The 144179-nt window shown below is 36.5% G+C and overlaps 1 protein-coding gene across 1 annotated transcript; it reads right to left on the reverse strand.

Annotated features, from left to right (window-relative positions):
* Positions 1–9605: 9605 nt before the first annotated feature.
* Positions 9606–77853, reverse strand: VEGFC (vascular endothelial growth factor C). Its single transcript, XM_058804067.1, has 7 exons — positions 77621–77853; positions 27003–27216; positions 24850–25040; positions 17508–17659; positions 14753–14862; positions 14190–14520; positions 9606–10371 (listed from the first exon to the last, which is right to left on the reverse strand). The coding sequence occupies exons 1-7, from the start codon at positions 77762–77764 to the stop codon at positions 10257–10259; spliced, it is 1257 nt and encodes a 418-aa protein (XP_058660050.1). The 5' UTR covers positions 77765–77853; the 3' UTR covers positions 9606–10256.
* Positions 77854–144179: the final 66326 nt, after the last annotated feature.

Raw genomic sequence — 144179 nt, forward strand, 5'->3', positions numbered from 1 at the left:
TAATTTTAATAGGAAGGCATTCAAAACGACAGTTTTACCCCAGACTTCCCTTCAAAATCTCTATTATTTTTTTTTCCTCTAGTTAAATGTATATATACTTAATATTTATTTATATATTTATTTCTCTGTTTATTTCTATGGAGATATATTAAATAAGCTTTATTAGTTATCAAAATGTATCTGTTGGAATTTAGCAACTGTTGTTAATATTTAGAAAACATAGTTACACTTCTATGTTAATATTCCATTTTTTTTTTTAACAAAAAATAAGAACATAGCTACTCTCTTGATCAGTCATTGAAAAAAAGACGTAATTGTGAGAGGTCACTAAGAACTATGCTATAGTCAAGCATCTTTTTGCTTGACTTGGATGTTAGAATTTAAATTCTGCCTGGGAAGCACTTCCCAATTAAAGCATTCAAGACCCATTTCTTCATACAAATTGACTAAAATAATTAATTTCAATAGAAAGCAATGGGAAGAAAAGAAATAGCCTTACAGAGCTACAATTCTGGCACCCTTGGGGGAATGGGAACAGATGGTTTTACTACAGATCCAGAACTGTTCTGCATTATTTTTCCTCACTGTCTCTTGTCCTGTCTTTCAAAGCCAACTCCTTTTCTGGACCAAAATACAGATTTTTGGTTTTTGGATACTTCTTAGCAAGATGTGTACAGATGTGGGGTTATGAGATTCCATACAGAAGGATGCATGAAGCCAACTGAGCCAGAAGTGAGATTGTTGTTCTGCTCTTGTGAAGATACTGGTGCTTCTCTGCTTCTCACAGAAACAGTACCTGCAGGAAAAGGATAGAAATGGATCAGAAAAGTTGGCCAGTGGCTGTATTGAAAATATTATGGGGAATCAGACTGCATACAAACTGCATATATTCTATCTATGAATTAGATATAATATAGTGAGACAGCCTGTCTCACTAGTGCTGGATACCAGTTTTTAGCACCTGGTAGTGCAGAACTTGAAGTATTTTTAATTCTCATCAAAGTTTGTAGTGAAATAGAGGATATGCCTCATTTGCATCTTGTCATGGGAATTAGTCTTTTGTTTATGGACTGTCTAGAAAACAGCCTAATTCTGGTCTGAAAGGGCTTATGCAAGAGAAAGATATTTCTATTGTGTTTATTTTTCAATTAAATACACTTTTTCATCTGTTGAAAATGTACAAAATAGATGAATAGTACTGTAATGATGTTTTTATAGAATTATATGAAAACCTTGCAGTGCTCTCTGTCTTATTTGTAGTTAAGTATCTCTAGAGAGTATGTTTAACATTTTTTTTCTGTATTTTGGCATGAGAGGGAGATTGGATCTGTTAGAAATGCATATTGTTTGGTGCAATCTGGAAGTAAAACAGAATGTATCAGAATTTAAAGAAATAAATTAGCTTTTGTAACATTATTTTTCAGTGCATTAAGGGCATATTTAATGCTTTTCTCATACTCTGTGTGTCTTAGTAGATGGAATGATCCCACTGAGCAACCTTCTCTGCTTATAGTTTTCTACTCAGCAGATGACAGTTTAGGTCAATGATTGTTTCATTTCATGTAAAGACAAAAGAAAATATAGGCAATGTAAATAATAAGGATAAATTAACATTATCAAAGGAAAAAACCCCCAAACTTTAAAGGCTTTAGGGGTAGAAGAGATCACCTCTCATAAATTCCTGTATGTTGTTTTTTTCTTTGAAAGGCAATTACTTTTGTTTTTTCATTTCTGCTAAGATAAATTTGGACATGTGAGTGTTAAGTATTAATTTAGACATTTGGGTCTTGAAGACAGGCAAGCAGAACATTAGCTAATTGCTTCAAAGAATTTTTTTACTGCAAAACATGTCAAATGAAAAGTTTTCTTATTTAACTCTTTAAGAGATTTTAATAGAAGTTTAAGTAAAGAGGCTTTTTTATTCAAAATGTTTTCCTTTTAAAAATTGTTTTAGTAGTTATACCTTACTACGCATGAAGATGACAGCTTAAAAAATGGAAATGAATTGCTTTCATCAAGGTGTATATATAAAGGATTAAATAATCATCAAAATAAATAAAATTAATAAATTTAATTAATTTATTAAATCATTAAATAAGCATTGTAAACCAAGAAATATTCCAAAATAATCAAATGCGCACCTGGCAAGGCAGATGAAAATTTAAGTATAAACCAGTTCTTACTGCGTCAATTTACCCTACAAATTAATGAGATCACAGCAAAAATACAAAAAATATGTGGAGTTTCTTTGCCCATAGAAGAACCATTGCATGTCACTTTCTTGAAGAAAGCAAAGCATGTCATATCCTACAGAAGAAAAACATGACAAAAGCATTTCCCATGAGAAATGAGAAATAGTCACAAGAACTAGATGAAAAGGATTTATTCCCGTATTTGTAACATTTCCAGAACTACTGGCTTACAGCAGGTGGTAACCTCCTGGACAGTTCAGCCCCTTCTCTAACATCTGGTGTTCTCTTACAAAAACATGATGGTCAAATAAATAGCACTGGAATCCTGGTCAAGTCAACCACACTAGTTTAGAGTATTATGTTCTCCATTTCTGACTTGAATCTTCCTTGCTTATATGAAGTATAATAACTTAAACAGAAGTAAGAGAACCTTTCACTTGAGTTTTGGGTGTAAAGCTGTTAGAACTTTGAGTATCTACTGAATTTTACTTCACAGATTAAATAGAGAAGTCATCGGTTTACATGCCTTGATAGAATTTAGGTATATACACTGCATTCTAGGCACTTGCCAAAGTGCATCTTCAGGTTAGGGACAATTACTTCAGAAATTGCCCCATATGAATTGGGAGCAAATTAAAGAGGAATCCTTTTGGTCTAAGTTTAGGATTTAGGTATCACTCACCGTGACTAGAAAGTCATTTGTGAATCTAATTCATTGTGTTTTTTCCTTTATGTATCCTTTCATCTGTCTCTTTACAGATTCTTCAGTGAGAAGGAGATTTTCAGCACTGACTAGTGAGTATGCTTAAGGCTTAGCTATGTTTTGGTGTGGCATTTCACTGTGTTGCAAACTCTCGTGGCAGGGACAAAACAGTGGATGGAGACCACAATTTGGTTTAAGCTGACTGTTTTACAACTTTCCAAACCTCATATGAATGGTTTTGCTGTCAGTAGAAGTTGTTTCAAATGCTCCTAATCTTAATTAACACTTCATAAATTGTGAGAATTTCAGTTTTCTCTGTCTTATTTTTTCAGCCCTTTTTCCATGAGGCATGCTTTGAGGTTCACAGTGTTTCTGGCTCTCTCACGGAGGGCTAAAAAGAAATCCCATGCTGCTTCATTTTGCATGGAAAAGGAACAAAACTTAGGGATGATGTCTTCTCAAGCTAGAGAGTTGTAACAGCTATAGTTACCAATCTGAGAAACCTGGAGTTTTCAGGTAAAATACTCCTGAGTAGCTCTTCCCTTCTTCAGTAGTCAGTGATAGAACAACCTGTAAAGAACACGAGTGCTTGATGATATTTACCAGGCCTTGCTACTCTGAAGACTGATCACAGTCTTACAGTGAAGCCATTGAAATGAGAAATGCCATTCAGATCAGAAGAATTCAGATCAGTGATGTCAGCAACAAGCTCATCCTGCAGATGTATTGACTTGTCTTCAGCTAACCCCTTCTTGGTGTTCTTTTCAATTGCTGAGATTATTATTATTTATTTATTTATTTTTACTTTTTTGAGTATTGATTTTTCTTCCTGGGAGTTTGAAGAAGCCCCTTAAGCACCTGATCTTCATTCCAAGCTGGCCCTAGAAGCTGCCTGATGGGAAAGTCACAGAAGAACCCAGAATCTGTCAGCACTGGTGGCTGCAGCTGCATTCCCAATTCTACACCACTCAGAGAGAAGATGCTGGTTTAGGAATCTGTGTGCACAGTTCTGCAGGACTCTGACTGGAAACAGAGTGAATATCTGAACTGAGCCTGTAGGCTAGGAAAGGTGACGTTTTCTTCAGCCACTGGTTGTTTATCATTGTTAGAGTTACTAAATTGAAAATAGTTATTTTAGAACTGTTTTTCAAATTAAGCTACAGTTTAAGAATATGAGATATACTTTTTACATGTTTCAAAGAACAATGCCATAATAAAAGGAAATGTTAACTTGTAGATCTTTGAAACATAAAGACCTCTGATTATGAATGCTGAATGTTTTTAAACTTATTGCAGTAATGTACTGAATGAACAGATAAAATTCTACCACTTGGATTCTCTAAAGTGTAAGCTACTATTATTAATCTTTCAAAAGAATATTGATCTTTTATACATAATACTTGCAGCAATATCAAGACATCTCATTGCTGCACAGCCTGTTCTTTCAAAAAAATATGCAAGTGTGCTGTCACACAGTTTTCTGACAGTTAACACCAATATGTGTTTGAAAACTCACTCTTATTTTTAGAAATTACATTTGATAAAAGATCATTCTCTACATAAAAAATATCTTTGTATTTTGGTCATAGTTTGGAAGTGAAGTCAGATCTTAGTACTAGTTCAAGTTTATTTCAAACTAAGCCTCCAGGCAGTGTATCTGCTCATATGATTAGGGAGTTTTTTTGTTTGTTTGTGAGTTTTTTTTTTTGTTTGTTTTGGTTTGTTTTTTTTTTTTGTTGTTTTTTTTTTTCTTTCTGAAAGCAATACATGTCCAAGGTATTTTTGTCCTTCAGTTAGAGGTTATTTGCTGCACTTCAAAATAAGTGTCTCTTAAATGGTTTACAAAAACTGATTGGATAAGCTGAAACCAACAGTATCTACTCTGATCGTACCCCATGGACTACACTGACCCAAAAGTGTTCTCCAGCCAAATTACTGGACAGTGTGCAGGTTAGTGAAAAGTGCATCAATAGATATAAGATTTGAGCTTACAAATAGTATCTATCCTTAAAATTAGCATTATCCTTCTGGAAAAGATTCCATAACCCCATTTCATCTGTCTTCACAGTGCTGCAAAGCAAGTGGTGGGTACATCTGTCCTAAGGAAGAGCACAGACCTCGGGGTTTTCGTGGGATAGATGAGAAGTATCCTTACCTGCCCTGGAGCCCAAGATTTTATTCCCCACACAGCATGGGATGTGAACACAAACTCAGTAACAAGGCTGAATTTAGTTCCAAATGCTGTGCTGGACATCGAGGACTGGGTGAGTGCACTGTTAGACTGCAGAATCCAGCAGAATTAAAACTTGAATTTTTTTTACTGGGAGAGTGATATTATAAACTGTTTTTTTGTTTGTAAATTATCCTTTCTGTTTCAAGTGGCATCTGCTAGGGTGATCAATATATGTGTTATCTTTTTTTGCAAGTTTGCTTTGGGGAGCTCTCAACTGTAACTATTATTATTGTTTGCTTGGACAGATTGGATTTGCAAATTTGGAATGTGAAGTTTCAGACTTTATTTTTAACACTTGCTTTCATGTATGTGTAGTGAAGAGTAACACTAGGTGTCTAAAATGAGATTAATCCCAGTGTTGGCATGATTATTTAAGAGAGAGAATAAAGTGGTGTTAATGATAACAGAGAAGAAAGCAATGCTATTTTTAGGGAGAGACTGGATAAAAAAGGGAAATAGAAGGGTTAGAGTTAACAGTGATATGTGGAGAAGGCTGGCAGGGAAATAGACATGCTCTTACAGGGAGACTGAGATATGGGGCAGAAATCCAAGAGAAGTAATTTAAGTTGAGAAAGAGAGCAAAGGGGAAGAGCTCAGTGACCACATACAGCTGATTGTAAATGTAGAGAAGGGATAAAGAGTTTGCTGAAATGCAGTTGAAAGGCAGTGACTGTCATGAATGGATACAATATCTTTACTCAGGATCAGGAAAATTACCTGAATCTGTAAGATGTTATTTTCATGACAGGGTTTTGCTGAGAAGAAAAGGGAATAAATGGTAATAAAAATTTACTAGAGGTTTCTGTCGTTTGCCAGAAGCAGAAATGCTTATATAAAAGAGCAAAGATTTTTATGTTTTTTATGTGTTATATTTTTTTTTATTTTTTTCTGGAATGTGCTACTTGTAATTTAGTACATTCTCAAGCTGAAATAAGGTCCCCTAATTCACAGATCCAGACTACAGACAAATTATAATTTTTTAATGATAAATTACTAAAATTTTTGAACTTTTAATTATAAAATTGCTGACCTCCTAATGTTTTCTACTGTCCACATTCCATTACAACATTTGGACGAGAGAGTAGAGATAAAATGAGTCCAGACACGTGTTCTATAAAAAGGTTGTCATTTCACCAGAGCTTTTGAGACCTCTAGTGTATTGTGGAGTCTTAAACTTGTATTTAACTGGCCTAATTTCATTAGTTACTATTAGCCATTAATATTAATTAAATTTAAAAAAATTTAATACCTCGTTCATTTGATCTTATTATTTCATCACTCAATTAGAAGGTTGTCCTGTGTTCTTTCCCAATAGTTTTATCTGAAATGCAAAAGGAAAAGAGAAAGAGAACAAAAAGAAACTATTAAATAATTTATCAACTATTATTTTTATTTTCTTTGAGGAAGCAAAACCCCTGTAATATTAAGAATTCATCCTATGTCATATTTTCTAAATGAAAAAGTTTTGAAAATTCTGAATTGACCATTTTCAAACTTTTCTACCTGACAGCAACCATTTGTACCTCCAAATGACGCAAAATTAAATATACTTATATCAAAATATTTTAAGAATATATCCTTAAATTAAATATAAAATAAATAATATTTGAAAGAATGCAGTCTGTTCCTCAGGCTAATCTGTTGATGAGATTACTGACTGCATTAATTATTCCATTCCTGTCTTTTGGTATAGATGTGATGGGTGGTTATGCTTGAAAGAAATGGGAGATATGCTAAAATTCAAGGGCAGCTGGAGTTGTAACTGAGATCTTAAGGCTGAAAATGAGAATACTGAAAGCAATCCTCACACTAAGCCTTTCAAGATGATACAGTGCATATGCCAAGATTTCATGCTGGTCTTTCAAATAGAGCTGAGAGACCTGATTTACTATCAACTTGTTCAGCATGAATTAAACAAACATGCCAGCTGCCCAACAGCACTGACACTGTAAATAGCATGTCCCTCTGGTCGGGCAGGTAGAGGGGGCTTACCCTGCAGAATTTACGGTCTCCCTAGAGTACAATATTGAAAGAGTGCAGAAACTGCTGTAAATTCCCGATGAAATGCAAGCATAAGTCTGTTTACTATTAAATGTGATTTACTGCAGTTACATGCGCTCTCCCTCTCCCAACAACCTTGTAATTTTTGTACAAGGTACAGGGATTTTAGACAAATAACAATACAAGCTTTTTATTTGGAGTCAGTGCAGAATAACTTGCATATAGAATTATCATCTATCAAATCTCCTTTTAAGCTGTATAACCTATTTTTATATTTTTTTAAGAATATAAAGGTTTGAAGTGAAGATGATAATTTCAAAGAGATCATAATCAAGTATCACTTCAAAACTGGAAACAGTGTAGACCTATAAGCTACTTTATGTAATAAATGCAAGGAAGACCTACCCTAGAGATTATTTCATGACAGTATGGAGATAAATGGAATCACATTTATCATATAGAATTTGTAGAGTCTCTCCACTAGTAATGATAATAATTCTGATTTTTGTGTTATGTATAATGCATTTTTATAAAATTATGCTTGTGGAAAGTAGAACTGGAGATTTTGATTATCAGAAAATGTTATCAATTGCTTGTATAAATTATTCTATGCATCTACATCATTTTGTGAATGGCTAACCATTCACTTTACTCAGACACAAACCTGACTTTGTGGTAACTTTTACAAGTCAGGAATTTGCTCTCTATAAATCTTATTTTACTTAGATTGGCATAATTTATGCTTAAAAGTCTCAGTACTTGGAAACTTAAGAAAGGAAAAATGCATTCAAGAATGTAATTCTTATTGGATACTAGTGCTTTGTGATAATGTTGAAACTTCTTGTTCACTGGTCTCATTTTTGAACTTCCTGCCTTCCCTTCCCTACTCAGACAGGTTTTACTATTTTTGAGTGTAGTATGCTCACTCAGTAGAAATGTAAGTACTTGCTTAGCCACAATGGGTTTATTAGCTGTTTTCATGAACCCTTTAAAAAAATTTAGACATTTGATCATTGCTCAGTTTTGCAGGGTTTGGTTTTTTTATTTGCATATTGTTTTAACATGCAATTTTTATCATCTCTGTGGAATTACGTGATGGAATGTAGATTTTGTTCTGCCTTCACTTGTGCCCTTCTACTTTATAACCAGAAGTACATTTCTGATCTGTTAGTTAGATACCTGCTTACTTAGGCTCTGTTCCTGGTATCAGATTTGGTTTGTCTTTCTCTTCACTGCCTCTCTTCTGTATTGGTCTGGGACAGAAATTTAAAATCTTCACCTACAGTGGGGTTTTTTTCCCTCACATCTTTTTAAAAGTGTAGTGGTTTTGGTTCATCAATACAAGTCACGGCAGTAATCCAATTTGTTTTTCAATTGTTTCTTAAGGTATTTTAGGCTTCATTCAAGCAGGTAACCTATAGAAGTGGATACTTGAATTTTTTTGAATACTGAATTAAATTTCAACATTAACCTCTAGCTATTATGTCAACATTGCCAATTTAGACACTGATGATTTTCGTGACTACCAATCCTACTGATGGAAGTGTGAGTTGTTATGACAGCTAAAGTTGTACATCAATGGTAAATTGTCATCCACATTTCTACCTGCATTTGATTGCTGAAGCAATATGGTAATAAAGACATTGTTCAGAATTTGCATGCCTGAACTTCATCCTATTATCCTGTTTGGATAATAAACAGCTGGCCTCTTAAGAAGAACACTGAGAGTAGGAGGCAGACAGTGGAAAGTGCTGAAGTCTCAAAGTATCTCTCATCCTGTTACACTGCCTCAACCCACCATGGGGACTGAGTAATCAAAACTTATGAAATACAAAGAATCTAGAAAAGCAAACCCTCCTGGCCAAAGTTCTGGAATAAAATACTATTTCATCAATAACTCTTTTAAGAAAAGCTGTTTAGACCCAGCAGAATTATTTTTAGAGCTCTGACCACTCCCATCACAAAAATTTTGCTTTGCAGCTTTGCTTGCTCCACTCTGCACCCAACAAAGTTTCTGTAAGTAAAAAACTTCCTTCCAACTTCTAAGTTAAAAATCTTACCTTGTTTTAAAATTGTAGATGTTTGATTTCATATTTTCTGAAAGAGATTTTTTCACTGTAGAGACTGTGTCAATCCACAGCAGACTGGTACAAGTCCTTTCATGTCCCCATTGGAATATATTTTTTCCCCTTTAAAATATATTTGCATCTGTATACATTGATCAAGAGATCTGACTACATAATGGTAAACTCATCCAAGCATTTTGAAAGACTTAGCCGTAAAATTTATAACGTAGCCTGTAACACTAAATAAAAAACAATCTTGGTATTTCCACTTACATGCCAATAATCTTGAACAGACTCAGTTTTATACTTTTCCTTGGGAATGACACCAAGAAATAAAATAGGAGATGAATATATTATGATGTGAGTAGTTGCTGCTGTGCTTTAAACATAGTCCTTATACTTGGGCAATGTACAGAATCTCCAATGTTCTCCTTATTATTAATTATGCCTTTTCTACTTTCATTCTAGAGACAGAAGTACCATTGGCTCACAAAACCCTCAATGTAAGTCTGCCACATGGCAAACACAACAGGTACAAGAAAATGTCTGCAGCCTTCTGCTTTCTCCTTACTGCTTCTTTCCCTGTTAGGAATCCAGAAAATAGAGCTGAATCTGAGTTCCTTTTTTAGGCAGATGATTAAACATTCTCACCATTATATAATACGATTTCCATTTTATTTTAAACATACTTTGCATGATATAAAAATATTGATCACAGTGAGCTTTAACAATTGTTACTGCTATAAACAGAAATGCTGCACGATGGTTTTAGTGGAAATAAATTATATAGTCATTATCTCTTAAAAAAAAAAATCACAAGAAGGAGAACCTAGGCATTTGGTCATTGACAGAAAACAAGTCCATATTGAGTTCTTTACAAAACGCGAACCCCAGTTGTTTTCTATATTTGCTTTCCACGTCTTGAGAAAAGCACGAGTCTGTCTCTGAAAGCCCCACAGGGTCTCTGGTGAACATTTAATTCCAAATATTAGCAAAGTTTCTGTTGCTCTTTTGTTCTAATGGAAAAGTGTACACCAGCGTAGCAAGTAGTGCTCTCTTGGCTAATTCATAAGTGGTCTTTTCCAATATGTAGGTACACAGCGGCACACTTCTTCACTGAAGTAAAAGCCAGCGTCGCAGCGTCTCGTCCGCACCGTGCACGGAGGTCTGTAACAACTGAAGAAAGGGGAAAAAAGTGGGCATTAATATAAAACCATTGTTTATAGTTAACTGGAACAGAAAGCTGTGTGCCTTCACACTGCTATTTCTCAACAGAATATTTAATTCCTACAAACACATATATATTTTAAGTTTTTATGTTCTTACAAACAATTTCAGTTGAACTATTCTTTACAAAAGACAGTGAAACAATAACAAATTATACTGAAATTATTCTATTGCAACAGATACATATGGATCTTTTTTTATCACACTGCTGGCTGTAGTTGCATTCTAATCTTGAGTACTATTTTTTAGCTTTAGTTTGAAAATAGGATCTATTTCTGTACTCAGATTCGTTAGTTGTAACCTACTGCATGCTGCAAATTGGAGGTGGTAATCCAGAATCATGTTATAACCAAATCTCTCACTCTCCTACCCAGGACTGTTTCTCATCTTATTGACTACTTCAATAAGCCTGAGAGAGGTTTGCCTACATATGTTGCACTGTGACTCTGATCTTGAAAATGAGAACATACTTCCTTTCAAACTGCAAATTCACACAGGCAGTCTCTGAGCCAGTGGGAATATATCTGCATTCATATTGCATCTGTGTGCATTCGGAAGAAAAATCAGAGCCTATTTATCATGTTTCTGATAAATCTTAATTGAGAAAGAAAAGAATTAGTATCTATCTGATTAAAATAAGTTTAATAAGTAATACAGCATTGAACCACAAAGCACATCTCCGTGTGCAGTGGCAGAAGTTTTCCTCACCAATTCCTTGACTGAAAAATAGAACTTATACAAAGATAATATCTCTGGTTGTCCCTGAACCCTTCCTTTTCCTATTTAATTTTTCTATTAAAACAAGAACTTGACCCAAAATAACCTTACAATAACAATGCTAAATACTTTGTGGTGTATAATAGAGACAAAGTACAAGTCTGTGATTTTTTTCAGACACTGGCAATGAGTCAAAAGACTAAAGTATATGTCTTGAATTTCAGCACAGTTACAGTTAAAACTTGTATTGAAATTATGTGTGCCTGTTTATGAAACACTGATATTATGATCTATTACGATAACTCTTACTTGCATATATACAGCACGCTCAATTGTGCAATGTCACTCTCCTCTTCCCTCGGTAATTCTTGTTTCAGGCTTGCAGCGACTCTTATTGTTGTTGCAAATAAGTTAGTATCTTGTGTGCCTGCTTTGGATATTAAGTTACTACTTTGCAATAATTTGTTTATGATATCAGGTCTGCACTACAGTTACATTAATTCACACCATCCAGTTCAACAAATGAATCTGGCTATGAGGAAAGCGATAAGGAATGAGGAAGACTGCAAATGGGACATTTATTAACTAGTCACATCATGTTCAGTGTTTTCAATGTCATTTATCACAGATTAGTTCACCACTGTGGTCTCTGTAATTCAGGGAGGAACACTGTTGTGTGCCACCTAACAGAAATTTGAAATCAGTGTAGCAGCTCATGGGAATCTCTCAAACCCCTAGCGATCTATTCCCCCGAAAATTTGGAAACAGTGGTAAAAGGCAACTAAAAGGTCTGTGGAAGGACCTAATATTCTAAGTGAACAAGCAACCAGCTAGGGGTCCATTCTGGGAAAAAGGTTCTCCACAGAGATGCAGTGGATGAAACACTGAACTCACCTTCTTGCTGTCTCTGCCATGAAAGTTCAGCCCATTGTACTAAATGACAGCAAAATTAAATAAGAAGAGAAAGTGGCAAAGCCAAACTCTTCCACATGTCTATGACTGTACACAATGAAAAGCGCTCATGAAAACATTAACCATGAGGAGTTCACTTTGCTTAGGATTCATGCGTCCTTGTGAACTTCAACTTGCAGCTGGGAGTGCTATACAGCACCTCTCCCATGTGAGTTTGTGTCTAGTAGCAGTCAAGGTCAGGTTACTTCAGTCTTATCCTTATTTGGGACATTTCAACAGAGCAAGAAAGTCCCTCTCCTCCTCTAAAGTGCTTAACAGATGAAGTTCCCAGTTATCTGGCCCAGCCAAAACTGACCAAAATAAATTTTAGAGGTGGTAGCACAAGGTGAATAGCAGCAGAGTCATTGTAACTACATAAAATGTGGTTTCCTTAGGAAACTGCTGAACAATAGACCAGGTCTTTCAAGAGATTTGGTCTGAATGCTGTTTACAGAGTGGTTTCATGTGACAGAAGTCTGTTTCAATGAGGAAAATCTGAGCACACAGGAGCTAAGATAGATGTTTAGTCACTATTCATAGAGCTGGGCAAAGCAGCAGCAACTTTCTCTTTATGGTCAATAATTGTGAATTTTTGCTGTGCAGAATGCCCAAACTGTTACAGTGGGCACTCTAAGAACTCCAATAGACGAAATGAGGAAATGCTACTTCTTGAGCAGCATAATCACTTTAAAAAGCAGTAGGCTAAAAGCTTTTTTTCCCTTCCCATCCTGTGCTTTGTAGATGATTTTGTATTCCTTTCATCTGAAGCAGGGTGTAACACTAGAGGCAGAGGCATTTAGCTACAGTGCATAAAAATATTACTGCTTCAAAGCCAGAAGCTACAAGCATTACTTGTAGGACCAGGAGCTGACTAGGACTGACTACAGGATTATGCTCATGTCTAGGGCTCACGTCTAGTACAAATCTCAACAGAATGGTACTTCCATTTATTTTTAATAAATTTGTATCATAAAAATATTTTATATTTTTATTATATAAATTAAATTGTATAATTGATGCTGTTCTAAATGAGCAAGGGATCTTTCAGAAATAAAAAGGATGTTGCAGGATTTTTATTCCTTTTAGAAACAGCTTGTGCTGGACAGAACCAAAATGTGAGAAACCTATGCTAAGTCGTTTCTTAAGGAGGAGAGATTGTCCCCTCTAACAGTGCTAACATCTGCAGGACTATTGGTTCTAGAGATATAAAGTAACAACATATATAAACCTTGCTTTCCGCACTCAAAGACAAAAGAAAAAGAGCTTAGAAAAAAGGTAAAAGCATCCTATATCACACTGTCCTGGGAAGTGAGAAAATGATTCTATCGTATTCAACCACAACACAACAGAGAAAGGCTGAACTTAATTTCCTCCCTCAAATACTAAGTCTTTAAATCAACAGAGATATTGAAATCAACATCATATATTTATTATGGCATTTCTTGGCTTAAGTGCCTGACTTCTCTAGTTGTGAATGTTCTTTTAAACTGTTAGTGGGTTATGTTTGTAGCACTGCTGGAAGTGAAACCTACAGTGCAAAGGCTTTGTAATGTGTAAAGCTTATGTAATCAGGCTGGTTTCTTTCTCTATGCAAACATAAAATTGAATTAAAGAGAAGAAATAATTTCTGATGTTTCTAACAACTCTTCTCTGTCACTTAAAAGGCCAAATACTTATAAACAAGTAATGCCAGTTAATAATCTGTTCCCTCACTTTAGAGATTTAAAAACAAGTATTTCTACTTATATTTGACATTTTTCTTTATAAAGATGAACAAATGTATATATGTGTATATATATATATATATTTCTTTTAATTCCAACTAATTAAATTTTTTCATTTTCACCAGGAAAAAAAAAAGGAAAAGGAAGAAAAGTACCAGGAGCAGTCTAAGAGCACCAGAAACTAAATATGCTTTAGGATACTTACTGTGTCTAGTAGCTTCCTCTTAGAGATTATAGAAGTCATAGAAGATAAAAACTGAACTGACAACAGGCTTAGAGTTTAAGACTACAAAGCAATTCAACAAGTCAGACAATGTCACAACCCAAAATTTTAGGCCTTGAACACCATAAAAGAAATAAAAACTGTGGTTCTACCTGCATGTCTGGTGATGGAACCTTTTTCCTTTCAAGAAGCATTTATTGGGAGACTCTATACATTCACAGATGCATTTTGCAGGATTTAGCGGCTGATGTCTAGGACAGGTCTTTTTACATACACACTGGCACCTCTCTTCATCAAATTCCTTGTTGGGCCCGCAGGATGCAGGGATCAGATTGTTTTTGCACGTGCACTGACAGGATGACCTGTCTAACTCTTTGTGAGGTCCACAGCTCGAGGGCCGCACGCCTCCTTTGCAGACACACTGACAGGTTTCTTCATCCAGCTCCTTGTTCGGCCCACAGATATGGAATCCTTCAGATGTGTCTGCAAAAGCAGCAGAGAAGTCCCACTAGTACCAGAATATTGTGTCTACTCTCTCACTCACTTTTATGTGAAGAAATGAGCAAATCCATACCTTTTATGGTGTTTCAAAAACAAGAATTTATCAAAAGACAGCAACAACCAGTAGTAGCAATGATACAGAAAACTATACAAATAATTACTACAACTTCTTGTCTTTAGGAGGACAGTTGATGCTTTAAGGGAAAGTGCTTACCAGATTCTCCAAGGTAAGAAGAGAAACCAAAATCATGCTGTGACAAACATCTGCAAATTTGATTATTCCAAATATGATTTTTCGGACAGGTCTTGTTTGCCACATGACACCTGCGAAATTAAAAATGCTGTTGATTTACTACTATAAGAACTCAAGGGGGAAAAAACCCTATTTCAGTTGTTGATTGCTTTAGTTTCTCACTATTGCAAATATCTTTCTAAGAGTGTCAGCTCATTCATAATTTTTTTTTTTATTCCTGTTAAGTCTGCTACTGAAGGTTCTTCCCACTTCAGAGATTTTCAACCATTTGTTGAAGAAACCTTCTCATACATCAAGTTTTAGCTCCAAATTCCAGAAGATGGCATTTGTAATTTGCTGATGTTGATTTGAAACAGACCTAACCACAGAACATAAGCCTCATATAGACAAGTATAAAAATTCTTTTGTATGCCAAATACTGCATGGTAACAGGCATTTTCCATGTAGTTCTTTGAACTACAAAAATGTTTTCAAATTTAAGATGTCAAAAGACAGCAATAATAGTTTTGTAATTAATTGTGTAGGCAAAACTTTAAAAAAATAAAATCAGTTTATCAGATTCCATTCCATTTTATGTGAAAGTTATGTGCCATTAGCTGACAATTTCTCATCAGTCACTCATTCTGGCCAGCCTTCTCGAATCTAAAGAATTAGACCTTCAGCAGTGATGCCTCTTCACTTTAAAAATAAAGACAATAAGCAACTAAACACTTTAGTCCTATTTTCCTTCTAGAGTTTGCAGCCAAGGTAGTAGTACCAAAGAAAGCAAAAAATCCAAACAGCAGCTGTTGCCTTTTTAAAGAATGAGTGAAGTGAGCTGTCTGGTGAATCACTGATAGAATATTTATGTGTATTATCTCATCTTCCTTGCTTGCAATTTCTTTATCACCACAGCTGACATTACATCTTTGAACAAGTCAAGCCTAACTTCATGTATCCGGGCTATGTAATTTATTCATTGTTTCTGTAGTATTTCTAAAATCCTACTAATGTTTTAAGACAACACCTATATTACACATTTCATGCACTTTTCATTCCCCTGAGCACCATTACTCACACATTCAAAAATGCAGGTGCTGGGATATTCTTCCGTGATCATCATTCAAGTAGACCACTCCTGTTCAACACGCTAAATCACTGCACTTGTAAAGACTGCTGTGGTTTAACATCGCCCTGCTTCACCCCAGTATAGTTATAGTTTTATCAAACTAGTGTTTCCTGATTTCATCCCAGTAATGATCTCACTCTTGCATATGTTTCCTTGGCATATGCTTCCTTTAGCCTACCTTCCAATTCTGCTTGAGAAATTATATGGATAATCTACAGACATCTTATTGTATTCTATTAAAAAAAACCCAAACCAAACCAACCAAATTAAACCAAAAAAACCAAAAATCAAACCCTCCTGCTTTTTTATTGCATGAAGCCACAGATTTTAAACTTAAATACATTAAGTAACAGTAGAGAAGACCTTTATATATTCTCATCTAGTACTATGTTGTCTTACCTCTGTTGAAGTGTGATTTCCTAGTCACAGGACAAACTGCTACCTGTGAGTGCTGGTCCAAGTCTGGTGTCTGTACTCTCACCTCCCTCAACTACACTTAGCTGTTTCCTGGCTAGAATAAACTCTTGCACTGATCACTTCAACTGCTCTTAACTTAGAAACACAGAGAAGCTGGAGAGAGTCAACACAATTTGACTTTCTTACTGACTCTTGGGTTTGTTTTTTAATAATCTGTTAATTATGCAACTAAACTAATTATGAATAGATTTATTTCCAAGCTACTGTTTATGATCCATGTTTTGATGAACAAATTAGATAGATTATATTCTATTTGAGTTTAATTTATGTTTAGGAACATGTCAGAAAACATCCAGACTTAAACAGATTGAAACCACTGAGGAAAATGCTTAACACCTCTGAGAAATTTGTTCTACTCACTCACCTTATTAAAAAATGTCAATTCATTCCAGACTGGCTTCTAGTTATTGACTCTTCTTCAAAGCAACTGCTAGTCTGTTATGTGTTTTTGACCTCCTACATATTTATACATCATAAAATCATCGCTGAAAACTCTAAATTAAGGAAGGAGATCTTCAAGTGTTTTAATAACTTAAAATCAGATTTATGGTGCCAGATTGTTCTGTGAAATTTCTCATTCAAAATTACACACATAAAAAAATCAACATGCTACTTTTATGGAATGTCAATTAACCCTTTATTTCCCCCTTCCATTCTATTTTATATGCACCTCTGGCACGTGAAGATGTGAAGAAAGATTTGCGAGTTAAAGATTCCCTAAAAAACAAGCCTTTAAAAAAAAGCATTCAAAATATGAAAATATAGATTGAGAAATATTGTCTCCTAATTATTTACAGAGATATTTTTTAGCTTTTCTTTTGAAAATAAATTTATTTTGCTGATTTTTTTTTTTTAAGTCTCAATTGGACTGTAGCTCTTTCATCAAGCAAATCCCACATACATTACTCTTCAGTTTTAAATCATGTTGCTCCAGTTAATCTACTGGGTAAAAAAGGTGATGTTAATTTAGTAAAATTGTGTAAAATAATGGCAGCTCCCTTGCAGAACGCATTCTGCTACTGCCATGCATAGCTCGCCTATGTAAGCTGTGAGAACTTCCCAGCAGTATTTTAATTCTGAATTATACAGGTTTGCTCACAAAGTGAAAGGCAAGACAAGGCTGATACTTACTGAGTTTGTGCTGCTGGCAAGGAGCGCCGTATGATGGAGTGGACCTGTCTGTACACGTCCAGCTTGGACATGCAGCGGCAGGACGTGTGGTTGGCGAAGCTAACGGTGACGGGCTTGGGGCCCTGGGACAGCGGCACCGTGATCTCAAACAGCTACAAAAGGCAAAAAGCAAAACACCTCTGTCACAGATCCAGCTAAAACTAACGGAAGGACATACAAAAAACCTATCAAGAATTTAAGCTCAGATTTTTTTTGTTGTCCTCCGGCATTCAATTATATTGCTAAATAATTATTATGTACAGAATGAATATAATAGCTATGATGTGATAACTAACATTTTTAGTGTTAAACCCCATTACATGCCAGTTTGCTTACTACAACATTTAATATATGAGAGGAAAATGTACAAAGAACTCATTTTTCTAGAGGAGATGACTTCAAACTGGCAGTATTTTAAAAAAATCCAAAATGAAACTTTAGGAAGGTGCTTTGAAAAACTGAAGAATAATATAAAGAAGACAGTAAGTTGTCACCTAATATATCAGTTGCACAATTACAAAAGTTTATGTAACACAGCAGTATAGTGGACCTTGATCACACCAGTTCTGGATGAATAACATTTGAACTTCAGCTTACCACATTTTAAAAATTTTTAGTATTTGTTTCTGTGCAAGTTATATGCCTATCCTGATAAAATGTATCTTTAACTATTCTTTTTTTCCCCCCAAAGTATTAAGAAATATCCACTACTGATAAAATAATCTGTAAGTGAATTAACAAGATCTTAATTTTAGCGGAAATTATAGTTCAACTGGTGAAAGAGAACAACTTCAGCGATGTCTTGTAGTAAAACTGAACAAGTGATAACAGAAGAACAGTTCAGTTTTCAGTTCAGGACATCTACTTTATCAAATTAAGTAGGTTTTGCTATAAAATTAAAGTCTCAATAATCTCCTGAAAAGCTAGGCAAAATACACTAGGTCAAAGTCTGAAAAGCTGGTTTTTGATGGTCTTTAAGAAGGGCAACAGTGCACTGCTGCCTTTTAGGTGCTCAGTCATTCTTCCAAATACATTTAAGAACATTTCTTCATCTTCTGGGGACTTTACTACCTTTAAAAATGGTCATTGGTATTTTTATTCCAGTTCCACTTGGTAAGATTGTATAAAAAACTTTATTTTTAGCTGAGATGTATTTGCAATGCTCTTTAAAAATCTGTAACTTTAGAGTATGTCATTTACACAGCGTGCAAATATAATCAGAATACTGGTAATTTTAAATGTTTTAAAATATAGAATACAGCATTATGGGATGTATTCACCTGTTTAGAAAGCTGATTCTTAGAAAATATGCATGAATTGATGGGCAGAACAAAGAGTATGAACTTAATTACAATATTACACATGTAAGGAGAATTTTTTTTTTCTGTTCTCTCATGACAGTATGACCTTGCTTTTCTGAAGCTGAAATAAAAACCTGCTACAGAGAGAACTGATAAATCTTAGAAAGTGAAATAAGCATGAGTCTGTGAATGGACCTAACTGCAGCTGGAAAACAAGTGCATGTTCTTCCCGTATTCTTGCAGTAGATCAATTTGCCATGCTGCAAAGCATAGCAGACTCCAGACCACTGGAGATGGCAGCACAGGACGACTGCTACATTTCCAAACCACCTAAAAGAGGTAGGTCCCTGCCCAACAGTCCAATTCAGCTTCAGGAGATCACCGAGAGAAATTTCACAAAAACAGCTGAGACACATCAATCATGGTAATGGAACTGGAAATGATGGTGAATGTGAATTAATCTTAATTTACATTTATCCTTCCACTGTGAAAGGTATCATTTGGAGATGAATATTGCTAACAACTATTCCTATCACCACTTCAGTGGTGCAGTGACAAAAAAGTCTAGTTAAATAACATAACGGTAGACTAGTTTCCTTGACCTCCTCAAATTACCCTCAGTTTGTTCAAATAAATTCTCTTAATAGTAACATATTTTACCTCACCCAATAGCTACTACTGTTTATTCAGTGAAACTATTTAAGTGAATAAACTCAACAAGCATCAGTTTTGTCTGAACCTTCATCTAAGTAAAACATTACAGATTATGTAAAACCTGGCCATGAACAATGCTTTATGGTTTTGATAACATCTACAATTTATTTTTTGCTCCCCTTCCTCATCCAACAGAACAATAAGCTCAACATCTGCTGTCACTATAGGGCATGTCTGGCAACATTTAACAACCAAATGTCAACACGTAGAAAGGATATTTCTATGAAAAATGCCTCATAACATCTATGTATGAGGCTGGTTCTCAATTCCTTTTCTGGCACCACTGTTGGCTGTGGCTACTATTGCTGCTACCCACACGGCCCAAATGGGCAGTTCTTCTTGGAGACCAAATGGCTTCTAGTTCTGTTTGATCCTCCATTCTCTAAAAGACTGGATTTACTGCATTCTTAGAAGCCCAAATCTTCTCTTCCTTTCCAACTTTAAATTTTGATAAAAAACATACTAATTCACTCTAAAGGGAGAAACCATTTCCTTCAGGTACCAATCCCTAAAGACAGATATTCGGTACCAAAGACTACAATGAATGAGCTTAAGTCCCCAAAAGAACATAAGATCTGATAGCAGTAGGGATTAGAGAAGTATTTGAAAAGTGGAGAGCATTTATTGCTCTGAAAAATGTTAGTAGTTATAATAAATAAAACAGCAATTCATGAGTATTGCTCCAGTCAGAGGCAAATAAAAGACAGAAATAGCCTCAACTGGTCCATGCTGCCCTGTGCCTTTTTGCCACCAACACTGCATTTTCAAGAAACCAGTGGAAAGCATCAACAGAAGCAATAAGCGATTGTATACCTAAAGAATAATATATAAATATATATATATATAACAAAAATAACAAATCAACCAAAATCAAAAAACCAAACAAACACAAAACTCCCCCCCACATAATCACAAAGCCCTGTCCTCCTCCAGAAAAGCTGCTAATTGTAAACATAAATCAGTTACACATTGTTAATCTCAGAGTACAGCACATACTGACAGAAGTTCTGTGTAATTGAGGAACAATTGAAAGCCATTAATAATTAAATACATTTAATAAGAAATTCAACACCTGCCATTCAGCCAGTCTAAGGCTGTTTTATATAAACACAGAAAGCCAGACGGCAGGTCTTCCAGTTTTCACACCATTTCTAGGGTTTCTCTTCCAAGTACTGTCCACAGCCTAGAACATAACATGATTTTAAACTTGAAAGAAAAAAAAAGAATCTAATAGAAGATGGAAATCTCTGAATGTGTTGAGAAAAAGCACTATCAGAACTCCTGAAAAAGCCATTTTCCATATATTCCTTCTCACTGATCCTTAGAAAGATAGAATGGTTTGGTTTGGAAAGGACCTTAGAGATCATCTAATTAGAACCCCTCTGCCATGGGCAGGGACACCTTTCACTAGACCTGGTTACTCAAAGGCCCAAAAGACATAAAATTTTGATCCATGGCCTTGATGGCTTCTTCTTTACACTAGAAGGACTTCATAGTGTACTGACCAGAAAAACTGAGGCTTTTCATACACAGCATTTCTTTGCTTCAGTGGCTAAATTAATTTATTCAGCACTATCATCATATGTGCCAATATCTATTGTGTCAGCACACATAAAATTATTAATATGTTCCCTGACTCCTAAAATATATCAAAACTGTTATTGTGTAGGAAGGCCATCATTCTAGATACTTTTCAAATACAGGATTTATGTATGTTTTTTTCCCAAGATTTACATTAACTACACCATGTTCTTCAGATGGCCTGTGGTTTATTTTGGCAAGTTTCCCTTAAATTGATTAAGTCTAAGTTTCCATCACTTGTGATCTTTGCACTTTCTAAAGTGTCAGTAAAGCCAGCCAAATATAACCAGTGTAACACAGTACAATGTGTCTAGAGAGATTTTTAAACTAAGGACATAAGACTGATTTCAAAACTGAACATGTCTATATTGAAAAGAATGAAAATAAACTATTTGAGAAATGGCACATCATCATAACATTACTGTTGAACTTTCTTGGAAAACTATTTCAAGCCTTATGTGGGATATAACAACAGGTATTTTATATAATAAATTAATATTTGTTTAATATGCTTGGGTTCCTTATTCTATCTTTTTCTATTTTAATTCCTTTCTTTGCCCAGAAATATTAACAAAAAACATTTAGAACTTATATATCTCCCACTATTAAAACTACCTATTATATCACTACAATAATTAATCTAACAGAAAAATGCATGGGAAAAGGTAGAAATTGTAATGTTGAAAACAACTGAATATTCTTGTGGCATATCTGTGAATTGTGAAAAAGAACACCAAATACATCCCAAACTGGGCAAGCAATTTCAAGCTGTTAACTTGTTTCCTGTGAGAAAATCTCCTCTAAATCTAATTTTGATCTGCTTGGATAGATGTTTTCCCTGGAGGGACTATAACTGTAACTGTGAAACAAGATGATTTAGGACCTTTACAACAAGTGTTCTGAAAGAAGCCAAAAAAATGGCCATCCTGACAGCCAAGAGGGAGAATGGGATGAAACAACTCTTTGACATCAGCTCTCTGCTTCCCTTCAACCTACAAGCAAGTGTCTGTAGGTGGGGCATTAAAAAGTGCTGCTGAGGGACAGGCTGTAACTGCCCCAGGTACTTCCACAATCCTTGAAACCACTGTTGAATTATTTGTGCCATGGAAACACAGAACAGCTGTTTGATAACAAATTAGAGAAAAAACCCAAACAACCACACCACAAAATGAAAATCCAACCAGTCACATTTCCCAGAGATCCTTACCAGCCAAGCCACCAGTTAAGTACTGAGCTACTGCAGGCAGGAAAGGACCTACTGCAGTTTGTGAATTAGCCTAGGGAGCCTTCAAATATTGTTGCAGATCTTGTACTGTACTTTAATTAAGAAGTTGTCTCGTATCTCAATCCTGCTTGTACAAATATCCCTTAGCAACTACAAAAACAGGTTTTGGGAAAAAATTGTATTAAAAACATAGCAGAATACATTTCTACTTTTCTCTCAATAAAGTGAAACAGCTAGAAAGGAGTAACACAGCCTGAACTAGAAACTATTGACCTTGCTCTAGACCACTGCCACCAAGGCAATCTGGGAACATCTGATCTGGTCCATTCTGCTGGAAATCAACTATTTGCTCCCTATAAAAGTAATTTCTGTGTTTAGTTCTTTCAATTTTAAATAATTCTGATGAAAGCTGATATAATCTTTCTTTATATTTTAATGTCTGGAACCAATGCTAGAGCTTGCCCTCACAGTAAGAACTCCAGCTAAAAAATTAGTTTCCCATTAAGCACTTTTTCTGCAGGGCGAACAGTATGAAGTTACCTTATGGAGTTTATGCACAAAAAATAAAGCTAAAAATTGGTGAATTATGAGAAAACTATTTGTAGTCATTTCTTTCAGGAAATAAGGGAAACTATGGTGAAAATAGATGTATAGGGTACCTGAATTGCACAGAAGGTCTTGAATCCAATACTGTTTTTCTTTCTAATTCTCATCTGATATGAGTTAAACTGTGGTCACATAATTTTAAAAAATTTGAGATGGTGACAGATGAAGATATATAGCTATAGGTCTGTTCCTTCATTAAGGGTTCTTTTAAAACTGCATTCTGTCAAGGACCAGATAAAACTGGAAATCAGAAGCAAGACAGAAAACTCATAGATACATTTGCTCGCTTTTACAGAATAAGTAAGAAAACAAAACAGTGTTATTGCCTCTTCTTTCTAGTAAGACCTTTAACATTTTCCTTTTCAGAGTCTCTCAAATCTTTAACTACTCTACATCAAATCATCACCAATAACATCAAGAACTTCAAAAAGAAACTCAGTGCTAAACATTTTCTACTGGGTAAAAAATTACTTTGCTCAACAGATATGAACAGTAACATGAAGAGAAAGATTTGATTTGGCCCAAACTGACACAGTGCTCAAAAACCAGGAAATCTGTGTTATGTGGAACAGCTCTCTCTGTGATTAGATAATTCTTTATTTTGGTAAGCTAAATTTTACCAATACATGGAAAGAAAAAAAAAGTCCCACTTCTTGGGTTTTAAAATGAAATTTGTATTTGCATCTTTCAAGCAAGTGGAATTGAGAAAATGGTTTCTCCTAATAATGAGAAAAATGGTAAAGCTTGAACAACGTCAGTGCTGTAGTTGTCCTCATTTAAGCTATCTGAGCTACATTAATCCTGTGCAGTGTGGCTGTCTACCAGTAGCCTAGATTTAGGATTAAAAATTCTTGGAAAGATATACCATTTCGGACAGAGATAGGTGAGAAATGAGGGCAGAAAATGCACTCTACAAAACTGGTGGGTTTTACTGTTTTCTTTACATTCACTTTGTAAGGGGACGTAAAGAAAATTCCCCAATTCCCCCGAGAAAAGGCTTAGAGCACTAAAAAGTTTTTTTTATAAAGGAGTGACATTCCTAAGGGCTTCAATTTTATAACTGGCTATGCAGTTTTTGGTCCTCATTATAAATATGTACTGCATCTTCTGCTAGATGAATCCTCTTGAAAAACGAAGCAAGATTTACACTAAAAAGTGAAAAAGCCCACAACTAATAAAAACCCTACCAAATACTATAGTAACAGGATATTACCCTAGGAAATTATTTTAAGTATGACTATTTTTACATGATTTTTGAGGAAAATGTTGAAAGATAATTGAGATAATTCCTGTATCTACTTAGAATAATGTAGAATATACTGTTTTAAAGGCAGGTCACAGGCTCAGTGCATGAACTCTGCACACTCCTACCTGATCCCTAACCCTGAACTTGAAGAACAAAACCTGCACATACATTGGAATAAGATGCATTACAACAAAATAAATAAATAGGTACATAATGCTAATATGTCTTAATACAGAAAAACACCCTTCCTAAAAAGGCTTCATTTGAAACATGCATCCTGTCTCCACACATCCTGCAGCAGTCTACACTAATAAAATGACAGGCTAGTTTTCCATGGAGTGCTTGGCCCTTAGAGGCATAAGGTAGATGGGAAAAAGAGAGAATTAAGTTTCATGGATAATCTCAAAACTGAGAATGAGACATCATAAATTATTTTTTTCCCTGAAAAATAAAAATATTTTGGTGACAAGAGCGTTAAACACGTTTTTTTCCCAGGTAGTAGTGTCTTCAGCTGTTTTTCCTGTGTATTTTGGAATCAACTATTTCCTTAGCAATAAGAAGGTTTAAATTATGCATGAACATAAATGTATTTGCAAGGAGTATAACAGGTGTAAAAGTGTGAGAACTTACTGTCTTGCTGATGTAATTTGTGCTGATATTCATACACTGAAGTCCTTCACTATTGCAGCAACCTCCACATCTGTAGATGGACACACATGGGGGTTTAAAGAAGGTGTTTGTAGTTGCTCCAAACTCTTTTCCCACATCCACACACACTTCACGTGGCGTGCACTGAGTTTTTCTCCATTCAGTATCAATACCTGCCAAGTTACAGGGAATTTCACATTATAAAGTAACTGTTTAAAACCAAAACTATCTTTCAGTAAATCAGGATTCCTTACTAAACTTCAAAACAAGAATATGAATTTCTAGAGTCACGGCCTTTAGTCAGTGAAACACATATCTCTCTCTGCTACCTTCTAACTGATTTTTCTCCTTCACAGGGACATGACATATCATCATGGAGCAGATGAAAAGTCACAGTGGGACTAAAAGGGAATCCAACACGCAGGGGAGACCTTAAAGCACAGAATCATAGCCTGGCTTGTCCAGGAATGGACCTTTAAATGTCACCTACCACCTAGTTCAATCCTCTTGTAATGAGCAAAGAGATCTTCAAGCAGATCAGGTTGCTCAGAGCCCCACCTAAACTTGAATGATCTTGGATGTTTCCAGGGATGGGGCATCTACCACCCCACTAGCAACCTGTTCCAGTAATTCACCATCCTTACAGTAAAATTTCTCTTCCCTTTATCTAGTATGAATCTATTTTCTTTAGTTTAAAATTATTACCCTTGTCCTGTCACAACAGGATCTGCTAAAACATCTCTCCTCATCTTTCTTACAGACCCCCTTAGGCTCTGGAAGGCTGCTCTAAGAACGCCTGGGAGTTTTCTCTTCTCCAGTCTGAGCAACCCCAGCTCTCTCAGCCCATAGCAGAGGTGCTCCAGCACTCTGAACATCCTCACGGACCTCTTCTGGACCTGCTCCAACAGCTCCACATCCTTCTTGTGTTGTCCCCTGAGCTGGACACTGTGGGCACAGCGCTGCTGATGGCTGCAAAGGGAGGGGCAGAATCACCTCCCTCAAAGGGCTGGCCAGCAGCTGAAGCTGAAGCACGCCTCCTTTCTTCACCTGGGGCAAGTCTCATCTTGAGTAAAGTCTGCACTTTAGCTCTGCACACTTCTGCAAAGTAATTCTAACCAGCCCCACACAGTACTCCACTTGGATATAAAATATTATAATTTTAAAATTTTATAGACATAATGTGAAATTCATTTAAATACGTGTTTAGTTTGTTAACTAGAAGGGTATAATTTAAAGCAAAAGTATTTAGCAATTATGTACAGCATGTGATTTAATCTGATGGATGATTTTTGTGCCCCAGATTATCCACACAAATTTGGGCAAAGACTTTGTATCATGTTATACAGCATTTCACTAAATTTAATCTTACACTACACAGCCCTGAGACTTACAGCTGTAAGTTTATTCCCTTTTGGCACTAGATTTTGGTAAGCTATTCAACAGAAATGGAAATTTTGCCTTATGTGTACTTTAAACTGTCCATTAAGGTACATGATTTCCAATATCATGTCCAAAAATACACCTCCTACCATAAATCCTGCATTCTCTGCCTACAAGCACTGGCTTAAACTGTAAGTTAATACATTTTCATCCAAGCTATCTGAAACACTGAAGGGCATTCAAACACACTGGTTTGAAAACTGTTTTGCTTGTTTTAGCACAACATCATTACAACTATCCTCTTGTAACATGAAAAAGTTACAAGTGGATTATTTGGTGTTCCAAAGTCATAATGCATAAGAGAAGAAAGCACTACCAGCTGTGATGCAATTGCAGAAAATGAGAAGAAATAGTTCAATGAGCCCAACTATTAGCATCCTCTTTGATTTCTGCAAAATTGTTATAGCCTCTATGAAGTAGGATTCCTTATACTTTAAGACAAGCACTTCACTTTCTCTACTGAGCCAAGAAAGCACTTTTATACGATGGACATACCTAAAATATGTCTGCATTGATTTGCTTCATTATGAAAGGCTTACTATCAAAGATTTTCTAGTATAGAACACACATGCTATCAAACTGCTGAGGTTGGCCTACTGACAATTCTTAGCTTTTAAAGCGTTTTTGACACAACTGAAAAGCCTTCAAAATTTCATTTTTTGTGTGTTGGAATGCAGACTGCGTCCTGTACTTACTTTTCAGGATCTCTGCATTATAGTGCGCTGCAGCAAATTTCAGGGAATCATCTGATCTTGTGTCAAAGCTGGCGTGCTCCCTGTTGTGTTGCCAACCTCCTCTCCTCAACTGACATTTGAATATTTTCCAGTATTCTGGGTAAAGCACTGTCATGAGTTCATCCACACTGGACACAGACCGCAATTGCTCTTCCAGGTCTTTGCTTCCATGAGCCTGCCAAAGTAACATGCAGGATTAATTACTTTCTCTGGTACACAAGGTTTGCTGGAAACTAGCCCGAAAAGCAAGTCATGCATTGTAAAATAAAGGGGTCATCATCATAAAAACTGCTTCTGTCATTTAACGCCAACATTACTATATTGACAAACAATGAAATGTTTTGCTTCTTCCACCACTTCTTTATCACTCTTGTAGTTCAAAATATCTGTGTGAGAAAGGAGCCTACACAATTAAGCCTACACAAACGCAGTTTGCAGATGATATATATTTTATTTTAAAAAAGCATTTTTATCCTGGAAAGGTAAGTTTTTGTGATGAAATTTTGAATGCTTGAACCCCCAAATACTTAAATGATGTTCATATTATTTAATATCATATACTCCTGAAGTAACACTAATTATTTACCATTTAATCTCTTAGTCCCAGAAAATAGAAATGCCCACAACTGCAAAACCAGTTAAAACAAACCCAAAAAAAACAAACAAAACACCAAACAAATAAACTAAATAATATTATTTGGTAGCATTCTAGGAAAAATCTTAATAAGCAAATTATATTATAAAGCACGACTTCCTAAATCAGTAGGACATGAGGATTTAGGTACCTTGAAGAGTGTAAACCTCACACTCCCTTTCTGTTTCAGAAGTAGCCTTAAATCCTGTAATCCTGCTTTGTTATTCTCTGGCCTTTACACAAACTCATTGCAACTGTAGTTTTCTGAATGACTGAGGTTTACATTCTATTTTATCGCTTATCGGGAAGATTCCTCTGTTCCTCTTAGATGAAGCACACTGCATCAAAAGACTGGTGTTTTTCCCCTGTTCATTTCTCATCCATGGATTGCTGACTTCTCAAAGGGAAAGGCAGTATGGAGAAAGAGGAGTACTGAAGAACCTATAGCCACCTTCTCAGCCTACATGGCCCTTAGATGGCAGTATGAGACACAAAATACAGAGGTACAAACTAGTACAAAATCCGTCAACTGGCTGGAGACTCTCTACAGTTTACTACAAAATTGTTGCTCTACTCCAAAAACCTTTAAGAGTCTAAAATATCTAAATGCAGAAATGCGAAGCTACATGAACTGAAATTCACAATTTCTTATATGACTCCACCACTAACAAAAAAATAAACTCTTTCAGTTCAATGATTTAGAACATTACATGAGTAAAACAGGTAGTTTAGAACTAGCCCAGCTGAATCAAAACTGCTCCGTGTCTCACGGACAACTGCAAGGGTATAAAATGGCATATGTGATTTCATCTAGCCCCTTATCTGGAGTCAAACACAGCAGAAACACCTCAGGATAAGGCAATTCACAGACCTCATTTCTGTAAACACAGCTATATACAGAGCTGTGAAGAGGATGAAGCACTGAACCAGGTCACTCGGAGAAGCTGTAGATGTCCAATCCTTGGAGCTGTTCAAGGGCAGGCTGGATGTAACTCTGAGCAACCTGGTGTAGTGAAAGATGTACCTGCCCATGGTGGGGGGCCAAAAGTTAGATGATCCTTAAGGCTCTTTCCAACTCAGGCCATTCTGTGATTCTATTATTCCAATACCAATTGTAAATTAGTTTAATTTAACAAAGTGTTATGAAGTTCAAAAAATGTTTTCACTTAAGCCTCACTAACCACAGTGTCCTTGCAGATGACTGTCCTGGGAGGTTTCAACAATCAAGACATTGTCTCAGAAATATGCCCATACAGGCCTTCATCTCTTTCCTTGTCACCATAGGAAGGACCATCCCTGACCCAAGACATGAATCAAGAAGATTCTGAGAGCTTTGACTTCAAATTTAATGGTAACATAGAGAATTTCACTCCCCCTCACCCCTGCTCTCCTTGCAGGATGCCACTCAGGGTCTCAATCAGTGGGTCACAGACAAAAATCCGAGCTTAACAAGCAACTAATTTGGCAACTCACTGCTTGCACCTCCTGAGAGGTGAGGAGTGCAGGGTTTGAGCAGCCTCATTCCCTGCCAAACTGTTTCCTGAGGGTGCTGCAGCACATGGCCCTTGAGTAATGGGAAGCAAGTTGCTGCACCAGCACAATGCCAGCGTTGCAGATGTGCGTCTGCCACGTGATGGGAATAGGCATGGCTAAGCGTGTATATCCTGTCACAAGGCTGGGAGCCAGGCTATTATGTAAAAGGCAGAGGAATAAAACCTGTGGTTAGCCATCCAGCAGCTGATCCTAGGAAGTCCTAGCAGATCATGGGGGTAACATGGAAAAAGAATTCAACCAAAGCTTTGCCACCTTTGATGAATCCTTGAGCCTGCACAGCCCACAGCAGACAAAACATCACAGTGGCTGCTGATGTTGCAGATATTCAGAGTGCAGCCTAGAGCATCAGGAAAATAAGTAATGAAACTCAGTATTACTTTGTTGATAAAAAGTCAAGCATGAAGCAGAAAAGTGAAATTATTAGAAATAATGCATGCTGACTAATTCCTCTTTGGTCAGGCAATCAAGCTGCGTCTTTTCAGCTGGACACAAAATTTTTTGCACATATATTAAATATGTACGAATAAAACTCAAAATGTGAAGAAATTCATGGCTTTAATTAAGCATTGTATCAAATATAATAAAGTTTTATTTTACCCTGGATATTCCACAGGCCATAGTGCCATGTGGAATACAACCTGAGACAAGGCAGTCGTGGTTGTGTGTACAGATTAAGGAAGGAGAGGCTGGAGAGCAGCACTCTGGAAAGGGACCTGGATGTCCTGGTTGATGTCAAGTTGAGTCAGCAGTGCCCTGGCAGGCCAACCCTGTCCTGGGGACATCAGGCAATGCATCACCAGCTGGGCAAGGGAGGGGATTGTCCTGCTCTGCACCAGGGCAGCGTCACCTTGAATACTGTGTGCAGTTTTGGGCGCCTCAATACAAAAAAAAAAAAAAAATTTAAAAAAAAAAATCAAACTATCAGAGAGCATCCAAAGGAGGGTCACAAGTCTGGTGAAGGGTCTGAAGTTATTGAGAACACTTGGTTTGTTCAGTCTAAAGGAGACTGAGGGGAGACATCATTGTGGTCTTCAACATCCTCTCGAGGGGAAGCAGAGGGGCAGACATTGATCTCATCACAAAACCAGCGACAGGATTTGAGGAAATGGCATGAAGCTGAGTTAGGAGAGGTTTAGTTTGGATCTCAGGGAAAGCTTCTTCACCCAGAGAGTACTTGGGCACTGGAACAGGCCGCCCAGGGAAGTGGTCACGGCACTAAGCCTGTCTGAATTCAAGGAGTGTCTGGACAATGCCCTCAGGTACATGGTGTGACTCTTGGGTCTGCTGTGTGCAGAGCCAGGAGCTGTACTTCAATGATCCTGATGGGTCCCTTCCAGCTCAGCTCATTCTATGAGTCTCTGAGTACTCCCTTAATATAAACAAAAACGAAACCAATTTCTGGAGCAGACATATAAAATTACTTTTAAAAAATTATCATTATTGCATCTGAAATATTTTCTGCTTAGCTTAATTTGCTTGTAAAGATGGCTTCAATTCAAATTTATACTATGGAAAAACAATCTGTTCACCAGAAGACTTTTGTTCTCTCCCTTCTTCCAATTTAGAAAGAAAAGGAGAAGGAAATTCATATATATACACTGCATCTATTGCCCAGAATTAGGGAGGGGAAAAAAACAATTAAAAAAACACACAAACACACAAAACCAAAACAACAAAAAAACTCCCTTGAAATGTTGCTTTTTCAATATGCTTACAGTGCTACCTTGAAATACAGATCAACAGTCTCTTCCTATACATCTATGTATTTTTTAGCTGCAGCAAATTACTCTCATATTACTCTCATCTGTGGAAAACTGTTTAGAAGAACATATGTTTAAGGAACTTGTGACTTAATTTTGTAGAACAGCCAAACATCTTGTTGACATGAACATCAAATGAAATGTTGAGTTCTGGATGATTACAAGAGTGTGTCCTGCACACAGGATAAGCATCAGATCATTAAGGATTGTTAGAGTTTCATACTTTTTAAGGGAAGAATGAATCTGCTTCTGTAAATATAATAGTGGTCTGGAAAGATTTTGATTTTGTGCAAATTTTTGTAATTTGACAAAAATATACTGTCTTGGTCCATATCTTTTATTCTTTGCTCTTTTTAAATTGTGCATTGGCTTGTAGTGTGGGACACTGGACTTCCATTGCAAAACAATTTTGAGACTTAAACACATTTAGAATATATGACAACACAAAGAAAGTTCCATCAACAAAAATGTACTAGAGATTAGAGGAGCTCTCATTTTTCATTCTTCTTATGCAAGTGCAGATTAGTGAAGTTCAGAAAGAAATATGGCTTGTAGCTGCACTTACTGCCACCAAGCTAGTTATTCCCAAATGTGAAGTTCAAAGGGAGGAAAAAAAAATAATAGAACATTATCACAGGTTGTAATGAGAGAGATTCTATGACTTTTAGGACTGAAGAATACTTTTTGATAAATTCAAACAGACAGTTGGTTTTCATATAATTACAGAGCGCTCCTGATGAAATTGTGGACCAACTGCTTAATGTTTTACTAGCAGGAAATAGAGCCAAGAGTGACTGCACAGGAAGGAGTTTTCTCTATCCCAGGCTTTTCTATATTCTTGGCATTTTCAAGTCAGTTAAGGAATTGGGGTTTGAACTTTTTTTTTTAACCAGGACCACTCCCTTCATAAGTGTTTATCCACTCTGGTTGACCATTCTACTATTTTTTTGTCAATTTTAGCTATTATCAGTGTTGTCCTGCATGAACATCTGAAAAGGCTAGAAGGTGTATTCTAGAGAAAGACACTGATTAAACCTTTGACTAGCCAAACACTACAAGATGATAGGCGATATTAAGCAAAATAACCTAAAAATACAAATGTGAATGGAGAATACAATAAAGTTACACTTCTCCATTTCAATAATTTCACATTTTTTATGAGGAACGGGGGAAGTGACAAATACATATAAATAAAGGTGCAAAGCTTGATGACAAGTGCTCTCTTGCTATTATTTAACTTCAGAATATTTCATTCTATCAAAGTATGTTTTTCACAACGTGGCTTTCCATTACATGGTATGCCCAGTTTTTCATAAAATTACGGCTTGCAAGGAAAAGGGCAGGACACCAAATAGGCTCTATATCCATTAACAAAGTCAAATGTATAACAGATTTTCCATGCATTACATTACTTATCTTTCATATGTCCCCAGTGCTTGCCTCTATTATTAATAACAAAGGTCAGAACACTTAATATTTGGCAGCATGCTTGACACATAATTGATGGTGCAATATGCTATAATGGTACCTTATGTATCTGTCCTGACTACAGCTGTCAGCTCATTTAATTTTCAAGGATTTTGTGGACAATTCTGAAGAGGAAAATGCTGTCTATAAACCCCTCTGTTTTAAGATGCTTATATTCTGCATTTATTGATTGAGTGAAATGGGTTAAAATCAAGTACTTAAATCTGAATGTTGAAATTACTGGTAAGCAAATGGAAATATTACAGAAGTATTTATAAACACTTCACTTGCATAATAATTTATTGCAATTTTCATGTATTTCAATGCTAGTATTTTTAGAAGTTGATGCCAATAAAAAAATAAAATAAAAATTGTAGCTATAGTTAAGAATTAAATTCAACTTTTATGCCCACTTCTATGGTCTTACTAGAAAAGCCCTGATTTGAATCTCCCATACACTCATTTGTCACCAGCAAACTTGGATGACTGTAGTTGAGAACTTTTAAGTTACCATTCAATACAGTAACAAAACAGACCTTACAGAAGCCAAACAGTAACAGTGAACATAAATTTTATTTCACATCACTTCAAATAGATGTGATGTGATATAAGTAGAAATAAGTAGAAAGACCACTGCAGTTAATATGAACTAAATCAAAACATCATGACAACAGCAGAGAGATTAGAATCAGTCTCTGCTCCAAAGAGCTTACAAAGCACATCAGACAAACATAAAAAGTAAGAATCAAAGAAGAAAATAAATTAATAAATAAATCAGTCTGGACTATATTTTGCTTTAAGTGATTTCTACTCACTATGAAATTTTAAATACTGAGAAAAACATCAGGACAAGAAAACAAATAAATGGGAGGAGTAAGGAATGTACAAACTAGATAGGCAAGGAAAAATAAATTTCTTTTTGGGAAGAAATTCAAAAGAATTTGTAAGAAGGAAGAAAAAGACAAAGGCTATAAGGATAAAGTTAAGACTAGAGAAGTGTCACTTCTATATTATATATAATGTATTTTTTCTCTTGTTTTGACCATTTTTTTGAGAGGAAGATCATAAACTGCTAGAAAATCATCCTAAGTTTATACTACTTAATATTGCTTCTCCAGTTCATAAGTACAAGTATTTAGGCTAAGGTAATGAGTAATGCAAAATTTCCATGTTAAGGGAAATTAAATTTTATGCATGTCAGCATTTTTATGGCAATATTTTATTTAGATATTCTTAGGCAATGCTGGAACAATACCTAAGTTTATAGATTTGCAAAAGGGTACTTACATTAAGTCCTTTAGTCAAACATTTAGCTGTTGCTGAGGTTCTGAAACATGCTTCTTGGCTGGTACTTATTCTTCAAGTACCTGCATTCCTCAGTGGTTCTCAACCTTCACTAAAAAATGCAGGTACTTTTATATTCAATGGGAATTACTTATGACAATACCCTTTTTTTTATCTGAGTTCCCTGGGATGCAGAGAGAAAAGAAAAAAAAAAATCTAGTTGCTTTCTAGAGCAGCACTGTAGGCTGCTGCCTGATTGCTTTAGAAACTCATTTTGGACAGCTTGTTCTCACAGGTTTCTACAAACTTGGGCAATCAATACCATTCCTGACTATAACAGAGAGCAGTTTTCAGAACAAGGATTTGTGGCACCTTAGCTAGACTCCTATTTTGGAAGAAATTTCACAACTAGATTATAGTAACAGGAAAGGTTTTGTTCTCACACACTTCAGCCTGATCTTTCAAAAAAGGTCAAAGGCTGCAAATATGTGGATAACCCTTTGCTGTCTAAGAGCAGCTTCATCTGCATTGTTTAATTGATTCTAAGGCTTGTACTGAAGCTTCCAGCTAGCATTACAGATAGATTTGGAATCAATAAGGATTTGGATTATTGCTGCTGAAAGGCTTACATCTGATTAAACCTTGGCAACATCAGGCAGTGCAATCAGTACCAGATGAGATTTGTGCATTACTCTCTTGGTCACCAGCAGCTCCAGTGACTGAGTGGTGACAAATGTGTGCAGCATCATGCACGTCCAGATGCACGACCAGAAGAAAGGGGAAGCTCTTTGTAAGAAAAAAACATTTGTAAAGGGAAAATAAAGGACAACACTGTGATGACTGCTGGGACATCAAGGTGATGAACAGGCACAGACCCCTGCCAGGAAGGACAGAGCTAACAGAATGAGAATGCCAGCACCCTCCGCAACGCTCTGCAGCCCAGCCAGGTTCTGGTGCTGATTGCGTGCGCTGCCTCTACAAGACTTCTGGGTGGCTGTCACATGGCAGCTCTGCAGAATCTGACACATTATAAAAACAATATGTTCATTTTGAATGCTTTTAAGCAACTTTTAACTAACATTGAGAGAAGCAAAGCACACAATTCTGAAAAGAAAAACTTGCACTCCTGCTAGAAATCTTCGTCATTAAAATACCTTACTCTCTCGGAAAAAGATAAAATGTCAGTTAAGCTTTTTTTTTTTTCTTATATGGGCTGAATATTGCTGTTTTTTTCAAAATACTCTGTAACCTTGTTTTCCTTTCAGCAGTCACATGTATTCCATCAAAATCAGTACAACAGAAAAAACTATCAGGCCATTCAAAGAAGGTTGCTTATTCTCAGTCTTTGCTTAGCTTTCACCGGTATTGCTTTTATTAACAACTATTATTAGCTTTGTCAAAAAAAACCAAATATAGAGTCTTTTTTTGAAGAAAATTATTAACATGCTAGCACTGCAATGAGCTGCAATCCTCAGCAAGTGTAACACTGGCAGTGAGAATTAAAATCTTTCTCAGTATCAAATGAAGGGTTACTAAGTGGGGAGGTAAGGGGTAAATTAATTTTAAATTAATTCTAATTAATTTCAATTTGAATGCCAGCACATTCTGAGACACCGTCTGAGCACAGTACCTGCTCTACATGAACACATCCCAGATCCCAATTAGTCAGTGAGTAGGAGCTCTGGCTGTGTATCAAGGGACTGCCTTCAAGAAGGCAGCGGGTAGTTTTTACATCATGTTTTCTATTCTGCAGGACAATCATTCATAAATGAAGGTTGCACTAAGGGCAGGAATAATAAATTGCACATTTGTAATAACATTTCTGAGTTAAACTGAACACATAGGTTCTCACTGTGATGAGACTATTTAGTTTTATAATTCAACACCTTTGCTTATTCTTGAATTTTTGAAAATGCAGTCATTTATAGGAGGGAAATATTACATGAACACACTGTGTCTTATTGTTGAATAATTTCTCTCACTACTAAGTAACTTGCCTTTTCACCAAGTTTTTAAAATCACTATTTGAAACACTGAGAAAATATAATTAATCCATAGTCTAATTATTTAGCAACAGGTCACAGAAATTTCTTGAATTAGTTATACTTTTAAAATGGTTCATAAAACAAATAATTTCACAGGCCATGAAACTACATCATTGAATTTCAAAGACAAACTTGAACTTTATTCCTAAACAAATGTCTTAATCTAAAAAGACCATGATTTCTGTTTTGTTAAACAAATCTTGCACAGTTTACAGATCTGTACAGAAATATTAATTACAAGACCACCTACTTTGTCACTATTACAAAAAAAATTCCAGCCACAAACACAACACACTAGTTAAAATTCAAAAATAACTAAAGAAAAGTGAGCAAGTAATAACACAACAATTCTATTTAAAAAATCTTAGTTTCTGTATCTATGAAAGAGGAAACAAATAAAGAGGCTCAGAAGCCTGCGCATTTTATTTCATTTTAGGGTTTCGATGTATATGTCATTAAAATTATATTATTATTGGCTTATGCTATTTAGCATCATGTTTTTTCAGTTAATTTGACACAAGCCTATTTAATAAGCCAAAGTAACACACCAGACTAACATATCAGACAGGTTTTGGAAATGAAGCTATTAAATTGTGAGATTTCATTAATAAAAAAAGTACCAGAAGATGCTTTTATTTTTTTATCAAGCTATTACTTAAATACTTTATGTAAAGGATCTCTGCTAATCCAGGCAAAAAGAAACAGATAATCTGAATTTTTTTAGCCTGAGTAGTTACACAATTCAGAGGATGAGCTACCCACAACCTACTTGTGCCTAACCTGATAATTTGTGTTGGAAATTTGTTCTACTCTGAATTCTGTGTGAAACATCCTTTGGACCACAACTTGACATCTGTAACAGATAAGTTATGCAGAGACAAACCCATTTGTTTAGACATTGAGCCTGTAATACTTTTCTTTTCCTTTTTGCTTTCCCTGTTTGCCAAACTTCATTGCAAACTACAGTATAGTAAAAATCAGTAGTTTTGTGGAGCTGTCACACCTGTTCTGAATGATGGGGAAGAAAAAGTAAAAATAAGAAACAACAAGGGTCTTTGATTGCAAGAAGAGAAATCATGCTTTTGTACCACTAAATGAGAAAGCTTACTGTACCATGTAAAACCTGACAGGTATTAAGAGATTTGCCAGCAAGGCATGAGAGATAGGGAAAGGCAAATGAAACCCTGAGAATGGCAAATCCAAGAATTAAATTGAAACTTGGTCACAATTCCCTTTCATGCAACTAAATCAGGAGAAATGTATGTTGCCCATTATTTTTGGCTTAAATTATTCTGAATAGCGTATTGTACAGCAATGTTACTTAAAAAGGATCAGGGAACATCAGCAGTATTAAAACAGATCCTAATTTACACTGACAGGACATAGAGTAATCCAATGCTGAACACAGTATGCTATCAGAAGAGTTTTTGAATGAGGCTTGACTCCAGAATGAAGTTATTGCAAGAAGCATGCCCTGAGGACTCAACTTGCATTGAATGGCAAGACATATAACCCCTGATGGAAGATACAATATTGCATCTTGTAATCCATCATAATTGCCATTAGCTGAAACTTGTCCTATACCACCTTGTTGAGCTGCCTCCATTCTTATCCAGGCCCAGAAACTAATGAAAAATAGATTAATATGGATTATATATATTAAAAGGAAGAATACAGAGAGCAGGAGAAAGAGGCTCTAGTTATTCCAGGTCTCTGGGAAGATGTAAGGAAGATGTTTAAAATTAGGCTAAGCATAGGCATAAGCCCCACTGTTATACTGAAATATTTACCAAGGTTAATCTTTTCATCTGCTCTTAGAAGTAAACAATTTTTTAATTTAAAAGAATGGGTTTGTGTCATTGCATTTTGTAGTTACTTGGTCACAAAGTCTTGAACAGAAGAACTTTAGGTAAAGAAACCCAGTCAGATTTGTGACCTGAAAACAGGAACAGGAGAAGAGGTAAGGGAGTAAAAGTGTGTTGGTACTATGACTGTGTAACACCCATCTCCAGCTTGGAGCACCCTGAGATTTTATTTTTCAGCAGGAAAGGTGCACATCTTGAGTTGACAGATTCTGATACAAAAAGCAGAAAAAAACCCAACAAAAGGCTCTCAACTTTCTGAAAAAAAAAAAAAAATAGATCCTATAATTTTCATTATCTTCAAAATCAAAGGTTCTAGAGGTTTTCTTAGATTTTAGCAGGAGAAAACGTCAAAGCAGGAGAACTTATGCAGAGAGAAATTTCAAATTCTCCAGCACTACTGGCAACCTTTCAGGAATTGCCTCTCAAAGCATATGAAACTACTTCCTAAAGACTAAAGAAACTACTTCCTAAATCTCCTCCTGGAAAGATTACTTATAGTGGTTTTCATATAAAACCATGATGGAATTATGTGCACACAAAAATAATGCAGTAGAAGAATTCCTTTGACTTTTTTCCCCAATAGCTTATGGCACGTACCACAAAGCATACACATGTATTTACAGGATTGCAGTCCTGGACACTGGAATTTTGGACACACACTTAGTAATACCAAGAGCCCATTGTAGTCACTGAGGTCACCATTTACAGGACCAGACCATGAAACAATTTCTGTTTGTTCTTGTATGTTTCTAACATTTCTTTTACTGGGAACTGCAATTTCCTTAATGCTTTAAGAACAGTTCTTTTCAAACAAAGTAGATTCCGACACAAGGAACACATGTCTCATTAGAGTAACTGGCAGTGAGGATGACATTTCTGAATTAAATTTTGCTTCAAAAGAAAGTGTTTTGTTGATTTTCAAATTTATTTGAACTAGGATCACAAAAGCAGGAAAAATGTAAATGGATGAATTTTAAGAACATTTTGTTTCACGCTGAAATAGTTCTAAAATGATTTGGAGAGCAATTATAATTTTAACTTTATAAACATGTAAGGCAAATGTTATTAGATATTTTTATTAATTTAACTGGAGGATATTTCTGATATCTCACACAATAATCTCCCATGTTCTTTTACATTTAAGAGAAGTCAAATAGCTGCCTTTCAATTATAAGTGCCAAAACTTGAACAGTATCTATTAAATTCCTGTTTTTTCCTGAGAAGGAAAGGAACAAAGAACACAGAACTTGCTGTTTCAAAAGACTTAGATTACAGAAGTGTTGCCTTAATATGTCTCTTTGCAATTATTTGCATTCGTCATTTGGATCCATTAGAACTTAAACTATGGCATAATTGTATTTCTTTTTTGAGCTGCCATTAAAATTGACTGTGCCTTTAAACAAATGTGCCCAGATGCTCTGGGTACAGCTAATCACAGGCACAAAGGCCCAGTCAAGGTCAGGCTGCAACTTTGTCTCTAATTGCCTGGTTATACATTCCTTGTTCACGCAAATCTTCTACTGACTTCAATGGGATTTTTGTTTAGTGAGGATTACAGGATTCAGCCTCCTAGCTTAACTACTGCATCCATACATCTCTGTGTGTAATATGCTTCAGTCCCTACAGTTACAGTATCTGTAGTTTTACCAGCCCTAAATATCATGTTGAGCTTTTTAAGACTTTTAACATTCCAAAGCCCTAAAATGCAGCTTCTGTTTTTAATCCTTTTCTTTTTTTGGCTCTTCCACAGTCACCACTATTGGACTTTAAATAATAGTTACCTGGAAGCCCATCTTTGTCTTACTGCTGCTATAATTTTCAATTCAAACATTCTAATTTGCTTTCTAAACCTACTGACATAACTACCGTATCAGCCATTCTGCTAAAACAAAGACAGCATGTTTCCTACTCGGTTACATTTCAGGTCCTTATTAAAGCAATCTGGTGATTTTTTCATGATGTAATAGCTTTTGTTGACTTCTCTAAACATTTTTGCTTGCCACAGCATGTTTGTATTATTAATTCCCAATTCCATTTTTTTACATGTTTACATCAGGTTGCTTTGCAGTCTTCCTAGTTTACTCCACAACATATGTCCATGAAACATTTTTCCATCATTATACAAACACTAAAGTCTAGAAAAAGTGCATGCCCTCATTTTTTATCAGACCAGCTGTACAACTGAAAGACAAGGGTGTTTCTATGTTGTCAGTTCAGGCCTGTTGGTCTCTTCCTCATCCAAACTGAACACATGAGGAAACCCAGACACAGCTGACAAGACAGTTCACTCCAGTGCCTGATTCTAACAGCACAAAACAAAACACCATGAGCTTGTCCCCAGAGCATCCCAGCTGCTCTAGCAAGAAAAAACCCTTTTTGTCACCTCCTGGAGCATGCAACCTGCAGTATCACACTACACAAAGACCTTTCCAAGGGGTTGAAGCACATACTTTGACAATTTAAAATCAAAAATACACTCAAAACCCCAAAAACCCCCAAGTTTCTCTGAACTGATGGACCCTCCAAAGCAACAAAACCAGTAATTATGTCTCAGAGACATTAAAGAGGAGCTGAGGGTACTGACAAAATGCTGTGACAAGTGTGTGTGCTCATCCTGCTCTGGGCACCATTGACATTGGGCGGACCCATAACCAAGGGGCCTGAGGGCTCAAGTTTGCTCTCTACTACAATCCACAAAGCTCACCTAGATGGAGTCTTTCCTTCCTTAAGAAATGCCATGAACATGAGATACATCTGGTGCAACCCTTGCCAAAGCCTTGATTGACTCCTAACACCTCCCAAAGTAAAGCCTATGGCACATGGACTCCCTGGAAAGTGAAAACAGATCAGTGAAACTACAGGACAGCACATATAATTTACAGCTCAGTAACTTCCCCATGCATCTCATATCACAACAAAGCCAAGCAGCTTCATTGGGCTACAGTTTAGTCTAATCAAATTTATTGATACATGTTAAATCCCTGCTGCACTTGTGTATTTACCAAATAAATTTTTATTAGGAAATGGGCTTTTCTCCACACTCCCTCCCCATGCAAGGTCTTTGTGGAAATGTAGCTACCTCAAACTCTCTGACCCCTGGATTCTAAACTATCTGCTGGATTTAAGAAAAAAACATTAATTCTGGAAGACTTTATATGTCACAAACTTAGCCTCTGTCATTGCAAACACTTCAAGCAAAATAACAAAAATAACCCAAGCAAAGCTGTCCAGGTAGAAAGTCAAGTACTCACTGGTCTTACCACAGGGAAACATTACTTGACTGTTTCACACCCTCTGAACTCCCTCACACTTGTAATCCTACCTTGGGTCATGCTATTTATGCTCTTGTTCTCACTGATGTCATCTCCATTTTTGCAGCATGACACTTTTGATAGAGACGTAGCAAATCTTATGTTAGAGGATTCATTGTGAAGAAAAACTTAACTATTTATTTTTCTACTGATTAGAAAGATGTGCTGGTGAGCACTCAATATTTTTATTATGTTAAACATTTATATTTTTAAACCTACAGACTTTGTTTCCACCCAAGCCCGAGCTCATATAGGTCTTTGGGTAACTTCAAATGTTTCTGCTAGCCTCAATTCTAAATATTAATTTCTGACTTCTGAGCAATATGTCAACTGTGAGCCAAAGACCAAGAAACTGAGTTCACTGATTTTTGTCTTATGAGAGGCCAATATTCCAATGTGCTTTCAATAGCATTTTACTGTAATTTATTAACAAAATTTATTGAGCAGCAGAGAAAAGATGAAGAATTGCTTACCTGAGGACCAGAAGCATAAACTAAAGTGACAGTGGGTAAAGCATATTCATTTAGTTAAAAAGTCTCTAGTGAGTTGCAAGCAGCAGCAAATATATAATTGCCGCTCAAGGTTTGCAGTTTCTGTGACATCACTATAGGAGTGATAAGAATACTATTTAATGGCATCCACTTTCAAGGTTACCTTATGTTCCCACAGAGTTGGAAGCAGTCACTGCCAAATGACATACAAGCTGGGATTTGTCATGCTTGAAAGGCACATGCTAGTCAGAAGATTGTATCAGCTATTTACTTTAAATGCAAAAGAGCACTTAACTCCCACTGACAAAAAGGGATGCAGACTCGGTAGGTTTAGGACACTGCTACAGTCACCAGGTGCTAGCCTCATATGCAGAAACAGCAGCTACCTTCTGGGGCTCCAGCACCAGCCATTGTACTCTTTTTGCCCTGGCATATACAGCTACAGTGAAGAGCACTGCTAATTTCCAGATGAGGTACAGATCAGTACAGATCAGCCTGTGGGCTTTGCATAAGGATTTATTACTCTTCTTCAGTATCATAGTGCTCTGTCCCATCATGTAAGGGAGGCTGGATAACCCAGCAGAGAGATGCAGTTTAAAGTCTAGACTGCTGGAATTTACAGAAAAGCCATGTTAACTCACTATCCTCTCTGTAAGCAACATGAAGCACACACATGGAAAGTATGAATTAGAACTGGTCAATCCAAATTTTGGAAGGTAACAAAGTTCATGTTACCCAGCCAATAAGTGCATGTTTTCAAACTGAACTCAAAACCACATCTTTTCTCTGAATTGAAATTCTTGTCTGTCTTATTTTGACCTTCTTTCAGTAAAGCCTGCACTAAGTCATGTTACTTTGCAGCCCGCACACAGAACAGAAAATAATTCTCTGAAGTGTCCAGATACATACTTTCCATTCTTGGCCTTTTTCAGATTTCCAACAAATACTCAACATTTAAGGATGGATCCCTGTTCTCTGCAGCCACATGTGGCTGGCTTCCTGAGCTCAATGCCAACATTTCCTTGAGCATTCCTTACATGAGCTGCCTAAAACTTCTCCCCACCATCTTTAAGACCAAATGACACAGGTACTAAAGTCTCCCAGCTCTGACTGTCAAAGCTATTTGTGCTTACTGATTCTGCCCACAGATAGACTCCAGTGCTGGCAGACTCAGCACCCTTCTTAGGGAAAGGCTAAGTGATCCTTCTCAGGGCTAAACACACCTGAAGGTACTTTTGAAGAGCACACAGACATTCCTTATATGAACAGCAACATTTCATTATACTCTCCCTGTACAAAATTAGTACAAAAAGCACATAGTAATCACTTTAGTACAAAATCCCACAGAAACTGCAGCAAACACATGGAAAAGGAAGCAGTAAGTCTTCAGTTCTTAGAGCTTTCCCAATGCAGGTACACACTGAAGCCCCATGTGAATTCACTGAGATAGCCATGTCAGGCAAACAGTTGGCTAGCATGCAGAATTATACCTGTTAAGCAGTACCTCCAAATTTAAAGCCAAAGAACTTCTGGGAAAAACAAACAGAAAGCAATCTTTAACTGACTATACCAATATTCCTGGCAAAAGGCCTTACATCTGCTAATAAAAGGTAGAAGTTACACTTGGTATCATATCCTGAATCAGAAGGTATAGTATATCAAAAAGATGTCGATTTGCCATTATATTTGAAGTGATTGCCTCAGGATTTATACTTAATCCAATTTTCAGAAAGCATGAGCTATTCTAGATAGAAACAGATGTCAGAAAATGCACTGTCAGACAGAAAATATGGCACATTATTCTAAAAAGAGGCTTATGATTTTTTCAAATAAAAATTAAAAAGACAATTCAATATAGTCAAATCCAGCAAAGGTATAAATGACATATAGTTATATGTGTGTTCTTTCATGACTTCAGATTTATCACTGGTATATTAGTGACTCTGATTTTCATGATTTAGATATATTACTGGGTCACATGGCAGTATTTTTGAAAGTAAGGGAAGACTTAAAAACTTAGAAATATAATTTTAATTTAAAAGTCTTCCAGATTTATGAGTCTTGTCAGGAGGGGGGAATGTGTGTAGGTTTTTTGTTGTTTTGGTGGGGTTTTTTTTTGGGCGGGGGGAATATTCTTTTTTTTTTTTTGTTTTGTTTGCTTTCTTATGGCCAACTAGTACTTTTTACTTTCTAATCCTCCTAGAATAACATATTGGAAAGATCCCCAATAGTCATCTAGTCAACATCCCAATCAAACTTCCAAAGACAAAAAAATTCAGAATGTCTCTAAAAAACTAGTTCTATTGCTTAATCATCCCCATAGAAAATATATTTTCTTATTATATCCTTTGGAAGCCTCTCCTGCTTCAAAATACGATAATTGTCTCTGGTTCTAAGCCTGTGCACCTCAGTGAAAAGCCTAGTTCCATAGCTGAAGTAACCTGTAAGTGGAAGACCACTATTTGGTGCCGTCCTCTCAGACCCTTCTCATAGGGCAGATGTTCCAGCCCATCTTGGTGGCCCACTGCTCGACTCAGTCAAGTTTATTAACATCTTTCTTGTTGTTTTGTTTTCTTTTTGCTGAAAACCAAGTACAATATTCCACATGCGGTTTAACAGTCAAGAAGAGGACAACCACTTGGCTCAATTTAGTGGCCAGACTCCTCTTGAGGGAGCCCAGGACACTATCAGCCTGCATGGCTGGTGTTCAGCTTCCACCAGGAACCCTAAGTCCTTTCCCACAGAGCTGCTTCCCAACCACTGAGCCTCAGTCCCTATCACTGCAAGGAGCACTTCCATCCCAGGTTAAAGACTTGCACTTGTCTTTATTGAATCTCATCAGATTCCAGTCAGTTGATTTTTCCAGTGTACCTGAGTCCATCTGAATGGCAAGCCTGCACGGAAGTCTATCAGCTCCACTGCCTCAACACCTCCAGTTCGTTGCTATACAAAAACCATATGAAGGTGGGCTCTGTCTCACCAGCATGTACCCTCTTCTCCTGTAACTCTCAAAGGTATAAAAACATGGTTAGAGCACAGTAACACCAAGGTTATGGGTTTGATACCTGGGTCATTCATTATTGAGTTCATTAAGAGCTGGACTCAATCCCTGTGGGTCCCTTCCAACTCAGAATAACATGTGAATCTGTGACTGTAGTAAAACAGGACAAATCCCAGGAGAGGGCTCTCATCCACAAACCTAATAATTTCATTAGAAAATTAGATTTGTCAAGCATGATTTACTCTTGGCATGCACAGTCTAACTCCAAAAATATCCATTTACCAGTTCTCTAATTAAACCCAAAGTTGGCTCTTTTTAAGGGCAGGATGATACTCAGCTACTTGAATTCCTCACATGAGCTTCAGTAATTCATAGTTGCTACAAGCCAAGGCTGTCTTTGATTATTGCCTTCTTGGCCAGATCTTAATTTGTGAGGACTCTCACTCAGATACATTGCACCCTCATTAGTGTCCTTTTGACAGTCTCCAGAAACATCCTGGGCTGCTTTAATGTGTGGCCCTTCCAGAAGGCAGGAGGGAGGCTAAAATCTATCCCAAGAACAAGGGTCTCAGAGCTGCCTAAATATGACATTGTCCTATTCCCACACTAAGCAAGTGATCCTTAAAATAGGCTCACCATTATGTCACTCATTCCTGCCCCTCCTCCAATCCTGATCAACAAGAAACCCATCCACTCAAACTGCTTCTACTTGCAAAGGAAAACTCCCATTCCTCTCTTCTCTGCCAGTCTTCCTACATCCATCCATCATAGTTGTTCCAACAATGCCTTATTGATGGGTCTGCATGCAGAGGTCTGTCTCCTCCTGATTGATTCCTATGCTGTGTGCATCTCTCTGCAGGCAATTCTTCTCTGACAGTCTATAAACCAGAAGATTTATGTTTTGTTTTGGAGTTGTTCTTCCTCAGATTTGACCATCTGCTGGTAGTACTTTTCTGTCTGTCATCCAAATTTTGCTTGTTTTCTTCCAACAAATTTTTTCCTTCTCTTTAAAATCTGTGGCAATCCCTCTCAACTCCAGCAACAAAACATTAATTAAAAAGTACCTACACACAATCTCACAGAGTTTGTCTGTCAGCTGTCACACTTTCAAATTAGCACTGCTACTTTGGGAGAAGCTGTACTGCTGCAAATTAAAATTATGAAAAACCCATGGAAGTCTATGCAGTAACATGTTCAATCAGTATCACATATGTAGGCAATGGGAGGAAAGGTTTTATCCTAGCCAAACAAAGATAAAATTTCATCTAACACAGTGAGTTTAAAGACCAGAACAGAATACTGAAAATATTACCTGGAACTGAGCAAACAGCCACATAAGTACAGCTATCCTGCACTGAGACTCCAACCACCTCCTTTAAAAGTTACCCTAGGAATATCTAAAGATTGCAGTCCTGAGACTGCCTAACTCGATTTCATTTGGCACAGGATGCACTCTGGATCAGAACATGGGCACCCTAGCTGGGAGGTGCAGCTGATTCCCTTGATGGACAAGAGGCCTTGACAGAAAACATTTCCTGAGACAAAAAAATCAGCAGGGCCTCAGTTCTGCTGAGGATACTGACCAGCAAGACACTGAAACATTAATCAACAGTGAGGATCAACAGCCTCACATCTTGAACTACACTTCCACTTCCTTGGCTAAGCCTGCAGAAGAGCTTTAGAGAATAATACAGGCTACCATTTATAAGAAGTGTATGCAGTTTCTCTTCCAGCAAGCCAATTGACTGATGGTAACTTAATATTTGTTTAGCAAACGGAGGTCACTTGAAAAAACAAGATGTTATTGACCCCTACAGTTAGTACAAAAAACCTCTGAGAGAAGGAATAGACACACAATTCAATGTGCTGGAAAAAAAGTGTTAATGTTGACTACTGAATGAAAACTCCACCAAACAACTCCCACTGATGGGTTACTGCTATAATATTGTAAAAAAATATAGATGACTTGTGGTTCCTCCTAAACAAAATACTCACAATCCAAATTTCCAGTTGAGAATCTTCTTTCATCCAGACTTAATTCTGAGCACATCTTTTTTAATTAAACCAAGAATATAATCCCCAAGGAGAAAACAAAGTGATATAAACATTTGTAGGGCAGGAGTTCAGACTAGACTTCATTTTAAATTTATTTTTGAAAAAAGCTTTCTATTACTAGGTGACTATTCCTATATTTATACACACTCTTAACACATGTAACTGTTGGGTATAACTTCCTATATATTGCTTGGTTAGACAAACGTTTTTAGAAGCAAGATCATAGCAGAGAAAATGGCATAGAAAAACCAAAAATGCACAACCAAAAGAGGCTGTGTTGCTCACTATTTCATGAAGGCTTTTTCCAAAATGCAGACAAAAAAAGGTTGTGTATATTATAAAATTGCTAGACTAAAATCAAAATTGTTTCTATAGCTAAGTTCTGCTCCTTTTCAAATCTGGAATGAAAAGGCAGCCCAACCCCTTTGCTAGAAGTGCTTACAAATAAAAAAACCCCCATAATTGAAGGAGCCATTTCTGGCTCTTGTGGCCACAGCTACACTGATTTTAGTGGAGTTGAGACTATTAAGAGCAGCTGAAGATCTGGTCTTCCAATTTAAATTCTGTCTTGACTTTGAGTAATTCTGTTGAGGTCACTAGAACAGGGTTACTCAGGACATAAATTTGCCCCAAGGGCTTTTGTTGCCTGAGATATATTTATATTACATTAATGTATAAACAGAAAATGCCTAGCAAGTTCCAGTAAAGCAATTAATGTAATTCGTTTGTAACTTGTGCTCAAGTCTCTCAAGGGTTACTGAGGGTCAAATTAGGGAAACACATTTCTGAAAAGCACAGGTCCTAAAACAACAAAGTTTCATCTGACATCTCTAAGTGGTAGCACCTCTGTATTTTGACATCTAATAATCTTTTTAAAGAGTAAACAGATGCAAATGAAAGAATAAAATACATCTGAAATGCTGGCATGTCAAATTTAAAAGCAAATGATAATTTTGTGTGTTTCCAGAAACAAAAATGCTTTAGTTAATTTCTATTTAAACTTCAGAACATTATAAAGATACAAATAACAACAAAAGCAAGATTTTTTTTTCATATACTCTAAAACAGAAAAATTCAGGTGCAAACAAAAAGTAGCCACTTTTTACCATCTGTAACCTCTCCCCATCTGGAGTTTAGGGTTCAGTAAATCTTTCACCATATGAAGCACATACAAGTTAGCAGGATTGGGCCTAAGCACTGAACATCAGGGGACCACAGCAAGCTGTTTAAGGAAACTGATGCCACTTGTCATACACATGAACCAAGCAGCAGCATGGTTTCATTTAGAAAGGCAAAAGCTGAAGGTTGAGAAACACTCTAAGACACTCATTATCTATAAGAATGTCAGGGAGAATATTTTTTTAATTAACTAAACCTGTCTGAGAACCCTAAACAGCCACTAGAAATATAATTAAAATGAACTATCAAAGGTCACCATGGACCATTTGTTCATTTGGATAACAACAGAGGCAGATACAAGCCGTTGATAACTCCCATTTATTGAATTTATTAACAAGCTGCAGGAATGTGCTTCTTGCATTACATGACTATGCATATTGAGCAATTGTTTTATTTCAACTTAACTTTCTTCCATTTTACATAGTTCACAACCCTTTATGCTACGCAAACACAAGACTTTATTTTTAGATCCTGTTATGTCACACATGACATCTATCAACATGTCAATTAGTTACAGAAAACTGAAGAGTATGGAAATGCAGTCTCCTTAAGGGCTAAAGAGACCAGATAAATCATGACTTTACAACAACTACTTGTAGCATGTAGTTCTGACAGCACATCAAAACTCTGAATTTTTTCACGCCAAATATGTAAATCTGTTATTTAACAGTTCCTAACAAAGCAGGAACTTTCAAAGTTTAAAGGAATTAAAAGGAACAGAATAGTAAAGTCTGTCTCAGTTCCATTAACAAAAACACAACGCTTCCATATACAGCTAGAGTACCAAGGGATGTGAGCAGCCAAATCCACATCAGCTTTAATGGAAAAAGACAGAAATACGTATTTCTGAAGCAGAAATGGAAAAATACTTTTGATCTAGCTCATGAAGGATAATAAACCCTGACAATACACATTTGGGATGCTGCTCTCAGGTTCCATTATAGTATTATAGTGCAATGTTTCTAATTTGTTTGCGTAGATATATTTCTAATTTGTAACTGCAAATACAAAGTCCTTTGAATTAAAAAGGAATTCAAGCAAGCCAGATAGTTCACACTGAAATAAAAGGAAATATTTTTGTTTCTGATTTACAGAGAAGTAACAGCTGGCACTTATTATGTCTATGTACTACATCAATCACCAAAAACACAAAATCCAATAAATCTACCTTATGTCCTTATAAATATAAAGCTGTTTTTCCCTTCCTAGACCAGATTGCTAGCTTATGAAAAGTGGTACAGCTCTAAATCCAGCACTCTATCTTCTAATCAGTTCAAATTATGTACCAGACACAAATTTATCTAGTTTAGCTTTTACAGATGGGGGTGGATTTTGGTCTTGTTGTTGTTGTTTTATGGGGGTTTTGTTTGTTTCTTTCATTTTTTTTTAACAAGTGACTTCCACAGAGAGCATGAGACATGGTACCAGTAAATCAGAGTATCAGCAAGTACTGCTTTTTTTTTCAAAGCTCAATCTGCAATAGATGCCAACTTGTGCATCATTATCTCTACTACAGCACGTGTTGTTTTTAAACAGACAATCCACTGCAACTGGATAGTGACAAGAATAAAAAGAATAAAGGCAGTGGAAAGAACGTTAACCACAGAAAGATGAGTAGGACTTGGCCTCTCACGCTCCGACCACCCAATGAATGGGACATTAGTGCTGAGAAAAAAACGTGCTTTAACTCTCCCATCTGACAAAGAAAGAATGAAGCAGAACAGATTGTCCAGCAAGCTTCTGTTAAGGGCTTATCACAATTTTCAGTACTGGGGCTAGAGCAAACCACTAGAGAGCAAATATTTCTGAAGTCTACTCAAACTACACGGGAGGATTTAATCCAGCCTGTGGAGAAGGAAATAGTTTTCCATTAAATAGAGCATTAACCTTCAAAGGAAAGTTGATCTTCTACCTAATCAGCAGAGGAGCAACTTATGGACAGATGGTGACGAGAAGACATATTTATGTCTTTCAGTCTTTACATTCAGGTTTAAAAAAGGTCAGCGGTAACCAGGCAGCTGACATGGGTAACAAAGTAACAAAGGGCTACAGCTAAAATGGGGAAAGCATTCTCCTATGTGTTAATCTGGATGCTAAAATACTTTCAAATTTGTCAGAAGGCACAACAGAGCTATTACTTGCCATCTTTGAGAACAATCAGTCTGGAGGACTGCTGGTTTCCAAAGACTATGAAAGAAAACCAGAGTTCCTACCCCAGGCTCAAATCCAATTGCACAAACATTAGAGCAAATGATAAACAAACATGTTATTTGCATTTTCTTAGGGAGGAAAATGAAAAATCATCCTTATCCTTTATGCTCCAAAAGATTGTAAACATCTGTTACAACTGTGTGTAATACACTAATCACATCAAATTAATGCCATTATCTTTTCCTGTTACGGCAGGGAAAGGTTTCCTGATAAGGACAGAGCAACATGGATTAGATGAGTTAGGATAAACCTTCTAAGTGGTAATAAGCAGCACTGTTGCATTGTCACAAGGGGAAGAGCCAAACTTTCCTTCCACCTCTTGCCTGCAACCCAGCCTCACTGCTCCCAACACCCTTCTCAGATCCAGATATCCTCTGCTGCAAAAGAGATCACACGTACTTTTAAACTCACTATTTCTGCAGCCTAAATATAGTCAGAAACCAAGCCCTGACAGGGCTGCACATGATATCTGTATAACAGCTTCCCCAGCCCCTGCCCCATGATCCTGCTCCATGATCCACTGATTAGGAAGCCTTGCCCTTTATCCAAGGTGTTGCACTGGCTAAGGACTACAGAAATACAAACAGTTGTCATGGAGCTGCACTTCCTCTTACAATTATTCTTCAGAAAAAAAAATGTGTAATTTTTTCTGCCAGCTCAGTTTTCTTGGAAAGCTTGTGACCTCAGTGTGAATTAAAAGCATCATCTTGTCCACTCTGTAATTTATTTTGACTTTAGTAAGGCTTTTTCCTTGATATTCTAAGACACAGGAAATGTGGTCTAGAGGAAGTTACTACAAAGAGGGAAGCAAAACTGCTGGAAAACTGTACCCTACGTTGTTTGTCAATGTTTCACTGTCAAAGTGAACACAGCTGTGCTCACTGTCAAAGTTAACACACTTGTTGCTGTGCAGTTGAACATACTCATTCTGTATTTGGGTAGCTGAAGAGAGAGATGCTTACCAAAATATGCTTCTGACTGCTTAGTGGTAAGCTGTAAAAAGTTTGGATGACAGGATCAGATTTCAAAAGAAACTCTGTCGATATAAAAAATACAGGGGGAAAAAGGTTATGAGATTTTGTTAGGACACTTTTACCCTTCAGAATCTTCTAAGTTCAGTCCTTCAGGCAGGAATATTCAACTGGACAAATACAACTGAAGAAGTGACCAACTGCTGCTAACTTTGTAGCAGCTCTCCAGCAAAGCCATCTATGAATCACAACCTGAACATGAGTTAAAAACTAAAAAGAGCACACTCAAGAGACCAGTGTTTAGTCTAAAGAAGAGGAGTTTGAGGGAAGTTAAGAGCTAAAGACAAGGAAAGAGGAAATAAGTAATGTTCCATATCCACTTTATCTTGGACAAAGAGTAACAGATTTATACTTGCAGCACACGCTATTTACATTGGATATTAGGAAAAAGAATTCTGGTGAATCAGCTTCTTTCCTAGAGATCTGTATGGGAAGCTATATTAACCAAATTCCCCTTCTGTCTCTTAATAGTCTCCCTTTGCTGTTCCACACAGACTTTTTTTGAGGCTTTTTTGTTTGCTTTGAATCTAGCCAGCATCTTGCTTTCTGTCAGTCTCATTATAAAACAGAACTGCTGCAGCTGAAGTCAGGAAAGCAATCAAGACAAACTTCTCTGATGGAACTACATCAGCATATCTCATGAGCAATTGTTGTAAACAGTCCAAGTATTTGAAACAAAATACGGACATGTTGATTCAAAATTTCTTTTACCGTGAAGCTTCAGCTAGATCCAGTGCACCAAGTAACTCCTTCAATATTCATGTGGACAGCCCTACATGTGAATGTAATTCCAAGAAAAAGTGTCTTTTAGTGTAATTATATATTAGAAGGAAAACACAGTTAGTTAAAAATGCCCAAGAAATAATCCAATAGAGGGATTTTTCCTTGAATGTGTTGGATATAACCAGCCAACAAAATCTCTTTGTGAAAATACAGAAAGTACTTCTAGACTATTACTTTGTGTTGCAGTTACAAAACAGCCTAACAAATGTTGTTTGGACACCTGCTCCAAAATCAGGATTCTACCATATTGCCATCCAGTACTTTAAGAGGATGGGGAAGAGGAAGGGAGTAAAAGGGAAAGAGATCTTTTTCTGACTAATAGATCGATTCCAAAAACTTTGAAATGCAGGAGGCTCTTTCTTTTTTCTTTTGTTTTCTTAGTATTTGTGCAAAATTTGCAATGACTTTCAGAAAAAAATACACTTCAATCTTTTAAGGCCACATATATAAGTGTATATAAAAGCAAACATGAATTAGGCTTTAAAAAAGACAAAACACAAGGGCAGCCACAACAGTGAAATGTAATCTTTCAGTGAGCTGAACACACATTGCTGACTACCTTTCCTATTCATCAATTCTGATGCCTGAATCCATCCCTGCACTGGGGGTACATAACAATGGATCTGTGGCTTAGCTGCAACCTCCTGTGTAGGTTGTTTCATGCAGATGTTCACCAGAAGCCAATTCTTTGTGTAAGAGACACTTGATTTACTTTACAGGGTTGATTTTAAACCATAATTTCTAATTAGACAAACGGTTTTGAAGTTCTAAAAATTAAAAGTATGAATTAATCCCATCAAAACCCACTCAGTACCATATTATGGTTTTAATCTAAAGGAGGGCTATAGAAATCAAATCATTACTTTTTTTGAATTGCATGACAATTTACAGTAAGAATCTTTTATAATCATGAAGTCATAAAAAAACTGTAACATTTGGCTTTTCAGAAAGAACTTCCCCCTATAATAAAGACATTAGCACTGAAGCTTTGATTGAGGTTTAACTGAGCTCAAATATGTTTCTGTTTAAACTACTTAGTTTTAGGGAGAATAAAAAAGAAAATTACTATTGGTTCCACTTTAATACAATTCAATTTTAATTTAAAGCAATTGCTGAGAATTTTTAAGCCCCCCCAAACTCTTAAATTAACACAATTTTAAATTATCTCTGGAACAGCTCCATATTGAATCTTAACTTTAGCTAATTTCTCAATAAATTAAAGTATGAAGTTCCAAAGACTAATCTCATTTTCTGCATGTGAAAAATTTCACTGCAAAAAGTTCCAAACTCATTCTTTCAAGGTGCATACTCCAATAGCTAAGCAACACCTATTTTCCTTTCTATTAATTCTACTCATAAAAACCTACTAGGTTTTAACTAAGCAGAAAAAAAAAGCTTTGTTGGAAAGAAAAGAAAGTCAATTAAAATGTGTGATGTATATCAGTTATTTGTGGACATTTCCTTGGCATACATACTAATTTTAAACTAATTCTTGATATCATTGTTTTGACTTTGGAGAAGCTGGAATTTCTCACATAACCCACAATATGATATGTCTGAGACTGTAGGGGCAATGAGCTCTCAGAAGGTTTAAGCTTATAAAGATTTTTTTTTCCCAAATAAAAGTAGAGATATGAGAATTTTAAAGAGCATAAAATGCAGCTATTATATTTAAAAAAATCAAAAGAATAGCGATTAGAATCTCAGAAACAAGTATCTGGACAAAAATCTGATAAAATGCATTAACTAATGCTGGTTTCATGAAACACTAACGTTAAATGAATGGCTGCATTCGATTAAGCACAATAAGTCCAAACTGCAGCCTGGTTTACCCACTTCTCAGGATGTCATCATGGAACAGAGAAGGAACATAGCTTCACAGCATAATAGTATTTTTAATATTAATATTAATATTTACAGCTCCACTTGAGGAAGAAGGAACTTCCAATTCAGCAACCGCCTGGAAGCACAGAAATCTCGGCTGTCCTCTAAAGCTTACGTAATGGGGAAGAACTGAAGCAGAAAAGAACATGGTGAGGGCTCTCCAGCAGTGCCTTAACTTACCTTTTGGGGGTTTTTGGAACCCAAAGTTCTCAGAAACATCAGTAAAGCCCTAAGCTGTTCGTTGACTCATCTATCTCAGCTGAAGAGAAGAAATGCCTGTGAAAGCAGAAGTTTAAGCTACTGGATGTCCACAGTGTCTGAAAATCCTGTTCTATCTTGCCTTGATATACCTCTTATCTCTTAAAGTGGTTCCTCAACCTACCTTGATAAACAGAAACCTATTCAGACTCATCCTAGTGAGATCCAGGTACAACAAACCCATGAGCAGGGGATTCTTAAACAAAAAAATAATGTTAAAACCTCCAAACATCTGCAAATCCAAACAAATAAAAATTGGATCCCTGAAAGGTCAATATTTTTAAATCTGCCTCAATAGAAGCAATGCAGAAAGTAAACTTGACCTTTATTATCAAAAGAGAGATCATTTTGTAAAAAGTTTAAAAAAAAAAAAAATCCAACATATTAGTTACATTACACTTCAGGCTCTAGATCTCTCAAGTTTTCCAATGCCTTAGTCCATGCAGAGAGAACTTCCAGGGGCTAATTTAGAATTTGCATGGGTTTATCCTTTGAAGCTGTTCCCTCTCCCTGATCTCTCACAACAGCTCTGGGTGACCAAGTTTCTAAGACAGCACATGGCTAAATGCCCACAGACGCTGGACTGTGTTCAAAATGCAATTCAGTTAACAAGCACACTAAAGTCCTCCAGTGGTAATAACTACTCCTTTGCTCACAAACTTGCAAATCCTTTATTTGCCAAAGATTACTGCGGCTTTTTAGACTGTGGAAAAAAGTTGAAACTACTCACTAGAAATTACTCTATACGGCCTTTTAAAGAAAGGACACTAAAAAGAAAACAAGTAGCTTAACATATTTTCAAATATCCCTATGTAGCTGTCTAATAGCATAAATGTACTTCAATCTTTAACTGGGTCTTGTAAGTAATGGCAAAAGAACTTCTTGGCAACTCCTAGCAGAAAAAACCTGACATTGTCAATTTGCAGTTTGCATAGCCAATGCTACATACACAGAGATAAGAAGTACACTTCCACATTTATGCTTTTTTTTTTTTTTGGGAACTAGAATTCCAAGCATATACCACAGCTGTTATTCAACACCTGAATATCCAAAGCAGGTCTTCAAACCAATAGTGACAAAGCTACATAAAGAGCTTGTCACCGTCTTGATTGTACCTACCATACATTCAATCACAGCACTTACGTCAAGTTCAAACAGAAAATGAAGGTAGTTTGTGACAATGTACAAGTTAACAGCAAATTAGTTACCTAGTGAAGGCACTAACAGGTGAAGCACTAACAGTGGAGTGGCTGCTGCAACACAGAACTAAGCATGGACAAAATTCTTCCAAGAAACGCTTTGCAGGGTCTCCCAGAGATGCACCCTGCCCCAGCTATGCCTAGAAATACCCCATTACTATATATATATATTTATATGCATATATATAAAAGACACATAATATATATTTTATAAGATATAATATATATATTATATATATTATAATATATTATATGTTATACTCCAGTTATCTTAAACTATGGTTCAATAACAGCTTTCCTCTCAAATTCAAGATTCTGCTTTCTAAACTTCCCTTTCCACTATAATCCTTAACTAAAAGGTTGTTGGAAATTACAGAAGCAAAACAAAAGGAGTTTCTTTGGGTCTCCACTTTCCGTAGCAATTATTATGGCTTTATATGTACACATTGAGCAATGCAGCAGTTTTGGGGTTTGTGGTTTTTTGTTTGCTTTCCATAAATAAGAAGAGAATTACACCAACTCTCACTACCATGTCCATGACTTCTCCAAAACGAGCTTCTTTCATATTTCAAGTCTCTGGCTGGTGCCCATGCTTCCCAAAGAGGGAATTAGTCTGACCTGGTCTGCCCTCTGTGCATGACACTGCAGCTGCATTTGCAGGCTGGGAAGGGGACTCAATGGCTCTAAGGAGCATTTTCTTGAGCAGAAGTGTTTCATATGAAGTACTGCAGGTTCTTCTAAGGCTCTTAGTGAGGGAATGAAAGAAGGAGGACAAATGCCCACAGAAGAACTTCCACGCCACCGTTACGGTGGCCTGAAATTTCAAAGCAGCTCTAATTCGCTCAGCAAGCTGCTGCACAGCCTGGTAATGTCAATTAGAGGTAGAGGACCTTAAAAGACCTTAGAATTAGAGGTAGAGGACCTGGTCATTACCCTACACCCACCTGTACTACTCAGAAGGTGAAAACTAAAGATCTCTCCTAACAGTTTTCTTCAGGCCTACGACAGAAAAAAACATACACCAAAGATACACCTAACACACTTCTATCACATGCAGACAAAATAGCATTCCATCTGGCTGTATTTGCCGGGACAACAAAATTAACTGAAGCTGTAAGTGCATTCTAACCATGCTCAATACCCAAAGGTGTTTCACCACACTTACCCACGCCTGCTTACTAGTTTGAAAGAACAGCATATCCAAGCACCATTTACATACATGAAGTTATCTGGGATTCACAAAGGAGGGTCACCAAGGAGAATCTCTCCAGGAAGCTGATCACTTTGGCACCCTCTGAAAGCTTGAGTTTTGAGTGCAACAGGTGCTTACATCTAAAAATTGCACTTAGAAGAAGGGGTCAGTGACCACTCTTTATGTATGGTCTGATACTCTGAATGCGTTCCCTGGAAATGGGTATCTGTTATCCCAGTAAAGTTTCTATCAGAAGTTTAAAACCATCCAGCAAGTGTTAGCAGCTGCCCAGCCATCAGAATGTCTTGCTTCACACTGGGCAGCTCCCCAGCATCCCAGTGCCAACAGGCCAGCCATGGACACCCTGAGTCACTCTGGATCACAGAATCTGGCCCTCAGCAGCTGGTTGCCCCTTTTCCCCACTTTGTCGCCACAAAGATCAGACCCTTGATCTTTCACCTAAAAGTATAGCTAAGAGTAAAGACTTGAGATTTCTACTGAGGATGTTGGCTCCATAATTTGTTTCTTTCTACATATGGGTCTGACATAAGTCTGCAGACTGGGACAAAAACATGGGATTGCATTCTGTTTTCACATAAGTGCAAGCCCAGAGTAACTACTGACCTAATACACTTATTTGGGATATAAAACTGAGTAAATAAGAGAACTCAAGCCAAAATAACTCTTAAAGATTTCACTTCTTTAGTTTATGACTTTTATACTCCTTAACAGATCAGAACAGTCCCATATTTTTAATATGCAAAGCGTATTTCAGGTCTAGCATGCTCAGTTGAGGAAAACTGCATTTATATTTAATTATGAAAAAAATTATATTTGTTCTCTAAATACACTGCTTGAAAGCTTTTCTTTTCCTGTTAGCAATATTGCCAAATCTTATTTCCATCTTCAAACAGAATTGTTACTGTTTTATTTAAACTCTTGGAGGCACGATTCAAACTTCCACATATGTTTCCATACAAAGCCCAGTAATGACAAAAAGCTCAAAAAAAATTAAATATTTCTTCCAAAGCCAGAAAGGTCATTTGGACTGAGATGCCCAAGATTATTGACTGGATTTGGCTCACTAGAATAATTCCTTCTGCACGTAGCTACAGCTTCCTCCAGTGCTCTTTTTCAGATATTTCAAGATGTAAATAAGGGCAAGCTGGGGCTGCACGAATTACTCACACAGCTTGCTCCCTGTCATAACATTTATGGAAAGATCACAGCTCTTCTCTCTTCACTTAACTAGAAAGAGACAAGCCATGAAGATACCTACTCTGGTTTACTGATCTATGATGGATGAATATACACTCATATAAAAGCAGCATATGTGCTTGTAAGAGGACAATTAGGGACAAGAAGAACATCACCTCCAATTATGTGATGAGATATATAATCACTATAATGAAGAGAGACACCCATGTCACTCCCTGATCAGCATAATAAGGCTGCAATGATGTTTGAATTCATCACTTGAATCTGTAGACATTGAAACTGCCTTACTAGTGCCACATGCAGAAGAGGGAAGGGGGGTACAATTCACTCTTGTTTCCTTTTATATCTGTGAGATTCTCATAATGCTGTCTCACTGACAACACTGGAATGTAGACATCACTTACTGTGGTTTTAAAATCAATCTTCTAGTACTATTTCACATTTAGTCTTCTATGCAACAAGTATATATAATATTAAATATTAGAAGGTAAATCACAGTTTTATTTTAACTATCATGAGATTATATTTTCATTATTTTGCTTTGCTGGAATCACAATTTTTCATATTTGGGAGTGCTGGCATTTTACTGCAGCAGGTAAAAAAAGGGTTTTCTATGTGACCCAGCAGATAACAATGACATAGGAAGCACTTCTGCAGCAATAATGTAGATTTGTTTATTGCTCCCCCTATCTTTATAGGTTGTTGTTTTACACACCATATAAAACACTTGCAATTTATTAGTAAGGCAATTTAAAGTAGCATGGTAGGACAGCTGAACTGTTCTTCCAATTACAGTTTGCAGGCATTCAAGAATACATTTTCTCCTATGCTTTGTTTCTGTCAATGCACATTAGCAATCATAAATATGAGACTGACAGGGTCAGGATTATCAAGTTTAAAAAAATCAAGGTACTGCACTGGATTTGAGGTAAGAGTTTTAATTCACTTTAATTTCCACTTTCCTTTCAATGAAATTAAGCAGCCTTTTGCCATAAAAACACGAATGGGAAATATAAGAGACTGTATTCAGTGTTCCTCATTTGCCATATTTTCTATGAAACTATCACTTGAAGTACTGAGGCAAGAACTGCACTTCACCTACAAGTCACCTGGGTCTTATTGTAATTGCAATCTACTCAAAACAACTTTTTCTGTTTTAAGCAGAAAGATTAATTTTATTGCACTTCACAGTTGGGGGAAAATATGACAAAAAAATGAGGTAACTATAAAACACTTTTGACTCAGATGAAATGAGTGAGAGAGAGGTGACTTGGGTCTCACTTCTCCACTCAGAATAAAACTATTAAAGGAAGATGAAGCAAGAAGGCAGGAGGAGGAGAGAAAGAGACCCCACATTTGGCATCTGAGAGCACAGGCAACTATTTCATTGGCACTGCCATAGGGGCTTCTGAGCTTATCTAAAGGCACATGCGTGGACAGTCACATTTAGATATGAAACAAGTTATAGTCATGCATGTATTTCATGCAGATTAGGGAATAAAGACCTGTAAAACTCCTTTTATTGAGATACTTTTAAGTAAAGCTACTAACTCAGTGGCTTCTGTCTTGTGCACATTGTGATCACCTTTTATAATATGAAATTATACAGAACACAACAATACAATACCTCAAGTGAAAGCAGTCAGCCTTCTACTCACCCACATCAGAAAGCATGCACACTGTGATTTGACTGTATGATGAGTCAGGCAGCTAACAATTACAAAATCTTTTCTAAATTAAGTCATGATTTTGGCATAAAAATATGTTTCACCCTAAATATGAACAGTTGTCTTGATAACGCAGATTTGCTGCATTCTACTACCCTGAGATTCCAACTGTCAATGAGTATACAGACTTGAAATCTTATGGCAATAAAGTACTAACAAGCATAAGAAGTAAATATCCTGGAGTCTTAACATACACCTAGGTAAGATACACCAAGACTGCAACAAGTATAAGCATGAGGTCCTGAAAAACAGTTTACTAATCTCCAATTTTAGTCTCTCCTCACCATTTAACAGAGTCAGCATCCTACTTTCAGTTGGGAGAGAGCTCATTTCTTCTTAGGAGCTGGTACAGGGTTGTGTTTTGGATTCGGTATGAGATTGACACTGAAAACACAGTGTGTTGCTGGGTAGTGCTTAGCCTAAGCCAAGGACTTTCCAGCTTCCCTTGCTCTGCCAGCAAACAGGTGCCCAAGAGGCTGGGAGGGAGCACAGCCACAACAGCTGCCCTGAAGTGGCCAAAGCGATATTCCATACCAGAAAACATCACAAACAGCATGGAAACTCAGAGGAGCCCATCACTGCTCGAGAATGGGCTGGGCATCAGGTGGGAAGCAACTGTGTTGTGCATCACTTGTCTCTCTTTGGTTTTAGTCCTCTCTTTCTTTGTTCTTTCCATTATTATTATTATTACTATTATTATTATTATTAGTCAACAATTCAATTATTAAACCGTTCTTATCTCAACCCATGAGTTTTACCTTTCTTTTTCCAGATACTCCTCCCCATCCCACTAGGAGTTGGGGGCAGTGGTATTTAGCTGTGTGGCATTTGGCAGCTGGGGTTAAACCATGACAGTCAGTATAAAAGTTTTAGGCATTGTAAAAACAGGCAGTTAAAAAAATTTAAAATTTGGCAGTAAATACCTGCTTTCCAGACTATTTTAACTTTAAATTTGTTTTTGGATTTTGAGTTTTCTAAACTGAAACTGACCTACTGGAAACAAAACCATAGAACTAGCAGAGATTAATTTATGGAAAAAAATTGAGTAATTTTACTTCAGCTATAGCAGAATTGTAATGTGACAGTTTTAGACACACATTTGTATTCTTATTTTCAAGTTATCTAAAGAATCTATGTGTAAATATAGATATAGACACATATTGTGAATGTGCATGTGTGTTTGTGTGTCTATACATAAAAGGGTGGGAACAGCATGATTATATTCTATAGCTAGATCTAAACTAAGCAACAGCATCCGGATACAGAACAATACCTTAAAATAAAACTATATGATCTCAGGAAATTCCATACTAAAATTATCTCTCTTTCAATTCCACTGTATTAGCACTGAATGGGAATCAAGACAACAGCTGGTGCTAGCAGCCAGAAGCATTGATCTATATAGAGTTTTTTTCTTTAAAAAAAATTGTGTATGCTTTAGACTCTCTCAGCATATAGAGTATGCTATATAATGCTCCTACTAACTTTGGTTTCTGCATACATTTTACTAGAGCAGTAGGAATAAACTGGATAGCAGTTCCCATCCCTTCATTGCTGCTTTGCTTTATCTCTTTCACCTTCTCCTTCAGCTACTTGCTATGTGCAACTCGGCACCAACCAACAGGATTTAAACACCAAGCAGATGTTCAATACTGCAGAAACCTGAGCTTGATCTGAGGACAAAAGTTTCATATGCTTCAGAAAAATCCCTCATCAATTTCACCAAAGAGGCTATGGAAAACATGAAATGCAACTGAAAAGTGTTGCTGTTGTTACACAGGATAAATGTGCAAGTGCACACTTATTTAAACCTCCCTCAATCAGCCTGCCCATTTAAATGAGGTAACTTTTGAAAACTGAAATTTGTGACTATACCTTGTAGCTGTGGTTACTGAGGCCATGCAATGTATTCCTCATGGCTGCCAGTCCCTGTCTTGCAGCTACAACACAAGACCAGACAGCGTGACTCAGTTGCTTAAACTTTGAGCAGTTACGGCACAATAATCACAGATGTTTTTCAAAGAACAACTACCTCCTTCAAGGCACTTTCTGCTCTAGGGCTATTTTTTCATAGGACATTGCAAAGTGAAAAGCAAACAGGCCCTCACAGCTGGGTTAACAGTACCACTGTGATCTAAGTTATTGATCAACAAATGTCCTAGACTATCCCAAAAAAAAACCCACACCCACTCTTTCTATTCCCAACTGCTTATTCATGCCCTCCCAAAAATTCTTGTCTCCTGGGTAGACACAGGCACATGTGAAGCCAAGAAGTAAACCAGACTAAAACAAAACCAAAACAGTTCAACCGAGCACTCCTTAACCTCACACCTCTGCCCAGGCAAGCTGCCACTCAGATCATGTTCCCAGTCCAGCTCCCCACATCTCCCACTGGCACTCAGGAAGGGACAGTGCAGGTGACAAACAAGCAAGTGGGCAATGGGAATAAATACCATTTGTGCTGGCAGCACAAACCATGCAGGTTCTGGCAGTTAACTGGAACTTCTCCAGTTTGTCCACTTGTAAGACCTTGTTTCTAGCTGTTTATTCAAAGGTTTTGACAGACTTTAACCTGAAGTTTGATTTTCCACTGAGGAACTGTACTAATGTCTGTTTCTTGTCCACATTAATATAGTGCAGGCTCCTCAGAGAAGATTTGTAGCACCTTAAATTGACGGGGAGGTATGATATGGAGTGATGAGAGGACAAAGAAAAAATGGAGGGTGCCTCAGGGGCATACTTTTAAAATCTCCAGTAAAATTTAGCCAACAAATAAGCCTCACAGCTTATGAATTTCTGGTAGACTTTGGCAGATTGCTCTGCTAAAACACAAAAAGTTTTAAGGAGCAATCAAGGTATATTCCCTGCAGTTGCTAAACAAGACCTGCTGTGCAGGTAAACCTTTGGTCTGCAGTGACTCATGAAGCAACAGCAGTGAGAAGAATTAACTTCAGTGTGAAGAAACACAAAACAGGAAAAGGCTCATTTTGCCCTAAGAATAAAATGAGAAAAAGAAAGGACACAGGGAGGGAAGAGAGTGGAGTCTGCAGCTGAAACCTGGATCTCAGAGCAGAAAGTGAGAGAAAGAGGAAAAGAAAGCTGTGATCTGGAGCTGGTGAGGGACATGGGGAGAGACACACACTCCAATGAGGAATATACATTGGCACTAATTTGCTAAAGAAAAAGTGGAAAAGGAATCAAAGAGCCATGACAGCCTGGTGTAACCTCATTCCCATTTATTTACATGAGAAAGGGCAATTAAAAATTATGATTATAGGTACTAAGATGGGAAGGGAGAGATCAGATTATTTCACAGTTTGATGAAGAAGAGAAGCAAGGTGTAGACAAAACACAGTGAGAAATTAGAGACAGATTTAAAACACAGGAACTGCTCAAGAAGCCTAAAGGACACAAGCCTGCTGCCCCCTCAGCTATTTTACTACTTAAACAAAAGCAGCCCTAAATGAGCAAAAAACACTCAAAGGTGTTAAGACACACAGGCTTCTCTCTCTTCAGCTGTATCAGTTTATGCATCAATTCACAGTCCCCAAATTAGGTTCAGCATGTAATTCACAGGCTGCAGCGACGGAGGCAAGTGGAAGCACTTAGGCTGGTGATGCTCCCCAGTTGCCCATAGCCAGCCCCACTCTGTAGAGGACTGGAGGCTGCCCTCTAGGTTTGGATAATACAGCTGCAGGCATTCTTGTTTATCTTTTCAAAGTCCCTAAACATCAGGTAACTCCAAAGAGTATCAGAAGTACATCAGAAAAAAAGCAAGTTTTTAACACTAGCATTATCCAACTTCTGAACACTATTTTTACTGAAGTAGCAAGCTGTAGTGTATTCATACACTTCATACATTTGTGGTTTCCATGCTTGTCAACACTACCAGATTTATCTTGGCTCCAGTGAAACATATTATTTATGTGGAATGACAGCAAGACATTGATAATAAATCTTCATATCACAGCAAGAGAAAGATTCCCAGACTCCAAACTTGTGTCACTGAAAGTCCAAGTACAAAGCAGAAGACAAATAATATTTATATGTCCTTCTGGTAGTTTAGTTATTTCTACAGAAATAATTTTGGACAACTACCTTCGCTCAACATAAATAACCAATGGACAGTCTTGTAAATTGCCAGTGCAAGTTCAGCTGCTCATGAACTACACAGAATTTGTTGCAAAAATTAACCTGTTTACAATTACATCATTAACCAGATCACTTTATCACTACACTGAACACAACCACAGTACTATATAATCACAGGGAAACTTGAGTTGGAGCTTCATAGCTGTTCCTGAGCCATGCTCTGCAGGAAGTACAGCTGACAAGTTAAATTAGCAATCAGACCAGTATTACCAGCCTTCCACTTCAATATTGCTTATTCTTATCCTATATGTATGTACGGAGAAAAAAAGATCAGCAAAATTAGTTTGGCTAATAAGAACCTTATTACCTACAAAGATTAAATGAGAAAGAATTTTATTAGAATAATCTGTTCCCATTGGTAGCCACGGGTCATGAGGAGGTGGTTGTGAAACACTGCATCCAGGTACACAACTACTCTTAATTTTGCTACACAGTAAAGCAAGATCAGCCACTAGGAGTTATTTGCCTGAAGTACTCATAAGTAAACTGTTGCACAGTTACTGTAAATCCAGCAGAAATCCATGCTGCTACCAAAAGGAGTACTTCCCTTCCCAGCTTCCCAACACGTGTAGAGGAAGGAGAAAGAACCAGGAGAACAGAGACAGGTTTCTGGCTGGAGCTCTCTTCTCTCAAATGAAGTACAGCCTTATTTACCATAACTCGTATGCAACACATTTACTTGTCACTCACAGACACCACCTTCTTCAGCAACCAGGGCTGGACCCAGACAGGCAGGATCAATTACACCTTTCTATCAGTTTTGCTTACAGAGCATAATTGTACTAGAAAATTAGTGTATTTCAGACAACTCTAGTAAAACCACTGCAAACTCAGTAAGGAAAAAATAATCAAATAATACAATTTGTCCTTCCAAGGTACAGCTCTGGCAGAGCTTGGCATTAAATACAGTGACCTTAAAGAGGGTGGTAGAAACTTCTCAAACTGTGGTGATCTTCACTGGCTAGAGTCAGAGAGGTTGTGGGGTTTCCTTCTTGGTTTTATTTCAATCTCCTAGCAGACTTTGAAGCCATTGTTGCAGCCCAGCTAAAGCACGTACATATCAGAGTCTCAAGATGCTGGCTGCAAACTAATTCTGATTTTATGGAAGCAGATGGGAAAATTGGTAAGTAGTGGATTAGAGTAGTTCTGCATGAAATTGTTACTTTAATGATTACCAAAATCATTAATTCCATTTTTCTTTCATTTATTAATTCAATTTTTCTTTTAGAATTGCTACTCAGGTATCAGTGCAAGTTTTGTAAGAAAAGCAATTAATTTCATATCTTACTAAGACTTTGCATTTACTTTAAATTCTTCAGTACTGCACTAACTCAAAGTGAAAAGGAAATTCCAATTCTGATTAAACTAATTAGCTAATGAACACAACCCACTCTGGCTCAGAAAAAGGTTTTTTAATAGCTTCCTTATTAGGCAGTTTGAAGGTAAAAAAAATGTATGTATAGTGATGACAAAAATTTAAGTCTTTAAAGAATACATGTGAAATAGTCTAAGTTGGGGCTTTATGATAATGCACATACCAGGGTTTTTGAGGAAGGAAAGAACAAAATCAAAGCTAAATACAATTGTAATTGTTTTCACAATTGTAATAAATATGTGCAGAACAATGACAGAAATCAATAGGTTGGCACAAATATGAAAAAATATTTATAATTCAAAAATGTTATCATGATCCAGAAGAACTTCAATTTTATTCAATATATGACTTGTTGGAAAATATCTCTATTATAACAAAAATTATTTAAACAAATATGCCTCAATGGGACCTTTGGCAAGATGCATAAATTCCTCAAATGCAGCAGATCATGGTACTTTTCTAGTAAGCAGAAGAAAAAAATGTCACAATGGCACAAAGCAGAAGGAAAAACAATGCAAGGATAAATTTAAAAAAAAATCCTAACCCTAGATGACTTCATCTTCTTCAGAAGACTACAGACATTTCTGAGGGGTAACACTCAATGTCTGCTAAAGATCACATTGTATAATCTTTATCTGAAGGTCTTCTCTTAATTCCCTTATCTTCTCCCTCCTCCTAGAAGATGAGAATAGGGAATTAAGGGAAATTTGTGACTCAACTCCACCTCCTTCTTGTAAATATCCTTGCAACTGTTCCTGTACTTTTCTATGGACTAGGGCATCGAGAGAAGGAAAGGATCTCATGGATTGCCCGTGTACGCAGCACTGCACTACTGTTCATCAAATGCACTTGGAAGATGGAATTTCCTACTAATGAATCCATAATAGGGGTTTTCAGGCACCATAAACACCTCAAAACAGCTACAGATTTTAATTCTGACCTGGAGGGAAAATATTTCCCTCAATGTGGCAAAGCCACAGGCAGACGGCAACTAAAGAGACACTTCAGATATAATAAAGGTCTGAAGATGAAAATAAAATCAGTCTCTTAACCAAGAGGGTGAGAGAAATCTGACAATGCACCCACTGACTCTGACTGGCCAAAATATATGAGCTAATGAAATTTGTATTTGACTGAAATACAGAATAAAATAATTAAATGACACATTTATGTTTCTTCTTTAGTTTGGTCTTCAAAATTTAAGGACATATATCCCAGATCCTCAAATTAAATGCCCTTTCTTCCTCCCAAGTGCTCAAAATAACTTATGTGCCTGTGTGACACAAGGTTCAAATTATAAATCTTAATAATATTATTCAAAATTATCTATAGAACAAGTCTTTACATATACTGCAAGTCTACAAAACCAAAGAAAACTCCACTGCCCCCAAAGCAGCACCATCATGGTATGAAGTAGCTCAGAATCTACCAACTGCTAATAGAATCTTCAGTATGAAAACAGACCAAGCCATGGACAAGACATCCTTAGAGAGATACTGAAGAGGCAGAGGGATGTCTTCTAATATCCTCAATACAACAACTGCGCAAGTTAGGTGAGTAGGAGGGGAGGGCTCTGGAGAAACTGATAATGTCCAAATATTCTCCTTAAACAGAACAGCACACGCCACTGACACAACAAAGGCCACTTGCAAACCATTAACTTGCCCCAGTGGGGTATTTCCTATATTCTTATGCTTTAGGCTAGGCTTGACATGTATCTAAAAATTTGCAAGCATGGGCAGGTTTTAAAATTTGCTTGGTCATATGCACCTAATTAGTGCACATAACCAAGCCCTCACAAATCCTGCCTGACAGTGACATCTTATTGTTAGCAGGCATAAACAGTCTTTGCAAGACTGCTGACATATTTCACAGATCACACTGAGACCATATCTCATTTTTAAAGAAAAATCATTAAGGACATTAAATATACAGCTCATGGTTTATAACTCAAAAGATAGCTAGTTCCATTAAATCTCTTACTGTGCACATGTGGCAGGCAGAAAAACACATTAAAAGCATAATGAACACAAAAGTCTAAATAATCATACATCATCTTGAAACAGGCCCCTAAGAACAATTTTTATGTGAATTTTGAGGAAGTAGTAATAACTATGAAATGCCTTCCCCCATCCTGTCCTTCAATATAAATATGGGTAGCTCTTTAAAGGAGACACTTTAATCATATGTCTGACATGTTACAAAATACTGGTGTATCAAGACACATTTTTAAAACAAATACACAGGTGGAATTATTAGGAAAGAGAACAAAAAAATCATTGTGTCCCTACACACATCTGTTGTGTCCCACATATGGAATCTTGTGTGCCCTCCTGGCTCCCCCCTCTCCTTGTTCTGCGGTCTTAGAGAGAATTAAGAAGGCATGAATTCAGGCGATCAAAGGTAAAGAACAGTTTCATTTCAAAAAGCGGTTACATAAGTGAAAGATCTTTAGCCTGAAAAAGAACAGTGGAGAAAGGAACTCAATAAAACCACAAGTGGCATGAACAGAATTTCCCCCTGCCTTGTCCAGAGGAGGGACTCTGGAAGTTTCATATTTAATCAGCAGGTGTCAGAACCAATCCTTTTGTTTGTCTTGGTCCTTTGTTTGGTTGTGTTTTAATTTACTATTATGTATAGTAAACGGAACATCCACTTAAAGGCATACTTGTTGATACAGAGAAGCATTGATGTGAAAAGCTTCTGTGGGCTCAATGAACACCTGGAGAAAAGTTAACTGAAAGCTATTAAAGAAAACAAAATAACACACACACCCCATCATTTAAGGCAAGGAAGTTCACCAGCTGCAGCCAACAGCCTGTCAGCATGCAGAGACACTTTCCATTTCTTTGCTCAGAGGGAGGTTGTCAAGCAGATCCTCACTATCACTAATTTGGCAGGGCTTTGGATGGTAAGGGCATAAATAAAAAGAAAAGAAGGCCAGCCAAAAGAAACTAAGAGGCACTGAAAGACCAGAAGAGTGCCTGCAGCCAGGTGCATGTTGCCATGGCTGCCCTTGACAAACATGATGAGTCTGGGGATGCTGCAAAAGTCGGCTGCTGAGTTTTCCAACTGAGGTCCCCAGCTGGCCAAGGAGTGAGCAGCAGGTACATGCTGACACACCGGGTATTTCTCCTGAACCTGGTCTGTGGGATGCAAAGGTGGAAGAACAAAGTGCAATAGAAATTTCCCAAGTCATTTCCATGTGGTGGTTTGAGGACAAATCAGCTGGATGTTGTGCATCAAGCTCCCTACAGGTGAATCAATCAGGGCAGCTCACATGCTCAAGGATAAAAAAAGAAACTATTGGGGGCAGGACTCATTGGGTACTGTCTTCTTGCAGGAATAGAGATGGCCATGGCTAAGAGGCAGCTGGAGACAAGGGTGGGCCGGGGGGAAGATGTGACAGATCATTTCTCATCACGCACTGTGTGTGAGGAATCCAACACCACTCTCCAATCATCCCCTGCCGCATCAGTGGGGCACAGGGTGCAAGTTCAGTGGCTATAGAGCATGGGCTCCCCAATCAGATTGCTGAGAATGGCACATAGGGCTAATCAGGCATTTTGTCTGACCAGCTACAGATAGTCTTCTACTCTTATGTGACTTCAATACTCCATATATATAGCACAAGCCAACTAATCATGGAGTAAAGCAGCAACTTACAAGCTCAAAGTAAAAACAGATCATCCATCTGTCACATGAGATGAGGATTTGAAAATTTCATTAATTTTCTGAAACTGCTAGCTAAGATATCCAAAGAGTTTCATTACTACAAAGAGCCTTTTTATGCTGTTAATCCAGATTAGTAGTGACTGCTCAATTTAGAGTTTGCCTAAATCTTTAGTTCTACCTGATGCAAGAGAACAGGCTAATTCTTCCTTCCTTTGAAACATGGCCCTGCCCTCTGAAAATTCTTCTCTGCTCCTTTCCCTACTTCCTGCTCCAAATTCATGGTTCATTGTGCTTTTACTGCTTTACAGCCCATCCACAGATATTTGAAAAAGGAAAGTACTTCAGAGCTCCTCTACAGATTTTTACTTCTTTATTTGTTTTTAGTGATTTGATCACCTGCTGGCCCAGCCACATGGAGAAATAAAAATCATTAATCTTAAAAGTCTTCATCATTTTCATAACTGATACTCAGAGAGAAATCGGCAGCTCTTCTAGGATAAGAAAAATGAAAGTTTTATTACAAAACACTTTACAACTCTTAGTTTACAACTCTTAGCTGTACAGACTGCCTTTCATCAGACTTGAACACCGCAATCTTGGAGAGAACCACAACTGTAGGCAGCCCTTCATCAACCAGTTTGCCACTCTGAGGTGGTCTGATCTCAGTCTGAGTCCAGCTGTCAATTTACACTACCTCCCTCAGCACACAAACACTGAACCCCTCCCAAGAGGGGACATTCTCACGTGTGCAGCGCTATTGACACGGCATTCCTGGCAGCTGGAACCAATTGCACGGAGGTACCAGGAGCTGCCCACCTGCTGGGCTCTGCTCGGCCACAAAGGCAGCCCAGACCACTCCAAACCGTGCGCTCAAAACAGTTCCCACAGCTCAGAGTGTGCCTGGGAACACAGGGCAGAAAGCACAAACTCAGCAGCACTGACACTCCAGCCAGCAGGGAAAGCCTCAGAGAATTTGATTTGGAGCCTCTTGCTTCTGTTGTCTGGCAGTTTAGATGAAATTAAACTTTACAAAGGAGACATGCCAATACCCACCATATTGGGCATCACATCTGTGGGACTTTTGCAGCTATTAATGTTCTCCTGAAAGCTGTGCCCTGTGGGCTGCTCAACAAGATCCTTCGTATTTTTAAATGAACCAACATTTTGCCCTTCTCTAACCAGCCAGAAAAACATTTGACTGGAAAGTCAAAGTAATCGTCCTTCCTGGAAAAACAAATTCTCCATATTTCCTGATTGTACTGTGCAAGCCTGCTTATTAACATGACCATCTCATTTCCTCCAAATCACAGAATATTTCAGTACTAATGAACTAAAGGAAGTAAAATTAGAAAATATCCTTGTGGCAAAGAGATATTGGATGCTTAATATGAAAAACTGACATTTATAAGTCAAATGAAACAAAGTAAATTGTTGTATTTGTACTGCAGCAGTGCCCTGCCCATTATGCAAGATGTGCTGGAGAGTGGGTGGGGTGAAGAGGAAGTCCTAGGCTCTGTTTTAATTTGGAAACATCTGTCCCTAGGGAAGGGACAAACGTCAATAAAGCATCAACTCACAAGTTTATTTTCTATTTTCCTTCCACAGTTAATTCTACTGCTGATCTAACCATAATAGTATAATTTTTATAGAACTGCTACTTACCTCCACCAAGACTCTTGATTATTATTACTTTTACAGGCAAATTACATTTCTGTCAAGTTTATCTGTGGGTAGTTACAAACAGGTAGAACTGGACTGATTGAAGTTCCCTATTTCTAAGATGAAATAGGAGTGGTGTATTCTAAGTAATAGTGAGTGTGCAATTAAGCAGAGATTCTCTCTTCAGCAGCACACCAAATAAAGAATTATCCTATTAGAGGTACAAAATACAAGCACTGTCTGTGACTTTCAGTGAAAGCTTCTATTATGGTATCCTCACAGTCTCCACCTCACAGCAGTCACAAAGCTGTCACACAATGTGCAGCACCTCACAGTTGTTAGTCAAGAAGAATGACAGGTCAGGACTGGTAAATTCACAGGGCTCCAAAGGCAGCACTTAAAACGAAAATAGATTATTTAAAAAACCAACAAAACAAACAAGAACACGAAAAAAAACACCAAAACCCTCTCAGAATTACTTCCAGCACTTGAGGTAAGAAATGCTTTCCCTTCTTTTTTTTTCTTAGGGAACAAAGAAAACCAAAGAGACTTTTCCTTAAGCAGACTGGAGAGTTGACGCACCAGCTGTAACTTTCCCCCTCTCCCTCTGAAACAAATACACCCATTAAACAAACTAACTAGCCCTCCAAACATTTGATTGTCCACACAAACATGAGTAAGTCAAGAGCAGATAAGATGTAAAGCTTCACTTGGCCAGTTTTTCTCTTGGCTCTAAATATCGTAACCAATGCCACAAGTACATTCTGGACAGCTGGAGCAGTTCACCACAAATGCATTTGGCCAGCTGAATTTGGCAGTTGAATTAACTTGAAGGACAACAACAGTAGTTTTGCTTCTTTCAAACAATTTCAAATAGAAAATAATATTTCAGTTGGAAAACACCTACACCAATCACCAAGTCCAGCTGCCTGACCACTTCAGGGCTGACCAAAAGCTAGAGCATGTTGTACAGGAATTGTCCAAATGTCTCCAAAACACTGACAGGCTCAGGGCATCAACCACCTCTCCAAGAATATTATTCCAGTGTTTGATCATCCTCTCAGTAAAGAAATGCTTCCCAAAGTCCAGTCTAAACCTCCACTGGTGCAGTTTAACTACTCGCACACATCTAACCACTGCACCTGAGGGACAAGAGTTCAGCACCCTTCTCTCAACTTCCTCTCCCCAGAAAGCTGAGACAGCAGGGAGGTCACTCCTCAGACTCCTTCTCTCTGAGCTGGATGGACAGAGTCCTCAGCTGCTCCTCACAGGACATTCCTTTCAGCCTTGTCACCAGCTTTGTTGCCCTCCTACAACTACATCAAAGGACCTTCACATCCTTGAATTCTGGGGCTCAGAACTGCACACAGAACTCAGGGTGAGGCCACAACAATGCAGGAGAGCAGGGTATCTGCTGTTTCTAAAAATCTTTAGAAATATTAAAAGTTTCCACACCTGCTTGTGGGGTGTTGGAGGACTTAATATGGGTCATCTTCAGGGAAAAATATTAGGAAATAGCCAATTGTTGCATCTGTTCTCAGAAGCTATCCCGTCTGCTTAATTCCTCTCTCCTCTCTTTCTCAACAGACCATAACTATTGAGCAAGCCAAGTCAAAGAATGAAACCATATAATTGTGTAAAGGATTTTGTTCTTCACAATTCCTGAAATAACTTAGTGCTTTCTCAGTACTGCTGCAAGAAGGTAGGAGAAGTAACACAGGTGATGTCACACTTGACACCAGACAGAAATACATGTCATTTGAAATACGTGTCATTTGCTCCCCAGCAGCCTTCGGGCATCTTCTTCCAAGAACTGCCCAATTATTTGCCAGGATTTTCCCTTGTTCAGTATAAAAAGTCCTGCTCAATTCAGCAAGGAGGAAGATATAAAATGTCTTCAACAGTTTTTAAGCTGCATTCTGAAGGTCAAAGTATCAGAAAACTGTGAGTGAGTGGGTAAAGTCATTATCTGAACACTATGGAGTAATACAGAGTTAGGGTGACAGCAGTGTCAGGTAACTGATGTCATTAACTTCCCCAAGCAATCATTCTTCATTGAAGTTAACCATAAACAAGATCCCAAAAGTTAGCTTCAGATGACATATGGCCTTAGTAACTACATGAAGAATGATTACACACTCATCTACACTCAGTAAAGACTACAATAGTGTCAAAATACAACAACTGCTATGACTTTTTTCCTTTCCTTATCAAAAGTTTCCCCCCATGTTTTCTCCTCCTTCCCCAAAGAACATTTCTCTCGGTTACTTTGTTAAAAAGGAGCTTCTTACTATAATATCAACTCCTTCCACTGACAACTGCAGTCTCTAAATACTTGCAAGGAGTTGTAGCTATCTTAGACAAGCCGGAAAATTTCAAAAGAAAAAACCCATCAAACTACTTCAGAGTTAAAGGGATTGATTCATGAAGATTATGATGGAAGAACAGAAGAATAAATGAATTACAGCATAGCTATTTCCTAACTAAATTCTGAAATGCAACAAAGAGGGAGAACAACACAAAATATTGTCACCAAAAGAACTTCTGAAGCAGATAAACACAAAACAAGACAAACAAGTTGACAAAGTCAACAAACAATCCATGCTCCTGTAAGTTATCAAGGTTTTAAATTAAAACTCTGGTGCAATTTATGCAGCAATTACTTTCTTTGAAGTAGGTAACACACATGGAGGGGAAATTGGTACTACATTATCACTCTGAATAGAACCAAAGTGAAATTTAAAAAGTAATAAACATTTATAATAGATAGGGAAAACAATCATACCTATCCTACTTACTAAGCAAAATTTAGTACTTTACCAAACAAAACTCCTAAGAAGCAACTTAGTCTTTAAAAGAACTTTCAGGGACAATCTTGCTTGGAATTTCTTATAACTCATCCTACAAACAGCTGTAACACATTTTTTTTACATTAAACAGGATATTACATTTGATAGGAAACCAGTGTGACTTTAGTTGGATTCCCTTTTTTTCCAAAGATTTTTTTTTTTCATGAATCACTGACCACATTTAAAAAAGCAGCAGCAGAAGGTTCTCAACAGATTTCTGTCCTGGATGCAGGGTATCAGTGGGAGATAATTTTTACCATCACTCTCAGCTACAACAGTCTGAAGTCTAAGTCCTGGTTTATTTTTACTAAAATAAGTGGATACACACCATTGAAAAACAGGCAAGACTTTGAATACACACAACGTAAGTGAGCATAAAAATAATACTTTTGATGAGATGCTTCTGTAGGCCTCATTTAAACTGCAGTTAAAATTACCTCCACAGCTTTTTTTATAACCTTCATAAATGCATGGGATTGCTGCTGACAAACAGCTGAAGTCCCTCCCAGGCACACTAGCGTTCTTACACCAGACAGGAATGCTCTCCAAGAACCAGAAAGTGCAGTGAGCTCCTTGAACTTAGTACTGTACTTTAGTCACACAAAAGGCCAGACCAAAGTTTAATATCTATGTTTGCAGAAGCATTGCTTACTCTTTAAAACAATTACTGCTACCAATGTTCATCCTGTTGTATCTGCTACAAATAACGGTTCTAAAAAAAACCAGCATCTTTTTGTGTTCACGTGTCTGAAAAGAGAGTGGCTACACGCATACACGCAAGAAAATTTGCAGCAGACTAAACAGCAGCAGCAGGAAAACATCTTCTCCCTACATGCTCTACTTAGCACTGCTTAAGGACAGGGAGTGAGGTGTGTGCTTGTTTTCAGAACAGACCAGCAGCCTCCTCTCTCACCTGTGCACAGAACACTGAGCAAAGCACTTGGTGAACTAACAGGTGACCATGAAACTGATGGATCTGAGATTGTACCATGGAGATACAGTGACAGCAGGAAAGCCAGGAAACTGACACGCTGCTTTCCCTCACACTCCCACTCACTAACAGTACTTAAACTCTGTTAGCTGTCAATGAGCAGCACTGTATGATTAGGTCAGATTTGAAATAATTTTATAATAATCAAATTTAAAAGGTATATTTCAGGTAGAATCCAAGAAAAATGTAGCTCAAGTAAGTGCATGCATTTACATTGCGCTAAACCACAGAATCACAGCACAAACTGCTCTGTACTTTATTGCTGTCTGTGTACAGAGGCCCCAGTGAAATTTTCATGGATGTGCTTTACAACAGGTAAATACATTTTCATTTGCTATTCCCATTCTAATACAAAACTAAAAAAATTCACCTAAATATAGTTTTAAACCTTTTCAAACTACACAGGACAATTGACCAATATTGCATTTGCACAGTCACATAATTCTCAAGGCTATGCAACAAAATGATGGTGCAGCTATGGCAAACCCTGCCAGCTGTGTAGTTTCATTCCAGGTATTGTTACCATAATAACCTATTCCTGCTATTGTTACCTCATTGCCATTAATGAAGTCTAGGTACATGCTACTGCCACACCTTTATTTCAATGACCTAAGAAGTTTAATTCCTGCACAGAATACCCACGTGGTTCCTTCAGTTCACTTTTAAACTTTCAGCAAACGAACACGAGGGCATTATTTATTTCTTTAAAATAATACTCTCCCAGGTAGAGTTTATACTCACCCCACGTTCCTTATGCAAAAGGAACACAAGCAGGGACTAAACACATTATAAAAACGCTCAAAGCCAGTACAAGGAGCTGAAGTTGCAAAGAGCTCACCCTCCCCTTGCTGCAGCTGCTCCGAGCATCCCTGCGGGGCGGCGGGTCCGTGCCAAACCCGTGAAATCCGGGGCAGGAGGGCTGATTCCCCCGGGCACGCCTGGAGCAGAGCGCTGACTGAAGGACCAGGCTGCCCCGCACACCGATCTGCCCCGCACTCCGAGCCCCCCAGGCGGAGAGAGGGGCGGGTGCGGCTGCCAGGGGGTCACAGCTCCTCGGGACAGCCCCCTGCGCTGCAGGAAATCCGCAAGAGGTGATTTACGGGCAGGGCTCATTCCCATCCCACTGAGCTGACAGTTCAGCTGAAGAGTATTAATCTGGGCCCTGAAAGCTTGTTAAATAAGGAATCATACCCTTAGGCAGAAAAAAAAAATTAAATAGTAGGGGTGGGGGTAGAAGGGGAGAGGGATGAGGTAGTGTTGCACAAGCTTATCAGTGCCCACTTGCTGCAGAACATGCCCTTGCAAGAGCTGTGTATGAAGAACTACTACTATTTATATCTGTAACACTTCCAAGTTGCTGCAAATCTCTAGAGAAGTTTAAGACGTGAAAATTACCTGCTTAAAAACACAATACCCCTATTTTCTGGCCAGCTTTTCCTCCTATGTTGGAGGAGCCTCAACTTCATTCACACTTTTTAAAGCGCTTTCTAAATCTAAAGCTCTTAAAATAGGAGTGAAGAGAAATATATTGAATGAAGAGTTGATCCAATGGCCTGTATGACCTGCACTTAGGCATCAGTTTAACATGCAGCAGCATGGCATCTTGATGGGAAGTAAAAACATAGCATCTGTGAACTTCCTTGAAGTTAACAAAGTTCAAGCAGTTGGCTTTATAGTGACAATACAATCATATTTTCCTTGACACAATTATTTGCAGTGTACTTATTTAATCCTTTCATAACTACCTAAGATACTCATCTCAACATTCACAGAAACAAATATGTGCAGTATTCACTCACTCAAACAGTTCCAGCAAAAGCAACAAACTCATAACTAAAGGCTTCCAACATGACTAAGTCTGCTTGGATCCAGAATCATTCTCTACTTACTACTCAGCAGTAGTCGGGCACAAAAACGTTTTCCTATTAACGTAATCGCTTTACACATGCTATCCCACTCTCCTTGGTCTCTTGACCTTTCCTTGCTTTGCTGACAGTTCCTCTATTTCCAGGGAGCACTTGCACTTATACACAACGCACTGCAGTGGCAGCTCCCAAAGACTTCGAGGTTTCTTCAAGAAACAGAGTAACTTTCCACACCATATGCTGGGAGCACAAAAGCATCACTGAGGAGAGTACCCTCACTATCAGCTGTTCTACCTCAGCAGTCTAAGTACACAAAGTATGTGCTATGCTCCAGCTTGGAGTCTCTCTGCCTTTTCAGCATAAGCTATTCCAAGGCTTTACAACTCAAATGCCAGTTTCACCCAGTAAATAACTGACTTACAGGCACGGGTTGGAAGGAGTCGAGGTATTTTTACCCTCCACTAAGTTTTGACATTCTTTTTTTTCTTTTTAATTTTTATAAATAGTCTAAGTGGTAAGAGTGGCAAACTGAATTGATTTTGTGTTCCTACTTTAAAATACTGAAGCGTGAAAAACACTTTATACACTTTTAATCAAAATGACCATTGATAGCGTTATTAGCGCTCAGAATACTGCAACGTAAGCATTCAGCTGTAGTTTAAATATTTTAAGAGAGACTACAGTATAATCAGTAAACTTTTCCATGCAGATTTGAAAAGTATGAAAGTATGACTTCTGTGTACAACATATGGTGTACAACAGTTTGCATACCTGAAGTGCAACTAATGTATACTATCAAAACTTGATTTCCTAGGTAGTTACAGTAAAATTTCCCAAACTTTCTAATCAGTAAAGCAAACAGCATAGAAAGAGAAAAAAACCCAGAATATTAGTTTAAATTTTAATCCACACAACTCCCTTCCTGCCCCATACTGAAATGAATAATGAATGAGCTAGGTCATGATTGCTTTCAATAAGTATGTCAGAAATCTTCAAAACAATGAGATGAGGGTAAGACAGACATCAAAGGTCTCCCTAACAATGCCACATGCTTATACAACCACATACTATGCATCTTTTTCATGCATCAGCATACCAGGAACTGCATAACCACAAGTACCAAAGGTACTTGAGTTTTATGTTACGAAACTTAATATGCAAACAAAAATTAACCGAGAATTTTAAGTATTTGTGTCTGGAATCCGAGAATTTAAGCCCGACCTTCACCATGCGTCTGGGCAGAGCTGAGGTTTTCAGACCGGAGCGTCACCTTGCACCTCCCGTCAACTCCGTCACACAGCAGCAGGAGTTCACCCAAAGCGTCAGTAACTCCAAGAGACCTCTCAACAAATGGAAGGTCTGGGGTTTTGCTGTCATGGTCCTCCCACGCCTCCCGGGCCGCTCCGTTCCGGCGCCCAGCTGCTCCCGGAGCGCTCCTCAGCTCGCCCTCCGTCCCCCCGCACTGCTGCCCAGGGCAGGACCCGCTCGGAGGCGCCTGCGGGGCGCGCCCCAGCTCCAGGGCGGCACCAGCCGCAGCCCAAGGGCCGCTGCCTGGCCGGGATCGGGATCGGGCAGTCCCCGCTGCACGGCAGGGGCGCATCCCGCGGGCTGCCTCCGCTCATCAGGTGTTGCGCGTCCCTCTGTAAACGCAGCTGTTCCCCGCGCAGCCCGCCCTCCAGCATCCCCGAAAACTCAGACACTCCTAAAAAAATGCCTTCCCCCACTTTTAAGGAACCCCCCACACACACTTCAAAAAGCTTCTCCCACATTTTTTCCTTGGTGGAATTCCCAAGCCGTCCGTTCAAAGGGACTCGCAGCCTCATGCCCAGAGGAGCTGGCATCTGCAGCGGGGGCACGGGCTTACCTTTGCCTCCCCCGCGTCGGGCTCCTCCTCGTAGTAGCCCTGGCCGGACTCGTAGGCGGCGGCGGCGGCCGGCTCTCGGGGTCCCAGGAGCACGGCGCCCGCGGCCAGGCAGCAGCTCAGGGACAGCACCTCCAGCAAGTGCATGGCGCAGCGACGGCAGCGCGGCGCGGAGCGGGGCAGTCGCAGGAATGCAGCCGAAATTAGGAGGCTCCTTCTTTTCCTCTCCCCCCCTTCTTTCGCTGTCCTCTCCCCCCTCCCTCCCCTCGCAATATCCAAGGCAGTAAAATCCGTGGGACGGAGAAGATGCCGTAGCAGCAGCTCCTATGCGCCTGCAGGGGTGTTCCTAACTTTCCCAGCCGCTTTGCAAATTCTCACCAAAGTTATCCAGAGTTTGCCAGGTAAAAAACCCACCAGGAAACCGGACATCCGAGGCTGCGCTCACTCAGGAGCAGGGGAGGTGGAAAGCGCAGAGAGGAGGAGGAGGGAAGGGAAGGGAAGGAGGGAGAGAGAGAGAGAGAGCGCGCCAGGGAGCAGCACAGCGGGACCGAGCGGCCGGTCGCAGCCGGGGAGATGCCTTCCTTCGGGCGGGCCGGGCCGGGCCGGGGGCTCGGTGCCGAGGGGCCCCGCCGGGCTGTGCCGTGCGGGCGGCTGTCAGCGCGGCCGGGGCTGCGCGGCGCCCGGGGCTGCGCATGGCGAAAGCGCCCTCTGCCTGCGCCTCTGCGCGCCGAGAGGGGCCGGCGGCCGCCTTCCTCCTCCTCCTCCTCCGCCTCCTCCTCCGCCGCCTCTCGCCGGCCGCCGGCGCCCCCGGGAGCGATGGCCCCCAGCGCGGGCAGGAGGCGCCCGGGGCGGCTCTGCCGGGAAGGGGCGGCCGGTGCGGCCGGTCCCGTCCCGCAGAGCTGGGCTCGTCCAGCCACGGCCCCGGCTCCGCAAGACAAACCCCGCGGCAGGTCGCAGCCCCGAGGAAAAAACGACGTGCCCGGCTCGTTTCATTAGGCTCGGAAGCCAAGGGGTGAAGTTCGGTAAAACTCACACAGAGAAATCATCCAAGAAAATTTTTGTGAATCCTAATCAGTTACTTGTTGAGCAGTGTTGGCAGCTTCACTTAAGACAGCATGCAGCTAGTTTTGGCTGCAGCATAAAGGATTTTGCCGTGTTAGAAACAGTAATCCAAAGAGCACCATAATTATTTGTAGCCTTCCTATCAATGACATTTTGAAGACGTCTTCGAAGAGAAGTAACATCCCATTCAGAGCCCTAAATAAAACTGAGCATAGATCCTGTGTTCTGCTTACACTGTGATTAAAAGTTTTAAAAGAAAGCATATTGCTATCAAAGTAACACTCCACTGCCTGCTCAAATCTCAGCTACGCAAAGGAAAATGTTATATTTCTTATACTCTTATTTTTTGCTTGATTATTGACCCTTGTGTAAATATTTAAAAAGCTTTTAGTTTGTTTTCTGCATTACTTGTGTACATCTTTTGGTAATTAGACTGTATGGGAACCAACTGTGTTGGCAGATCCCTGACTGCCTTGACTAGATGCTGGCAGTCTGCTCATGTTACACTGCTCTTATTCTTTGGGAATCCCATTATGTTATTATTTTGGGAGTTATACATAAAGGTGTCTCTGAGAGGCTCTCAGGTACCTCCTGGGTTTTTTTATTTATTTGTTATCATTTACAAGATGGTATTTCAACATGCTGCTACACAAATATTTTGATGCTAGAAAGTAATCACTTCATTTGCAATCAGAATGAAATCTAAAGTTTAAATTGGGCTATATTTCAAGAGGTTGTACAGTCATTAGAAAATTTTTGAAGCACTAATGTTTTTCTAAATACTTTCAAGATAGAGTAAAACAATGAAATAAATACAGGGGTAGAAGTTAAGCAGAACAGCTATGAAGATACAAAATAGCATACATAAATTAAAAAGACCATTGTTCTTCACTGGACCCTTACAGCGCTTCAGATCAAAGCATAGGATTAAAGCCCAAAGAGAGCATAGTCCTGGATGTAAAATCCATCTAAATAGAAATATGGCATTACTGATTTGAGTGTAAATATATTAAAAATCTCTCAGAATTACCACAGACTGGTTTGGAGAAGTTCATGTGCAGCACTTTAATAAAACCTGCCTGACAAATCAAGCACAGATAATATTATTTCAATAAATGAGTGCTGTGCAAGGAGAAGCCGCGGAACTGAATGACAAAACAGAATGAAACATACCACTCCTGCTGTGCCATCATAATATCAGCTGGCTTCATTATTTATTTCCCCAGTTCTCCAGCACTTTCATTCTTCCCCCCACAATTCATAGAACATCCATCATGGGATCAAAGGCTTTTATGTAATAGAGCATTTCCACCAACTGCCCTGTATAGCAAGTTTCAAGTGTCATAATTGAAAGCTAGTAACCATAGTCATGGGGGCTCAAGTCTCAGTCTAATCAAGGTTTTAACAATAAAGGGGTTGAAATCTATGATAGTTTATATGTTCTGTGCACAAACACATAAATACTCCATTAGTTCTGGGACACTAAGGTTTTCCTTAATCTAGACTGTATTTTTCTCCATCCCATAAGAGATGGCTAATTTGAAAGTTTACAAATTAAAATATATTTCATACTTTCTCCACCACTTAATAGTTAATATTTCTCCTCTTGTTTTCAAATTAAGTAGAAATCAGCCTACAGGACAATCAATTTAAAATTCTAAGTGACACTGTGTACACTAACAGTGAGCTGACCTTATAAACACAGGTGACTAAAGAGATATCCTAAAAATGTAGAGACACAGATCTGGATCTGACTGTCCTTTATGCCTCAATGGCAACAAGAGCTACTGTTGAAAAATAAAACAACAATTTTTATGTCAGAAGTAAGAGTCTTTCAAATGAATTCTTTTAATATTGTTTTAAGAAGGAGTTTTAAAAATCCAGGCCCCAATCCCTTGTTCAAGTTGGTGTAATATATGTCTGCCAAGAACACACCACTCCTGTGTCTAGAAATACCTGATGTGCTCCTTTCAGATACATTGTGCTTCTGAAATGTGGATGCATTTCAATGCCTATTTCCTATCCATTTGTTAGCAGTGTGAAAACTCATTGCAAGAAATGTGAGCAGAAAGTGGGACATACATGAGATTTAAGAGCAAGAAAAAACAGTAGCATGCTTTCATAATGAGGTTTACTTGCTTAATGTAGAAATAAATGCTAACAAATGTTTTTTTACAGAATGTGATTTTCATTATCTTTAAATTATTGTGTTTGGTTTAAAGCAATCTCCTTTTCATTCTCCTATTAAACAGACAGAGGCATACTCAAGAGTTAAAATCAGATACCATGGCTTGTTTTTTTTTTTAATACACATCAGTCTTACTGGTAAGTTTCCATGGCATTTATGTTTAATGCAAATCTCAAAAGTAAAAAACATTGCTCCCTGTGTGCAGCAACTCATAAGACTGTGGAAGTGCCATTCTGGAGTCATCCCAAAAGATGAAGGCATTAAGTAAGCTTCCTTAGTTCCTTTACAGATGGGACTCCACCATGCTTCCTCTCATGATTAAAAAAAAAAAAAAAAATCGGGTATTTATCAGTGTCTAAAATATCAGTGTCTGGTGTAGATACCATAAATTAGGGGAAATGTAAATAACCGTAAATGTTTAGGGAAAAAAAAAAAAAAGGTAATCCTGATTCAGTGCCAAACTGGACAAATGAACTGTTCAGTGATACATTTTCTACCATTGAATCATGCAACCCAAAGTTTATTTACACATTTCTTTTCATATTGCTTATCTTCTCAGACTAACCAGCTTTACAGAAGACTAAGCTACTGAAAAAGGGGGGTACTGTGGATTTGAGGCTGCAATCTGCTACTCTACATTTCTTATTTGCATATAATATAATTTAATGGAAATATTTAGGAGTGCTGCCAGTTTTACTGATTATGAGAGCAATGTCCTTCCTCACTCATCAGATGCACATTTAAAGCCCTATCTTTTTCTTGGTATGGGCCCTCATTCAGTACTTCCTTATATAATCCTAGAAAAGGATCTAAGCATGGTGGCTTGGAGATCATCAGTAGCTACTGAAATATTTTCTTTGGCTTTGATCAGACATCCTCTCTTATAAAACCCCATGGGAAACTGTTCTACACCAAACTTCCAGCTAGGACTCCTGAAATGTCATTTTATCCATTCATTCGCATTATTGCCAGGACAAATAACTTCAGTTCAATGAGAAAGACGTCGTTGCTGCAAGATCATTTTCTGCAATGCTTGACCTAGCAGCCTGCACTTTGTTATCGAGAAATTTGCCTTTTGTTTAGTATAAAAATTGGTCCCTTTTGAAAATTAATTAACAAGACAAGAATCCTTAGAATTCAGCTTTTTGACACCGGTTGATATTCAAGGATTACAGGATTATTGGGATTTCTTTGTTCTCAGGGATTCCCTTTTTAAACTGTTAAAATCAAAACCATTGGCATCTAACATTAGAATTTCTCTGTGTTACAGACTAAATGACTGCAGTAGTGTAAAACCCTTCCAACCCTTGCTATAAAGGGGTAGTATGATGCAAAAATGGACAGCACCAGGCTGCACCTCAAGGAAAGTGTTTGAATGAACCAAAGCAAATTACATTATCTCTAAAGCTTAGAATGGAGAAAGCCCTAGCACACATTTTATTCAGCTGACTTACATTATGATTTCTCTCTTTACCATAGTTTTTCTTCCCTCTTGTGATGTAAGGTCTCACACAACATCAAGTATCCACAGAACATTAATTTAACATCCTGTAGAGTGATGATGTTCATTGTTATAACCTCTGACTATAAACAATAAAATGACTGATTGCAAATTTATGCTTCCTCTTAACTGAAAGCTGTGCACAATCTAAACTGTGTATAGTTGAAGCCATGTCACTAAATAAACAATCTTAGATTCAACAAAAATATTAGGAGCTAACAGCACATGACCACTAAACATACAAACACTTAGCATGATACACACCTTCCTGCAGTAGTCTTCCAAGTGATAAGCTATGAGATAGTGTTTTCAAAATCTTTTTCTTCCCAGTTATGCTTACAAAATTTGGTAGTATAGCAGGGCAAGACGGTACCAAATCAATTCAACAGAAATAATTGTCTCTTTAAAGAGATGCAGTTTCCCCTGATTTTGCTCCTGTATACCTCCTCTTCACTTGGATATCTGCTGCATTCCTGCTCTTTTTCTTCAGTGCTTCTAACATTCTGTTCAATATTTTGCCTGTCCTAGAAATTAGGAATATGCTAAACCCTACAAATGTGAAATGCTGAATTATTAAAACCTTAAAGATATTGTCAAACATTATTGAGACCAGTTCACTTCCAAACCCAGAGTAGTATAAATGCATCATTTTAATGATCCTCATTTCTTCTTAATAGGTTTTATTTATAAAAGTCAATTATTTTCTCCTATTTAAAATAGCCTTTTACAGATTTGAACGCTTAGCCTTCCTTAACTAATCTTCTAGTTTTAAGCTAAATATGATCAGTGTTTTCAAAGTCCTGAAAAATTTTTATTTTCTGAAGTTACACTTATAACTGTTATTTGGATAACATTTATCCAGGGGTTCATTGAAAGCTGATGCTCAGCACTGAAAGAAGGTACTTCAAATCTGACTGTTTAGGGCAGAACAAAACACCCCAACCCATTCTTCTGTATCCATGTACATTCCCATGTGGTATTTGCTTTTTAGGCAGATTCATTTTAAGCTTGCAATAGGATGTAATTCTGGTATGTTTTTTGAGGATTTTCTATCCAGCCAGATGTTCCCTTTCCTGTAGTTGTAGATCTGACTCTTCCCACATTGGAACACTCTCATTTCTCAATAGAAAGGGAACTACCTCCTATTTTTTTCTAATAATTTTTATACTTCATTATAATTACTTCCAATTTTAAGTCTATATGTCTTTGTTGTCCTTGCTCCCTAGGTCCCATCTTTACATATAACCAAGTGGAGATGTATTTCCCCTGTGCTGCCATTGGTTCCTTGTGGTCAGAAAAAGTGTTGTTATTGACCTATTGCAAAGTTTAAAGGTTGAAATTCCCTCCTGACTTCCTGATCCACACTGCAGGGTTTGCTTCAGCCCATCATACTGACTCAGAAACCATAAATGCCAAAATGTGGGGACATTAAAGACCAAGGTTCTTTCTTAGGTCCAACTTCATTTTTCACACAGCTGAAAATAGTTGGAGATAAACTTAAAAATTATGAAAGAGAGATTTGTGGTTTGGGTTGGATAATGGTTTGGGTTTGTTGGGTTTTTCTTTTGTTTTCCTTGATATGCCAGGTAGTGAACCTCTGGAATTTGTTGTTACGAGAGGTTTAAACTGTGAGGGTTACAAATGCATCAGACATAGTTCTGGACATCAGGACCATAAAATGATTTTTAAGTGAAAGGGAGCTGGAGGGATGAAAGGGAGGAGGAGTCCAATATTGGATACTTTATTCAATGTATACAGATGCTGGAAAAGCATGAAGGAAACTGACTGCAGTAGCAGACGCTCACTGTGCTCTTCTTAAGTAGCATATTCAATTGTAACTTTTGGAGACAAAAAAAATTAGATAAACAGTCTAGACAGATGGTTTATCTAAGCCCATGGTACATATCTTATATATGAGGGAAACTCAATCCATTTCTCATTGATGCAGGTCCAAACCCCAGAGTAAATTTGTTCTTGTCTTACAGTCTCATGTTCAGACCACTATACTTAGTCATAACAAAAATATTTATTTTTACACATCATTATTACACCAAAAGTCAGTCCAACAGATAGGGTTGAAAGGAAGTACACAGGAAATCAAATCTGTAAAATAGTCTTTATATGTTTCAGTGAAATTAATAAAGAGCGCTACTGCCATCCTCATTGAAACTAGATTTAATCATTCAGTCAGAGAGAGAAAAAACCTAAACCAAACTCCATGTACCAGCATTTTGGATACATCTCACAGAAAAACAGTAAAGCAGCAGTTTCAGATATTTTTTCCTCTTTTTTTTTTTTTTTTAAATAATAACAAGACAGACAAAGCAAAATGAGAAACCTGCAAACCAACTTTGCAGCAGCAAGTTACCATTACTAAGTTTGAATTTGCAGCATGCTGAACTTGGTTGCTAAGGTTTTGTTCTCTGCTAAACAATTGCTAAAAAAAAAAACCATGACACGTTCCTTTAAAATGCTGTATGTTTTGTGCTGAATCAAGAGCATTATTGTTGTTATTAGACATCAGGATACATCCTGAGCACAGACCTAGAAAGATGAGGAACCAACGTCTCTAAGATTTCAAAATTCAATCCCTAACCTTTTCACTTCTCAAAAACTGCTAAGAAAAAACAAACAAGCAAAAAGCAATGACAACAAATTAAAGAACAAAGGTACACTGATATGGAGATTGCATCACAGGCCCCAGATATTTCCCTCTTTCACTGTCTGGCCAGAAAATTTAATTTCCCTACACACTTAACACTGGGTGGCAGAGGTCCTTGTTCGCTGTGACATAGTGAAAGCCATGCTAGTTTTCCCTATTATCATTAAAGAATTTATGCAATAAGAGACATGCTTAGAGCAGTTATTGACTGCTTCCTACTTTCAGCTCGACCTGTTAATCTGTCTCTGAACAGAGTCTTGATGTTCCACACTTCAGGCTAAACTAGGCAACTGATGCAACTGGTATGAGACCATCACTGGGCAAAGCAGAGCACATCCATAGTCCTTCTGCTGGCTTATCTTTCTAACTTGAATTCAAGCAGCTACTACTGACCTAAAAAGCAGGTAGCATGCTGGGCCTAATCTATTTTTTGAATTCCTATCCCATCACAAATCTACAGCTATACTCCACAGGGACACTTCAACTAATCTGTCCCAGTATAAAATTCTTAAGTGCAAAGGGTAGATCAACAGACCACTTTCAGGAGCAGATTCCAGCTGTGGAACTCAACCTAATCTTCTCTATTGATAATGAACATAAGCCTGAGTGTATTCAGAACTAAAACTAACCTCAGCTTCTTAGTAAGACTCCCTGCAGTGATGGCATCTTCCCATGGTAACCAACTGATCTGGAGAGAGCAGGAGGAGGCAGAGAGACAAGGATGTCTACTTTTAAAAGCTAGAGATTGAAAATATTTTATTACAAAAAAAAAAAAAAATTACAATTATAGGTTCCAAACTGTGGATTATTACATTAAAATAATTTTCAGAGATGCACAGATGTTACCTTTGCTTACACTTTCTGCCTTATAATTCTGAGTGGTCAAAAATTACCTTTTATTTAACTGTATGGCCATTCAAAGATATCTCACTTAAGCAGGATAGAGCAAAGTCTGAGTCATCCTTTCACCATATTTCTCTGCTCCCTTGAGATGTGAACAGTCAGGAGCAGCACCTCTGCCATGGAAGGACTCTGGGATGAGGGAACAGGCCAGTGTGGCGCTGGGTTCTGAGTTGCCCCAGCTGAGGTTGGACTGTCAGACCACCTGATGATAACTTACTTTAATCTGTTTTATGGACTAGCATACAGTCAAGGACAGCCTCTCCAAGCCCATGAGCTCAGCTACATGCAAAGAGAAGAAACAAGACACGATTTTTTTTTCTGTGACCTGGCCATATTAGGAATGTAACCTGAGGAAGCTCAGGGAAGCCTAACTTTGTGGTGCTGCTGCTGAGACTACAAAGACAGCTACAAGAGAGATGAGACGAGCTATGTTATAGTTTAAAACACATTTTTCTGCTTCTAAGGCATTGCAGATAGCTTCACCACACACCTTTTGCTCTTGGGTTACTCCTAGTAAGTTTCTAAGATTTTAGAATGAAAATAGGTGTTTACTAGTGGGTCTATGGTGCTCTAGTATTCTAGTTGATAAACCTACATAAAAATCAAAATAGTCCAAAGAAATATTTGTTTCCACACAATTCTGAAACTATTCATTTGACAGGCTAATAGCCCACAGTTTTGCACTAAAATCTTTAAGGCAACTGGAGGGAATTAGGAGCCATAATTAATTGTAATAATATCCTTTTATATTGTAATAGCCTTCTTTCAAATAACATCTTTTTTTCTAAGTCCCTATTCTTTTTCATGCCCTTTTCCATCTATGTTGATCACCTAAGCCAAAAGGGGTAAGACTGAAATGAGAATGAGATGTGTTCATGGAAAAGTATGCACAGCAAGGCTGTTAATACTCATAGATCTTGAAAATTCATTTGATTTGATTCCCTTTTTTAAAAACAGAACTTCAAAGTCTAGATGTGCAGTAGATTCAAAGGATTTCTTTTGCATATTGTGTGACCTATTGTTTAGTAAAACTGTGTAACAAATCCCTTGTAAAATTATAATGCTTTGTGCCAGTAGGAATAAAACAACTTTTTGAGTTCGATCTACTCTCAGTCAAGGTCAAAAAAAGATGGGATCAAACTCAGTGAGTTTTCAAAAGCTTACCCTAAATATACAATATCAAAGTTCATAATTAAGAAAGCTCATTTCATCAGCCAACTTCATGCTTGCACAGCAGTGGGAGTAATTATAACACAACTCATTTTTTCAGGTTGGCTTGAACACTTGACCTTATAAGCAAACTCCTTTTTTCACCCTTCCTAAGATGCAAAGCCAAACCATTTGCTTTTAACAAAACAGAGCTGTCAGTTTGACATTTCAAAGCATGTTTAAATGCTTTCCTTCATTAAAAAGATAGATTATCTTTAAATAGATATTTACAGGCTATTTCTACTAATTTTTACCATGCAAAGATTAAAAAAAAATGTTTCTGCTTTCTTGTCATTTTCTTAAGGTCATCAGTTGAACTGTATTTGTTCTAGCCTTTAGAATACATAGAAATCCTCAAATCCAAGCAAATGCCAGGATGCCTCAAGGGCATTGTTGCCTTGATATTCCTCTTGCATCATGCCAACATTTTCTGACCAAAGAATGTGAAACCCAAATGGAGAACTACAATTGTTTTCAGCAGTAGTCATGTGTGGGCAGATATTCATCAAAACTAACTGAACAACAGCAAGAGTAAAACAAATAGGAGAGGACCTCATCTCCCTTCTGTCATCCCAGAATTAAGGCTCCAGCCTAAAGCCAAGCGTCTGATGGTTCATTACAGCCAATGAAAAACAAAACAGACTTCTTCTAAAGAGGAAATAGCTTTCCATTTCTTTGGCACTTTAGGACATGTGCTAAAATATTTCTCTCTGTTAGGGACAGAGGGAGACTATATGCTAACTTTGAGATGCCTAAAGTTACAGAAAAGAATCTCATGTTGAGAATAGAAATTAGAATACCTGTTCCTGGGGAGATCCAATGGCATAAGGGGATGCAAAATAATTACAGGCAGAAAGAGGGACAGGACAAGAACTTAGTCTCCAGCATGGCCATTTGGTTGTCAAAATGGAGCAAACATTGTAGTGGCATAATTGATAAAATAAGGGGAGTATTTGATTGTTGACTGATAATGCTTTCATACAAAAATTGCTGTATTGTTCATTTTTTGGCTCTCTATTGAGCAAAAATTGAAAGCTGTGATAAAAGGTGCTTAGACATGTCAATGGGTTTTACTGGAGAATTATCAAATGAGTGAAGGAAAAAAATTCACATTACAATTGACTAAGTCAGACTAAAAATTTGTTAGGTCCTTAATATTGTCATCTTGCCTATGGATTGATTTCTATTAAAGCACTTTGATTTCTATCTGAGATGTTTGGACTGTCAAAATCAAGCCATATAGAAGTAGGATATTGCTAGATGATCTGACATTCTGATTGAGTTTTGGGATGCAGTCATCTGTTGGGAAATACGCCATTAAAAAAGCTGTGTGATCGACAAAGTGTGAAAGTAGACAGATTAAATAAAGGAAATAGCATTTGAGACACAGCCGGTGTGGAAAAAGCTTAAAAAGTAGAGGTGGACCAAAAAACAGATTAAGAAGATTCCAGAAAGCAAAGAAAAAATGTATGTTTTCTTTTCTCAAAGGAAAAAACCTATATTTCATCTGATGATTATAAAGTCTTTTTAAAGTAACCCTAACTAGAGTAATAACTTCATGGAGTCAAAAGCTTCTCATTCAGTACCCCTAGGCCCAGAAAAACCTGACATGTCCCCCCCACCACATTTTTTTCCTGCCAATTTTTTAAACTCTGGAAACTAAAAACCAATTTGTCTCTTTTTAGTTAAAGAACCTCTCTTATGGAAGTCTACATTGTGAGACAAACTTCCTAACAGCTTGGTGATCTGAATAATCTGTTACACATAGGAGGAACTGACTCCTTCATGCCTCCTTTGGTATTTCAGCAGTAATGTATTCAAAGAATTCTGTTTGCCCAAGCAAACAGATGTTGCTCAACAAGTAAAGATTACAATTTTATCAAGTAGAAATAACATTTTGAGGTTCATTGTTTTTTGCCATTAGAGAGAGCATGTCATTTTTCTACCCTTTTTTCTTTGCACTGCAAATACAAGTTTTTACAATGTGTATTTTTGATAATCATAACTTTATGAGGATTTTAATGTAATACAGTGAAGTGCCTTGCTGGATTCTGTATGATTTTGCTTTCACTTTTTTATTTTATTTTTTTTAATCTTTTGGGGTTTTTTTTTTTTTTTGTTTTTTTTTTTTTGTTTTGTTGTTGTTTTTAGTGAACTAGAAGCAATTTCTGTAGAACTGTTATTTTTTATGTTAATTCCTGTAATTGCTATTTGTATCACGTTATATATACAAAACATACTAACTCTACAATGTAAAAATGTGGGCAGGTGGGTATTTTAAAGGTCCAATTTTATTGTAGATTAAAAAAAAGCCATTTAACAAAATCTCACACAGAAAATCTCCGATTTTATCATGGACGACTAACATAGCCAATATTAAGCATTAAAATCCAACATCACTTCCTTTCCTTTCTCCCAGACTAGATTTAGAATTCTGCTCCCAAGAACAACCCCCAAAAAACCCAACCCTGCTCAAGGAGGGGAGAAACATTAAGCATTTTACCTATAATTATGAAATCTTCTGAATTAGAAATATAGATACCTGAGACAAAGTGCACACTTGTGTCTATCTGATTCAAACCATAGTTCTGATCATAAGAGGTCTTCTTCCAGTTATGCAGGACAGATTGTATGTCCAGATCAGGTTTTCAAAGACTGTCATGAAATGGTTTCAATCAGAGTCTCAGATTTTCACAAACTAGTGAAGCCCTCAGAGTTCCCTTACTCACACATCGCTGCACTGTGTGTGCTGCACTGCACTCTAAATGTATTATGAGATGGCTTTTTTAGCAAACCAGATGTGAAAACTACCCACAAGTTGATCCATTCCTTCTGTTGGAACCATGTTTATAGTTTTAATTTAAACAGCTCATTTTCCTTTGCACATGTCGCAAGAATTAAATGGAAATGAGACAACTGTGTTCCAGGTATTCAGGTATTCTTTCTTTTATAGCTAAATATCAATCATTCCATATAAGTGCTCTGATTTTCACAAGTATCGAGTTTTATGGGCTACTAAATTTCGTTTTTCTGAGTGTAACACTTGATTTCTCTAATATTTAAAACTCAAAAAATTGTGTCTAATTTCTCTATAGGCATTCTTATTGCAAATGGTAAATGCCTACCTGGGAATGAAGAAATTCCAGATTTATTCACCATAAGCTTCTTGTGCAGTAAATCCAAACTGCTCAACTGAATCAACAGCAGGCTAGAAAGAGAGCACCAACCAAGGTAGATTTCCACATGAGAGATGTGCAGGAGGCACTGTACTTTTTATCTTGTATATAGGGTGCTGATTGTCTTTTACAAAATTATGAACAGATAATATTTCCACTGATATTTTTTCTCCTGAATCTTGCTGGTCTGCCGCAGGATTTTTTTTTAAATGGTACCATGTATGTAACCTTCAGCATTACATAATTAGGAAAATAAAGTAGCACTTAACTTTCTCTCTTTTATTAACTACAGATGTTTCTGCTTGACTTTTATTAAAACAAGGAAGAGGTAGTTGTCTTTACCTTTTTTGCCACCTCTTTGAGGTAACAATTCAAGGAAGTTGCAAAAATTAGAATTATGTTATGACATTCATTATGTATTCTTACTTCAAAGAAGAAAAAAATGGCATGAAGTAACATATCCTATTAATCACAGAGATTTGAATCCATCTAATCTTTTTCTATAATTTTGGCTAGACATCTATTATAATGTCAAATACTATTAGTGAAGCTTTAGCTACTCAATACGTGCAGCACAAGTTCTGGCATGAGAATTGACACAACAGAGCTATAAGATAATAAAAGGGCAGCAGGGCCTGTGGCCTCTGCTCTCCAATTCTGTAATGTGAAGAAAAAGCGAATTCACTAGGAGCTGTCAACTCTAAAACATCTCAGTTCAACGTGATTTCACCAAAGATCAAATGGAAAAGGCTAATCTTGTTTTCTAGACACTTAAATCCCATTTTCCCAGGCAGATTTACCCCAGGTTCATCCAAATGTGTCTTAAGCAGAATATCTTATTCTGAAGTGTCTTTTTTTTTCCTAATACAACAGGCACAATAGCACTGAATACATCAGTGTCACAGTTATTGTTTCCAAAGATCAGGCAGAAGGCCACAAGACATCTATGGAAAGTAGAAAGCATGTCACTAACATTCTTACAGTACATTAGTATTTTATTAAAATATTTATTTATACTTTCATATCAGAAATTTTCAGCATGATATCTTTCAGCATGATTGTAATCATCCCGTATTGGTAGAAAACAACACAATCCTTTAGTAGTTTTTCCTAGGGCCTTTAAGTTCTTTTTGCTTTTGTTTAAATAATAGATTGAAAGGAATGCAATTTACTAATACTTGGTGTTTTGTACATGAAAGATATCCTGCTGCTCAGTTAAATGCATGCTACCATAATAGTTAAAATGAGATGAATAAACCATGTAGCCAAAATGTTGCTTAAGATTGGTTACCTACAGAAAAACTGTAAGGATCCTGCAAATATGGGATTTTAAAAATATTTTCCCCTTTTGGCATCCTTTTGTCCTACTCTAAAGATTTTCCATCTTCATTTCCATTATTTTTTCCCATTTCTCTTTAGTAGGATTTTATTTTTGATACAAACCCCAAAGTTTTAAAATGAAGTAACACCTATGTTGTATTGAATTAGCAGAAAAATTTATCAAGTATTTACCTGCAAATCTGGTTTATAAGTGTTTATAAGTTACACTTTGGATATAATTTAGAGCCTTGTGCTCACTTTTTGCCTGGGGGATGGGGATGAGGGCGAAGACAATACTCTGATAGTAATTAAATCCAAAATTTACTAAAAATCAATAAAAAAATTTTCACAATCCTCAGTGAGAAAGCTTCATGCCTAGTGTTTTGCTCTTTAGGCAGAACATGATGAAGAAATCTGGAAATATTTTGGGTTTACAAATGCATTGATCTTGGCAAAACTGATGGCAACATAGCACTGGTGTTCTGTGTTGCAAAACCAATCACTAATTCTGCATCATGTTCAGTCCTGTATTGAAAGCAAGGGAAGTGTTCCTTTTCCAGCTTGGCATACTCAGCAACATATCTTTCTATTTCTTCATTCTATAGGAATGAAAATGTATTTTAAGGACAAGATGAGGCTTACACTAAGCTGATTCTGTCATTACAAAAGTGCTTCATTTTCCTTTTAAAAATGAGTGCTTATTTTGAATAAAAGTAAACAAGCCAAGAATCTTGACATTTTGTACTATTTTAACAAACAGCTCCCACAAGAATACTTCTTTTTAAACTGTGGAATCTTACAGGTGTGTATGTTCAGAAGTGGAGGGTGAGGTTTAAGTGTTTCTTTTCCCTTTGTTAAAAAAGGACTTGTTTTCTAATCACAACTGATGGAGCAGGGAAAACCTCCTATACCACTCCACCTCTGGAAATATTTATACATATTCTGAAAGCAAAACAAGAAAACTACCAAAATATTCCTCCTCCCTGAATAAAACATGTAAAATAATGTTTTGCAACTTTGAAGAAGAGGAATAGTAAAAACAAATGCTGTACAATATGGGAAATTTGCTAAAAAAAAAAGGATTTTTCTCTTCAGCTACCAAGCATCAGAATTTTTTTTTGTGGTAAAAGAAATGTAATAATTCTTTCTTGAACTTTGTGTGAATAAAAATTTGTAAAGGTGATTTAGCAGGGTTTGCAAAGCCATAAAAGTCCATCAGAAGCAGGGAGTTCTTGCCAGACTCTGTAAAACTCCAACAATACAGTTAAAGATGACTACTGGGAACACACAGCAAACCACCATGGAGCATGAGCCAGAAACCAAAATCACATATTACCAAGTTTCTTTTCCTTAGTATCACATAAAGTATAATAAGTACAAATTGAGAAAGATGGGAGTCTGTTATTTTCTGGGGTAATGGACAGTGTAATACCTCAGCCCATAAACTGAAGGTACCAGAGGTTATAAGATTGAACATTTAGTTTTAAGGTTGCATATTAAGTAATTTTAATGGTGCTGCTTTGACTGGACAGAGAAAAATTGTGAAATGTATAATTTAGTGTTGCAAAGAAAATGTAATCCTAGCCAAGAACTTTTATGTGTGACTCTCAAATTGAATTCTTTGAAAGGAATTTGCATTTGGGACAAAAATCCCAAACTTTCAGGCTGCAAAAAATAGGGAAAATGCCAAAAATACCAACAAACAAAAGCATTCATCAGAATAAAAAGACCTAATAAACTAGTAAATAAATAAAGAGTGATTTCAGTTAAGACAAAAACAATATATAAAGAAAAGCCCAAGCAGTTAACAGATTAAAATATCTTTACTTTCTTCATTAAAAAAAATATAGCAGCTATTTTACCTCCACAGTAATTTAGCTTTAAAAACTGTAGAATAAATAATCAATAGAAGAAACTAGAATAATAACAGTACTAGATTAGGCAACATGTATCAAACTAGATTAATTATTTTGCTGGTATGCAACAGACAGTACTAGAATTTTGGTTTTTATTTCCTACTTAAAAAAATTGAATATGAATATATTGTTGTACAATCAGAATAACTATGAAAACTATGTAAAAACTCAATAAAGGAAATCACTAAGGACATGAAACAATTTAAACACATATTTTTTAGAAGATGCAAAATTCTCTCTGATGCAATGCATTAGTCATTTTAAAAGTGATCAAATCAACTTATAACTGTCTTTGCAGATGATATTACTATTTAGGTTAAGTGAGAAATAATAACTTCTTTGAACCAAAAGTGACTGAGAAGCAATAAACATGAAAATCATAAGGCCTTTTTCACACAGCTGTATCCTCACAGAAATGGTTCTTTTTCAGGGAAGAAAGACTTTTTTTCTAGAGGTAAACTCTTACAAATAATATACAAAAGGCTTTCCTACATTCTGTTTTCTTCTTAGGTATTAATATTTCTGGAATAGATGCAGCTTGTACGTTGAGTGGAAGTACTGGGGCAAAAGGGTCTCTCTGGCCTATCTTGACCCTTACAGTGACCAACAGCAGGAAGCTGAGGAAAATGAAAGCAAGAACATAGCTATGCTTTCTCAGAATATTATCTAAACCTCAGCAAGATGCAGCTTAAAAACTTCTTAAGGAGAAACATTATCTATTTTTCTATGAAACAGTTCTTATTTTTCTTCCAGGAATCTGAACTGTCATACTTTGAGATCATGTAGATTTTCACTATCCATCACACCATGTGGCAGCTCAATAAGTTGTATGAAGAAACATCTTCCTTGGTTTGCTCTGAATACTACTAGTTTTATTTTATGCCCCTCATTCTTATGACAGAAATAAATCCTATCCACCTTTCCTCTATACTTGATTTTGCAAGCTTCTGTCTCTAAATTCTTTAGTTTTCTTTCTTTGTGAAGGATCCTAGCCAGTATGCTTTTTACTCATGAAGATGATGGTTTTATACATTTTGTCATCCTTCTCTAAACTGAAATGAGTAAAAAACAATTGTATACAGTTCTCATATATTTGTTGCAGATAAAAGTAATCACAGTCGTATTTTCTATTTAATTTCTTTGTTACATTCCTAATAATTTTTTAACATTGGTTTCTTCCTTTATTACTAATCATTAAGTCAAGAAATATTCCCTATATAGTTACAAAAATTTGCTCCTGAAGTGGAATCTAAATAAACGTTTGCTTTCATATTGCAAGTCATACAGCTTTTTGTGCCAAGCCTATGACTCAACTTTAAGGTTACAGATGCTTTACTAAATACCTAAAGTAGAAATCAAGCAATGTTTGAAAAAATAGTGCTCAGTTTGCTAATATCACACAACCTGCCCTTGGTAAGCAGTAGTGTTACTGTTTCCAGGACAGCGTACTGATGCTGCAATCACTTGTTCTTCCTAAACTTTAACCTGACTCATACAGACCATCCAGAATCTTCTTCTGAAATAAAGACACACTAATGCTTTAGGCCTTCATTCTGTGGACAGAAGTGGCTCAGCAACACACTGTAGCGCCTGAAAGGGACTGCCAGTGCTATTGCAGCTAGAGTAAGAGCAGGCACCCTGATACTGTCACTCCACATGCACCCCATGGCATTTTCCTGGGTAATGGAGAGTAATTTATGTTCGTGCCTGGCTGTGTGCGCCAAGGCTTGCAGCAGCGGAGTGGTCTCCTGCAGGAGCTGCTGATGCTGCATCAGTCAGTGTATCAGAGGCCGTTTTGCCCAATGACAACTGACAGTCACATCTGTCACAGTCATTCAACTGATGGTCATTTCTGGAAAATTACATTCATTGGAAAAGATGTGCATACAGGAGATAAAATATTCAGTTGGGTTGTGGTCAAGATGTTTCCTGCTGCCAGCTCTCAAAAGATTTACAGTTTTCAGTTTGAGTTTGCTATTGTACAAACTCATATTTTTAAGTGATCTTCACTTTGAATTTCAGGTTAGTTAAAGACTAGAAAATCTAAACAAACCAGATAAAATGGAGTGTTGTTGCAATCCTTACGTTGCCTTTACTTCAGATATTTGGCTCCAGAAAGCTTAAAACAAATGACAAAGCAATGGTAGAAATTACAGCATTTAATGTAGCAAAGATATAAGACAACTAACAAACTAAAGCAAGTACTAATAAAAAGAAGAAATTGATTTGTAATCAGTGAGAGCAGCACTCATTGAAACAAACCATTACTAAAAGTCCTCCAGTTAGATATAGATATTTTTGAAGACTAGATATTTTGAACGAATGTTCTAGGTTACAAAACTCAAGATAAATTCTTACACATAGTGTTATGCTGGACTGATCAGCTTTAAATCTGGAAAATCAAAATAACTATTTTATTTCTTTCCCTCTTCCAAATCCCTGTAAAGTTTCCAAGTAAAATAGAGTATTTACATATCAGTGCTATGTGCATTTTTAAGGAGATTACCTTGTTCTCCTAGCCCACAAAATACAAAATGTGTGGCAAGGATCTGAAAGGCCTATTAGCCTTTTCTCAGAAGATATAAGTATGAACATGTCGTATTTATTTGTACTTCTTGGCATCAAAAATACTTGGAAAGAGAGGCTATAAACCAGAAAATATGTGTTACTCTTGAAGCTCACAGCACCAGAATTTGTAAGTAATATGGTGTCCGAAATATCAGTACAATTTTAACTGTGTTCATTGTACAAGTCCTGTGCATTTCAAGTAAGAGCTCTTGAAATACAAATTATCAAACTACCACTTGTGGTTTCCTGTACTTCCACTCCCTTGCTTCTCCTTTTCAGTTGCCCAGCATGGAACATCCATAGGAGTGCAGTTCAAGTGACATAAATGGATCCATATGCACTGGTGAACTCACAAGTTAATTTCTCCAAGTGAATAGTAACCAAAAAAGCAGATCATAAGCCTCATTTTTGCATTTTTTTTTTTACTTCTTGGTTTGTATTTGAAGTGCCTCTGAGGTACTACCTAACAAGAAGAGTTCTGAAATGAATACTAAAACTGTGAACTTTATAGAAGTGAAATATAATTAGGAAGAGGAGTCAAGAGGCTCTACTAGCTTTTTGGAATACTCTGACATAAGTTGCCAATACATGTCAACATATGTTGAACCATATATTATGCCACATTGACCACTATGTAAAATGTTTTATGATACAAATTATATCTGTGGACATGGCTGAAATTCATGAAGTTTTTTTCCACTCATTTGTTCTAATATAACCATTTAAGAGTAACTAACAGCTGCTATAGAATGAAAATGCTCAAGCAGTGTGGTCTTCCAAAAATTCATGTCAGAACCAATTCCCATATTACTGTGTATTGCATTCTGCTTGCACATTTTAAGTGTTGTTCCAGAGGAATGCCTGAGTTACAGAGACATAATTGCTGGTGAAACGTGGTGCTCAAGGGGTGAATGGGGTGCAGAGAAACAGGAGGTGTTCACTTCTACTAAAAATAAGGAAACATTACAAAATTATATTCAGTATAACATCTACTTAGAGGTTTATCTGTGCTACAGCAGGGTAGGAAATTATGGTACTCTTTTGTAATGGGTGAAGCACAGCTTTGATATAAAAGAAATGCAGAAATCATAAGAGGAAAGCAACTGTCATGGTTGAGTCTGTGTGAAAAGAATGCTTTTGTTTGATAAACATTACAAGAGCTGGACAGTGCATGGTCTGCAGCCAACAGAGTAGAAGAGAGGACTGACTACAAGAGTGGACAACACTGAGACTCTGAAGTTGCCTGCCACAACTCTGCAGGCAGTAATACATGCTGGAACACATCACACACATCAGCTAGAGGGACTTCACAGACTTCTCAAGACACCTTGAGAACTTAGTGTAAGAGGGAAGTCCTAAAATTCACCTTGAAAGTCTTCTTTCTGCAAGTGCCAAAAAACTCCAAATCAAAAAATCCCAACCAAATAGGAATTAGTTTACACCGAGTGCCTGACCATTTTTTTTTCAAGTTCTAATGGAAAAGAAAATGTAAAATGAAGGCTCCATTATGCTAAGATTGATAATTTGTCATTTGGATACAAAGCAGAACAGCTAGAAACAAATCACAACTTCAGTGCAAGAGGCAGTAAGTGCAATACAAGTAAGCATAATGACAAAACTACAATTGGTGAAGCACAGACTCTCCCACACACCCCTCTCATTTTCTGGTTTCTAATGCTAGGAATCTCAGATAAGAACCGAAAATGGGAAGAAACATTTTTCAAATCATTATAGTGAGTCTATTTACTCTATGTGAATAATCAATGAATATTTTTTAAAGTGATGGTAACAACATTAAGGAGAAAGCATTCAGGGAAAAGCAACAAAGTACCACGCTGTTAGGCCATGAGTTAATGAACTTCATTTTGCTATCTGTAGCCTCCAAAAGACAAAGAAAAGACATTGTAGGGGTCAAACCCAAGGATTTGAATGATTTATTGCCTAAGCATCAATGATATATAGGCTAAAGGAGTTATCAGGGCATTCAAATTAAGTTATATATGCTAGAATCATGTACAGTAAATCATTAGGATTTCTACAAACCTAGATAATTTTCTAATACAAACAGAACCAGGTCCAACACACAATCTTTCCAGGAGACTGCAGCTTAAACACTGAGCCAGAAACTGGTTACCTAGGGACCAGTAAGGATGGCCTGTTTATATTATGGATGAACAGAGGACATTTGCAAGCAACACCCACTCACTCATTCTCATATATCACATACACAGTACATTGAAAGGGCTAAATGTTCAGCAAACTCAGTATAATGAGCCAAAGTTAGTAGTGGAGTGGTAGTACTGCTCCCTAGAGACGTGGAGTGTTTATTTGCTATGTGGGCTTGGGAACTTAGGTCATATTCCTAGTCTTAAAATGACAAATAGCATTACAATTATGAGTATCTTCCAAAGTGAAAGCAGCCCATGTGGTCTGCTGACTACTTGAGTTTCTTTAAAAATAAATGGTAATTTAAAGTCAGCACTGACCTGTAAGTCCCCATCCCTTCAAAGAAAATTAATAGTTGCCTATAATCTATGAGGGACTGAGATCCATGCACAAAAGAGATAAAACATTGTCAGCTATAAAAATTAAAGTTAAGCTGTGACAATCAGTAAAGGCAGAAATGCCATGTCTGTCTCAGAGTTACAATAAACCTGCTTATCCTAAGTAAGTTACGTTTTCCATGTAAGACTACACTAGTATCCACTGCCAAAATGTGGTATGCTATGCAAAAAAGATGGAGTTAGAAAAGCACATTATCTTCCTATTTTCAGCAGTTTTCTTAAAAATAGCATCAAAACAAATGAAATAGCAATGTGAATAATTTATAAACTGCATACAGAACTGTATCTTAATTTGTCTGTCCATCCAGTTTTCTGTTGTCAGCCTACCTTTAACCAGCTCAGACATAAAAAAAGCTTCAAGGGGACAGAGACCTTTTAAAATGCCATGAAAAAATACATTCAACCCCACCATTTGAATTAGTTGTTTAACTTCATAAACATCTGTCCAATCACAGGGCTTTACACAAAAAGATAATTAGAATAATGAAATTAATTGGAATATTTTTTCTAATGTTTGCTTGAGGTAAGCAGAGCAAAAATGAAACGAACCATTAATAACTAATTTATAACAAGATGCAATCAAGAATTCAACATATTTGCTTTACATATTCTACTGTTAATTGTTTACAGTCCCATTTAATAATGATGCTTTTCCTCTCCACTCTTTCCCCAAACATTGAGAAGAAAATTTAAAAGCTTAAATAGTCAAAACATGTTTTTCTCTAGCCACTATTTCCATAAGAAAAAGTTGTGAAAAAAAAAGGGAAGCTTGGGAAAATTTGAGAAGGCAGTAGCTCAGAGATTAAACCTACATAAAAACCTAAGCCAAATTGAGTAATTTAATTGGCTTATACCTTAAATCAGCTGAAATAAGCATGTAACTGGAGCAATACAGACACTTTATCCCAGCAAAATATCCATTTAACACCAAGTCTGGGTGACTTAATCTAGAATTGCTACAAGCTGTCATGTGTAAACACTTATCCTGATTGCACTCCACCATCACCTCCTACTGCACATCCTGATGTTTCACCTGGACACAGCTGGAGAGACCAGCACAGCTGTGTAGGAGCTCTTTGCTGGGGTAATGTCAGGGAAAACTTCTCTGCTCAGCATTGAAAGCAAATGTGTATCCTGAACAATTGTTGAATAAAGAGCCTCACTCTTGCTATTAACCCACAATTTGCCACTCTACAGATTAATCAGATTTTCCTTTTAAAATCCTATTTTGTTACCAGCGTCCACTCATTAGTGAAAAGATCTACAAATTGGAGACCTATGGATATTTGTTTGACCATTTCAGAACTATTTTGCCCCAAAATGTATTTAGGCTATTTCTAATAGGTCTCTTAGTGGCATAACTGTACTCTAGCAAAAAAAGGAATGGTTTGAAAACACTCAGCCCAAGGAAGAGCTTTCATTGTCAAGAACCTTCAGAGATCATCACACCATGGTTAGCTAATTTTAAATAAAAAGAGTTAAAATGTTGCTGAGATCACACTCAAGACTGGGAAGGAGGCTGCACTAAAATCCCTGGTTTTGCCAAATTTTTATCATATTTTTGGATTAACTTCTGTTGCTTGCCTGATCCAGCAGCTGCAGGCATAAATTCCAGACCGTTTGGAAAAATCTTTTCTTCATCTGAGTGATACCTGAAATTGATCAAACTAAGTTATTTTTGTAGGAAACATGTTATTTATGCATAATATATTATTGTTAACTGAGATTTTATGGAAGATGAAAAAACCAACAAGGCTAACTACCATACCAAAGCTGCACAGGTAATTAAAACCATGGAGAAAAATACTGTCTTTGAAATCTCAATTTAAGCTACTGTTTTCACAGTAACGTAAGGCAACAAATATTTAGGGAAGTGTATCATTCACTCCCAAAAGCTCAAACGTGACAGTGAATGCATTTTTTATTCACCCTCTGGGAGGCCAAGCAGATCCTGCAAGGTACTATTTTTAAAGGAATTTTTGAAACAAACACTGTTGAGAGAAAAGTCGCGTAAAGCTGCAGGGGCACGGCACAGCACAGGCACATTCAAAAGGTTTTGAAGTGGCCAAACTTTACGTACACGGAAAGGCTAAACATTTCTTGTTTCTGGGTCACAGGCCATCAGGACCTTTGACCTTCGAGCTATAGATCTCTTACGCAGGCAAATTACTTACACTGCAATACTTCATAAACAACAGGAGCCCTGCGTGTCCCACCAGGCATTACAAATAAGGTGAGGTTACACTTGCTATAGGTTTGATTTGGATGGAAATGAGCCTCCCTGGGAAGTCTGCTTAAGCCTTTTAAATAACGCCTGATCAATGGCATGCCAACTTAGTTTTGGAATTGTAGATAATAATGCTGCTTTGCTATTTCAGGGACTTAGCTGGTATGAGTCGGCATAAATATTACATTCATGTAATACATGTAATGTGTGCATAAATAAATACTTAAAACATGATGTGGAAAGAGGAGAAAAATGTTAATTAGACTGGCAGTTTGTTTAGGTATGCCCAATTCTTTTTGCCACTGAGCCCCATACCTTCTCTTAGTTTATGTATTTAGAGCCTAAAACAACAACAACAAAATGTTTTAAGAGGCAACTAGAAGCCCACACTTCCACCAGAAGGAAGGTACAGAAGCTCTCATTATTTCACTTTTCTCCAACTAATAACATGGATATATATCCCTGTTATGTTTCCATAGATGTTAGAGTGAGAAATGGGATGGTTCCTGTTGGAATGATGACTTTCACCCTTTAAGTTGCATTATCTCTTATTAATTTCTCCTTCAATTCAGTTTCTTTAAGAAACACCTTAAAGGAAAGAGACATTTCAACATCCAGTACTCTGTATTGAGAGGGATACAGAGAACGAAGTCACAGGACCACTGCCCACGATTCAGTGGCGCTTTGCTCAAAATAGAAAGAGTGACCTAGGGTAAAAATTTTCCTTTTCTTTTTTTTTTCCCCCCTGCTGTTTTAATGTTTGGTATGTGATTCAGGCTGTTAGAAGACTGGCAGTAAACAAACATTTAGGTGTGCTCTTGCCATATTAAGCATGTCAATATACATAGAGTTGTGGTCACGTACCTGAGATGCAAAAGTCACAAGATTTGTCTGTTCCCTCAGGAGACTAGTAAATAACCAAATTCAGACTGTATCTTTAACTGTTTTTCTAGAGCTGAAAGAGCTCCTGAAACAGCAGCTAAAGGTTTATTGGATCAAAAACAGGGAACAGAATTTAAAAATATATTTTAAATCTACTGAATGGAAAACTTATTTAGGAGGTGGGAAACACATAATTTCCTTATTCTCAAGGTTTAGGCAACAGAAACCATGTCTTTTCCTTAATACAAAATTAGACACTTTAGAATCACCACTAATTATCAATGCTACAATCTCAAACAAGAAAAACACCTTTCTAATGACCATTTTTCCACTCTGAGAAGAAAAAAAGAACACTTTTCACAGGAAGATCTCATTTCATTTAATTTTTTTCTCTTCACTTACTCCATTTGTTTTCCTTCAGTTACAGATTGTCAGCTGAGGTATTGTTTCTTTCATTTACCCATCCAACTCCTCACTTTAAAAAAAGCAACCCACTACCTACAACTAATTGGGGCACTCAAGTTGCATTAGAAAACATCTGCTATGTCTGTTGAATTTTTTTAAAAGAAAAGTGTATCAAAGTAGTATGATTGCCTGCCTTTTGATTCAGTCACCAAATCCCAAAGGATTATCATAACTTTTCACTGTTCCAGAAATTACCCTGGATCTTATTCTATCTCCCTCCTAATTCCAGAAATATATTCACCAATTAAAATCCATCAAAAGGCAACTAAAAAAAATTCCTTTCACAGTCTCTCTATGGCACCTATTTAAAACTGGGTTCCACTTTTAAAATCCTATTTCTGTAAGAACAACCTCCATCAGTAAATTACGTAGGGTTAGACATAAGAAAACAGGAAGACTCATCCACTGAGGTGAAGCAGTTTCAGTAATGGCTGTCTGGCTAAGAAGCTGGGCAAGGTAATAAGCTTGAGTGATTTTGGTGGTTAGGAAGAGAAAACATAGGGCAGACAGTAAAACAGAGCACTCGTCATAGCAACAACAGAGCTGTACTGATTTTGCTTGCAACTTGTAGTATATAAATAACAACATTTTTACTCCTGTTGATCTATTTAATATCACTGAAACCTTATGTCTTCAGAAATACTGAATTATATTTCTTTTTAAGATAAACATATTTCTTGTTTGTGATCTCAATGCTATTTTTTCCTTGATTTTTCTATTTCATGATGTTCCCTGACTTCCCCACCTAAAGGTTCTATGAAGTCAACAAAGCATGTAAATAAGAAAACAAGTATTCAATAAAGTATTATACATCATAAGATTTACTCCTAGTCAAATAAGAGCTTTAGCAAAGAGGATAATAAAAATCAGGTGCTAAATGCACGGGTTTGTGTGAGGAAGTGGATCATTAACAACCTGTGGATTAATTCCTTGTAAGCTTTTCTAAACTCCTTTCCTACTCATTACAGCAAAAATTTTGGCATAGAAAATATTATCCACATTTGTTTACAACATTAAGTAATATTATTTAATGACTAAGTCATCTGATTTAGAACAGTCTAATATAGATTAAGTACAATTTGATATTCTTCCAGGGACCAAATCATGTTCCTTTTGCAAAAAAGAAAATACTGCCCAAACTGGTTTTTTGTCCCCAGAGTTTAGTCCATGTTTTCTGGCCATATTTTAATTTAAAATTAGCACAAATGTCAGCCATTTCTGGCACCATAATGTCTCTCATGGAGAGTTTTGACTTGTTGCCTTTTAATCTCACTCTTTTGCTAGAGTACTGAAATATTAAACTATTACAATAAAAGAGATTCTTCATTACAATTCCTCTACTTCTATAGAGAAATGAGAATGCCAGTACTGAAACCCATTTAAATGGAAATACCTATTAAAATTCTTTACTTCACTTCTACTTACTTGCTACAGCTTCTATGCTACATAGCACTGTAATATAAAAAGAAGTGAATTTTAGCTAAATACAGGGAGAAAAGGCCCTGCTAAATTAGGCTGGTTTTCAGGAAACATAAATACACCAATGTGACTACCATGCTTGAGCTCAAACAACAACAAGATTTTATACAAAGAAGTAATCATTTAACCTAGCCTTAGGTGGATATTAATCTATCTTTACATGGGTATAGACTACCAGAAACAAACAAAAACATGACAAAATCTTTGTTGAATTATTCAAGAAACTAACCAGTGGAGATGATGCCAAAATGAAAAGCTCAGGCTTGGAGAAGCATGCTACTTTCTCCTCATCTGGGCAGCTGTGCTTCATCAGCACACAGCAATCAGAAGCAAGTGTCAACACCTGAATCCTCCTTTCCCTGCTGCTCAGGAGAGCTGTGATTGACTAGAACAGCAGAGCAGATTAAAGACAGCTGGTTCTTAATTCCTTCCAGGATGGAATGAAAGTAACGACTTTGCATTGAAACAAGTTTGAATAATACAGATCATCAAAGCTGCTATTTTCTTTTTATTAACATGAAGCAACATGAGGACTTCTTGTATAGTTTTATGATGCTGGGGAATTTCCTAACAGAAAAATTTATGCCAAAGTAATGAGGAGAAAGAGGATTAAGATATTGCCCTTTAAAAATGGCTTTGATTGTTTTATGCCTTTTATTAATTTTATTATCATAGTAAAGATGATTAATTTATTTTGTTTATTTTAAGCTTATGATGGAGGTTACAGCTCTAATATAGATCTACTAGACAACAGTGAAAAAAAGTAGAATGTTTACATATGTATGAGGGTAGCCATTTTTACTAGAGTCACCCTCTTACAGACTGGTAAGGTTTTGGGAGAAATGAGGCCTCTTTATTTACTGAGGCCACACAGACTCCACTGGGATTAAATACCTCATATTATTGCTTATGTGATTTCCTTGTGTCCTCCATTTCTCACATTATAGAAATGGCTTTGTGCGGCAGACCCCAAATACTTATGAAGTTCTTCACAAGATCCATCTCCCTCAAAACTGGGCAAAGGACACTCCTCCCCTTGCTGAGGTGAGCTATTTCTTTACTGACAATTTCATTTTCAATAGCAGTTTCAAAGATTTGCACTTAGTTAAAATAAAAGGTCCAATTTCCATTATGGGGTAAGGACTCTTCCCATGCTATATTAGAACTTCTCTATAATGCATTTCTTTTCTTTATGAGAGTAACTGTATCCCCCAGGAAGCCATAAGCATTATTCCACTGAATTTTCCTTCAAGGGACATGTAAGCACATACATAACTTTGTCAGTTATCTAGTATTGTTTGCTTCACTAGATATGTTCTAGTAAATTGCAGTCATACCTAGCAACTAGGCTGGATTGGAGTCTAGCTTGTTGCTGAATATGGTTGTCCAACACTGAAACTTGAATATTTCTAGCAAAAAAACTGCAAGCCTTCAGAAGCTTGATTGCCAGCTTTTCTAGGTTAAATAATGTTCTTTGCAATGCTTCTTTATTAGATCACCCTTCCTGTACCACAGGAAAAAATTTGTAAGTGATTAGTACATATTAAAGATAGAAAAAGCCAACTTGGACTTTTAGTTAGATGACTTACAAGAGGGTGACAGAATTGTGTTTCATCAGTTTTGCAATAAAGCCCAGCAAATCTTACATAAACCTTCAGGCAAAGTCTGTGTGAATCTACATGGTTCAAATTGGAGATGGGACCAAGTCATGAAAGGAGCACTCACTGTCCTTGTCCCAGACATGTTAATTAGCTTCTCAGTTTTGGGTAGCTAAAGAGTTTCTGCACAGCTTTCCCTCTTTCTAAGTTAACATCAGACTTGTGACACAGAAAAATTAATAGCTTGATCAATACCTGTTACCTGAGTGGTCTTCTGCAAATCAGCTTTATATGTTTATGTGATACTTCATCAGGATTATTATGGAACATGTATTTATGGTTTTCTTACTTAGGTTTTTCCAAATGCTTTGCTAAGTTTTTTCCTTGGAACAATTGTCCATAATCTAATGGTGATGTTCTACATTTTATTAACTGGAAAAAAACATATGCAGAGTGCAAAACCTTCATTCTTCCATGGAAACACCTTCAACTTTGGTTTCATGCTCTTGGCATACTTCACATGGACTTAAAATTTAAGTTCCTGAACAACTTGAACACAAGATTTTGTGCAATCAATAAGGAAACTGGGAACTTTTCAAAGAGCTTGGCAAGACAAAAAAAACACCTAAATCCATCAGTAAGATCTAAATATTTTGAAGTAATACTTTCTTAGGGTAGTGACCTTATACTGTTATGTGTCTGTTAGTAATGAATATAACAAGTTGGTCTTTTTCTCTTAAAATCTTTTACATACCCAAGATACAAACATTGATACTTTTCTTTATCTGTTTCCTTATCTGACCAGAGTAATTGCAGATTAGTTTCTAATGAGAAGCATTGGTTTGTCTTTATCTGCTGGAGAGTCAGGAGATGATAAAGACATATGTAATCATATTTTTGTGGAGATAGGTCCAAACTTTATTTAAGTAAAAAACACTCTAAATTGTTCTTGCCACTAAAATCATCCATGACCTTGCTTTTTTAAATTACTTATAATAAATATATACCAAGGAATTAAGAGCAAAAGTCTACAAAAAGGTTAAATTCATATTCATGTAGGCATCAATAAAAAATCCATCATTGCTTTTTAATTAATTGGATTCTTTTGCTTGATTGGACTTCAGCATGGATAGCAAGAAGCAATAGTTTCTTCAGTGTCACTCTTTATTTTCGATCACTAAGTGCATGCTTTTTCACTCCCTAATAATCTTCTTGCATAGGGTTAAACACATATTTCAACATGTTCCTGAGATCTTTTGATAAATCACATAATAAAAATTGTCCCTCCTTCATTTGAGAAAGGACTTTGGTGGGACTTCTATTTCTCAGGTCTTTCTTTCTTGAAGTAGTGACTTTGTATTATTATATATATGTTAGCCCTATAGAAGTAATATTAGATTCCAAAAGGGAGAGTATGCTGACAGTTACTTGTACCAATAGCCTTTCTTAATATCTCTGTGCTTTCAGGTTCTACAATGGAGCTGAATATCACTTCTGGTTTGGAAAAGTTTCTTAGTAAGTAAATTGGTATGTGTCTAGGTTTGGGTATCTCTTTATTTTCCTTAATTTCATGGAGTGAATGTTAAATCACCAGCTACTTCCCTCAGTTTGCAAATGATCCTGCTACAAAATTTAAACAAAATACCAACAGCACCACCACCAAAAAACCACCTAAAACCAAAAAATCAGCTCCCCTCAAAAAACCCCAACTCCCCCCAAAAACTAATCAAACAAACAAGCAAAACCAACCAAGCCCCCTCCCCAAAAAATGAAACAACAACCCAACCCAAACAAAAAACAACGCAAATCCACCCCCAAAACAATAAAACCAAAACCCAACCAAATGTTGTGTTATAAAATAACAAGCAAAATCTCACATAAATATTTGCCTATTACTTTTGGGAAACATGAGTTTTACCTAAATTTCAGTTAGAAAAAAGCAAATCTTCCTTGAGATCTCTAGAAAAACTCTCAAATACTCATTATAAAATCTTAGAACTGCAGCTTCAGCTACTGCTGAGCACCTAAAAAATCAATATCTGTACGTGTATTTTCTGTTTAAGTATTTTTACATCTGTTTCTTGTTTGTTGAAGCAGACCTACTGGCAATAGCATCCACCATACAGTATTTTGCCTGCTGTATTGGCACAAGTAGGAAAAGAGTTGTTGAGGACTGACATTTATCTCCTCCCCTTTTCTGAGCATTAGCCCAGGTATCACAGCTTTTTCCAAAACTATTCAGTTTTCCCATTCAAACACTGCTGTGCTCTGCAAAATCCTATATCTGTGCTATTTTTATCCCCGTGAAGCACATTACGTGCTGAAAGCAGCCCAGGGTGACAGTGTGAGGCAAGAGTGCCTGCAGAAAGGTGTTAAATGTGCATAAACACATACTTTGTTTTTCTCATAGCACCTGCCCAAATCCTCTTGCTGACATGTCAAGTGGTGAAAAACATTTGACAGCATAACTCTCCAGTACATCTCTCTTCTTAATTCTAATCAGTCAAAAAAATTTTCGATTGCTTCATGAATGTTTCTGGGCCCATACAACAGAAATATTTTTCATGTTTCTTTAAAGCAACCAGCAACTGTATCTGCTCTTTATGTTCTTCAAGTCAATCTATAATTCAAAGGGTAATAAAATTGTTCAGCCTCTTTCATAGGTCAAAAGCAGCTTTCCTGGGGACACACAGACTCCTTCAGCTTTCTTTAGAGACCCATGAAAAACGTTTCCTGTCTTCTATCTGAGCAGCACATGCAATTCCTAATGAATTCATGAAATGGACAAGGTTTTAATGTAAAAATGGGTACTTCTCACCACTTTTTCTACCCTCCCATCAAAACAGAACTAGCATTTTATAAGGATAGTGTGTAGTAGCTTCATCTAGAAAAAGCTTAAATTCTTCCTCATTTTCTTCATGTTGTGGTACCTGTTTGAAAATGTGATGGCTTTCCTGCTTTATGGGGAGTAATGCACAGGCCAGACTTCTGTACACAACTCTTGGTGCAGCAGGTTTGGAAATATGACTTCAAAGAAAAAACCTGCAAAAATGTGATTGTTTAGGCTGAGGAGGAAAAGATGGTGGGCATGAAAACAGTTCAGATACATAAAAGAGGAAGGGAGTAATATATTCTCTGTATAGGCAGAGAACAAGGAAGGAACAAGGGATTTTCATTTGTAATTAGAAAAATCCAACAGTAGGTCATAATTAAGGACTGAAACAAGTTGGAATGTGAGGATATATGGTGTTTCTGTGTGGGCATGTTCAGGGCCAGACAAGCACCTTCCAGGAATCACATAGGATTAGCTGACCCTGTTTGTGTAGAGTGGTTGAGCCTGGTGAGCTTCTAAGGTCCATTGATTCCATCCTTGCTGCCTTAATCTAACAGTTTTCAGTAAGTGGATAAACACCTTAAGTAATTCAGCTTAGTCTGATACCGTGAAAAATAATTTTTGAATATTCTCCATATTCCCTAAAAGTTTCAGCTTTTTTTGCTTTTATTTTTGCCTTCGGGGGTTTTATGTTGGATTGGTTTCTTTCTGTACCAAATGTTCACATTCTATGTGATTGTATGAAGTAGCTAATCTTTCAGGGAAGAGGGATGATTAGTAAGATAAGCATGGAAGAGTCAGTGAAAACTTCTGCTTAATAATGCCAGCTATCCAACCAAAACTATTCAACAGAGCATTTTATTACTTTATGTACTTTGAGTAAAATAACTCTAATCTCTGCCAATCCTCCTTGGAGGCGGGCTTTGCCTGCTCTTGGAAAGTCTTATCTTTAGATTGACCTAACCATATGACTGAGGGATGACCTGAAATCATTTCTGAAGAAATACCTACAGTAAGGCTGCTTTTCATTCAGTGGAAGAGATTTGCCAAGGGAAATTACTGTTGTTTCAATATGCCAACCTCAATAAATCATTTTCTTATTAGCAGCACGTTAGAGAATATGTATCAATTTCACTCTACCTGACTGACCTGCTGCTTAGCTACAATAAAGGCTCACTCATTCAAATTAAAAACAATGAAATCACAGCATGCAGTCACAGCCCAGGAGGATAATTAGGAATGTGAAGAAACCTTTGTATGAGAAGTTCTCAACATAGAACATGTCTACTAAAGGGAAGATAGGAGAGGGCATGGTATTTGTATTAAAGGGGTTTTCTTCCCATTCTCCATCTGAAATACAATTTTCTCAGGCTATAAAGCTGTAAAATACATATTCAAGCCAATAGCAAAAGGCTAAATGTTCTTATTTCTCAGTCATGTCTTAGAAAGGGAAATAATAAATGCAAATGTAATGTAGTGCAAGGGATGTGAATTTAATGACACTAAAAGAATTAATGTAACTGTAGCTTTCAATCAATAAAAATTTATTTGATAATGCTGAGAAGAAAGAGCTTTTCATTATGCATTCATTAAGAACACTTCTTGTTTAAAAAGAGTGAAAAATCACCCCCAAATCTCCCTTGTTCTGACTGCCTTGGGCGTTTTTTGAAGTTTCATAATGCTTGCAAAGGTCTTATAATGCTATGTACACCACTAATGAAGCACATTTGTTATAATATTATTTAGAAATGTGAACTCAATGGCTAAATATATATTACAATTCTGTTAAGAATGCTGCCAACATTAATCATAATTCCTTTTACTTTCCCTATGGAAGGAAAAAAAAATATGCTGAGGGCTCACAAGAACCATTCAGGCAAATTCCCATCCTTTTTTTTTCAGGAGAAAATTTATTTTTATTATGAAGATGGATTTTACCTGGAATTTTTGCTTCAAGTATCATAAAACTATTTTCACCCACAAGCTTTACAAAGAATACACATTTTTTTATTTTAATTAGTCAATCTTTGCCTACAAATTTGAATTCAGATGTTTAGGTGGATATTTTTATTTTCTCTGTTGTGAACAATAACTCCATTAATTACAAAGATTTTTTTTAACTTTTTATTGGAATAAGTGAGTACCTTACACCTTAAGTAAACATTTTGGCATGTTGTGACATTACTTAGGGTATCTGAGGGAGAAAGTAATTCATCTGGGACCTAGGACCCTGTAGGAATGCTTGTCTCCTAGACAGTGCTTTGCCTTTCAAAATTAAAAGGCAAAAATCTGCTTTGGGAGTTCTTCTCAATTTCTTCTGCTGACATCCTTCTGATCTGAGAAAATAACTAAGAAAGTTGTGGAACAATAAAATGTCCCACACTAATGTGCTTAGAGTAGATTTTAGAACTGTAAATTACTGATTTAACTTAGGAATTTCCCACATCCATTTTGTCTCCATCAGCTCATTTTCTCCCTTACTCTGTTCACTTCTACCCTCATTAAATGCCTATGCCCCTGCTTGGAGAGTCATGCTGTAAACTAGATCACTGGAAAAGCTCTGATTAGCAACAACAAAGATGAATACTAAAAAGGAGCTTTAATTGAGTACTAAACCCCCCTCCTTTATGTATATTTCTAGTTATTCTTCACTAACTTTGGGAAAAAAAATACCTTACCCAGCCAGGTACATTTTTCTGTAATGAACTGATACTTAAAAAATGGGCAGCCTAGAGAGCTGGAGTGGCAATGGAGCTACTTCTACAAGCCTCTGATCAACCATACAATGAATTCATATAGCATGGAGATTTCTCTGTAAACCGTGGATTATTTTTTAAGGCAGAAACCAGGTAGAAACACGATTCAAAATTTGCTTTTGGATGACTTTTAAAGCTAGAAAAATTGATGTCAGGGAGAACAATAGGAACAAAACATGCTGAGTTACAGTCCTCTTTAGTCTTGTTCTCTGGCTAGTTTTACAGGGATAAAGATCCTGAGAACAGAGTATTGCAATAGACAAGAGAGGACACAGATTTACAACTTTTCTTATTTCAGTGTCCCACAGTTTTCAATACTGTTGCAGATTTATTTTAGGTCTTCTGTGGTACAGTGATGTTTCTTCATGATGGCTTGCCTAACTGCAGAGGTTGACTGCTTTCTGTGGGACTGCATGGCTCAGAAGGTCATGGGTGTTTTGTGCTTGACTAAATCTTAAATTGCTATTGTCAGTGAGGATGAAGGGAATAGCTGCAGCTGGTATGCCTTCCTTGTATGTGTTTTCAGACAGGATCCCTCTATACATTCCATAAATGCTTTCAAAATCGGTTCCCATTAAACAAACCAGCATGTGCTTAGGGATTTCAGTAGCTGGCTAAAAGTAATTTTCTTCCAATCAAGTCAGTTTTTAAGGGTATGTGTTTCCTCTATTATAAACATGCTGTTATGCTTTGAGAGACAAAGCCCCAGTTTCCCTCTCCCTACTGCTCCCCCCTCTTCTTGAGAATACTCCCTTGCTCTGGAATGCAAGACTTTTTATTCATGTCTTCTTTCCTTCCCAAGTTTCCAGAGTTATGCCATATTGGTGGGAACAGTGAAATCAGGCTGGTTATCAGGCTCTTTGAGCTATGGTTAACTTTCACTTAACCATAGCTCAAAGAAGACAAAGATACTGAGTGCAGGATTGTTTCTTGGAACCAGGGAGTGTTCAAAAATAAAGTCTGTCTTTCCTCTTGCTACATTAAGCTCATACTGTAATATTTTTAAAAAGTAATGAGATAATGAGTAGAATGATTAATAAATAATGAAGATAACAAAAGCATTTCTTAATTAATGAATTTATGGTATATAAAAAGTTACATTTTGGTGAATATAAAATTACTGCCATTTTAAAATTAGAAATATTTTTTCCTCAACAAAACAATTTAAATGTTGTAGAATTGCTATTTCTAAAAGCACCCACGTGAAAAAGAAATAAAAAGATAAGAGAATTTAGGAACTGGGATACCTATGAGTTACTGTAGTCATAGTGTTTGAAGAAACACCCAAGAAGATGAATTTTTATTATTTTTTTCCTCATGACCTGGTTTTTATTCTTCACAGACTCCCGATTTGGATGAGAACCATGACACTCCTTGAATACATGTCTAATTTGGACTGTAGTGCATGCCATGATCTGTCCCAGCAGGAAGATGTAAACACAGCCATAGAGAGTAGTTGAAGAGAGGATATGAAGTAACAGTTTATTTATGTTCCAGATCACGGTAACTTAAATACTCCTCTTTTCACATTTAGTAGCTCTAATGATACCTCTTGCTAATATTAGTGTGGTGCACTGCTAACAGCTGGAGGCCAATGCAACACTTGAGAGTTCAAGGACAAACTACACAGTACAGTGCATTTAGGGACCAAGCTTTATTGCCCATTAAATGGCTATTAAGCAGCAACAGAAAAGTGAAGACTTTTCATCTATGTGCATACTGCTTGAGGTTAAATTTCAGTTTTAAAAGGAACTTCTTTTTATTTCAGATAAACTGTACATATAATACTTCTAACTGGAAATCTGGAGCTTGTTCTGTTTGAATATACAGAGTGGGAAAGACGTTCATACCTATTTCAGATTTATCCTCTCAGAATTCAGATATATCAGATCCTCTATTACATTTTTTAAAAGACGAAATTTTAAATTTTTATGTAAATCTTTGAGGTTGATGATTTTAAATTTAGCAGATCAGTTTTATTTTGTTTACAATAAAAGGTCATCTAAGCAAGGATTAGTGACAAAACCTCAGTTACAAAACTTATATTGACAACTACAACTAAAATTCATGCTTCCTCAGGCAGATTTTAGGAAAAAAAAAAAAACATCTTTTCTGTTCCATATTCTCTACAGAATGCCTTCCTGAACTGTTGAAATTGGTCTAGTTATGAAATAATAGTACTTAACTTATTTTTCTACCATTCATTTTCAACTGCTGAAGGATTCTTTTCATCCTGTTCTAAAGCACTTTGCTGCTATTAAGTTTAAGAGCCACTAAATCCTCTGGGGATAAAAGTGGCTATTCAAGTGCAAGGTCATTAGGAAGACCTGAAATTTCCCAGTTAGATGTTATGCCTTCTGTTAGGAAAAAATATCTTTAAAAATGTCTTTTAAGAGACATGAAATCTTAGAGGCAGCAGCCAAAACCCAAAATTGAATGCGTTAATACTGATTTAATGGCACAATGGAATCTCAATTCCAGACAGAAAAGCAACACTGTAAGAGTACAAAAAACATTATTTTTTTTTAATTAAGAATTGATGATTCAATTACTCAAATTCATTAATTCCTCTGAGAACTCTGTAACATTCCCTTCTTACCATATTTGGTTTGATACATTAGTGGCAATTACCTCTATTCTTAATCCCAGTTGCAGAAAATATCTGATTTCATTGGGCAGTTCCCAGCAGATGGTAACACCTCATTTAGCTCTCAAGAGGCATTGAGGCTAGAAGAAATATTCCTGAACAGTCCTTGGTAAGAAGGCTGTCCTAATTCTCACCCTGCCTGTTTCTAGTTTTAAGGGTTACCTTCAACTTCCTCTTAGTAACCAGCTTCCTCTTCCCAAAACCTTCTAGTGAACACTTAGGAAGGTCTTGTATTTTCTCCTTTCTGCAAACTAAAAGTTTTACCTCGCTCTACTCTAATGAACTCATCAGTGCAAATGGCTCACATAAATATTCTCCTTGCTGATAGATACAAAATGGTGAGAGAAAAAAAGTACTACAAAAAGTTTATTCCAAAGTACAAGTAGATTTTTTTTGTTGTATCTTATGAATTGCTATAGCAGCACCCTGAATAAACTGAATATTACTATCAGAACTTATTTTTATAAATTCTTGATTGGTTTCTGAATCAGTGAGCTCCTTGTCAGAATACATGCTGCTCATACAAACAGGTTTATACAAAAAAGTTTTAAAAAAGGTTTATGAAACTAATTAATTTAGCAGTTGAGTGAAAATACAGAATTAAAACCTTTACTTATTGTAGATAAAGATCCAAATTGCACACAAAGTGCCAGATTTTACTATTAGCCTTTGCCTGTAAATAGCACATTATTAGAAGTTATACAATCCTTTCACAACTGGTCAGCTGAAAGCTGTGTTATACTGTTAATATAAGAAGCTTAGAAAAGCAAAAACTAGTTTATGTTTATAAGATAGTATTATATGAGTGTATTATTTGGAATAAATAGCCATGAAAGGACCTGTTGCTCAAGCTTAGTGATTCTCTTTGTGTAACATGTACCCTAGATCTTCAGTATTGACTTAAACTGAACTGACTCCTGTGGGTTGTATCAATCAGATGTGTTTGATCTAAGCATCCTTCACTTGCAGGGAGTGAGAAAAATCATGATGGACAAGGACCATTTGGTTTGGTTTTAGTCCTGATAACCAAAATTAGATCCAACTAACAAAATGTTCCTTCTGATATGTTCTATGAAATCTGGGCTGCCCTTTGCATGGCTGTAAGATGGAGGTTATTGTGATTTGTTTGACCACACAGAAAGCAGACATAGTGTCTGTCCTGAAGACCTTATAGATATCTCCAAGATACTGAAAAACAAAGCAGTTCTCCTCCAAAGAAACTTTTTATTGAAAGTGACCACCTAGAGAACCCCCAGGAGAAAGCAATGAAATAATAATAAGCCTATATGAATGACAATTCCATTAATATTCAGTGTTAAACCTATATGGAGGATAACCCTATTACTGCTATTTGTTTGTATTTATAGGACTCAGACAAAAAGCAAAATGTGAGAATCCATATGAAACAGTAAGGTTGAAGAAATTATTCCAATTCTACGAATTGGAATGTAGCCTTCAGTAAGGCCCTAGATGAAAAGTGAAGTGTGGGAGATAGGGATGGAAAAAGGAAAACAGGTTGATGGAATGAGGGTAACAAGCACACTCGTCAACAAGAACACAATTACATATGGCTAAAACTTGAACAGAGTCTTAGCAATAAAGAATAAATTATCAAAGAAAACAAGACCATGCTGCAAGTTAATCAAGAAGTGAATGTCAAATGTAAATATAACTCAAGCTGTAGGTGCCCCAGTGAGTGCAAATGAAGAATGTAGCAGTGGGACAGGTTAGGTGACTGGTGACCAACAGTCACAGTCAATGTAAGAGACACCATGGTTTTAGCACCTATTCTGACTTTGTCATCAGGGTGCTCCTGAATAGTTGTGCCCATTAAAGGATCTACAGCCAGCTTGTTCTTTCAAAGTCCACGCTGTGTCCCTGCTTGTACCAGCTCACCTGTGGTGTGTCCATGTGAAACTGGCTGAGCTGGCCTCCAGGGTGCTGGGTGTCCCCTGCTGCCAGCAGCCACGCTATCAGCTGCTGTCCACCATATCAGCATTGACTCCAGCGCTGTCCTGTGTTGGGGGACTTGTCTGCCTTGACCTGTCAGTATTTGCACTGACATTCTGCCTGCAGATGTACTAATGAGCTATTACAGACACCCTAAATTACACACTGATAAAGAACACATGCTGAGTTTGTCAGAAAATGTATCTTTTTGGATAATCTTGAAAATCAGTTTTTCTGCTGTGAAACTACCAGTATTGTGGATTGTACAAAGATACTCTAGCTTCTTTCTTCATTAAGATGTTTTTATATCATTGCATGATGTGCAGTACATGTTTGGAATTGAAATATTCCACAAATCAAGTAGAAGAAAACTGAACAAAAGCAATTATGATAAAGTTAACTTTCCTCTGACTTCCTCTTAGTTATCATGAATAAAGTTGTATCATCAAGGGTCCAGTCAGCTGTGTCCAGCTGTTTTTTCAGGCTACATCATTAGCAAATTCACTACATCAATGAAAAATAGATTTGTTTTCTTCCATGTTTTAATGAGTTTTGTACATGAAAATAGGTCAAAAATATGAATAAATGTTAAAGAACTTTCTTTTCATGTGCTGCAAAATACAAACATTAGATTGCTATGCTACTTAAATAAATGCACTTAATATATTTAGTCAAAGTAAACACAAAATTAGTTTTTTAAAAAATTGCTGTGTTCCTAGACTCCTGCAAAAACCAGTTTCCTTGTTCTGATTTCTCTTCTGCATTCACACAGACCTAACAGGCATCTCCCTGAAAGTATTTTTGGCTAGATAAAAGAGTTTTACAGCTCTGGGTAAAATAACCTCACTATTGCTCTTAACTATCCCCTTGATACTTTCATAAAAATGTTAGACCAAACAGAATCTCTCCAGGAAATTCCTAAACTCTAACCTTTTGGGGTCAGAGAATGCAGCAGACAGTTTGTTGTCTTGAACAGTGACCTCAGTGCAATTCTACTCCAAACAAACTTTTAGATGCTATCTATGTATTATCTCAGGGGAATTCAGTGCTAGCCCTTAGAGATCAACAGTAGCACTTTTTGTACCACTTTCTTCACTTTCTACAGAGAATGAGGAAATGACTCGCAAATCCATTAAGTTCCAAGTATGTTGTAATTATTGCTTCTCTCAGAAAAGTCCTAGTTAGGCAAAAATTCTATACTGAAAATTATTTCTGAGAAGACAAAATGTACAATATTTCAGTCATTATGACCTGAATAATTCTTAAGCCAGAGCCAGTTTTATGCATATTTAGGATATGATAGGACTGAATTAGATTTTCTGGGTCACCAAGACCATTTCTGCTGCAATACAATACATATTGTATAACTTCTTTCACAAATGTAGGAAGTTGCATCTTAAAAGTGGTATTTAAAGAGTCAATTCATACAAGCCATTATCAGATAGAGCTTATCTCAGGATTCTTAGATGAAATTAGAAAGCCTTGCAGAAGTAATTTATCTCTTTTGTGGAAATAAACTTGGACAGAAAAATGCATGCTTTGACATCAAAACTTACATATTACTTTTCTATTAACAGAAGAAATTAATATAAAAGTTTTGCCCATATATTTAATAATTCTAAATTAAGAAAAAATATTGAAAAATATTATATTGTGAAGAAATTATTCCGTGAGTTTTTCAAATACATTAAAACCATCAAACTAATATATTTTGTTTGGAATAAATTCATATAATATAATAATAATACAATTCCATTAGTCTTTTTGGTATAACTGAGTTTTCAGTCAACAAAAAAGGTTGTTTTAGAGAGACTCCTGTGAATTCTTCGGTCTTCTCAGGTCAAGATACACTCCAAACTTTGATCAATCTTTTCTGGAAAAATTGCTCAGTGGCATTTCTTGCTATTTTACCCACTACTTTCTCCCAGAAGGCCAAAACTCAAATATCTGTGTGTTGCTCCAGCTGTAAAAGCACATCTGTCAGTTTAAACTAGATAGACAGCTTCCTATAGTCAAGGGGCAGACTAATGCCATTAACCTTCAAGCTTTACAAGAACTTTTGGTGTTCAGTTTTCAAATGCAATGCAAAGCAAATGCATGTGAAAATGATAAATGCTATGAAGAGTCAACAAACTGCATGGTATTATTTTGTTTCATATTATTTGGGTTTTAGGTTTCTGTAGTACTTCAAGTGCTGGTACAAAATTATAAAAGTATTAATTTACCAAGTAGTAGATTTTTAAGAAAAAATATGTTCTTTGTGGTTTCCTGTGATCTTATAAACTGCAGATTAGAAGGGAATAGCATTCAGTTGGACAAAAGAGAGATCTCTTGAATCTTTAAACCCTGCAGTGTTTGTTTGCAACAGCAGAAAACATATCTATGTTTTTGTGGCATTCTTACTTTGACAGACATATAAAAAGAAGTGGGAATAAAAACACCCTTTTCTCCTCTCCAAATTGTAAATTGTGTGCCTGAAACATCCCAAACAAGGTAAGAACAGATTAAATGATCTGGCTAGCAAAGAAACTTTTAATACAGTAACAGCTGCAGAGTACTAGATAAGATTATTATGCTTTTCTGTGTCTTCAATACTTAAATAAAGTTGCAGATCCTTTCTGAGTGTCATTTGTAGACCTGTACATATTCATTAACAGATCATGTGTTAAGCAACAAGAAGTTTATCACTGTTATTTACAGCATAGCTCTCATGACAAAGGTGGTGTGTTTTTTTAAAATAGATACATGTGTGAAATAATGCTGAGTGCAGATAAAAATCTACAAATTACCTGCTTGGGAAAAAAAACCACCTTGTTTTGCACCATAAGCATAGGTAAATTTAATAAAGTTGGAGTTCAGAGAGGATGTTATTATGTAAAAAATATTGAGAAGTAGAATACAGAAGTTCAATAAACTCAGTGTTGCAGCTACCTCTTATCTGAAACAATAACAACCTTTTGAAGTTTCAAAAAAAATAAATTGATTATATACATTCTTCTGTTTTGCATTTCACTTTGCACTTAAGTTGGATGTAATAAGCAATGAAAACAATGAGCTCAGTTTTAAAAGAATCTGATGCAATTCTGTGAAGTTCAAAGAACACAATCCCATTCCCACTGACTCTTGGGGTGTCTAAGCATATTCAGTTATTTGAGTAAGACATAATGAAAGAAGTGAGGCAGACAGCTTAATGCAGAATGTCAGAAAAATTGTCCTCAGGAAAGAACACCCAGATGTGTCAATGGAGATAATAAACTTTCAGTTTTATGAATCAAATATAGCTCAGTTCTGTGGTGTGTCCTTCCTTACCCAAACCTACATTTTGAAATGGAGTCTTTGATGGAAAAACTCAAATTCAATAAAGACTTATCAAAATTCTTTAGCTGAAAGAGTTAAGACACTTAAGACTATTCCCATGCTGTTAATGAAGTATTATTGATAGCATTCTTTATCTGTCACTGTTCCCAGCAGCAAAGCTATGCTTGACTGGAGATTATTAGTTATCAGCAGAAAGTAAGAGAGCACTTCTTGCAAAATATTAGTAGAGAAAAAAGAGAAAAAATATAGCAATATAAATACTGCTCCATGCTAAAGACAGCATGAATCAAAATACTGTGACTAAAAAGTACTTTGCAAGATTTTAAGAAACATCTAATATAAAGTACCAAATATTTCCAAGTTAAGAAGATTTTAAGAGTTAGAAGCTGATGTTCTTATCATTTTACCATAAGGCTGCTGTCTGTAATATTTTCTTTCCACCCTTAAGATTCTCATTGATGAGCTCATACATTTTACAGAATAAACTCAAGCGATCCATAGCAACTTGGTAAAGCATTATCACTCAACCTTAGGGAAACAGTTTGAATCTATCAAGAGTAATGCATTCTTACTTATTTCAAGGTGTAATGTAAATGCAGTTTCTATCTGAGATTTCTACTTATATGCCATATTCTGTAGGGGCACATGTGCCTGCAAAACTGTGATAAACCCAGTAGCCTGTACTGTGCACTGCTGTAGACTGTCCACTCCTGTTTATAGTCAGTGGACCTTCTTGTCAAAAGTGGTCAGGTTAATGAAAATAGGGAAAGAAATCTCTTCCACAGACAACAGGACTAGGGATCAAGTCTTAGTAAAAAGACTTATTATCTTGTTGCCTTTAGCTGAAGGCCTTCAGAAGGTCTGCTAGAAGGCCTGCTTCCCTTAGTGACATTCTCTGATCTAGTTAACAACTTTTGTCTTTTTCCCTCCCCCTAACAGAATAGTTAAAACATGTGAGGTAGAAGCTGTACTTATCTTTTCATGAGCTTTATGTTGGTCATTAGGAGGGAGATTGAAAGGCTAAAGGAATTTTGTTTTAATTTTCTCAGTCAAAGTAGTGTATTGAATCTGGGTTTCTGTTATCTTAAGAGAGTGCTTTAACCAGTAAGGTACTGTATAAAAGCAAAAGTGAGAGGGCATCACTATCACCACTTGTACACAGCTTTTGGAAGAAGGGATACAGGCAACTATCTGAAGAGTACAATTTGGACTGTAAAGTTGGAATGGGAGGCATCAACTGCAGCAATGAGAAAAACACCTAAATACAGGATAAGGGTTTAAATTAAACCACATTCTTATTTTCAAGTTGGCCCATCAAGAAGTGCTTCTCTGCTCAAAGTGTCCTGCGCACTGCGTAGAAACTGTAATGTAGTGAGTTAAGCACAAAGCTGCTCAGCACTGCAGCATCAAGTGTGCTTCTGTTTGCCTGGTTTTGTTAATCTAGCCTAAATTCCATTCTAGATATTACACAGGAAAACTGGTAGCACCAGTTGTATGTAAATGTGTGTCTGCTGAGTCAGAGTTCCCTGCCATAACCACAAGATCGACGTTTCTAACCAGGAGCTACAGCAGACATGAGTCACAGTGATTGTGGCTCTGCAAAGTAACATTTTAGCTTATCATTTAATAATTGTCACATTGTACATATGTTAATTTGTACTTTTGAATAATTCTTTATATTTGGTTTATGTCTTTTCCTTAATTTTGTTTTTTCCAGAGAAACTGCTAGAAAAGTTGTATTTCAAGTAAAGGATCTTTCTTATAAATTGTATATAGTACATCCAGAAATAAACAAAGCAATTTCTTACACTTCTTACATCAAACTTTATTATCTTTCAAAAATATTGCATAAAATATTTACATGTAAATAGCCTTTTGCAAGAATACTATTTTTTAAATGTTTATAAAATAGTGTTGAATACTCACAGCATGCTAAAGTTTAGCTGGATGAAATGACTTCTAAAGTCTGCATCTCACAAGTTAGACAAGAAGTTGTCAGTGACCCAATATTATTACATGTTTTTTTGTTCATTTGCTGATGCTGACAGCTATGCTCTACAGTTTGTAATTTTTTTCTTCCTATTTTAAAGATGACAGCTTTTCCAAACACAAAACTCTTGGAGAAATTTCCTAGGTGCTCATTTATTAATACCACACAAATACCACTAAGAGTCTCCACTAAACTAAGAAAACAGAGATGATTTTTTGATCAGTTAAATATTTGGACAGCTCAGCTGAACACTAAAGGTCTGCATTTACCAAGTCAGTACACAGTGGTATCTGAAATAATGAAAGGGTAAAAGGCATTATCTTACACCCCACAGTGTGGTAACTGTTGGGAAATGGGTGTTTTTATAAGTAAAGATAGCTGACCACTAGGCGCTTTTAGCACAGTAGAAACACAGCTGGGTTTAGTCCATACTGAAAATATATTCTGAGTTGAGTTTACTTGTAAGCAAACGTCTTTAATTCTCTTGCTAACCAAAGCAGGAATTTTTAGATGTCTGTTACATATTATCAGTAATCTTTAATGGAATGTCTTTACAACTATGTAATCTACCAGAAGTGCCAGAGAAGCCTGTCCTTTTGCCCTTTTATTTATACCTGACTGCTTTAGAATCATTGCCAGCTAATGATACTAAAAGCTGTGGTAGGTCAAACGGATACAAAGCTGTACTAGTACTCTTTTACAAACACTTTGGAGATTATCCTCAAAAGCCTCATAATTTTTTCTAGTAAAGATCACATTGAATCTCAGAAGTAAATGCAACATGAAAAATAGTGACATTTCAAAACCTATCCAAGAATTTGCTACTCAAATGATGTTTCAGGCTACAAATAAATATGTGTTTCAAGAAGGAAATCCAAAAGAATACTTAAAAATAATTAGTTTCTATATAATTAGAAGACATTTCCAGTAAATTTTTTTTTTGTTTCAGAAATATTTTTCAGCCCAGTCTGAACAGAGCTCTGATGTACAATGACATCTGTAGAAATAAAGTGTACTTTCTGTATTTCAAATAGTTTTACTATCTGGAGAAAAAAAGCAGACATTTCAGAAGTGGCCTAATATGCAGAATGGAAACAAAAAGGCTTCCATACTGTAGAAATGAGTTTCCTGAAGTTGTTTTCTACATTCAGTATCCTTTCCTTTCTTTCCTTTTGCTTACTCTTCTCCAATGTTCGTATCATTTGACTTTGAAAGAGGTTATTTTTATACTAAAGTTTTATTTAGATAGTGTCATGCTTCTATACTATACTAAAAATGAAAACAAAGCAGACTCCTGCTAATTGAATCCTAACATGTGCCAGAATACCACAAAGGCCAGCACTGCACAAAAATTACTAAGTTTAAACCCCACACATTCCAAGTGCTCTCAGATCCTTTTAAATTATTTTTTCTTTAGCAGGGGTACAAGCAAGCAATACAGTTTACAGTTCATTATGCTATCTACTATACTCAGTGCATGCAGTAGTTATGTGAACTGTGGTAAGAGAAAAGTAAGCAACCAGTAGCACGCTCCAAGCTGAATTCAAGCTTTGCCAAAAATAATGTACATACTTTCAGCATATTTTGGCTGTACACTGAACATGAAACAATTTGTACTGGACTGTTATTTGTTGAATTGATTGTGTGATCCATTTACAGTTTTATTTTCTTTAAATGTAAGTTTGTGTATTTTCTTTTCATGTAATAAGATGGTATGCCCTATAGTATAAAAGTACCAGAATATAAAAAGTCATCCCTTGGTGTTATGTTCTGAACCTAACAGTTTCTTACAGGAAAAATTCTACATAGTAGAAAGTGATCTATCTACTGTAGGAGTCTAACTCTCTAAAGCTGGATTCTGTTGATCATAGCACTCAACTGAAGCCTTTGCATTAAAGGTGATTCACATGCATCCATGAATTTCTAATTCCAAAAAGCCATTGTTTCACTGAGATATTGTATTTGTCATTAGTACTACAGATACACACATAAAGGATTAATTATTAATTTAATAAAGTGTATGTGACAAAGTATACAGAATATAGTATATAGTTTACAGTGTACTGTATACAGTAGATAGACCATATAGTAATTATAAATATTATATAGGTTGGTCCATCCCAGTTGACAGTAATAGTTCCTAAGTGAAGCTTCTGTAAATAAACTTGATTCAGAGTCTTAGATAAAGAAGATATGAATGGTGCTTTGAGGGTCAACAGACAGGAGAAAAGGGAGACTTCATGTTCAGAAGAAATCCTTGATATTGCTATGGTTTCAACCAGTTAATACCAGACTGAATTCCAACCATAACTGACATTTTGTGAGATCCATATCTTTCATAATAGTTAAAATCCAGAAGTATTTAATGCATGTTGTAGCCCACATATGGTGTACAAGCAAAGAGAGCAAAAATTATACTATTAAGCAACAGGGAAATCATGAAAGCAAAAAGTCACCAAAATTATTTAAGGAAAAAAAGTTAAAGCAATCAGAAATCTGGTAGGCAAAGCAGTTTTTTTTCCTGGATACACAATGAGTTCTATCAAAGAGAATGAGACTTATAACCATCTGAAATTTCTCCAACCTCATGGTCTGTTTCTGAGTGACTAGACTTGCTCTACTGCCATGTGAATTCTCTCACATGTTGAAGAAATAGTAGAAAATCTTGCAGGCATAGACCAGCCTGGTAAGCTAAATTAATCCCAATAAAGCTTATTGTTGCACACGTTCAAAGCAATGTTTTGAGTCTTCAGAGATGGTGCAATACCGAATATAAACAGCAAGATTTAAAAGTGACTGGACAAATAAGTTTAGTATCTACCAATTTATTTTTAAAAACAAGTAGGAAACCCTTCTGCCCCTCCATTCCAGCCTTTATTTGTTTCTTATTTTGCTGTCCAAAATACTTCTAGGTAAATTTCGCCTGATCGCTAGGCAGGAGTGGTCACAGCTGCCTCATTTTCTTTTATCAGCTTATGTCCTCATTTTTCTCTTCTCTCAGTTTCTGACATAGCTCCTGCTAGCTGCCTCCTTGAATTAACGATCTAGCAGGTATTTTTGCTTTGGCCTTGGTTCCTGAGGGCTGCTCTAGAGCTGTGAAGAGAAACATGCAGTACCACTACCCCTACCTTTTCTCTACTGTGAAATAATTTGCCTAAGTGTTTCATTTTTGGTGCCGTTCCATGCATTTGATCAATCCATCCCTCCCCCAGTGCATTCTCTGCTGTTACAAAGAAACACAGAGAAAGGAGTTATACCTTCTAATGCTATGCAGTCCTAGATTATTTCTGTCTTCTGGTGCTTGAGGCAAACTACCCAGTCTGTGCAGTCTGATGAAAATTTGTGTGGGTTGGTGATTTACATGCTCAATTTATGGTTTAAGAGGCAAAGTTCTACTTCTAGTCGTGTCTCTTGCTGTTGAGTCGCCCTGAGAAAGTCATCATTGCCATGGACTTGTGTTTTTCAAGCCATAGAACTGGCACCTGCCAGTGAGGTCATTTGAGCTGTGTGGATGGACAGTAATGGAGAAGAGCTTGGCATTAATAACAGGGTCAAGCAAAGACCAACAAATGGATTTTGCCAGAATCACAAGGCGCTGGTGCCAGAGTACAGACAACTGGCAACATGCAGCCGTGGGAAAAGGTGCTCAGTTCATGCCAGGAATATTCTCACAGCCATCAGACATTTTTGCTGGAAGCATTATTTTGTATTTTACTGGCAACTTTACCTGAAGAGATATTAAGAGAAGTCTGACTATGTAATCCCACTTACTTGGTATGACCTCTGCTGGCCAGAGTCCTGCGTTAGCAGAAAGCAAATGAGCAACTCCAATGCAACCTAAAAGCATGTTAACCTGGTCATGTATTATCTTAAAGGTCATTTAATACCACAAAAATTTGTAATAAATCTCATACCTCAGCTGAAAATTTGTTTCATGAGAAAATTATTAGTAAAATAAAAAGCAAACTCTAATCTGAGAAAAAACCCCATTCCTACCTCTAAGAAAGAAAATTGCTTTGACATCTACAATTGGTAATGAAATGGCCCAAATAAATGAAAGCTTATGGATTTTCAATCCTCCTACTCTTTTCTGCACTTAAGATTAATTGGCAAACAATAAATTAGCAAAACAGGAAAAGAAATAACTAGATTGAGGTCAGTAGCTTCCAACTCTTTATGAGTTTTATTAATTACTGAAAGATAAAATGTTATGTATGGGCTAGATTCATAGAAAGGGTCTACAAAGATCACAGGTGACCTATTTGTGTATTTAAACTTCTTTTGGTTGAATTTCACTTTAAAATTTCAGTCTCAGGGTCAAACCCTGAGGGTGTATAAAATCATAGAATGTTTAAGCTTCTGTGGGTGAAGATGCAGTGAGAAATTAGGGCTTTGGGAAACTTAGGAATGGCTAAAATTTAACTGAGCAAACCATAGCTTAAGAAGTGGGAAAAGATTAAATACAAGTATGTGTTTACTTATATCTCCAGGAAAGACCTTTTTTTTGGCTAACAAGCACTTGAAAAAGCAGTTTGTGAGCATGTTTTGACTTCATGTTAATATTAAGTCCCTGATGTGCAATCTCACTGAGTTTTTGAGCATTAGACACAACTTCCCTTTGAAATGAGAACAGCTCAGGCCCACCCAACTGCAAGACTCTGGACTCCCTTCTAACCCAGCACCTAAATTATGGACAGGATAAGAGAGAAATGCCTTCTAAGCTTTGCATCTGTGAATGTGCAGTGCCTTAGTTATTAATTTGCATGTCAGAAGCAACAGTGTAGTGCTGGGAAGAGCTCAGCACCTGACTTAACTAGTGTGGATTTTTTTGTAAATTATGGGGCTGAAATGAACATTCTCCTTCAGGTGTCAGTCTACATGTGGGAAAAATCCCTTTCAGGATGAGAGCAGCCTCAACCATCAACAGAGTGCTCTTGGTGCTGCCATTCTGCCTTGTGCAGTCCCCTATCCAGTGAATGTGCTCTGTTAGGTCATCTCCAAGAGCATGAAATGTTATGACCTCGATGCACACCTCAGCTAGCTTCATAAAGGTAACAAAACACAAACTACCAGCAACTCAAGCTTTAGGACAAGCAAGAAAAGAGAGACTAAGGCTTTGGGAAGAGTGTGCACTGACTGCTGGCACAAGACAAAGCATATTCACTATTGCTGATAGTCACAGTAGCTAGATATGATAGAGTATCTTTCCAGCTTCATTCAACTATCTGCCTACAGTTGTTCACCTAATCCTGTATCATTAAGTAATATTGGGTGTGCAACATTCTAAAACAGCTGGGTATTTTGACATTAAAGGAAGAAATCCTTACAATTTTCCATATCCAGACCTAGCTCCACAACTGTGTTGCTCATACACTGAGTGTATGCCATCAAATACTCCAAGCCACTTGTAAGTCCAAACAATGTGTGTTTAGTAGTGAGATCCATTTAATCAATTTCAAGACAAAAAAACCCAGTCACTTACCAGGGACTAGTTAGAGTCACATTTAACTAGTATAAAAACTTCTTAAATTTCACTTTTATCCACTTGACAAAAAAAAAAAAAAAAATTGAGAACTTAGGGTTTTGATAAATTACAATGAATGTATTTTATCAGTAAAAGAATTCAACAATTAGTATGCAGAAATGAAAACATGAGCATATAGCTGACTGATGCTTAGATAACTGGTTTAAAGTTTTGCAGTGGGGTTTTAAAGAATGTGAGAGATTATCTTTCCATTTAAATTAATCTCAGAACATAGAGACATCAATGTTATACTTACGTTATCCAACAATTTGGTTCTTGGTAGTAATTAATAAGACTTTTCAGCTGCTACTAAAACTAGTCATGTTTCCAATTATTGCATCTCAACTACATGCCCACATAACTATGTTGGTTGATGTAACATGAATTATAGCTCACATAAAAAGAATTAAACTTCCATAGCATAATATCAAACATATCCTTTTACTGTTTGACAAAAAAAATTAGCAATGCAATCATTTTACCCAAGGGCAGGAGATGGGCTGGTACTTAGTGCAGGATATCACTGCTCTCACAGAAGAGCAGTCTATGATGTATGTTGTGATGTCAATGTCAGGTAAGCAAACAAGAGTTGCTTCATTTGACTGCTTAGGAAATCTTGTCCTGTTTCTCACCAGTCTTTGTGACAGAGGTGTTTCTATCAGGCATAATTAAACTTTCATATAGGAGGAGTACCCTAAATCAACATTATAGAAATTGCCTGTGTTGAGCACATTGCAATATACATTACTCTCGTTCAAAATAATTCCCTGGTAAATAAAAGAGAAAACATTTATCCTGGTGTAGACATTTAAAAGTTCATATAGCATTTGTGAATGAAAAATTCAAATAGTCTCTGTTTGTCCAAGAATTGCAATGACCTTATAATTCCAATGACCTTATATTCCTAAGAAGAAATGCCGAACATCGTTCATTCATATAATTATTTAATAATATGATCAAATTACATTTATAATCCAGTCATTGTAGTGATACTGCACATTTTCTTGTTAGCAGGATTCCAGAGGCATAATTTTGTCTGTAACACTTGAGTGTTTTTCATTAAGTACCCACCCTCTCCTGTTAGGACCCCATCCATTAAAAGCAAATATGCCTCCATTAGTAGCCTGTCTCTGTTGTACACACTTCCTAAAAAACCAGAAGTGACTATGAAATCTGGGACTACATTTTCATTTCACTCCTTAATACATGTTATGATAAGGCTGTTTTATAAATCACTGCCTTTATTGTCTCTATGATGCAAGGCCACCACATTTTTATGAATAACATATAAGTGAGCACAGGCAAAGGTGCTTTAAAAATATATTATCAGTGCTCCTTTAGTTTCATTTTTGGAACTGTAATGCATATTCTATCTGAACTACTGACCTTCTCCCATAACAATGAGTGCAATGTTTCATGTCAGTGTTACAAGAAGTTTTAATTCCTTCTAATAACAACAGCTCTGACTTTTCCTTTCAAACATATTTCAAAATTTGAACTTCATGTTCCTACTTGAAAACATAAGTAATGTGAAAAAAATATCTTCCAATTCTATGGGGACTTGGATTTGTGATAAAAGAACAGCAGGCACTAGAAGCAATATGTGCTCCACACACAAAAAGGGAGCAGTCAGCTAAACCAGAGTAGTGATGGAAAAGAGAGTGGCCTTTCATTGATCTGTAAATAGATATTTTTCATCATGAGAAAAGGAAGCATCCTGAAGTTGGAAAAGATCTGTAAGCTCTAGCACAAAAATTCATTTCAGCTTAATACACACCAGGAACCTTGTATACTAATAAACTGTAAAAAGAGATGGAGGAATGAAGGGAAAAAAAATCTAAGTTTACTTCCTAAGATTATGGCCCAATTTTGTTTAAACTCTGACATACTTCTCATCCTGATAGTGCCCAAAAATTTCATAATATTTTACCAAGATTCCCCAGAGTATACAGATTATCAGTAATTTATCATTATCATTTATAATTAAATACCATGGGATTTTAATATTTTAAATTAAAAACATCTATATCTTCAGCCTTATGATTTATTTCCACAGAAGAATATCTAGATTATCAGAATTACTTAGGTACCTAAATCCTATCTAGTTACATAGTTATTGTTTTTACAATGTGCCTAGATGTCTTACCTTCTTATTGAGAACATAGGTTTTACAATTTTTCTATATGTGTTCTCCTGAATCCAATCTATTTCCATTTTATACTTAGAGTCTGCTCCTGATAAACTTTGCATAACTAACACAGATGTTTAATATCTTAAGTAATTTGATGACATAATTTCTTGGACCTCTAGATCTCATTATAGTATGTGCTTTGCAGATAATGATTGCATATTGTACTAAGCATGATTTTAAATTTAACTTTGTGGGAAGAGAACAATTTATCTGAGTGAGAAACAGTATCTGAGGTAACAAATTTAAAATAAATACTGAAATTGCACAATTTATGAAACTTTCAGTATGCCTATCTGTATTGTTACTCCCTAGATTTTTCTTGCTGTGTGAGAGATTAGCCAAAATTTTAGTGATTAGAAAAAACACAAGTAGATCAAACTGTACTCTCAATTATATCACAGTCATCCAAGTTTCACTTAATCAAAGCACAAATTAAAAAAGGAAAAACAGAATCTAAGTTAAAACTTCGAGATAAGGAACTTCCTGAAAATTATTCTCTTAAATTTTAGTGCTGGAAATATGAGCTCTTCTTATTCTAAGAAAGAATCACTGTTTCTTAGAAACATTATCTGGCCTGGTTTAACATCACTACATCATTCCAGCTAAAAAACACTCTGTAGTGGAGGGAACACCAAAATGTTTCATTACTGCTTCAAACCCATCTGCTGTGTTGAGTGGGGAAGAACGCACAGAATTTCAGTGATTCCATTTCAGCATACATACTACATATTCAGTAAACATACATTCAGTATATATATTTTCTACTCTACAACAATGAGAATTTTCTTGGAGGAAATCAAGCAGCTTCTGCTATTTTAAGTCATGCACATGGTGATGAACAAAGCAAATATATTTCATAGGGTAAAATTGCACTTCAAACTTCATTTTTACTACTGTAGATGCAAACTCTAACTTAGCAACTTGATAGACAAACAGTTAAGTCAACCAACAGATTTTGTGAATATTAGTGGACATTTTCTCAGACTCTGAATCTGGACAAAATTTATCTGAATTATTACTGTCCTGAAAGCAAAATGGGTATTTTTGATACTGTGACTGTTAGCATGCCAAATCTGTGAGCTTCACATTAATTATGTGATGTATATCCCACATAATTATCCACTGGCCTGCTTAGAAACCTCAGTCTGTTGAAAGAGCTGATTTGTCATCTCTCTCATGTTATTTACAAAGGGTTGTCCACTTCTTACTTGACATGACATCTATAATATGCATATAAAATAAAACATGTCAGGCTCAGTAAACCAATTTTCTGAATAGATTTGATAAATATAGAAAAGTGACTTGACTGAATGATTTTACTGAAGACTCAAGTTCTTTAATAATTTACCCTTGAAAACATCCTGCCTGTTCAGGTTGGTATTTTTGCAGATACTGAAATTTATCAAGACACTCTAATTACTTCCTGTATCTACTAATTTTTTCTCTCAGAACATTTTAATGTCTGAGTACATTGCCTTTTGGCTTTTAGTCAGAAGCTAGAAGTAATCCAGAAGTTTATTTATAAAATTTGACAGTTTGTCTCCTTATGACCCATGAAAGGACTGGATTTAGCAAAATTATTTGAAAAATTAGCTTTCTCTAGACAAACAACAAGATATCTGCCACCTAAGAGAATTCTCCTGAGAAGGCTGATTCTCATTAAGCAAAAGGTGGAATAATTTTGTTATAATTATCACTGTAAGACAATGACCCAGTCCAAGGTACCTGTAAAAACAGGAACAAGTACACACTTTTTTTAGCTATCAAGAACGTGCGATCTGATGTTAAAGAGAACTTTTTAAATTGAAATAAAAACCTAATTTACATAGAGAAACAAGTTACATGTAAACTAGGTATTTTCGTGTGCAGTGAAAACTGTGTACTCATAATTTTTGATAAGTATTTCCTTAAAAGACAAGCATAGCAATATTTTTTTACAAAGAAAACTCGGAATTTTTCTTGATGTATGTGTTTAGAATTATTGCTTAAATTTAACCACTAACTGTACTGATAAATCTTGAACATTCTGCTGAAACTACTTTATTATTTATGTAAATAGTATGTGACAACAAAATATGCAAAGAGCATGAGAAAAAGCTAAATGGTAGTGTCTTGGATTTTACACCATTCATAACTCTCATTTCACTAAATCCAAAGTTACTAATATAAGACAACATCCCAAATTATTGCCCTAAATTATGAATCTTCTGTGACACGTCTATCAGAAAACTTAGATATAAGGAAAAATTTCCTATGTGTTAGGCATTCCAGGGTGACTGTGATGCCCTTAATCTGCCAGAAAAGTACTCTTTCATATGAAAAACTACATGAGCTTAATTCTATACCTAATTAATCTCTGAAAATATTTCACATAAAACTTATTTTTAGACTAAAGATTGTAGCAATTTTAAAGTGTTTAGGAAACTTCAGATTAAATTTTATATCTTGTGATATATTTAACATAGTACAGTTAATTTTAATGGTGTCAGTATTTTAAAATAGCATTTATTTTAATGCACAATACTTATTTCTGAAAAAAAAAAACAGGTTTGCTTAATCCATATAGCAGCAATACCCAAATTCAGACAATTCAACTCTTCTAAAAATTTCAAGAGTGAACCACAAAGTCTTGAAAGTACTGAATATGTCTTTATTCTGCCTCATGAAATGAGGGGATTGGACAAGATGGTCTGAAAAATAATCTTTCCCTAGAAACGAGATGCCTGCTACTGCTGGGAAAACAGATTGTCTTTGAGCAAAAATTAGAATATTTCTAGCATCATATAGTATCTCACTTTAAGGTAGCTGTTGAAATAGATGAAAGTACACAGTCCTATTTTTGTGTTTTGATACAATATGGAAACATCAATGTGTATAAACATATACATTTCAAAATTGAGGCCTAAGTATGTTTTTTTAATCCAACAGCCCAATTTAGTTCATTTTTTAACTTCTACTGTTAACCAATGGAGACTGAGAACCTAATTCTAGATTTGTAATCCATCACTGAAAATTCTTAAGGTTACAGTATTTTGGGGATGGTTTGGACTTGTTTTGATAGCTGTACATTTTGAAAGGCTTAGTGACAGTGCTGCTGGCAGTTCTTGCCAGGCATTCAGTGGGAAATTGGCATTTACTTTTTTTCCCAAGGCTGTATATATGTGTCTGTTTACATTGCTGTTATCTCAGGAAATAGGCTGGAGTGTTTTTCTCTACTGTAGTTCATGGTCCTTACTGAAATCAGTTGAAATTGTAAAAATTAAGGACTGCAACTAATTTTTTTTCCTCATTTTAGTGTGACACTAGATTTGAGTTTTTTGCTGCTTATAGATTTTGATATTACTTACTACATGTTTTTCTACAAGAAATATAATAAATTTAGGCTTGGTGTTCCTTAGCACAATATGATGGGTATCTACTGGGTGATTATTAGAGGCAAATATCAAAATGTGCCTGTTAATTATGGATATACAGCTGCCTACAACAATAATCTGTATGCTCTATATTTAAGATACACAGTGTATGTATGTACATAATAGAGTATAACAGGATATATAATACTACTATTCACCTAAGTACAGACTCAGCCACAAAAAGGGAAAGCTGACTTTCCAGAAAGTATAATCTTTTATTTGCCTTTTTTTTTTTAAAGTTTTGGGTTTGCTTTTCCCTGCTTTTATTTACTTATTGTGATTAGCAAAAACATGAATGCACATTCCATAGGTATGGGAGCTTCCTTGGGTGAAAAATGTCACAAGTCTTCCAACTTTCAGGGGAGTGCACAGCAGTAGAGATTATGAACGCTGGGCTTCTAAGCATTGGAACACAATGAAGCCATTCTATAACAAAAGAATAAATATAATAGTGATTTTTGAATACTGCACATATAAGATCCAGTGCAAAGGGGATTATCTCTAAGTTAACTGCTGTACTTACTGAATAGTGAAATGGGGAGAAAAAGACAAATAAGGAAGCCCTAATGTGCATCAATAATTATTTTAGATAAAGATACTCAAATAACTACACAAAAATCCTAAACTAGGAATTACAGAGTTAATGGACCAGATATTTCATAATAATATCTATTTACAAAAAAAAAAAAAAAAAAGTTGGCTTCCAGAGATCTCACTCACTTTTCTTTGAGCCAGAAAAAAACCCTCATCTCTTAGCAGAAGGTCCCCAAAATTACAGACAGGAAAAAACCTCCTAGGACTTCTAGGTCAGCTCCACCACTGTTCTTATAATTTTGTGTCTGACCAGGTTTGCCTGTCATTAGGGTGGAATTTCTGTCATTTTGCTCAAAGTCCACTTTATATAAATGTAAAGTCAAGGTCTAGCAATGGCACAAAGCCTGTGCAATTAGATGTAGTTTGGGTTTCTTTAAACACCAGGGAATTTCTTTTGACAGATAATAACATTACTTGTATTTCACACATTTTCACTTTGGGGCAGAGAAGTTGAATTCTAAAAAGAACCAACTGTTGCCTCTTCAAACAGATTTTCTAAAAAATGTTATATTTCTGGATTATATTAAAATAATTTGTTTTCTAAAGAGATTTTTTTATTTTATTGAAAAGACCAATAAAAGTCTAAACAAAGTAACTATTGTTGGACTATTTCTCATGGAACAACTCACATTTTTTCTAGTTGAGAAAATTAAATGACAGTTCTATTTGAAAGTTATGGCTTTAAAAATTGTGGCTTCATTTTTTTTTTCTCTCATTCTCTTCATTTTATATGAGGGTTTGAAGTACAAATTTCAAAAATAAAACTTGTGTTAGCACTTGGCATGTTTCAAAGGGTTTTTTTATCTCATTTCGTGCCTTTAACTTCAAACCAACTTCTGCAATAAGTAGTCTTTGGCAGCATTTTGCAGTAGCCAATTTGCTTTTTCAAATACTAATGGAGAGATTTTGTGGATAAAACCCAAAGTAAATAGCTGATAATCTCAACTAATGAAATGTATTTACTGTAAAATGTTTTGCAGTGATATTTTTATGTCAACGTGTTTTGCTTGACCTAAAACGCTGTTTTGTCCTGGTTCACTAAAGAGAGAATCAGAGAACAGCCATGTGTAGGTGTGTTTTTCAGTCATTGTGCTAATCAATGAATGTTTTCCATGGAAAAGATTCAGTTTAGAGACCATAATACTAAACTAAAAATGGAAAATAATTCCTTTTCCAAGAGTATCTGAATCTGAAACAGAGCTGCTTGGGTTAGCCAACATATCTCCAGTATTAGTGGATTAGTAATAAAAACTGGACTGAAAATGATTTTTGTATTTATCTCTAGAAAATATTACTGAATCATTGAAAGTTGTCACAGAATATTAAAACATTATATCCATGGTCTCTAAAACAGTATAATATGTGATAAGTGGTGCAACAAGACCTGTATCTGACACAATAACAAACTAAGGCAGAAACTATATCCTGATGTTAATGAAACAGCCAGCAAGTGCCTTAAAAAAAAAAGTTCCTCTGAATTCTAGATTTAGTAACTTCTTAGACTCCATGTGCCTCATTCACCCTTCATGCTGTCCTCCATTAGGTAATGCAAATGCATGTTTGACATTTTTCCATTAAAAGACAGCTCTTTCTTTCTACTTCAAGAATCACTTGAAAGATCCGGGCATCAGAATTCAACAAATTGTTTTAAAGTTCATACTGCTGTTTTAAAACACATCTGCTTAGCATGTCTGAATATCTGACTATTTAGTGATTTTAAACAAAACAAGAGCCTTTTTCTATAGCCTAGCCTGTTTCCATGCTCCTTCCAAAGCACCAGTTGTTTCTAAAATAAGATCTTCTCAAGGACATCTACATAATTTCCTGTCACATCCATATCTGACTCTTACCAGTACACCAGCATGGAATTCAGTTATCAGCTGGGAAATGCAGACATACTGAACTTCAGTCTGCATGTTGTTAGAATGGAACAATACCAGAAATTACATAGAAGTTAATAACAAAAATATGAAGTACTTCAGTTGTTTACTCAGCATGACATTTTTAATGAAATTTTTTATTTCTGTCTTGGTAATAAATGCAAAGCCAGTTTTTTTTCAGTACTTCAGGCAATGTTACAGGATCTTCCCTTACAGAGTTTGGGAGCTATGTTAGCCAAAATTCTGTCCTAACAGAAAAACCTTTCACATCAAGTTTCTCTCCAGATATTTCCTATATCCAGTGAATACTGGTAAAGTCCAGAAAATATCACTATAAGTAGTATTGTCTGTGAACTGCTCTGCAAAGCTGTTTGTTTTGTTGGCTTTTGTCCTCTCCTGAAGAAAGGTGGGTGACTTGAAAAGGAAAGACATTAGACAGAAAGACAGACAGATTGAACTTTGTGGAAGTGTAATTTCAGTGGATTAAAACTAAGCTTCATGCCAGGCAAATGGTGTTAGGTGCCATTTTCTGCTCCCCAGAGAAACCTAGTTTAGAAAAGCTCTGGGAGACGCTTAATGAAATTATTCTTCAGTATTAAAGAATAACTTTATTATAATAGATAATAAATGCACCCACAGTGACAGCACTATGGGTGCACAGCTTGGGTATTTATTACTCTGCTAACAGCAAAAATATCTATTTATGAATAAAGGCTTCATTATGGAATACACTGGACAGAGAAGTAACAAAAAACTGTTTCTGCTCAGGAAAATAAAAATTGAAATGTAGAAGGTATGGGCAGAATAGATTAATAGCTTGTGCAATTTCTAGAAAACAATGTTTAAAATTTCCAAATTGATATTAAACTATCACAGCTGAGAAAGCATCAAAGAAATATGTCCAGATTGAGGGAGTGGCATATGGAGAGAGAGAAAGAGCACTGAGGTAATTGAAGGAAAAATGGGCCCATAATTAAAGTCAAATTATTAAATTGTTATCAAAGGTGAGAAGATTTGACATTGAGGCTGTGGCTAATTGGAGAGTGCCCTTGGATACAAGGACAAGAATAGTGTCAGGCAGCAGATATCTCTGTTTATGTACCCAATTCACTCCCATAACATTTTATCCAAACTTATTTAAAAATTAGTAGTTTTTGAAAATATGGTCATTATCTTTTCAAGGGAGGCATCTATCAAAACACAGCTTATAGCTGATTCTAATTTCAGTCCTGGTTCTATGAAGAATGAGCTAATGGCTTTGAATCCAGTATTTATGTTCATCTCGCTTGCTCGATCCTCTCACATGCTCTTACTGATTCACCATGTCTATCCTTAAACGTGGTCTAAGATATTTGATTTTCAAAGCAGACATATGAATCTTAATATTTCAATTTAAAGTTGCTCTGAAATACTTATACAGCTGTCCACTAATTTTGATGTAGCTATTACCTAGTGAAATCAGTAACTGCTACATTTTACCTAATTATATGCATTAAGAAGGATCATAAAAAATGTCTCATGAGCTAACCAAGAAGTACCATGCAGTCCTAAACCATACACTCCTTTTATGGAAGTAAGGTGATAGATTTCAGTTTAACAGGTTTGTTTGTATAGGCAGAAGGGGAATCCAAAATAGGGCATAAGCAGAAATATACAGCTCTTGTGTAACAAATGGACCAGATTAAATGCTCAGGACATAGCTTCAAATCCATACTTTGCCTAATTTGACAAAGGAACTTCATCTGAGGTCCTTTATCCACAGAAAGTCCTTTTCCTGTAAAATATACAACATGGCTGAAAGTAAAAATTGTTATCAATACCCAGAGCAATTTCATTCTAATCTGTTTTGGTATTTGTGGTCAGAACATGCCTTCAGAAATGAGTCTACTGAACTTAGGCTAGGAATCTTCCTTTAGGACTGAACATCAACTAAGGTAATAGCAGGCAGGAATAAGAACTGATGTGAGCACAAATTCATAGACAGAAACTGAAATACAGAGAGAATGTACTGGGCTGTGGAGAAAGGTGGCAGTTTGTGATATCAGTGCAGCCTAAATGGGCACTTAAATGCTTAAAGTGGTCTGTTTTATCACTAAAGTACTTTTGAGGAACCTGAGTGAAAATCCAACCATAGGTCTATCTCCAGGTATCTTCTAACTGAAACATGGCAGTTTTATTTTGGTCATATTTTGACTTTATCTGTTCTTTTCTCAGGCACAGTATTTGTTCTAGTAAACTCTGATAAAAAGAGGTCAGCTGTGTTGTTTATGTAACTTCTATTTCTGTCTTATTCAGGTTCCAGCACTACCATTTCACTTTGAAATCCTTGATCACAGGTTTATGAATTCTTGGTTTCTGGAAATTTTCTTGAGGTTTTTCAACAGTAAGAAAAAAGCCCAACAAGTAGAGTCTGGAGGAGCTCAGCAGTTTACAGCTTATTATTTTAACAATAATAGCACTGCAGTTTTGGTCAGATTAACATATCACTAGCACCACTGACCTAAAATGCAACCCCTTCTAGGCATTCATTGACCCTTCCAATGCAACCTCTCACCAAGTAAATCAGAAAACTATAAATGAAATTGTATGTACACATATGCACTTTTGTAGTCTCCAGTTAAGTAACTACAAAAAAAAAATGGACTTGAGTCTGTTCAGTACAGCTACCAAACTCTTTAACCTAACTTCTCTTTGCACTTGCTTATTTATAGATTCTGTCTAGTGCTAATTTGCCTGAAGCAATGATTTTAAAACAACACTTACAGGACAGGTTTATGTATGAATCCAATGTTAGTAAATGTCTGGAAATTTCTTCATTGTATTCACTCTTCTAATATATCTTTGAAGTAGATATTATTCATTTCCTTTTCATAAAATAGACCATCTACATTACAGACTGCATAGACACATTGCATTTTTGAGCTGTGGGCACTGCAACATTTGGCTTTTAAAATCCCGTGCAAACATTGCAGCCATTAACTAGGCAAGCCAAATGTATACCCTTAATTATAGTCTAGGAAGAATTAGAATGGAATTCAGAACAGTTAGGGGATCAGAGGTCATCTGAGCTATGGATAAATAGTCTATGTGCTGAATCCCAGACCAGTGCTTCAACAACAGCTTTAACAACTTCATTGACAGACCCTCTTGTGTTGTGCAATATGTAGTTAGGCAGAGACATAAGTAGCTTCTTTTCATTTCTTTCCAAAAACACAGTCATTAAATAACTACAACTTCAGTGGGAAAACATTAATTCTCATTTTAATACAGATATTTTTAATACTGAATATGCCTTAAATGACCATAAATTTGTCCCATTTATCTTGTATTATCAAGCATGAGAATGCGTGGTCTTATTTACTAGCAAGTGCACTGAAGTGACACAATAGATTTTCAACTCAAGTTTCACAAACTTCATCAAGATGAGCCTTAAGGCATAAAGCCACTGATTCCACAGCTTTACTGAAGGCAATGCCACGTAGACAAGTTAGAAACATCTCTCAGTATTAGAGCTGTGCCTCACTTCTGCAACAGATGCTTGGTAACAGTATGACTCAATATGAACAGAAAGAGGAAACAAAAAAGTTGCTTTTCTTTCCAGACAATATGAAAGTCATAGAGCAAGACTGAAGGGAAAAGGTTGGCGAGAAGGATGTTGGCTGGAATTTCTAAAACAGAACCTTCCTTCATCTGTACTTCATGTCTAAAGCTCTGTATTCACCCTTGGCTTTGTTTCTCTCTGGATGTGAAACTGTTTTACAAAGCTGTTTTCTCTCAAAAACAAATGAGATTTCATTAAAGGACAAAGAGGGAAAGAAATATTAACCTGGCAATTTTCCTGATTAGTTGTGTGAAATATACTGGCCATTTTTACATTTCTCTTGTGCCTACTCTAAGTCTTGTATCTTTTACTGCATATGTTTCTCATCGTCATCTTTCCTTCCTGTCAATGGAAAATGGTTGCCGTGTCAACAATTTTTTCCCAATGTATTTTATACGGAAGAGTTCACATAGTTATACATTCTTTTTCTACTTCCCTTTGAAAAATATCAGTAATCCATTCTTTCACGCTGCCAAGTGTTATCTACAATTCTGATAATTATATAAGTCTATGATTTCTAAATTATGATCTGGCTGTTGGAACTAGAGATATTTCAAGGACAAATTTTAACACAGACCTTTGTAAGAATGCCAGTGGAAGCAACATTCACACAAGAGGATTATTATTTGTACTAATCACCTGCTTGGCACTGACTGATTAAAGCTTACAAAATAAACCCCAACTGCCTGGTCACTAAAAGGCTGATCAGGGATCTGTTTCAGTTTTGTCTCACTTTGCACAAATTGAAACCAATCATGATTTTATACTTTATTGCTGATCCTTTGCACTAGGAGAGGAGTCTCCTAGCAGAAGTAGTGAAGCTAAACAGAAACACTGAAATTAATATTCTATCTGAGAAGATCTGTAGATTCCAAGTTCTATGAAAATAGGTTTGCTTGCCATGGCAGCTGTGTATTTTGTTTTAACTGGCATAAACACTTCCAGAATAATTTTTTTTTTTGTAGAAATATTCTAATTCAAGCAAGACAGAAACATTAAGGGCTATATGAAAACTTCCACTATATAATTTTGCATATCATAAGAATATTAGGCAAAATATAAGAATCAGGATCAAGGCCAAACTGAACATTTCTGTTTACCATAGAAAGTTAAGATAATAAGCAACATAGAAATTATGAATGTAGGTGCTCATAATGGGCTAAGTAATCATTAGGACATATTTTTAAAAACTGAAGGTTCACAGACTACAATTCATTAAAGAAAGAATAAAAAAAGATGATCAAAAAGTTACAGAAGAACAACTGCTACCCTACTGCTATACCTAGACTAGTTCTGTTCAAGCTGTTGGTTGAAATTCATTAACCTATTGAATCCTGTGACACAAAACACTGTGCTGATAGAAGTATCCAAACTATTTTTCATGTTTTGAAAGTGAAGTCTGCAAAGACAAAAGCATGAATTACCTACTGGGAAAAAATCAGGTTCTTCTAGTATGAAAATTTCAGGTTATTCTAATATTATTTTTAAAAATAGGCTAAGTTTAATATTTTGCTTAGCATTCATTTCTGATGGAAAAAAATTTTGGCAACAGCAAATTATTTCCTAAAGTATCTTTACAGAATGGAAACTTTGAGCTGTTGAAAATCTGAATTTTTATTTTGTTAAAAATAAATACATTTCAAAGTATTCTTGTGAATACATGCTATTGTACAGATTGATAAAAGATGTCATTTAAGTTCCTCTTTTACCATTCTTCTTTATGTAGAAAGCAGTGCTCTCAGACAATTTTTGAATAAATTACTTTACAAGAGCAAACCACAGTAATTCAAAGAGAGTCTTACAAGAAATCCAGTGTTTGGAAGAAAGAAGGCAGCTACACTTTCTACCACATACAAACCAGAAATTCCATGAGGATCTAGCTATTTCATTCAATAAGCTGAAATTTTGATCTCATTGAAGTAAATAACAAAACTTTCCAACAAGCTTAAGCCATAATTTACTGATTCTGTCAATGTATATTTTCATATTTATATGCTGAAGGCCTCATATCGCTTGCAGGGCTGTTAACAGTTCCTCCTGAAGATCTACATGGTAGAGAACACCTATGGAGAATGTATCTGACACTGCTTGGATCCCTCCCCAGTGTTTGTGGTGTTTAACGCAATGCAGAAATCCAGAGTTTCACCAAGCTGACTAGAGTCTTACAGACAACAAGGAAGTGTAAGAGGGATCCTTTTTTTCCACAGATTTGGCTAGAAATTGCTGTCTGGATCTAAGAAATACTTTTCCAACAGAAATGTTCTTCCAAAACGGTTTTATTTTTGTCAAAATGACATTTTCTTAGAGGAAAAATATTAACATGTTCCCAAACAGTTTTGGAGATGATGCATGCCAACAAGCTGCACTTGCACTGAGGACAAAGACAGGCTTTTTTACTTAAATTGAATGTCTTAAGCAGCTGAAGTAACAAACAGTAGTTTCAAGAGTATTCGTATCAGAAATATTCAGAAACTGACCCTATTTCTCGCCACTATGAATCAATTTTGAGCAAAAGTCACTAATAAGATACAGGACTAGCTCCCTTGGAGATTGTTCTGTCGTATACAGAATGTGAAAGGGAAATTCTGGGAGCCTGACAAAGTATATAAAAAAGAAAAAAATCTTCTTTAACAACTGAAAAGCAGTACAAGATAAAGAGTTGAAAAACACTTTAACTTGTTCTCTAACTTAGCCAGGAGCTCATTAGCTAGAATTAGCTTTGTACCAAGTGAAATAAAATTTAGAATATTTTGATAAAACATATCAAATTTTAACTTACCTGTGTGCAGCTGCATTTTTGTCTCATATTATCACAGCATATGTCACAGTGGAGACAGCTACAATACACCGAGCATCACCATGTAATTTCAGACAGCTTTAAGCGTCTGCCCGTACAGAGCAACACCATACCACATCAGAAAGCTACAGGCATTAGCCCTTCTTGTTCTTCAGCCCAGCCTTTTATACCCTCTCATTGATGCATTGCACCTGTGTGTCCCTTTGGAGGCTGGTCAGTGCCCTGGGCCCTCCAGGGCTCATTGCTGTCAGTGCTGCTCACCTGCTGCTCACAGCTGCACCCACTGGGGATGAGCCACAGCCCCACCCCAATGACCATAAACTGTGTGACCACATCATATTTAAACTACAAAGTGCAAACATCAGAAGTGTCAGAGAGGCATTTGAATCCTTTCTCTCCTGACTGACCTTTTGGATAGAGTAGAGAAACAAATAAGGCAAATACAATAAAGAAGTTCTGATTGGTCTTCAGCACAGTATCCAAGCAGAATCCATGACACTTCAGTCCTTGAAGAATGACTCTACCAGAAGACCTCATCACACAACTGGAACAGATTCAAAGCTAATATATCAGATTTTCTATTCAATTAATATATATTCTTTCATTAATGCATCTCTTTGCTTTTTGAACCTCCACAAAATTTTGGCTTTTTAAATGATATATGAAAAAATGACTTGTTGCCTGACAATTTCATCAATAATATCCCCTGATCTTGTATTGGAGCATATAATAATGTTGTCCCTCCTGCTTACTTTCTGACTTTTGATTATATTTTTGGGATTGCTCCTGAGTAGTGACCTGATGTTTTCATGCAATTCTCTCTCATAGCTTCAATTTTTTGCCCTGAGAGTGAATAACCCTTTTGGTTTTTTGAATGTGTACTGCCTTTAACTATATAGAATTTCATCACCCTTTTTACCATCTTCACTCAAATTTCAAAGCTTTCCAAAACTCTTTGCAATAAATTTAATTTTTAATTTCCCTTTTATGTGAAAAAATGAATTAGTTTACAGCAACAAACTTTTTGTTTACTTGCTAGTCTCCACTACATATAAATTTTAAATTCAGTGGCCCAGAAGTTGATGTTTGTGCAATCTGAGAACTGCTCTGTCCAGTTTCCTTTTCTTCTCCCTTTTTAGTTTAATCTTCAAAAATAGATCAATTCTGCATAATTTACTCATACTTGGGTTTGTCTTTGCTTGGTGTTTTTAGTTGATTTTGTCTTCACATTCTCTAGCTTCTAGGTCCTTCTTTCATAAGAAGAGGTCCTTCTTTTTTTCCTCCTTTCATTGTTTCTTTTCCTATGAATCTGTAAATGTCTCTATTTGCTGCCATCTGAGCACTCTTTTCTCCTTTCTTCCTCTACCTCCTTTTATTTTGCTCTATCACTTTTCTCTCTGATTGTCACTATTTATTATAGCAGTTATACCAGTCCAGTTATTTCTCCAATGTTTTTTTAATCAATATTGAACAGTTTTCAGTAGAAACTGAATAGAAAGAGGATATTCTGTAAGAAATCTGAATCAGAGGATGGCTTAAAAGGTACTGCCAGCATCAATGAAAGCAATCTAGAACATGAAAAGAAAACTTGTTTTATGAATGTGGTGGGGCTGACATCGTAGTTTTAGCCAGAGGAAAGAGCAAGTAAGATAACAACATGATAACTAATCTGTGAATTAGGGAATGAGAAGGTTAATGAAACAATTTGTCCTGGGCACAGATATTTCAATGTTCAAATAGATGCCAATGACCCTCAAATCCCTTTTCGCTGTGCGTGTAAGTGCTCTATGTATTCTTAACTCAGCTTTCATTAGCCTGAGGGCATGAATGAGATTACCTTGCCAAACATAAATGAATAGTATTTATTTAGCAAAGTCATTTAATAATTCTTGAACAAACTCCATGAATCTTTTAAACCCATCAAATCCTCCAAGGCATTTCATTCTGGCACAGAAAGATATTTAAAGGCATTCTCACAAATCTTTGACACTGGGGTGAAACTCTGGCATCATTCAAGTTAAAGGCAGATCTCCCACAGGTTTCAAAATATCCAATTAATAATATATAATGTAAACATAAACATATACACGCCACAAAGATTCAGAAGCTGATTTTTTCATATAATTTTGCATAAAAATAATTTTCATTCTGTGATATTGCAACTGATTTCTAATGTCCTATAACCACTGTGACGTTACAGAATGTCATATGTGTATTCTAAATAACAAAAATTGAGTGGCCTCTATGGACATTGCCCACTTACATTCTTTTGGCACATTGTTCCTTCAACAGGACAGTTTCAGATGCATACTTATGACACATTGTCTATTTCATCATGGTGAACCAACTTGATGGTATTTATTATCAGAGTTTTTCTTGCCATGATGGATTTTGCATTTATGTGGTGTGAAATCTGAACTGAAAACTGAAATTTGAAAAAGCTACACTGAACTTCAAAATAGCGTAAGCACTATAGAGCTAAGAGTGGATGAATGGTGAGAAAAATATTATTTCAATAAGCCAGCTGTGACTCTGAAAACGCAGTGGGCAAGCCAGCACTTGAGCTGGTAAAAATCAGTGAAAAACCATTGCAGTAATCTGAACCACACTAGTCTATTAGACAAAGACTTGATGTCCATTCCCTTCTTCTGCTTTCTCCATCTCAGTCAGAATGAATTTCAAAGCTCATTATTAAGCATAATTTTATGTATATTTTATATAAAATGTATATCTTATTTTCATTACATTTGAATAAATTACTGGATTTAGCTACATCATATAGAATTTTAACTGTCAGAAAAGGCTGTCTGACTCAGTAGCATAAGTAGGCATATGGGAATTCTAAAACCAACCACTATTTGCAATTATCTTTCCAAAGCAGAAAAATTTAAGCTTAGTTTACAGTATACTTATTTTGATAAAATTTTAAAATAGATTTAGATTTCCTATTTCTCTGATATAGCCTCAGTTGAAAAAGAGGAAAGCAATGTCAATTATTAACATGAGATAAACTTTGAGTACACACTCTCCTGCAGACCAAAATCAAGCAAGACATACACATTTTGAAGAGTAGTTCAGAGGAAAATAATTTTTAGAAAAAATTTTGCCCATATTTATAAGAGTATGACAATAAAAGAATATTTTCTCCAGTGTAAATAGATTATTTATATAACTTTCACAAAAGGTTAATTTTACTTTCCTATGATCTTTCTCATACAAACATTATTGCAAATATCCCTTTATCCATTTTAGTAGGTATTCTGAGAAACTGCTTGTGATGAGAAATTACTCAGGGCAACTAAAATTTTATGTAAGTTATAAAAATTACATTATACAACATAAAAATTA

Source organism: Ammospiza caudacuta, chromosome 4, assembly GCF_027887145.1.
Source record: "Ammospiza caudacuta isolate bAmmCau1 chromosome 4, bAmmCau1.pri, whole genome shotgun sequence".
Lineage (NCBI taxonomy): Eukaryota > Metazoa > Chordata > Aves > Passeriformes > Passerellidae > Ammospiza > Ammospiza caudacuta.

What these genes read in the sequence shown, in the direction of transcription:
- VEGFC (XM_058804067.1), bottom strand. Translation starts at nt 77,764, where the DNA reads ATGCACTTGCTGGAGGTGCTGTCCCTGAGCTGCTGCCTGGCCGCGGGC. An exon ending in CCGACGCGGGGGAGGCAAAG is followed by an intron (nt 27,217 to 77,620) that starts GTAAGCCCGTGC and finishes TTACTTTGGCAG; the next exon opens with GCTCATGGAAGCAAAGACCT. An exon ending in CAAATTACATCAGCAAGACA is followed by an intron (nt 17,660 to 24,849) that starts GTAAGTTCTCAC and finishes TGCCTTTTGTAG; the next exon opens with CTGTTTGAGATCACGGTGCC.